General features: G+C 32.0%; 21 protein-coding genes and 1 pseudogene across 28 annotated transcripts in view; 11 read left to right on the plus strand and 11 right to left on the minus strand.

Annotated features, from left to right (window-relative positions):
• The window catches only part of LOC105802017 (transcription factor MYB1R1), a 1,916-nt gene extending 1,664 nt beyond the window's left edge, over nucleotides 1-252 (minus strand). The window contains exon 1 of the mRNA XM_012633415.2: nucleotides 1-252. This exon is cut by the window's left edge and continues 145 nt beyond it. Coding sequence (XP_012488869.1) covers nucleotides 1-156 — 156 coding nt within the window. The 5' untranslated portion in view covers nucleotides 157-252.
• A 14,030-nt stretch (nucleotides 253-14,282) lies between these two features.
• Nucleotides 14,283-18,214, plus strand: LOC105802016 (uncharacterized). The gene is made up of 4 exons (XM_012633414.2): nucleotides 14,283-14,414; nucleotides 14,621-14,797; nucleotides 15,446-16,747; nucleotides 17,853-18,214. Exons 1-4 carry the CDS (start codon nucleotides 14,400-14,402, stop codon nucleotides 17,883-17,885), a joined length of 1,527 nt encoding a protein of 508 aa, XP_012488868.1. The 5' UTR covers nucleotides 14,283-14,399; the 3' UTR covers nucleotides 17,886-18,214.
• Nucleotides 18,215-24,037: 5,823 nt separating this feature from the next.
• On the plus strand, nucleotides 24,038-28,022 carry LOC105802015 (MOB kinase activator-like 1A). 2 transcript variants are annotated; one of them, XM_012633412.2, is made up of 7 exons: nucleotides 24,038-24,129; nucleotides 25,076-25,124; nucleotides 26,087-26,195; nucleotides 26,482-26,575; nucleotides 26,709-26,842; nucleotides 27,040-27,203; nucleotides 27,734-28,022. In XM_012633412.2, exons 1-7 carry the CDS (start codon nucleotides 24,107-24,109, stop codon nucleotides 27,806-27,808), a joined length of 648 nt encoding a protein of 215 aa, XP_012488866.1. In that variant the 5' UTR covers nucleotides 24,038-24,106; the 3' UTR covers nucleotides 27,809-28,022. The 2 variants fall into 2 exon arrangements, with proteins under 2 accessions (XP_012488866.1, XP_052479363.1); XM_052623403.1 differs by lacking the exons at nucleotides 24,038-24,129; nucleotides 25,076-25,124; nucleotides 26,087-26,195 and adding an exon at nucleotides 26,224-26,330.
• Nucleotides 28,023-29,192: 1,170 nt separating this feature from the next.
• Nucleotides 29,193-31,323, plus strand: LOC105802014 (hypothetical protein). The gene is made up of 3 exons (XM_012633411.2): nucleotides 29,193-29,707; nucleotides 30,435-30,602; nucleotides 30,926-31,323. The coding sequence occupies exons 1-3, from the start codon at nucleotides 29,642-29,644 to the stop codon at nucleotides 31,130-31,132; spliced, it is 441 nt and encodes a 146-aa protein (XP_012488865.1). The 5' UTR covers nucleotides 29,193-29,641; the 3' UTR covers nucleotides 31,133-31,323.
• A 1,131-nt stretch (nucleotides 31,324-32,454) lies between these two features.
• On the plus strand, nucleotides 32,455-35,843 carry LOC105802011 (26S proteasome non-ATPase regulatory subunit 13 homolog B). 3 transcript variants are annotated; one of them, XM_012633409.2, is made up of 6 exons: nucleotides 32,455-32,786; nucleotides 33,266-33,712; nucleotides 34,226-34,306; nucleotides 34,777-34,973; nucleotides 35,074-35,173; nucleotides 35,277-35,503. In XM_012633409.2, the coding sequence occupies exons 1-6, from the start codon at nucleotides 32,637-32,639 to the stop codon at nucleotides 35,367-35,369; spliced, it is 1,068 nt and encodes a 355-aa protein (XP_012488863.1). In that variant the 5' UTR covers nucleotides 32,455-32,636; the 3' UTR covers nucleotides 35,370-35,503. The 3 variants fall into 3 exon arrangements, with proteins under 3 accessions (XP_012488863.1, XP_052479353.1, XP_012488862.1); XM_012633408.2 differs by having other exon boundaries at nucleotides 32,459-32,786; nucleotides 35,360-35,843; XM_052623393.1 differs by lacking the exon at nucleotides 34,226-34,306 and having other exon boundaries at nucleotides 32,456-32,786; nucleotides 35,360-35,843.
• Nucleotides 35,844-36,153: 310 nt separating this feature from the next.
• Nucleotides 36,154-40,558, minus strand: LOC105802010 (glycerol-3-phosphate acyltransferase, chloroplastic). 4 transcript variants are annotated; one of them, XM_052623391.1, is made up of 13 exons: nucleotides 40,448-40,558; nucleotides 40,176-40,347; nucleotides 39,318-39,415; nucleotides 38,845-38,931; nucleotides 38,615-38,712; nucleotides 38,396-38,453; nucleotides 38,073-38,174; nucleotides 37,927-37,988; nucleotides 37,723-37,833; nucleotides 37,546-37,624; nucleotides 37,347-37,466; nucleotides 37,171-37,269; nucleotides 36,154-36,560 (listed from the first exon to the last, which is right to left on the minus strand). In XM_052623391.1, the coding sequence occupies exons 2-13, from the start codon at nucleotides 40,279-40,281 to the stop codon at nucleotides 36,426-36,428; spliced, it is 1,155 nt and encodes a 384-aa protein (XP_052479351.1). In that variant the 5' UTR covers nucleotides 40,282-40,347; nucleotides 40,448-40,558; the 3' UTR covers nucleotides 36,154-36,425. The 4 variants fall into 4 exon arrangements, with proteins under 4 accessions (XP_052479351.1, XP_052479350.1, XP_052479352.1 ...); XM_052623390.1 differs by having other exon boundaries at nucleotides 40,176-40,289; nucleotides 40,419-40,474; XM_052623392.1 differs by having other exon boundaries at nucleotides 40,439-40,470.
• Nucleotides 40,559-52,055: 11,497 nt separating this feature from the next.
• Nucleotides 52,056-53,712, plus strand: LOC105802012 (thioredoxin reductase NTRB). Its single transcript, XM_012633410.2, has 2 exons — nucleotides 52,056-53,167; nucleotides 53,428-53,712. Exons 1-2 carry the CDS (start codon nucleotides 52,108-52,110, stop codon nucleotides 53,496-53,498), a joined length of 1,131 nt encoding a protein of 376 aa, XP_012488864.1. The 5' UTR covers nucleotides 52,056-52,107; the 3' UTR covers nucleotides 53,499-53,712.
• Nucleotides 53,713-55,254: 1,542 nt separating this feature from the next.
• Nucleotides 55,255-61,349, minus strand: LOC105802001 (heat shock factor protein HSF8). Of its 2 annotated transcripts, XR_008190949.1 has the most exons (3): nucleotides 60,876-61,349; nucleotides 57,017-58,254; nucleotides 55,255-55,592 (listed from the first exon to the last, which is right to left on the minus strand). XR_008190949.1 is itself a non-coding variant. In XM_012633398.2 (2 exons), exons 1-2 carry the CDS (start codon nucleotides 61,185-61,187, stop codon nucleotides 57,127-57,129), a joined length of 1,440 nt encoding a protein of 479 aa, XP_012488852.1. In that variant the 5' UTR covers nucleotides 61,188-61,348; the 3' UTR covers nucleotides 56,747-57,126. The 2 variants fall into 2 exon arrangements, 1 of the variants encoding a protein (XP_012488852.1); XM_012633398.2 differs by lacking the exon at nucleotides 55,255-55,592 and having other exon boundaries at nucleotides 56,747-58,254; nucleotides 60,876-61,348.
• Nucleotides 61,350-66,357: 5,008 nt separating this feature from the next.
• On the plus strand, nucleotides 66,358-70,232 carry LOC105802000 (alpha,alpha-trehalose-phosphate synthase [UDP-forming] 5). Its single transcript, XM_012633397.2, has 4 exons — nucleotides 66,358-66,517; nucleotides 66,994-69,066; nucleotides 69,272-69,545; nucleotides 69,654-70,232. The coding sequence occupies exons 2-4, from the start codon at nucleotides 67,079-67,081 to the stop codon at nucleotides 69,984-69,986; spliced, it is 2,595 nt and encodes an 864-aa protein (XP_012488851.1). The 5' UTR covers nucleotides 66,358-66,517; nucleotides 66,994-67,078; the 3' UTR covers nucleotides 69,987-70,232.
• LOC105802002 (inositol-tetrakisphosphate 1-kinase 1) lies at nucleotides 69,269-73,708 on the minus strand. Its single transcript, XM_052623144.1, has one exon. The coding sequence runs from the start codon at nucleotides 73,392-73,394 to the stop codon at nucleotides 72,285-72,287; it is 1,110 nt and encodes a 369-aa protein (XP_052479104.1). The 5' UTR covers nucleotides 73,395-73,708; the 3' UTR covers nucleotides 69,269-72,284.
• A 4,086-nt stretch (nucleotides 73,709-77,794) lies between these two features.
• LOC105802009 (uncharacterized membrane protein At4g09580-like) lies at nucleotides 77,795-78,768 on the plus strand (annotated as a pseudogene).
• Nucleotides 78,769-79,782: 1,014 nt separating this feature from the next.
• Nucleotides 79,783-81,080, minus strand: LOC105802006 (hypothetical protein). The gene is made up of 3 exons (XM_012633403.2): nucleotides 80,453-81,080; nucleotides 80,194-80,366; nucleotides 79,783-80,098 (listed from the first exon to the last, which is right to left on the minus strand). The coding sequence occupies exons 1-3, from the start codon at nucleotides 81,029-81,031 to the stop codon at nucleotides 79,978-79,980; spliced, it is 873 nt and encodes a 290-aa protein (XP_012488857.1). The 5' UTR covers nucleotides 81,032-81,080; the 3' UTR covers nucleotides 79,783-79,977.
• A 2,600-nt stretch (nucleotides 81,081-83,680) lies between these two features.
• Nucleotides 83,681-85,963, plus strand: LOC105802003 (zinc finger CCCH domain-containing protein 12). The gene is made up of 2 exons (XM_012633400.2): nucleotides 83,681-85,056; nucleotides 85,463-85,963. The coding sequence occupies exons 1-2, from the start codon at nucleotides 84,318-84,320 to the stop codon at nucleotides 85,732-85,734; spliced, it is 1,011 nt and encodes a 336-aa protein (XP_012488854.1). The 5' UTR covers nucleotides 83,681-84,317; the 3' UTR covers nucleotides 85,735-85,963.
• Nucleotides 85,682-87,376, plus strand: LOC105802005 (RING-H2 finger protein ATL29). The gene is made up of 2 exons (XM_012633402.2): nucleotides 85,682-85,829; nucleotides 86,439-87,376. Exon 2 carries the CDS (start codon nucleotides 86,464-86,466, stop codon nucleotides 87,181-87,183), a length of 720 nt encoding a protein of 239 aa, XP_012488856.2. The 5' UTR covers nucleotides 85,682-85,829; nucleotides 86,439-86,463; the 3' UTR covers nucleotides 87,184-87,376.
• A 125-nt stretch (nucleotides 87,377-87,501) lies between these two features.
• Nucleotides 87,502-88,930, minus strand: LOC105802004 (E3 ubiquitin-protein ligase Os04g0590900). The gene has a single exon (XM_012633401.2). It carries the CDS (start codon nucleotides 88,561-88,563, stop codon nucleotides 87,631-87,633), a length of 933 nt encoding a protein of 310 aa, XP_012488855.1. The 5' UTR covers nucleotides 88,564-88,930; the 3' UTR covers nucleotides 87,502-87,630.
• A 1,536-nt stretch (nucleotides 88,931-90,466) lies between these two features.
• Nucleotides 90,467-92,472, minus strand: LOC105802007 (33 kDa ribonucleoprotein, chloroplastic). Its single transcript, XM_012633405.2, has 4 exons — nucleotides 92,056-92,472; nucleotides 91,849-91,947; nucleotides 91,176-91,466; nucleotides 90,467-90,838 (listed from the first exon to the last, which is right to left on the minus strand). Exons 1-4 carry the CDS (start codon nucleotides 92,410-92,412, stop codon nucleotides 90,725-90,727), a joined length of 861 nt encoding a protein of 286 aa, XP_012488859.1. The 5' UTR covers nucleotides 92,413-92,472; the 3' UTR covers nucleotides 90,467-90,724.
• A 4,446-nt stretch (nucleotides 92,473-96,918) lies between these two features.
• LOC105802008 (hypothetical protein) lies at nucleotides 96,919-98,439 on the minus strand. The gene is made up of 4 exons (XM_012633406.2): nucleotides 98,265-98,439; nucleotides 97,977-98,174; nucleotides 97,591-97,806; nucleotides 96,919-97,501 (listed from the first exon to the last, which is right to left on the minus strand). Exons 1-4 carry the CDS (start codon nucleotides 98,265-98,267, stop codon nucleotides 97,280-97,282), a joined length of 639 nt encoding a protein of 212 aa, XP_012488860.1. The 5' UTR covers nucleotides 98,268-98,439; the 3' UTR covers nucleotides 96,919-97,279.
• A 10,793-nt stretch (nucleotides 98,440-109,232) lies between these two features.
• Nucleotides 109,233-109,871, plus strand: LOC105801999 (hypothetical protein). Its single transcript, XM_012633395.2, has one exon. It carries the CDS (start codon nucleotides 109,233-109,235, stop codon nucleotides 109,869-109,871), a length of 639 nt encoding a protein of 212 aa, XP_012488849.1.
• Nucleotides 109,872-120,935: 11,064 nt separating this feature from the next.
• On the plus strand, nucleotides 120,936-122,144 carry LOC105801997 (glycine-rich cell wall structural protein 1.8). Its single transcript, XM_052624526.1, has one exon. It carries the CDS (start codon nucleotides 120,981-120,983, stop codon nucleotides 121,902-121,904), a length of 924 nt encoding a protein of 307 aa, XP_052480486.1. The 5' UTR covers nucleotides 120,936-120,980; the 3' UTR covers nucleotides 121,905-122,144.
• Nucleotides 122,145-123,926: 1,782 nt separating this feature from the next.
• Nucleotides 123,927-127,710, minus strand: LOC105801996 (ubiquitin carboxyl-terminal hydrolase 20). Its single transcript, XM_012633390.2, has 8 exons — nucleotides 126,898-127,710; nucleotides 126,680-126,803; nucleotides 126,480-126,590; nucleotides 126,124-126,287; nucleotides 125,687-126,025; nucleotides 125,376-125,498; nucleotides 124,541-125,048; nucleotides 123,927-124,458 (listed from the first exon to the last, which is right to left on the minus strand). The coding sequence occupies exons 1-8, from the start codon at nucleotides 127,354-127,356 to the stop codon at nucleotides 124,187-124,189; spliced, it is 2,100 nt and encodes a 699-aa protein (XP_012488844.1). The 5' UTR covers nucleotides 127,357-127,710; the 3' UTR covers nucleotides 123,927-124,186.
• A 1,608-nt stretch (nucleotides 127,711-129,318) lies between these two features.
• Nucleotides 129,319-132,675, minus strand: LOC105801995 (probable ADP-ribosylation factor GTPase-activating protein AGD8). Its single transcript, XM_012633388.2, has 7 exons — nucleotides 132,378-132,675; nucleotides 132,128-132,246; nucleotides 131,213-131,648; nucleotides 130,831-131,097; nucleotides 130,144-130,269; nucleotides 129,746-129,844; nucleotides 129,319-129,592 (listed from the first exon to the last, which is right to left on the minus strand). The coding sequence occupies exons 1-7, from the start codon at nucleotides 132,447-132,449 to the stop codon at nucleotides 129,485-129,487; spliced, it is 1,227 nt and encodes a 408-aa protein (XP_012488842.1). The 5' UTR covers nucleotides 132,450-132,675; the 3' UTR covers nucleotides 129,319-129,484.
• Nucleotides 132,676-135,806: 3,131 nt separating this feature from the next.
• LOC105801994 (abscisic acid receptor PYR1) lies at nucleotides 135,807-139,711 on the minus strand. Its single transcript, XM_012633387.2, has 2 exons — nucleotides 138,871-139,711; nucleotides 135,807-136,043 (listed from the first exon to the last, which is right to left on the minus strand). Exon 1 carries the CDS (start codon nucleotides 139,576-139,578, stop codon nucleotides 138,916-138,918), a length of 663 nt encoding a protein of 220 aa, XP_012488841.1. The 5' UTR covers nucleotides 139,579-139,711; the 3' UTR covers nucleotides 135,807-136,043; nucleotides 138,871-138,915.
• Between the last annotated feature and the right edge of the window lie 644 nt (nucleotides 139,712-140,355).

A 140,355-nucleotide genomic window follows, 5' to 3' on the forward strand; every position in this document is an offset into this window, starting at 1 on the left:
GTTGTTCATACTCACACTTTTCCTCATGGAATCAACCACCACTCTGACTCCAAAAAGCATGATCTCTCCACCTCCTCCGCCACCGCCACCGATCGGAGAAGAGTTGACGATGGAGGAGGAAGAGGCGGAGGCGCACGTGGCAGGCGGCATCCCCATGTTTTTTCTTTCTTTCCGATTTTTCGCTGGGAAGGAATCTTTGGCCGTACAAGTTTATAGTGAGAAATGATAAAGAACCGATACTGAAGTCGCGTGGAGAAAACATATACTAAAATATATATAGACTAAGGACAAGTATGAGGTGGCATCACGTTGTGGCGACCATTTTTCGATCTGCGAAAAAACACGTGGCGTCTAATGGTTGGTTTCTGCATCCTGTCCGCCTATAAATCTCCAAAAAGATAACATAGTGGGGTTTGTTATCGACAAAATAATGCTGCATTGTTATTATGAAAAATTATCCCTTCCTTCTCTTTTTTGTACCAAAAAAACCAAATTTATCCCTTCATTTTCTTCTTTAATTTTTAGGCGACACTTCAAATAAATAAATAAAAGCGATAATTTTTATTTAGATTTTTTTATAAAGTTATGATTAATTCGTAATTTTAAATTTTAAATTATATTTTATAATTCAAATAGAATTTCATCCATTTAAATTGATATGATTTTTAATCGTTAAAAATAATAAAAAGCAAATTAAAAATTAAATTTAGGTTTTTAATTTATAGAGTGAAATTATTTTATAATCTTAATTTTTTCTCAATTTTTTATATTTTAATATAAATGAAAATATTAGATTCTCAATTAGATTTAATATTGGAATAATTACACATCTTTAGAATATATTTTAAAAATTGGACATGGCTTTTAACAATTTAACTTCAATTATGAAATTTTAAAAGAAAATAATCAGCGTAGAATTATCAAAAAACATATCTTTTTTCCTTTTTGTTGGCCAGCTATCTTTTCTTCCTTTAATAATAATTAGACTGCTCATATAAAATATACCACTATAATAACTTCATCATTAAGTTTGCTACATGATATCAATTACATTTTCCTTTCCTTTCGTTACTCTGGTTATATGCATTATTAAATAAGTTAATTTGATCATCAAAATTTTTTATTAATATAATAATTTATATTATTTTAAATAATCATTGACATAAATTTATTATTTTATTTTTAATAAAATATCTTAAAATAAAGAATACTTTAGTATTAGGCGAAAAGTAATTATTTTATTTGAATTTTTATTAAATAAATTTTAATAAGAATAAGGAAACAAATTAAAAAGTATATATTGAAAAATTGTCAGCAACCAACATTTCTTAATTTCCTTAATTGAATCTGTTTAAATAAAATGTTTAATAAATATTAGAAATTTTTGTTTTAATTCTATGCAATAAAAATTAATTATTATAAAATTATATATATTTAGATAAGTTAACATTATTTTAAAATAGTCATAAATTTAAAAAAGGACATAAAACTACTTTTTTTTATTCTATAAAAGATCTTCAAGATTTAAAATTTCACTTCTTTTAAGAGGCAATAGTACGCACCAACAATATTTTTATAGTTGCAATTAGAGAAGGACAATCTGCACATGAAAGTGGTGGGAGCATTTTCCGGGAAATAATATCTTATCCAATCCATTTATTTTTAATTAATTCAAATGAATCCAGTCAACTTAAATTTGACTTTAAAAAAATTGTCAAATTGCAATATTAGTAACATAATTTATTTTGTGATTAATCGTATTTTAATCTGTTCTTTAACTACACTAAGCAAACTCTTTTTTTTTTTTTTCATTTTAATCCCCTAACCTGTTTGCCGACCAAATCATTTTCCTAGCAAACTCGCTATCACAAACCCAATCTCCTTTTTTTAAGTTAATTATTAAGGTTGCATTTTGTCAGTGCTTTTACTTTTTTTTAAATAAACATAACCTTTATTTATTTTGAATTACCTAAAATTATCTAAAAACATTTGAACAAAATCTTCCGATTATCTACGGATTTGATTCTGTTCAAAATGCAACTTAACTGAGCATATATTCAATTCAAACTATCAGATTCAATGGTTAAGATTTATAGGTTGTTAATTATTTTACATAATTAATTTATTTTCTACTTGTAATAAGTCAAGCTACTTTTCCCTTCCTGCTTTATCTATTCCACTATCATTGGCAATGTGAGTTCACAATTATTGAGTGTTACTTTTCAGCAATTCGAATTAGCGGTTAGTATTCAGTTTAGAATATGATGAGATTGTTTGATAGATTTTTTAATTTAAATATAAAGTATTTGAAAATTAGTATTAAAAGAAATTGAAAATAATTATATATTAAGTGATAAATAATTTCTTATCTACTTATTATTTTTCATACTTTTTATTGAAAAAGAAAATCTATTATTTACTTTTTGTTATGGATTATTGAAAGTGCGTACAAAATTAAATTGCTAAAAATATTAATCTTTATTTAACTTATTTTTCAATGAATTATCAAATAAGATATTAATCTGTTTAATTGAATTGATTGGTTAAATTAACTAACCCATTTGGATTTTATATATATTATAAAATATAGTTAAAGCAAATAAAATTAAAATTAATATAGTTATAAGCTCACTCTTAAATTAAATATTGGTTAAATTTAGAATGCGACTCAACTTGATTCATAAATAAAATTGAATGCAATAAATAGATAAAATAAGTGCTTTATTAAATTTTAATGACAACAATAAATATTTTGAAATAATCAAACTCTACCTTTTTATATATATTTTCCTTTGTTAATTAATTATTTAATGGGTTTCCTTTGTTGATTAATTGGTTTAGGTAGTGTGTGATAAGCCATCCATTACCTCTCAATATGTTAATATTCCTCAACTAATCTTGAGATTAAGGGTCCGTTTATTTACATGTAAAAAGTTTTATGGAAAGTATTTTTTGCATTTTCCTGTGTTTGCTTCATAGAAAGCAGCTTGGTCAACGGAAAATAAGCCTTTTTCCTTGTAAAATGACTTACCCTTTTGAAAAGCGTAAGTCATTTTCCGGAAAAGAGCTCCTCAATAAATAATTTTACTTTTATATAAAAATTAACTTAAATCAAGTTTAATATTATTATATTGATAATAAATTTTATTTTTATTTTTTAAATATTTAAAATAATAATATAAATTATTATATTTTTTAATATTATCAAACATACGTATTTAATTATTTATATTTAGTCATATAATAAATTATTAATATAATTTATTATTTTAATAAATTTTTAATATTTAGATTTTATTTTAATAGTAAAATTTAAAATAATAATTTTAAATAATATTATTCACATATTATTGAAAATATCAATATTAATATTTTATTACAATTGTAAATATATTAATAATAAATGTTTTGTAGTATAAATGTTAAAATATGTCATAAGTCTATATACTCTTCACAAATTTGTAATTTAGTTTCTGTACTTTTATTTTCAAGAATTTAGTCCTCTACTTTCCAGATTTGAAAATCAAGTCCAACTCACGACATTGTTAATTTTTTTGTCAATTTTGTTAATATCACATTTTAAATAAAAATACTCAATTAGTAGTCATATAACTAAAAATAATCATTGCAATGAACCTAAATTTAACAAAATATTTTTAATGTATGTAAGAACAATGTAAAATATAAAATTATAGATATAAAATAAACTCAATTAAACAATGAAAATTTAAAAAATCTCAAATGTATATTTGTTTAATTGAAAACGATTTTTATGAAATATTTTTAAAGAACCTGCCAAACAAATGAAAATATTTTACACAGATTCATCCAAACACCAGAAAATATTAGCTTTTCCAGAAAAGTAAGTCATTTTCTGGAACCATTTTCAGTGAAACAAATGGAGCCTAAAAATAAAATAATAAATAAAATCAGACCATGAAACGGTGTAGTTTTACTGTGCAAATGTGTTGGGTTGTTGGAATGGATCGTGTTTCACCTGAGCTTATATATAATATTAGTGTATTTTATATTTATAAATGGTTATTATTTTAATTTAATAAATTTTCTTTTATTAAATAGCGTAAACATATATTTTAATATTTATATTATATAGTTATATATTATTATATATTTATTTTTTATGAAAATTATATAATATGAAAAATAGAATAAACAAATATATTACATAACTAAAAATGGGTCGAGCTAAACTAGAGGAAGCTTAAGTCTTGAAGTTTTGAATGTTGAAATACAATTTTAAATAAGCTATATATATATATATATATTTTGCAATGTTTTTTTTTTTTGCATCTCATACTTTTATTTTTTTTCATATTTTAGATAAATATTTAAATTTAGACAAATAACTCGACCCTAAACATGTATTGAAACAAATCTTTTGAGTCCTGTATTTATATTATTGAGAGATTGAAAGTTAATTATTAGCTAATTATTATTACCATATACCTTAAATTAGGGGTGAGCAAAACTCAATTCGATTCGAAAAAATCAAATTTCGAGTTAATAACTTTTGAAAATAAGTAAATTGATCTCTCTCCCGACGGCCTGCCCGAAATATGGGAGGGTTTGGGTAAAAATATAGGCCCGAAATATGGGCTTGGGCAAAAAAAAGATGCCCGTTTAGAAAACGGGCAGACCTCGGGCACCACTTTTTCGGCCCCGGCCCGGCCCGATATAATAAATATATTTATTTTTTAATTTTAAAATATTTTTACATACTTTTTTAATTTTTTTTAATTTTAAAATATTTTTAAAATACTTTTTTTTTAATTTTTTAATTTTAAAATACTTTTTTTAATTTTTTTTAATTTTTTTTAAATTTTAAAATATTTTTAAAATATTTTTTAAAATTTTTAAAATTTTTAAAATAAAAATGGACCGGGCCCGGGCTTATGATTTTTCTCGGGCCGGGCCTGGGCAAAATCTTAGGCCCATATTTCGGGCCGGGCTTAGGACCCGGGCCGAAATTTTTTATGGGCCCGGCCCGAACACGGCCCGGCCCGGCCCATGAGCACCTCTAGTAGTGATGCTTTCCTGTTTGCAATAGCTGAAGCCAACACCTTTATAAAGAAACAAAATTAGACCCATTGTTAAGTTCCAAATTGAACTTCATAAAAAGTTGTGTTTGTATTACAAGCAATGTTTTAGTTTTTTTACCTTAAAAATTCTAATGAGTGGACTACCGCCGGGGCGTTTGTATCTATAAAAATTCTAATGAGTGTGACCACAGATATCTTAAAACCCCAATTCCAGCCTAAGTTTTCTTGAATCTAGATCATGACAGTGGAGGCGATGAGGCCCCTTAAACATAGTGAAAGTGTCGACAGCTTATTATATGATAATAGCCGGTTGCAGCTACCATAGTTCTATTAATTATTAGTTTAAATATGGTTCTTTGGCTATTCATCCACTTACTGTGTGGGCTTATCATATGATCTAGATGGTATATGCTTGAAATTTCTTACTTCTATTATACATCCTTAAATGATGATACTCTTTAATTACCTTCTGGATTTGCATATTGGGAATCCAATGTTTCTCTGTTTTGTTGCTCCTCATTTTGTTCCGTAGGCTGCAAATGATGGTGCTTATTTTGCTCATCATTTTGTTTACTTTCTGGATTTTGTTGCTTAATGATGGTGCTCATTTTGTTCCTCATTCAATGCTTGAAATTGTATTGTTGTTTATTAATTGGAATGATTTGAAGAGATGTAATTTTGTTTTACATATTTAGTTATTAGCTATCTATTATCCAGCTGAATCAACCTTATTTAGTCTTAAGCAAACAGTAATCATTTGGAGAATATTTACATGGCGTATTGTACTATTTCTAGATAATTTGGCACCTTTTTAATTCTTGTTAGTCTCTTTTGTGGTACCCTATTTCTAGAAAAGAATCCAACAGCAGAAACATATATGCAAACCTCAAAAGAAGGCAGAAGAAAAAGAAGGGATCGAAAAATAAAGAAGTCGGTAGGAAAGACTAAACCTGAAAAGTGACAGAATATAGGTAGTTAATTTGAACATGTTTAATTAAATTCTTTTTTCTCTAATTTAAAAGTCGGGAAAGGTTTTAAGATAGAAATAAGTATTGTATTAAAAAAAGTTAAGTTGGTCAGTTATCGAATATAAATTTTCATAACCAAATTGATGAACTTAAATGACTTTTAATATATATTATTTTAAATTTTTAAAATATATTTATAATATAATAAATATATAATACATATAAATTTAAATAAAAAGTCAAATATATTTCTATACATATTTTTATACTTGAAAACAACCAATTCCTTTTTTTTAACAAAAGAAAATGAGTTTCTTTAAGAAATTACTTAATTTTGTGGTTTTTTGAATGAAAATTTCCCAGAAAATTAAATAAAGGTAATAAAAACCACAGTTACCTATTTGTCACCTTTGTCACAAAGCAGTATTCCAACTTTATTCAACTTGACCATAATGTCTCTTCTATTTCCTGCCTTTTTGTTTCTTACAAGTCATAAGTTTCATATATATATATATATATATATATATATATATAATCACTTTGTATCTTTGATGGAGAGCCACAACTAGTAATTAACTGATCACACTCATTTGTATCTTTGATGGAGAGCCACAACTAGTAATTAATTGATCACACTCATTAGTTAGTCATCATTAGTTGTTCAAGTATGTGTAAGTTTTTGATTTATTCATTGCCTGTTAGTCTCTTTTATGGTACCCTATTCTATTGAATAGCATTGTTTTTATACACATATGTGTTGTTGAAGTTACGCTTTGTTGCAATGTACTCGTTAAGATTCTAAATTTGTATTGTTCATTTTTCTTTGATAGTGTGATATTGCTTCCTACTGAAGCGGCTTGTTTGATTGCTTCCTCCACCTACAGTGTACCGTCTTTTTTTCACACAATCACTGTAAGTTCTTTGGCAATTAAATTATTTAATTGTAATTTACTGTTATTGAAATTATGATTGGAGAAATGTGACCCTTTTACTGCGATTTGACAATATGGAACACATTAATATATTGCAGTGATGGCTCGTCTGCCTTTAATTGCACAAAGTGTGAGGCGTAAAAGAATTGGTATTGCAATGAGGCTATGGTTGGAAATTTGTAGAATTGTCTCGGAGGTGGTAGTTCAGCAGAAGTCAGAAGAATATCAAAAGATGGAAGAGAAAGCTTCAAATTTATATTCAACCTTATGGGAAATTGAAGGTTTAACCGACGATCAGCGGTATGAAGCTTTGAGTAAAATTCCAGATCATCCAACTCAAATGATCGTTTTCTTTAGTTTACCTTCTGTTGCGCGATTGGAATGAGTCAGAAGATTTCTTGCTCACCATTAAAAATCAATGTTCAAACTTTTTGATGTTGTAAAATTATATAACATATGGATTATGATGTAGAATTTCATTTTCATCTAAGCTTTTCTTAATATAAGTTAATTATGTTTATGCAGAATATAATTCTCAAGTTATATTTTGATTTTAGTAAATTCGTATAAGAACATTTTATTATTAAGAATTTTATGAAATTATATATCATTATTAAATTATATATAATATTAATTATTTTAAATTGTATAAATTCATATAAGAAAATTTATTATCAAGAATTTAAATAACTAATATATTTTAATTATAATATAATTAATAATAATTATGTTAATTTATATTTTATAGTATCATATATTATGATTTGAGTAAATTCATATAAGAATATTAATTATTAAATTCATATAAGAATATTAATTATTAAGAATTTTATTAAATTATATATTTTAATTATAATATATTTAATAATAATTTTGTTAATTTATATTTTATAGTATCATATATTATGATTTGAGTAAATTAATATAAGAATATTAATTATTAAGAATTTTATTAAATTATATATTTTAATTATAATATATATTAATAATAATTATGTTAATTTATATTTTATAGTATCATATATTATGATTTCAATAAATTCATATAAGAATTTTATTTATTAAGAATTTTATTAAATTATATATTTTAATTATAATATATTTAATAATAATTATTGTACAAGCCCAAATATGCCCGGGCTGTAATAGCCTGAATTTTTAGTGGTGTCGGAATGGTGATTCGAGATCACTAAATCTGACAAACGAGTAGAAAATATTATAAATTTAGTAAGTATAAGTTAAATGTGAAGTTAGGAAAATTTTTGAAATAGTGAATAGTGTACTAGGAATAAATATTAAAATAATTAAAATAAAAAACGAGGTATCGAGACCTCAAGATTTTAAATCGAGCCATAAATATTTTTAGAAATATTTATAGAGTGTCATTGAGTTGGTATTAAAGTTTCGTTAGAAAATTTTAACGTTTGGATAGTTAATTAACTAAAAAGGACTAAATTGGGAATAGTGTAAAATTTGTTAAATTGTGATTAAATAGCTTAAGTGACTAAAGTGGAGGGATTTAAAGGCTATTAGGCCCAAATTATATGGGCTGGACGGTTGGGTAAGAAAATCAGCAGAATGTAAGGAGAAACAGGGCAAAATTGGAAACTTAACAAATTAAACATTTAAAACAAAGACAAAAGTGAAAAATCTAGAGATCTCTTCACAATTTATCAGCAAAAACGCCATAGGAGGTCTGGAATAAGCTGGTTTTTCATATTTTTGAATCATGTAAGTTTAATTCTTGATTATTTCTTCTAATTTTTGTGATTTTGATACTTTTACAATTAGGTCCAACTAATTATTTCATTAGTTTTGATTCCATGGCTGATTTTGAAAGTTACCATTGATTAGTGTTGGATTTTTATGATGAATAAACATGAAATTGAAGCTTTAATTTTGTTATATGATGATTTTATTAAGTAATTTTGATAGAAATTGATTTTAGGGACCTAATTGTGAAAAAGTTGGGAATTAAGGTTTGGTGTTGCGGTTTTGAGTATGAAAGGCTATGTAGTAGTCTAAAATAGTTGGAAAAGGTGTTAATTGAGAAAAATTAGATCAATTGAGGGGTTAATTGAGTAGGGATCAAATTGTAAAAACTGTAAAGTTTGGGGTAAAAGTGTAATTTCGAAAATTAAAGGGCATAAATTGTGAAATGAATTAGAATTGAATTAAATGCTGATGAATGAATAAATTTGCATTTTAGATCGAGAACCCGAAACAAGTCGAGGAAAAGAAAAAGTAGCCGATTAGTCCTCGAACTTTTACAAATTCGCAAATCGATCCGTAAGTTCATATGGCTGAAATTTAATGATTAAATGTTAATTTCATGAATTATACAATGTATGGTGAAATGTATTTATTGTTGAAATGAGAATAAAATAAAATGTGAAAATCGAATAAATGATCAAATTAAGTGGAACGCTTGGATTTGAGTACTTCGATCAAGTGACAAAGTGATAAGTGGTAGTTTTAGCTACACTTATCTGATCAAGAAACAAAGTGATAAGTGGTTACACTTATCGATCAAGAAACAAAGTGATAAATGGTTACACTTATCGATCAAGAAACAAAGTGATAAGTGGCTACACTTATCGATCAAGTGATAAAGTGATAAGTGGTAGCTTCACTACACTTATCGATCAAGTGGTAAAGTGATAAGTGGTAGCCTAGCTACACTTATCGATCAAGGACAAGTGATAAGAGGTCATATGGCAAAGTGAAGGTGAAGTACTCAAATTTCCATAACTGCTCCTTAATTTTGATCAAGGATGGTAAGTGACAAATGGGCCCAAAGTAATTATGGTAAAAGAATAAGTAGTAGTGAGTTTATACCAAGGAACTCACCAAAGATTGTGGTTGACAGTAAATTTAGTAATGGTGTATATTGTATAAGTGTACAAGTGTTTGGTAAGATTTATGTTTTATGCCTATGAACTTACTAAGCTTTTCTATAAGCTTACATGTGTGTGTTTATTGTTTTGTAGATTAATGTATTTATACATTCGAGGATCGGATCTACATCAAGAATCACACTACCCAGATATACTCCGTAGTTTATGTTAAGCAACTTTTTGGATTTATATGGCATGTATAGGAATTGAAGTAAAAAGTAAATTTAAATGTTATGGTTATGTTAGATATCGAAATAAATACATGTTTTTAGTTTGAAATGGTTGATTGGTTGAACTTCATTAGTATTTAAATGAAGTAGATGAAATACTGGAATTGGTTGTGATTTGAAATTTGCAGGGAAGGTTAGACAATTATAAAGGGGTTATATTGAATTTTTTAAAAATTGCAATGGAGCAGTTCTTGGACAGCAGCATTGATGTAACTTTTAAAAATCACCAAAATAGTGGAAATAGAATTAGAAGTTGAGTGAGATATGAAATTAAAGCTGAAAGAGTCTACTTTCATAGGAAAGAAGTGGAGTAAGCAAAAGAATTATATACTTTTAGATATTTGAATTTTAGTGAAACAGGGCAAGAATGTTTTGAAGTCCCTGTTCTGACTTTAGAAATTCATTAAAATTGTACAGAAGGAATTTTGAGTTATAATTTATATGTATAGACTCCTTAATGAGTCTATTTTCAGTAGAAATAAGTTTAATCACCATATGAAGCCTTTAATAAGAGATAATTAAATTTTAGTGATGAGTGGTTAGGATAGTCGATTAGTGAAACAGGGGAGACTTCAACAAATAAACTGTACTAATTGGCTAAAGAAAAAATTCTGAAAAATTTATGGTGAATAGATATATGAGTCTAGTTTTATGGAAAATTTACGGATCTAAATTTCGAGTTTCGTAGCTTGAATTATAATTATTTTAGTGACTGCTGTACAGGAGGACAGCTTTATTATGAATGATGAAATTAAATTTGAAAGTAAATTTTTATGCCCCGAACTTTTAAGTTAAGTCAAGTAACGCCTCATGCTCGACTTCGGCCATGGTCTCGGGTAAGGGGTGTTACACGGGCCCAAACCAATAAACAAACCTAATAACACCCTGACCCAATAACCAAATTATAGGCTCATTTTTTGACCCAAATCAGCCCAAAATGGAAAACCCTAGCAGCTTTGGCCCCACACAGATCACCTCACAAGACCACCCTCCATAGCGCCGACATCACAAGAACCACTCCCAAGACGTCGTGCCCGCCATTCACACAAGCACTCAACAGCCACCAAACCTGCGAAAAAGAAGCATATGGAGCAACAATAGCAGAGTAGTAGCAAAAATCGCAACTAATATTGAAGGGGAGATTTTTTTTTTTTTTGCTTATTTTTGTTATTTTCGGCTATTTAAAAGCCGTGGGGATTCAGTGTAAAAGGGGGGATTTTTGGAGTGTAAAAGACAGAGAAATATACAAGAGAGAAATCAAGAGAAAAATAGAAAATACAAAGATTTTTTTCTTAAGGTGAATCGGGTTCTTGCAGTTTTATTTATTTATTTTTTTCTTTTCTTTTGCGTTTTTGTTTTTTTAAAGAAGTAACAAAGAAAAGAAGAAGGGAAGCTTACCTCTCTGGCCGGAAGCGTCGATTGGCGCCACCTCCGTCGCGATCGGAGCTGTGGCGCATGGTGGAACGGCGGCGCGGCGGCTTGGGTATAAAACCCTAGCAGAGAACAAAAAGGGGGGAGGGTGCAGCATTTTTTTGTTTTAAAATGAGTTATGAAATTTTTAAAAGGAAAAATTAGGTTTTATTGAAACCTCAAAACGGCGCCGTTTTATCCAAGTCTTGACCCGCGCGGTGACCCGACCCAAAGGGGAGGATCCGCGCGTTTGGCTTTAAAGGTTTAATTGCGCATTTAGGCCTTCCCTTTCGCAAATGCGTTCCAATTAAGTCCTTTCTACTTATTTTAAAATTGGGCCGCATATTTTATGTTTGTTTCAATTTAGTCCCTCGTTGCGCAGCGCTTTGGAAGGAGGGGATAATTTCGCTTTTGGTCCTCCACTGTTACGCGCGCGTTCAAGTCGATCTTTTTTTAAATTTATTTTAAATCAGCCCCCCATTTTTGTTTAAAATTCAATTCAGTCCTTCTTCTCATTTTTTCTTTTTTTTTATATATCATTATCTTTTTTTACTATTATTATGCCATTATTACTATTATTATGTTACATTACATCATTATTATTGCATTGTTTTCTATTATTATTACTACTGTATTTGCTATTCATATACACGCATATTTTTATATACAATATATGTGCATATTTTAATATATACTTTTAAGGGTCTTAAATTTGCATACATTTTACGCATACATACTTCTTTTTTATTTTACTTTCCTTTTTATACTTTATATTATATATATACTTACACACTTTTTCATTTTTGTAAATATATACATATACATTTTTATTTTGTAAATATATACTGCTACATGCTTTTATATTTATTCTATTTTCATGATTTTCAAATACATACATGCAGTTTTATTAGATTTTGATTGACATATTCCATTTCGTCTTTTTATATGTATCTTTGTATATGTGTGTTAAATATATGCGTACACATATTTGCAAATTTACTTGTATATTGTATTTATATATATATTTGTAAATATTTATTCATATTGGTCTTAAATTAAAGTTTTGTTTCACACTATACATTAACTTTAACATACATTTCGGGAAATATATTTTGGTTTTGTCAAAATCATCATATTTTATAAATTTTCAAAGTATTTGGCGTTCATGATTCTCGAGAAAGACCGTGTCTTAACTTACTGGATTGCGATTATTCTTCGATGCATTTAGAATGCTAAGTATTCATTTTGCATTAAATTCGCAAATTTTAAATAAAAGCTTATTCTTGGCAGTTCAAAACTGGTCCTGATATTTCGACTTCTCGAAATAAGAATTTTCAAAAGTAAAAGGCAATATTCGGGTATTTTGAAGATTTAAAAATAGTGCCCTAACTCACTGGGTGTGGTGTTTTATCTCTTTGAAATAAGAAGGTTTTACTATTTTGATTCATTCATGAAATAAAAAAGTTTTCTTTTAAAATCTTTTCAAATTTTCGACCCCAAGACATTAAATAATCAATTTGGTACCGATTTTGGGCGTTTCGAGGGTGCTAACTCTTCCTCGTGCGTAACTGACTCCCGAACTTGTTTTCTCAAATTTCGCAGACCAAAATTGTTTTTAAGGTGAGCCGATCACACCCCAATTAAGGATCAGTGGCGACTCCAATTTTTATTTTTAAAAGTCGACAACCAAAATTTTTGTTTTCAAAAAAGCGGTTTCGACAATTATGTTTAAATATGATTAAATTATTTATTATTGATATTAATAATCTTATTAAAATTTAAATAACAATAACAATAATCATTTACCAAAACAAATTTATGCTAAGGGTATTCTAGTCATTTTAAAATTTTCCATTAAGCTATTACACCTCTATTCCATTCAACCAAACACAAGAATACTATTACGCCTCTATTCCATTACATTCAACCAAACAATTGATTTGCTATTACACCTCTAATTCATTACACCTCTATTCCATTACGCCTTTATTCCATTATGCCTCTATTCCAATACAGCGAACCAAACGTGCTCCTAATATTATTTGAATATTGTAGAACTTATGTTTTATTGTTAATTTTATTACTATTTTAGTTGCAACTATCTTATATTATATTTTTTAAATTTATTGTATATAATAAAATAATCTAAAAAAATTTAATATAGGTGACCAAGTTCAGGTTTAGCTTCTATAATTCAAGTCGAACGTGACTAAAATTTTAGGGTGGGTTTAGATGGGCGATTGGGTGCGGTGCGTTTAGTTTACTTTTTGTCTCATGTTACAATATCGCTACAGTATCTAATCTTACCGCCACAGCTTTTTTTACACTAATTACAGATAAACACACCGTCTATCCAAACTCCCATTAATCTCATTTTTCAAACTAAATCTGAACTTAAAAAACGTATCTAAAATTTTATTAACACATTACCCGAATCCGACCGATCATGAGCACTATTTTAACTTATCTACCACGGACGGATCACACAAATTCCTCGCACTTCCCAACGCAAAACCACTGCATGCATTTAGCCACGTGTGATCTCTCGTTCTTCCACGTCATATAAAAATTTTTCACAAAGTGGGCCCCTCAGTAGGCGCGCGCCAATTGTTCAATAAGAAAAAGAAGAATAGAACAGGAAAACAATTGGACAGAAGAACCGCACCGGTTCGACCGTTGTGTCAGCTGAAGTGGCGTGTTGGTAAATAAAACAGACAGAAAAGGGTAGTTTGGTAATAACGTGAAGGACTTTCAGTTCCCAACTGACAGCTGCTTCAAGGGAAAGGGAAACAAAAAAAAATAAAACTAAAAACCAAACAACCTCCCTTTTTATTCTGTTCTTCTTCTTCTTTACAATTTGGTCTGAAAGATACAGCATCTGTTCGATGCATTAGTGGCTACAATGGCCGATTCAGAGGTAAAGTATCTCTACTACTTTTCTTCATAATCTAGTTATTGTTCTTTCTTTTCTTTTTGGGAGCGAATTTTCAATATTTCATTTTTTTTCAAAAATTGCTGGGTTTTGTTTTTAAGAAAGAGTTGATTTCGATCCTTTTATTAAAAAATGATATTTTTTACGTGGGTTTTGCTTCATGTTTTCTGGGTATTTTGTTTTTTGAACAGAAATTGACGGCTTTGAAGAAGGCTTATGCCGAAATAATTTTGAACACGGCTAAAGAAGCGGCGGCGAGGATAATGGTGTCGGAAAGGAAAGCTCTCCGGTACCAGCAGGAGCTGTTCGCGGCTAAAGACGAGGCATTACATATGTTGCTTAGGTTGAAACAGATGTTGGACGCTAAGGTAACTGTTTGGTTTTTAGGATTGCCATTGTTTCTGTTATTTTTGTTCGTGTCTGATGATGTTTCAGTGCCGATGTTATAATTTTTGTTTCGTTAACTGCATAAAGTTCCATAATGTGGGTTTTCTCTGGATAATTTGTTTTTGTATCAATTTGCTAAGTTGATTGCATAGAAGTAGTTTCCATTAAATTTGTAACGCTAAAAGGGAATTTCATATAATTGGTTTGATTGCTTTTAGTAAAAAGCATTTCGAACATTATACACGAGAAAGTGAGCTTGAAAGAATTCAACTCCATTTTGGTTATGCGGTTGTTTTCTGTTAGTAACTGTATTTGCTTTCCTTTCCTTTCAATGGGTTGCTTTTATGGTGAGACTAATGTATTCATTCATGAAAATTTACTGGTATATGCGCATAAGATTGAAGCAGATAATCTAGATTGTTTATTTTGTATCTTATAATGGAGATCATTTTGTTATCTTGTGATCCACCATATCTTATAAGCTTGAACTTCTATAAATGTTCCCTTGTATTTCAAGGCCATACCCTTGTAAATGTGTGCTTTCAAGGTTATCTATGGAAAACAAATAGTTGGTCCAATTGAGCCAATGCTTAAAACTACAGTATTTGATGTCTGCTCCGTGATTGTAGGTTAATGAAGCGGAGATGATGTCTTTGAATCAACAGAAAAGAATTGAGGAGCTCGAAGCACAACTAGGGGAAGCCGAGGATATAGTTAGAGATCTTAGAGCAGAGTTGAGAGAAGTACAGGATGAGTTGGAGAAGCTGACTAAAAACTCAATGCAGTGTTCGAGCGAACAAAAATCAGGACACGATGTTGCTGCTTCTGAAGAAATGTCCAATGTAAAAACGATCAGCGATTTCGGGTCTGTTAGATCTTCTCTGCTCGATGCACAAACTGACATTGTGACAGTTTCTGACATCAAGAGTTCATGTCCGAGTGGAACAAATGTGGGTATTAAGTGTTCTTGTAAGGATAATTGCTACGTTTGTAACCCTGATTTTGCTTCCATAGTGATGAGACGAAAAGAGCCTGACCTGTATAGAAATGGGTGCACTCAGAGGATTCGTGCACTCGAGAGGTGTCTGTTGAATGAAAATCTATCTCTTTCCGGGCAAGTAGATGATGCAAAGAATGAAAACGCTAGAGAAGATGATGAAAGGAAGGATATGCACTCGAAATCTTCTCTGAGAACTGATAATGGCAGACCCGAGGAAAGAACGAATGAGTTCAAAACGATGCAAAATGATGTTCACGACATCATCCGAGCACTTCCTCTTGGTCCTTTTCGTAAGAAAAGGAAACGAGGTGCTAGATATAAGAAAAATAGAGCTACCTCGCCGATGTATATGTGTGATCGGGTCGTAGCAACACACCAAGAATCTGATCTACTGTGCGCTGAAAGTTTTTCACATGCTGCCGATGAGAATGCTCGATTCGGGGAAGATTCTAGGATCATCAATCACGATGCTCTGAAGGGTTCTCAATCTCCTTCTATCCCCAGTTCGCCTCCGAATGCAGTGAAAGCAGTTACAGAATCAGGATATGAAAAAGTTGACAATGACAAAAACAATGGTAAATTGCTGGTAGACAAAAAACAGTCAACAAGGTTAGACGGTGGATTGGTTGAGAATTTAGGGGATGCATTTTGCAAACCGGATCTTGAGATGGTTGATGTGTCTGCAGTAAACTCAGATGTTAAAGTGTCCGAAGGATCTTCTACTCAATTGGTAAATAATAAGTTTCTCATGTACACAAGAAAGCGGAAGAAGGATCCTTTGAGCAGCCCCGATAGAGATTGCTCACTTGATAATGATAATTCTAAAAGGAAGACAGAGGATAAACGAAACGGTTCTCTAGACTCAGAAAAGTCAACATTGACAACTGAATCATCTCGAGACAGTCGGCGACTGGCACAGGTGGCTCGTCAGGTTGGTTATCAATTCCCGTCGGTGCTTCTTTACACATTATATTTGTGCATGGGTCGGTGTAGGCATCATCAAGTAGGGCATGTGTGTTGCCATATTAGACAGTGATTAGGTTCGGAGAAGCTTAGATTCTCATAACCTGATATGATAGTGAAAGCATCGGCGAATTCGGGTCATAAATTTTTTTTTTTTTTGGATAAGTGAAGAATTCATTACTCAAGAAGCAGAAAAACCTGCTACATGAACAACATCAGTCAACAAGAAACTATACAAAGCCTATACAAGAAAAAAAAACTATGCATTCAGGTACTAGATAAGCCCCAAGTCAAGCAAAGCTGTTGGTTAATGGTGTCCATCCTATTTATCTGTTTACCATTCAGCTGCATTCTCACCACTTCTTGAATTCTTGAAAGCAAGACCTCCACCGGATTAGAAGGTTTGCCGAAGAGTCTGCCATTCCGCTCACACCAAATGATATGTATAAATGCAGTCCATGGAAGTTTGAGAATGCAAACTATGAGAGACTTACCTTTCAAGTAAGCCATAGCCCAAGTCCCAATAGATCTTATAATACCACAGAGATCCAAAATCAATCCCCAAGACCTTCGGGAGAACTCACATTCAAAAAAGATGTGGTCTCTTGTTTCAGTAGCAGAGGAACATAGAAGGCAACTGCTATCAATGTTAAGATCACAAGCAATTAACCTGTCTCTTGTAGGTAGCCTGTTCAAAATAGCCATCCATGCAATAAGTGAGTGTTTAGGCACATGGAGTGGAAACCAGATAAGCGTCTGCCAAGGTACCTTTTCCCCTTTCATTCAAGTATCCTCCCAGAGCTTAGTGTTAGACACATAGACACCAATAGGGAACTGCAAAATGGATTCAGCAGCAAGATCCCTCACCTTAAGGAGCCGCCTCCACGTCCAGCTGCTAGAGGAGTTCAAAGAAACATTCCAGAAAGAATCCCCTTTTAAAATTTTATCTCATTTGATTGTATGTTTTGAGCTGCATTCTTCCAGTTTTTAATAATTCGAATTCCGTTCATGATAGCTACAATCCATTGTTTTTATCATAATACCAAAGATGTCTGTTGTTTCCTCTTTTGCAGCTCATATCATTATCGGAAAAGAAGTGGCGGTAGTAAATTGGGCTGCTGTTGGGTGCATGAATACAGGGATGCTGAACTGGAGCAGCAAAAATTGCTGTCTGATGGGCTTATATTGTTGAGCTGGTGTTTTATTAGAAGAAGATAGATGGAAGAACCAAGGAAGAGTTACTATATCCATTTAAGTAAAAACAACGTTGTTGTATGTTTTCGGTGTTGTTTCGGTCTCATTATTATGGAATATATCAACATCTAACTCTTTTGAATTAGCTTTACTAATATGATTCAAGTTGCAATATTGCTATTGGTTAAAGCTAGGGATGCCAAAATCCGATCAATGTATGAATTTTGACCTATTTGCTCAATTGCTTGTTTCACTCTGCTTTGTAAAACGAAGGGTGGGCCTTGCACTCTTTAAATGGGGAAAATATTTTGTATAATTTCGATTATGAACCAGTAGAATGATTAAATTGTATTTTGATTTTTTCAAAAATTTAAAATTAGTCCCTAAAAATAATTTTATTTTTCGCGCGGGCCAACCACCCTTATTGCCTAAATATTTTTATATATTCCTATTATATTTTTAATGTGTATTAGGTATATAAAAATAAACGTCATATATCTAGAAATATTATATATGCATGTATTATATGCATATTTGTGTGTATATATTTACCCTATCATGAATAGTAACTTAATGACAACATCTGACTGTTACAAAGTAAAATGGCCGGTGATTAACTTGTAATTGTAATTTTTGAAATTAAATGAATAGTTGCGTGTGGCATTGTGTGCAATTTACCCTAAATTTTTTACTGCAGTTCTTATTTTTTAAACAATATATAAAGCTCTTATTTGCTTTTCAGGTGGAATTTATATCTCCTCGAGAAGTTCATAGAATACTTCGTCCCGGCGGTTTCTGGGTCTTGTCTTGGCCACCGATAAACCACGAGAACCGGTGACGTGGATGGAACACAACCATGGAAGAGTTGAAATCAGATTACGACAATGTGCTTTAAATTGTATGCCAAAAAGGTGACATTGCTGTGTGGCAGAAACCTTTGGATAACGATTGCTACGTTAAAAGACTTGCCGAGCCAGATGTGTATCCGGCCATGTGTGACAACAGTCTCGAACCCGATTCGGCATGGAACACTTCGCTCCGACCGTGCGTATTAGTTCTGGACCCGAAGCTTACGAAATCAGCCTTGGAATCCCTTCCGAAGTGGCCGGAGAGGTTGCGGGTTGCGCCCGCTCGCACTTCGGATGTTCGCGGCGGGAGCGCCGGTGCTTTAAAGAAAGATGACAGAAAGTGCAGAGTACGGGCCAAGCACTACAAATAGTTAGTCCCTGAACACTGTTTATGGAGTTTTGGCTGCAGCTCTTGTTGACGATCCATTGTGGGTCATGAATGTTGTCTCTTCTTACGCTCCCAACACATTGCTTGTGGTGTATGATCGGGACCTTATTGGAAATTACCATGATTGGTAATTTCAAACGTCCTCTATTATATTCGAAGATGGTGGGTGAAATTAGACTCAATAAACGATGCTTCACCCGGTAGATGTTTCTTAAATGGGTTATAAATTTTTTTATTAACAAAGAATTTCTTTTTTGAAAGTTTACAAATTAATATAATTAAAATACAAATACAAATATATATTTGAAGCATAAAATCAAATTATTACATTACAGATTAAAAATTAGAATAAAGTGTAAAATTAAATAAACATAAAGAAATTAAGCAACATTAAGATTGATTAACTAAAGTTCACACATAATAATAATAGTTGATGAAATTCGAAACCTACACGTATAATTACTATTGCATATCATATATTTTAAATCTAAATAATTAACACTCATGATTTTTCGTGTTTAGCAATTAGACTTACAAATAATTTCATTCAGAATAATTAATTAAATAAGGAAAAGGTTTTTGTTTATGGTGCTAATTGCCCCACTTGATAATATATATCCACCATTTTAAAAATTACTCATATATTTAAAATAATAGGATTTGGTTTTATAATTTTTCGTATTTTTATAAAATTAATATTTTAACAATCTAATGTTATATTTTATTTTCCATTTATATAGATTATGCATGCAAAATTTGATGTAAATTTATTTGTTTTATGTAAAAAATTCCAGAATTCGATAAATATTAATATATACACTTTTTAGATCAATATGGTAGAGATATAAGCAAGGCAGAAACCAAAAAAAATTTCGAGGCTTGAAATTAAGTTGTATGATTTTATGAGAGTTAAAATGCAATTTCGCTATTTTTATAGTTTATATCTTTACAATTTTTAAAAGACTAAATAAAAAAAACTTATCATTTTGAGGGCAAAGTGCAATTTTATCATGTACCAACTTTAAAATTTTATAAATATTAAAGGACCAAAACATAAATATACCATTTTAAGGGGTCGGGGCCATTGTCAACCCCCTAAATATCAGATCAATTTTAAAAGTTTATATGCATGATAAATACAATTTTGAAGATTGGATCGCTTGTAACACCCCTAACCCGTATCCATCTCTAGAATAGAGTTATAGAGCATTACCGGAGTTTACAAATTTATTTACAGACATTTCATTTCATCAAGCATTCATATTTAAAATCAATCAAAATCAAAACATTAATGAGCTAACGTTGGCCAATTTAACTCATACATGTCATTATAACCAGAATCAAAACATCCAAAATTACTGATATAATTAATTGATAGTGTGATAAACATTCATACATCCATCCAATGCATTATTCCCCTTTTTATCAAATATATCAATGTTTCATCAATTTTCATACAATGAATATTCAAATCATATTCACATCAATAACATACATTTCAAGCATTTAAGAATATAATTCAAGTTACACGAACTTACAGACTAAATTACGAAATACCAAAAATTCGGGGACATTATGGTAATTTTCTATTTTCCTCTAATTTCCACCCAATCATGATCTAAATTAATATTTCATTCAATTTATTAATTTAAATAATAAAACAATTCATTTCATGCAATTTGGTCACTTTTTAACATTTTTACCAATATACCCTTAAAATATTACTTTTATTCAATTTAGTCTTTGAACCTAAAACATGCAAATTGGCCATTTTAATAAAAACTCATGCTAGTTGAATAATCATTTATTTTCCTCCTCCTCCTCTCCGTTCCACATCCTTAATGTATAATAAGCTTATATGTAACATTATCTATAATCCCATCATTTATTTATAGATTAATTCAAAGTTGTTCACTTGAGTCATAGTCACTAAATTATTTATATGTTGAGCTACAGAACTCTGAATTAAGATCCGCTAAGTTCATATGAAACTAGACTCACATATCTTCTTACCATAAAATTTTCAGAATTTTTGGTTTAACCAATAAGTACATTTTATTCTTTAAAGTTTCCTCTATTTCACTGTTTGACAGTTCCGACCCCTCTTCACTAAAAATTAATTATCTCTTTGTACATAATTTGGATGATGTTTCTGTTTGTTTCTATTGAAAATAGACTCATTCAGGATTTTAAACATAAAAATTTAAGCCTCTAATTATTTTTATTCAAATTTTTTATGATTTTCCAAAGTTAGAACAAGGGAACCCGAATTCATTCTGACCTTGTCTCACAAAATTTATTATATTTCATGATTTACAATTCCATTACTTACATTGTTTCTTCTATGAAAAACTAGACTTAATAAGATTTAATTCCATATTTTTTCATCCTCTAATTCGATTTCCACAATTTATGGTGATTTTTCAAAGTTAACCTACTGTTGCTGTCCAGAACTGTTTTAGTGCAAGATGTTGATTACTAAATTTATAACTCCCTTATTCCCTTTCTCTATAATATTTCCCATCATTTTCACTTATTTCCCTTCACTAATATATCAAGAACATAATATTTTATTTAAGAAAACTCTACTATAACATCATTTCCATACTTTTTCAACAATAACAACTTAAAAATATATTGAAATCTTGATGTTGTTACCTTATGCTATTGATTTCAATCTTTAACTTGATTTTCTCTCTCCTCCAGCTTCTATTTCTTGAATCTAACTTGACATTCTAGCTCCCCATTGTCTCCTTATTATTTTTCTCTCTTGGAAGCTATGGAAATTATTTTGATTTCTAGGTGAAAATAGTGAATTTTTTGTGAAATGACCAAATTGTAAAGAAAACAAAACTTTCTTTATTCTCTTCTCTTCTAACGTTGGTTGCATGGAAAGATGATGAAATCTTTCCTCCCTTTTATATTAATCATTTAATAATAAAATAATACTAAAATTTTTAATAAAATATTAATTAAATAATATTTATCTAATTAATTAATTAAAAATATCACAAACATCATCGTTACCTTCTAGAATTCTCTCTCTATTTGACCATTTTGCCCTTTATAATCTTTTGAAATTTCATCCTTGAGTCATCACTTAATTTGGTAAAATTGCAATTTAATCCCTCAAAATTCTTCACCTTTTCAATTTGGTCCTAATTCATCCTTTTTCCTTAGTTTCTAGATTATTCCACCCTTAAATAATTACACTATTGGTCTTTCAAATTTTTCATATTTACACTTTAACCCCTCAAATTTTGAGTATTTACTCTTGGGCAACAAAATTTTCTCACTTTTCAATTTAATCCTTTCTTGAATTAATATGTCATAATATACTTCCCAATGTTGACATAACTCAATATTACCCTTTTATCACTTTATTTCCTTATTTTACTATATCAAAGATATTATCTTACTTTCTCACTGTAGTAATTTTCGGGTATTACATCACTAAATATTACAAAAGATACAAAATGGTGTAAAACTATTTTCAATTTTAATTTTACACGGTGTAAATGAATCCCTTTATAAAAATATTTTATAACATATATAAGTTTGTTTTTAAAACATACCAAACTGAAAAACTATTTAGAAAATTAACTATTTTAATGTTTTACATGGGGATTTCTCTGTTTAACATTTGGAAAATTATCTTATTTGAGTGAAGGTGTGATAAAATACAATCCATTAAGAAGAAGATATTATGTTGTTTTTATTTTATTAATAAATTGGAATAGATTTTTTAAATGAAATATTTAAATTAATATATTTATTTTATTTAAAATTATTTAAAATAATATAAAATATTATATTAATAAGATTAAAATAAAAATATATGTTATCTTTTAAAATTAATATTTACTTTTATTAAACAACATAATTATATTGAGTACTTATATTTATTAATTTATCAAATAATTTTTAATATAAATTTAACAAATAATAAAAATCTAATTCTGAATTTTTCACTACTTAAAATTGCACTTTCTCAAACACCTAAATAATCTAAAACTAATCTAGTTTTCTAAAAAAAAATCTATTTAGTATATTCTTAAAGAGAAACCTATGTGTTCCTACATTAATTATTTTCATACTAATAAACAAAATATAGGCTTAACATAACATTTGGTACTTAAACCTTACACTTTTTTCTAATTTGGTACTTAAACTTGACAAATTTTCTTGAATTGGTAATTAAACTTTTGAGGGTCCAATTTGTTACCTAAACTTGACTTTTTTTCCTAATTTGGTACCTAATATTTTTTGTTCGATTTGGTACTTGTCAAACATTTTACAAACTACTCTAATATATTGATAATGTTTTTATAAAGTAGCAAAAATAATCAATATATGATCGATATGTGCACTTTTAGTTTTATTTATTTATTTGATTATTTTCTTAATTGAAAATAATGAATTTCTTTTAATTTGGGTTTTAAAAGATATTTTTATTTAATATTAATTAGTTAAGCATAGCTCGATACTTATTTTTTAACATGAATTTCCTCTAATCTTGACAATATTTTTGTAGCATAACAAAAAAAAACACCGTTAGTGTTTTATGTAATTTGTATAACATTTAATAAATTTAGGTATTAAGTTGAACCTAAAAAGTTTAGATACCAAATTAAGAAAAATATCAATTTCAGGTATCGAATTAGGCTAAGAAAAATTTATGTACTAAATTAGGAAAAGTGTTAAGGTATATAAGACAAAAAAAATATAAAAAACAGCTGAGCTTAGCTTACGCAAGGAATAATAATAAATTCAAAAAAAAATAGTAAGAGAAACGAAAGGTGACAAAAGGATAAAAGCCTTTTCAGCTTTTCAAGTTTCCCACCTGAAGAAAGGCAAAAAAAAAAAAAAAAATCAAATCCTCTCTATATCTCTAACCATGAGTCTCTTCGGTCTGGGCAGGTGAGTGTCAATATTTCCATTTTCTTTTTTAAATTTCTCCTAAAATACTAAATCCTTTTCTATGATTTACATTTTTTTTCTTTTTTGATTTTGCAATGATGCTTTATAAATTATGTGAGATCTGTTATAATTCTATAATCTTTTTGCTGATTTAAGATCAGCAGCGATCAACTCATTATTTTTTGGCTGCCATTAATTTTATTTAAAAATTCTGAAAACATTTTACTCTTTCTTCCTGATTTGTTCTCTGGATTCTTTGATTTATTTGTTTAAACTGCAATCCTATTGTTTTTTGTTAGTGCAATTTGATAATGGTTGTGGTTAGGTGCTCTTTTGATTATTATAAATTTTCTCAAATCTTAAAGCCGGTCAATCACGTCGATCATTAGTATTGTATTTGGATTTTTGTATGTTAATTAAATTAAAGGCTATACATTACTGATTGTGAATCTCAATGCATGTTGAACTCGCCTTCATGTTCTCATTTAATGATTTGCTCTGATAAAATTAGTTGATTCGATGTTAGAACTACGATTAAAAGCTATGCGGTACGGATGGTTTTCGTGAATGAAGATGTTAGAAAGGTAGAAAAGGTGCACATATTGATTGTTATCTTAGAAAGTATGTCGCCTTGATTGAAACAAATGAGCTTTGCATCTAGGTGCTGAATTTTATCAAACCAGAGTGTATTTTCCGTCTTATAAATATTGTTTTTTTACTTCAAAAAAAAAAAATCAATTTGATACACCATGCTGTAGATACATGAAATATACTCAAATTTTTTTATATAATTCTATGGAAAAAAGCTTTTGAAATTTGAACTTACCTATATTAGATGTATGTATTTCAGACTGCCATTCTCATGTCTGAGAGTATAGCTGGTAATCATGATTTGTGAGTCTTTTCAGTTAACCATTTTCCTGATAATAGATTGCTCTAAAAACAGAAATCAGCGAACATTCCGCCCAAAAAAAAGTGCACCCTCAGGAAGTAAGGTTGGTTATTTTTGTTCCTTTTCGTAATGAAAAATAATTAATATATTTTATCTCTGCTTGTTAGAATTTGATGTGACACGTTCCCTATCATTTTGCTTGAATCTTTGGGATTGTTGATGTGACCGCTGATCACCTTCCTAATTTATTCCCTTGGTAAATGTATATATTTATCAGTAAGAATTTCTTGAGTGTGAACTTGAAACTTTAGCATACTGGTCTGGAAGTATTCTACAAAGTGTCCAGATTTAGAATCAAAATAAAAGCAAGCACAACTTAACAGCTAAGATCTAATGCATCAAAAATCATAAACAAGACCCTGGAAAGTTGGCTTCATTTGCAAAGCATACTAAGAAGAGAAGATCCCGAATCCTTGATCTAATTCCTTCTGCTGGCTCTTCTGCTTCTTGGATTTTTAGCTACTTAAATGGTTGTCATTAATACTGAAACTTGCTATTTCTATCTGTAAAGCAAGAATTCCCTTGACCATACCAACAGATGAAAAGAAGAAAAAAAGCTGACTTTACCATTCATATTCCTATTTGATAAATTTCATTGCTTTTGAAGTCACTAATTCAACTAAATAACTTTACACTGTGATGTTCTACTTAAAATTCTCTGTGGCAAAGTGGAAATAGTACAAATTTCAATGCTCTACTGACATGCATTATGGTCCTACAGCCTCACCTGTAAGACCAACTCATGGATGTTCGAGGGTCTTATGTACATGTACTATATGCTATAAATTTTTTTACTAAATGGGGATCTACCTCTAAGCATGGTTAGTAGTACTGCTGTGTTTTGAACTTGACAATGATTGTATAACCTTTTAGAGGTTTCTCTCCATTTCTTCTGAACTGGCTTCTTTATAGTCTATATAAATACTTTCTGGACTTCATTCTGCTATATTAGTGGCTTAGCAGAATTTACAGTTCTCATCCAAGTACTGTAAACATGTAATGCAGGGTGCACAGCTTAAAAAGCACATTGATGCTACCTTGGGCAGTGGAAACCTAAGGGAAGCAGTAAGGCTACCCCCAGGGGAGGATTTACATGAATGGCTCGCAGTCAATAGTATATATCTTGCTCCCTCTCTTTCTTTCCAGCTCACACCCTGCACGCACATGCAAAGAATCAGAATAATTCCTTATTTATTTAAACTTGTGTATAATTTATCCATGAATATTCGACGTTTGGTGTGGCCATGCTGTAAGTTACTTTCATGAGCTCATTTATTTTTATTGAATTTATTAGCTGATTTTTGATAGAATGTTTTAGTACATTTTCTTTCCTATTTCTAGGTTACTACCTAATTTCATTGGAACTCATTGCTTAAATTTAACTGTTGGATCATTTTCAGCTGTGGATTTCTTCAATCAAGTGAATCTGCTCTATGGCACCCTTACAGAGTTTTGTACTCCTGAGAACTGTCCTACAATGACTGCAGGCCCTAAGTATGACATATTGAACCAGATTCCTTTTGCCTTTTTCAACAAATTAATCATACAAATCCGAGTCTTAAACTTTTCATCATGCTGTAATACTCTGTTGTTGATTGATTATTTGCTGCTCAACAAAACTTTATAGGTATGAATATAGATGGGCAGATGGTGTGCAGATCAAGAAACCTATCGAGGTTTCCGCCCCGAAATATGTTGAATATTTAATGGACTGGATCGAATCACAGCTTGATGATGAATCCATATTTCCTCAAAAGCTTGGTAAAAATCTTCATCATTCATGTGTTTAGTCATCTTTAATTCTTTGTGATGAAGTCTGACATTCTGTCATCTAGAGAAAGTTGTTTATCTATATATGATGACAACAATGTTGGATAACATACTGCCCTCTTTAATTTTTTGATTGTGTCTGTGCTAAATACTTGCCTATGTTTAACTGCATATTTCAAATTTGCTAGGTGTAGCATTTCCTTCCAACTTCAATGAGGTCGTGAAGACAATATTCAAAAGACTGTTCCGAGTATATGCCCACATCTATCACTCACACTTCCAGAAAATTGTGAGCCTTAAGGAAGAAGCCCATTTGAACACATGCTTCAAGCATTTCATACTGTTTACTTGTGTAAGTCTTCTTCTGCTTAATAATTAATATATATATATATATATTTTTAATTCTCTACCCTCTTTTCCAAGGCAGGCCTCTACCACTTGTTTACGTACTAGTGCTACTAAATAACAGTCATCATGTTGAACAATCCTGTTCAAATTTGTTGCAATATGGATATAGCTAAACCTTTCTCCTTTTATATGTATATTTACTTATTTATTTTTGTAGTGGGTGATGTTTTGTTTACTATATAATTTGTGAGAACGAAATGCATGCCACATATGTTTAATGGTATTTGTAGAAGAATCTCTTATATAATCAAGAGACAAGAATATAGGTTTGTACAATGAGAAATCGGCATGTAAATATATATATTCTTTTTTTTTTTCATTTTAAGTAGCAAGACGGCAAACTATGGATGTAGTTTAATTTAAGTGTTGAAATGTTCTCTTAATCTCTGAAACATTCATTAGAAGGTACAAGAAACATGCATAGTTGATTAGAAAGTTATTGGTTTAATTCAATTCACGGTTTTGCATCTGCAGGAATTCGGGCTGATCGACAAGAAAGAGTTAGCTCCACTTCAAGAGCTCATTGAATCCATCATAGTCCCTTGCTAAATATATAAGGGTTTAATTCAATTCCCCTTAAAAATCTCCGTTTTTCTTATGATTTTACATTTTTATCACATATTTTTTATTCAAGCCCTGACAGGCCGGCAGCCCCCTTGTGTCATCCCAGCTTGATGCTTGCATCTGTTGGACTTAAGTCTTCAATATTCTTTTATTTAAATTAATCAAGGAAATCCAATATGGACATATCACATAATATGCATACATTACTCTAAAACATGCAATTCTTGAAAAATTCTCTCCTAGTTTTAAGGATTTAATTTTTAATTACTCATACTATTAAGAATCTAATATTCTACCGACTGATTACATGAATGTTGACTATTAGAGTTCCAGTTTTATTATATAATGAATACAATAATTTTGGTAGATGTTGAAAACTGTGGCACCGATCGTCATAAATAGTGATTTGGTCAAAATTATGAGTAGTTGGAAAGGAGTATCTATAAGATAGGTCGGGGTGGTGTGGGACAATTTTAGACATTAGGTTATTGGACAGCAAGGCTGCTGCCACTCCATGACCATGACACAACCATCCCTTCTTCCATCGTTTAGGGATGTGATCTTTTTCTTGACATTTCAACTATATTGCCTATTCCTCTTAACTTAATTAACAGCATTTTTCTATAGCGACTACTCCCAATCCCATACATGCTGTAGTAGTAAATATTTAGCAACAATAATGCTATCATAAATACTGGTTTAAATATAAAACAAGTGCTTCTTCTTTGTTTCTTTTGAGAAAGGAACGATTCATTAAACCAAATTAATTAGTGCGATACATAGGCAGTTTGTCTATGTCATCCATAGCTAAAGTTGACATAAAGTTGGGAAGTTCAAAATACACAACGTAATTATCATAGTTTTAAAAAAAGACTAAATTTAATGCCTTTGCATTTAAGGGTATTTGCACAATGGTTGCCTTTTCGGAAAATAATTTGATTATTTTAGGTCTCCAAAAATGTCTTTCATCAATAATTTAAATAAGAATATAGTTTTCGGAGGAATTATTAGTAATTCAACCTAAAAGAAACAACTCAAATTTGGAATTTTGCATTTGTGCTTTCATTTGATATAATTTCATTTCTTTATTTTTATAATATCATCAATTACTCTAAATAAATAATATCTTTAACTATTCCAATTAAATGCTAACCTTTCCAAAATAAAATCTCAAATTATTTAACTGCATAATAAAGGGACTGAAACAATAATTCACAATTTTTTGAGTAAATTAAGATAAAATTAATAATTTCTGATAAAAAAAATTAACGGCTAATGTAAGAATTGGGTATAACTTAGAGGCTAATCTACGCAAAAAGCCAAATTAAGAAATAATAACAAATGACAGACTCTTGAAAAGACAAAAACCCGATACACAAAGCAAAACGAAAACCGAGCCAAGCCTAACCATTATCCCTCGTTCTTATCATCTTCTCCCTCGTTTCTCTCCTCCATACTTTGAATTTGTATTCCCAGTATATAGCTATGGTTCTTAGCTGACTTTTATTTTCTCCTCTACAACGAATCTAAACCGAAGGACCCTTTTGTCTAAATTATAGTTTCCCTTATTTAATATATATGATACAGCGAACAAGAAGATAAGATGAAGAAATAAAGGACGAGTGAAGAGTGGAAGAATAGAGAATTGTTTTTGATATTTTTCTTTAGTAGCTTCTCATTGAATATATAAATATCTCCCTTTTAATCCATTGTAAAAGTCATAACGTAACAGGTTACTGACCACCAAGTTAGGCCCACCTATTCTGAAATCTCACTAATGCTATCTCGGTTACCCACAATTTGTTCGTAACGAAAAACATGGTTGGTATTTTTTCCAGATTTTCTGTTGGCAGGTCTGCCCATCGACGCTCCAAGAGTGCTTTTGTAAGTTTCTTTTTTTATTTTTTTTCCTATTTCTCTTTTTTAGAAGTTTACTTGGGTGGATTCTGTAACATTCAAATCTGAATATTTGGGTTTTTATTTCCCTTTTGGATTAGTTCATTGATGTTTCATCGTTGATTGGGTTTTCGAATTTTAAATTTTGTTTAGTTTCTTGTTTCTTATTGCTTTGATTTGGTCGAAATATCCCTTTTGTTTATGTGTTGGGATTGGTTGATTTACTTTTGAGATATCATGTCATTATGGTTCTGATCTGACTATTTCTGTTATTGTCTTTCTTATTTAAGAACCATTCCTTTTTGAAATAGGTAATTTTGTTGCTGTGGTTTTGGGTTTTCATAATAAAATTCTTTCCTTATGTTCAATTGTGTATCTAATTTGATGAAAATAATAGAAAGTAGTACTGCAACTGAAACCTAGAGATTACCAATATGAGCAAATCCAGTTTTTCAGATCAACAATCTGTTTTCTTTTATAGTCTATAAAATTATAGATGCCTGGTATAATCCGTATATGCTTTTGGGGTTTGTGATCTCTTCTGTTATTCAATTCAAATGCCCTTTAGACTAAGGTCTGATATATTTCTTGTTTTTGCAAATAATTTTGTTGAAAACCCTGCTACTAGTATTAACCCCGAATTTTTGCCCTTTTAGACTAAGGTCTGATATATTTCTTGTTGCATGTGACCAATGATTCCCCTTTCACGGTGCAGGTGGAAACCAATGTTATGCCCCAAAATGCCGATTTAGTTGATGCTGCTACTGCTACTGTCCATGGAATTGAAGTAGCAGTTGAGTTCAAGCCTGTCGAATGTCCAACCGAGCCTTTGGACAATGACCGACCAATTCAGTGCCCCCTACCTGAACCTTCAATTCTAAACGTAATCTTTCGAGGCTCGCCTTTTGTGTTCTTTACCATTGATTGCACTAGTTTAGGGTTTAGGCTTTTTATTCTCGATTAATTCGGTGCAAGGAAAATGGATCCTCTGAACTGCATCTTAAGAATTTGGTGTTACTATTATATATAGTCTTATGAGAAGCTTTTATTTTCATAGGTTATTATCTTTCTGGTATGCATGGTTTATTTAATGATTGACCTCTTTGTTCATTTTTTATGTTGGTGGTAGTGAATTGTACAAACCATTACTTATGAACTTGTCATCTATTTAAATTAAAATCTCATATACTGCTTTTCTGTAATCAGGATGGAAGGATCTGGAAGGAGCGAGTGTCGGCTAATGTAAGGAGAACTGAGTTGCCAGTTATGAAGGACGGAGGCACCCTTGAATCTGAGGCTACTGGAATGAAACCCCAAGCAACCCGCTCGAATCGCTTGATTTTACCGTCTCTAAGTGCCCCGGAACATAATTTATTGAATCTCCTTGAAGAATGCAATGCATCTGGGATCTAAAGTCTGGTATCAAATGTTGATTAGAGCTCAACTTGGAATAATTTGCATCATATAAGTTCAAGGTGTTTTTATTATATGTAGATCATGAAACTGTTACCCTCACATGTACTGGATGAAATCTTTCATTATTTGTATTTATTTCATTTGTTTCAACACCTCTGCAATGAGATTGTCATAAGTCAGTTCAAGTATTATGGCATCTATGATCGAACCAGTCATGCTTCTCGACTTCCTTTCGGGTTCCTGAGAAATTGTTTAAGTGCTTTAGGTAATAGATATGTTGTAGGGATAGCGATCCAATGTTGAAGTCTTTGAGCAGAGACTGTTAGTTGCATGACTCTTTCAGGTCCACAGGTTCTTTGGATGAATTTATCACGGCCTAAATGGAGGAGTGTTAGGGTGAGCTTTCTAGAGTTGGCTTTTCATGAGTTTTAATTAAATATAAATTATTTAAAAATATTATTCAATTACAAAAAATTATTAAAGAAAGGTATTGATATATTTGATACATTTTTTTTCGAGCTTACAGTAGAATTGCTTTTGTTCAACACAAATTAAATAAAATATTATTGAATTACACAAATTATAACGATTTTTGTAATATTTTTGTGTAACATTGAAGCTTATTGAAAGCTCATTCTAAAGAGTTTTAGACTTGCTTTTGAATAAATTGGCACCTCAATATAGTTATTAACTTTTCTCAATTTTACTATTTTAATAGTCTATATTTTTATAATTTTAAAAGATTAAATTAAATTTTTATTATTTTTGGGTCAAAATATAATTTATTATTATTAATTTAAAATTTTATAAATTTTAAAATATCTAAATAAAAATTTTTTCATTTTAAGGGGGCCGAGCCCCTGCTAGCCCCCTTAGCTCCGTCACTGTTTTCTCAAAGTTGACATGTTTTTAATAAATGGTAGTGTAGATTATACTCAAAACCACTAAACTATTAATAAAATTTATGTTTTGGTTGCTTAATTTTAAAAATCACAAAATAATTATTAAACTATTTAAAAATATTTAATTAAAATTATTAAAATAATAAATAATTGATTAAAACATAAATTTATTAATAATTTAATGATCTTGTGCATAAATTTACCCTAAATAATAATTGGTATTTCATTTTTCTTCCCACCTATAAATAGGAAAATAATAAACTTCAGTGTACTCAAAACTACATCTTTTTTCATTAACGATAATACCCATATTAATCAAAGTAAGATTCAATCCCACCTTGCTTGTCGTGATAAAAAGATAATGTCATGATTTCCTTAGAGATTTAAGGAAAAAGAAAAATGTATTTTAATTTTTTGTTAGCGAAACCCGACCCGAAATATAATTGTCAAAATTCTCGGGTTTCCTAGTCCTCTGTGTCAGTGTCTTTGCTCGAAGACAGGGAAAATCAAAGCTTTCGGTATTTATAATAGAGAGAAAACTAAGTTGACAAGAAAGGAAATTTTCTCTCATTCGACATTGTTGAGGGAAATTGAGGTGAATGGCGGCCTTGCAATACCTAGACTCTCTTCGAAATGAACATCCAGAGCTATCCGATTGGTATAGTTCTCTTGCAGATCTGTATCAGAAGAAGCTTTGGCATCAACTTACCCTCAAGCTTGATCAATTCGTTGCTCTTACCTTCTTCCAGGTCTTTATCTCTCGTTCTATTCCGTGTTGTTTGGGTCTAGGGTTTGTAGGTCTCCATACTAGGGTTTTAAGATTTTGGGAGTTTGGGTTTTTTTAATGGAGGAGCTTTCTTTCTTTTTTTCCTCTTTTTGTTTTTTGTTTTAGCTTTTGTTCAGTTTTAGGAGACAGGATTGTGTTGTAGAATTGGGGGAATTATCAGGGTTTTTAATTCTTCTCTACCATTCTTTTCTTTTTGTTCTAAATTGGAAAGAAATAAATTGGATGTTTATCGTTCTTGATGTTCAATGCCTCAAAAGATTATCAAAGAAAGTTTTTGGACAGTGTTATGAAATGGCATTTGTTATTTACTCTAGAAGAATTGGGTTTATACTTGAATTTATGGATTCTTATACATGCATTAGAAATGAACAAAATGTAGGCTATGTGATAGATCTTTGCTAGTCATCCAACCTCTTATGATACTTGTTTCTTAAATTTCAGGCTGGAGATGCACTGATCAAGTTGTATCATAATTTTATCACTGACTTTGAGACCAAGATTAATCTTCTCAAGCTCGCACATTTTGCTGTTATAGTTTCTCGGCAATACTCAGAGAAAGAAGCTGCTATTAGTTATCTCGAAGGGGTTATTGAAAAGCTTCGAGCTACTAAAGAGAAGCGCATAGAAGAACCTATTCTTTATATCGAGATGCAAGTCGCCAAATTCAAGCTTGAGCTGGGCGACCAAAAGGAGTGCAAGAAACTTCTTGAAGATGGAAAGAGTACCCTTGACAGTATGGATGGCGTAGATCCATCTGTGTATGCTAGCTATTATTGGGTTTCATCTCAATACCATAAATTTCGTCAAGAATTTGCTGAGTTCTATAAAAGTGCTCTCCTTTATCTTGGGTACACATCGGTGGATTCTCTCTCAGAATCTTTTAAGTTGGTATGTTTTTATAGGCTTATGTGTTTTTTTCCATGCAAACGTATCACCTCGTGATATTACTGGAACTCATTAATATGTTTCATTTATCAAGCTTTAATGTTACAAATTTCTTGTTATTCAGAATCCTCTCTAGAAATTATTTCTTTTCATAATAATTATTTTATTATCCAATCCATGTGCAGCAGTGCCTCTGAAGTCTAACTTCAAGTCTGAATTATCTCCAATATCCAAAACTTTATAATAACATGGATGAGTTGAGTTGCCGGGCATACACTTGATATAAAACTGGCATAAAAATGGGGATACCTCAGTTTGGAAGATAAAACTGACTGTCAGATGACTGATATACTTGGGTATTCTTTTTCCAGCTGGAAAGACTTAGCTAGTACTTCCTTTGCACCTGAGTCATAAGGAATAGATGGACAAATAGATAATCTAAAGAAATTTTACTGTTTTTATTCGTATGGAAGATAGGCTTATCACTTCATTTCATTTTATCTTTTGTATATGTAGGATTTGGCATTTGATCTATCCCTTTCTGCTCTTTTGGGAGATAATATCTACAACTTTGGGGAACTGCTTGCTCATCCTATTGTAAGAACGACTTTGTCATGTTTAATAATTTATAATGTATGTTGAGATTTTACTCCCCAAGGAAGGTTGAGATTTTGCCTCATGTCTTATTTATTTAATTTTTTAAATGCTACTTAAGGACACATGGCAAAATCTTAACTCCGCTTGTGGAATAAAAATTTACCACCGCAAGTGTACTAAATAATTATCCTTTTTTTTACTGGCAAAATATTTCTCAATGCAACAGTTATTCATGCTTGTTGTTGCTTTTTTATTAATGAGTTAAGCACATATACTTCAACTTTTTGTAGCTGACACTGCAGTTTGCCTGATACAATAGTGTTCCTTAATGCAAATCATTATGGGTATCAGTAGAGAGCTTATAAAAAATGGTGCCAGTATAGGTTTTATTTTCTGGGGTTCCTTTGCATTAATGTTTTTACTTGATTTCATTATGTTTGAGACGTTGACATCCTCGACATCTTTTACAGGTAAAGAGCCTTTTGGGGACCAGTGTAGAGTGGCTTTACTATATCCTCCTAGCCTTCAACTCAGGGGATTTAGTTCACTATCAAGAATTGTGTCGCATACACAATGCTGCATTGAGGACACAACCAGCCTTGGTTGAGAATGAGAAGAGGCTCTTGGAAAAAATTAATGTTCTTTGCTTAATGGAGATTATCTTCAGGTGTGTCAGTTTACAGTGTCCTCTAGTGGATCAGGTCAGAGTAAATTGCTGCTATCTGTATGTGTAGTTAATAACTAAACTACAATATGTTTCCATGCAGCCGCCCGGCTGAAGATCGAACCATTCCTTTAAAAGTTATAGCTGAGCGAACAAAACTGTCGATTGAGGATGTTGAGCATCTTCTCATGAAGAGCCTGTCTGTAAGTTCAAACATTCTTCAGATTTGTTTCGCCCTTTCTGTTTTCTCGCGTTTTCTTTTTCCTTAATTCTTCTTATTATTTGTTCATGACGTCGAACATGTAGAAGCCCTGTCTCAACATTTCTTTGAAATGGGCTAAAAATCCTGAAGATGACTTGTATAACCTTTTACGAGTCGCACTATACAGGTGCATCTGATAGAGGGTATAATAGATCAAGTTAAAGGAACTGCCTACATCTCCTGGGTGCAGCCGAGAGTTCTGGGAATCCCACAGATCAAATCCTTGCGGGATCGGTTGGATAGTTGGGTGGGCAAAGTACACACTGCTTGCTTATCAATCGAAGCTGAAACACCCGACCTTGTCGCACCATGATCTTTTTTCCCTTTCTGTCCAGTATACGAAAAGGAAACAAAAGGAAAAGGCAATGGCAAGCAATGAGGATATTGCTTGATCTTTAAATCGTTCTTTTGAAAGGAGAGCGGCTCAGACCTTTTGGCATTTGTTGGATCTCAATGGCAATGGCAATGGCAATATGCCTAAGGATACAGTGTTAAAAATTGAAAAGAGCGTCTTTTCTGTTTCTTAAACTTTGTATTAGGAATTTTCATTAGAAACAATAAGATGATCCACTTTCATATGGGATGATGAAAATGCATTTTCATTTGTTTTCTTTCCTCGTGTATTATACTAGAAATTGAGTGGGAGGAATTGGAGCATATAAAAAATTGAAAATTATGATTCGTAACATTATATATATATAAAAAAAAGGAAATTATGATTCTTAACATTATACAGAGGAGGCGATTAGAACTGGGGTTTTGATTACCGGATCAGTAATTGAATCGGTTAGATTACCAACTCAAATGTAATTATAAAATATTTTGTTTTTACTATTTTACTAATTATGAATGGATTATGATTCAATCAGTTTAATGGTTTTGATCAAAGTAATTCTATCAAATTCAGATAAACAATGAATAGAACCCAAACGACATATCTTCGTTTAACACTAAATCCAAGACTACTAACACAATTTTAATCCATCTCTCTTCTCACATTGAAAAGAGCCATAATGATTAAAAGAAAATGAATAATTATTGGACCTCTTCACTCCAAAATATGTCATGACATAAAACATCAAATTTGAATAGGCACGTAGGTCAAACATGATACACACGTAATGTAAGAATTGCCTATGGCTACGGCTTTGGGTGCAGTTACGTTGATAACTTGACATGGTTTTAACTATAAACTAGTTCCATGGCTGAGACAAAGCTATACCTGCAGTGGATGCCTCTAACCCTTGTTTTCCATGTATGGCAGATTTGAGGACATTGTATTGCTCTGTCACAGACTTGTATAGAGCTTGTGTATATACATCCTTAACCTGCTCATCCCAAAAGGAAAAGGAAAAGGAAAAGCCAACTCTCAGCCCGCAATCACAGATGCTGTTTTCAAGCAATAAGTGTAACACACACAAGATGCATTCGTAAAAAATATTTCCAGTACCTCTCAATTTCGATATTAAGTAAATTGGTTTTTCAAAAAAAAAAAATCAATACAATTTAGTCATTGTGTAAGAAACTAAGAACAATTAATAAGAACATTTATTTTTCCGTCAATGTATCCTAATTTTGGTTGGTATACTAACAAATTTAACTATCAATCTTTACAAATTTTGTCAATTTAGTCCTGGTTCTAAAATATTCAGTACGAACTGTTTTAGATTTCTAAAAAGAACTGTTGAAAATTTTAAAATCAGCATCAAATTGACAAAATATATAAATATTTAAGGCAAATTTTTTATTAGTAAGATAAATTAACGGAAAAAGTGAACAAAAATATTAATTATCTTTAGTTGCTCACTTTTAAATTTAACAAGGACTAATTTGTTCAGCTTCTTTTGAGAGGGCAAATTTTCTCAATATCAAATACCATATGACAACTTCTATAAATTATATGTATAACATAACGTAACACAACCCAATGCAACCAACCTCTTCAGACTTTTCACAATTAGCAGCAACTTCTGGAGCTACTGATAATCCAGCCCCATGAAAGCTTATGATTCTTCTTTCTCCAATTTCTTTTTCCACCTTTAAAAAGAAATCCATTGAATCACAAGAGAAAACATAAATATTATGAACAAAACCGGCAAAGCAAAAATACACACCTTGGATGGAGGGGGCATAATGTCATAGCACAATAGAGCCAAGGGATACATATGCCCTGGAGCGCCTGAACTTTCTATCAGCCTTCTCATATTGTCCACTGATGAAGAATCAAAGGGTGCCTGATTCATCCTTATATTAGTATGTCTATAAATGGAGCAAGCTGATAATGAAAGCAGCTTTTACCCATTTTTCACTTACTGGATTCCATTCTCCTGTAACAGGATCTGGACGGTCCCGGCCGCCACTTGGTGCAATCCATACTAATTTCGAGCCAGTCCTATAATGATACGAAGTTTTTGGTCTTAGGCTACATATTTGTTGTAAAAATCAGAGCGTAGATTCAAGGATGTTAATATTACTATGGCATTAAGGTACCTTAGCAGCAAAGCCATCTCTTTTAAACTTCGTATGTTGGCTTTTCTTTTCATATCAGCAAGCTCAGGAACATCATACATGTGCTTTTTGGAGTACACGCATATAAGGTTTCTAAAATGAATTTGGTACAACTTTTTCTTTTGTTAGTGGTCCTTTAGCATATCTTGACAGAATCAAGTGAAAACTCAGTAACTATTTGAGTACCTTCCCATGCTGAAAGGCTTGCAAAGAGGATCTGTTATGACTCTATCCCCTGCAACATAGATCTGCGGCATAAACAGAAATTATGATTGAACACAACGATAACGACTACTACGGAATGCTCGGAATGGAAATTATGGGGGAATCACCAGGTTCTCGGCAATATGTGGATTTGTTTTCTCAAGCAACAGTGCAATGACGGCTGGGTCAGCTTCAGTTTGATGGTTTGAAAAAAGTACAACATTGTGACCCTGCAAGCAATTTAACAGTTAAACCCAAAAAGGTTAGCTAAAATGGAAAATATATAGCTAGTAGTAATACACACTTTCCAAGTCCCAGCTGCATATTAAAAACTCCTATCACCACTTTTACTTGTGCCAAAAGAAATTGCAATTAAGACCCATAAAACAGCAAGATATAAGTCCAGAAGTAATTGCAGAAGAAACTATGAGGGAAAACTGAGCGTTATCACCTGCTTAAGCTTCTCCTCTATTTCATAGAAAAGAGAAAGATTACCAACGTATGAATTTCTGCAACGAACATAATAGATGAATGTTATGAAAGGTAACAAATGCATCCTTGTGTGATCAGAATATGAACAATATTATTTTACATAATGAAGGACTTACTAGCAATGAGAAACTATATATTCCTTCACAATTAGCGGACAGTATGGAAGTCGGCCACTTACCTGAAATCAATCAAAGGCCGAATATAATTTTGGCCGAACATGTAGTAGTCAAATGGCTCCCGTAAAGCTTTGTGGTAGGGTTGAAAGACAAAAGGATCCTGAAAAGCTACCGTCATATTTCATGTAGAAGTTCATAAAAACTTATGATTTGTATGCAGTATCTGAGAAAGGAAGTTCATATATGTTACAAACTGCAGAGTCATCTTGAAAGAGCATCATAGAACAATTACCTCTACATCCAAAAGCATCAGGTCAAGTGCTACAGCCATGTTCGACAACACAGTTTCAGCAGCAGCAGGATCTCCACTTTGGAAAACCTAAAAGAAAAAAACAATGGGTTCTCTTTTAAGTTTCAGATATACAGGTAAAAGTCAAGCATTGAGTCAAAATGTTAGCCCAAATATTTCAATCATTTAAGGGATATACTACTGAAAACATGTAGTTTGACTGGATACACTTCCACCAAGATTTTCAAAGTGCAATGAAGAATTTGTAAAGAAGTTAATATCACATTATGAAGTTCACGTACCTGTTCTCATAACACAGTGTATCTTAAGCCAGTATAAATAGTGCATTTGTTCTAAAAGCACAAAGCTATCATATGATGGTATATCTGCTAACATTTTCTAGACCAACATATTACATGCAGAGTAGAGCATACATTAATGTGAACTGAAGTAAGAGTTCCAGTTTAGCAGTTTACAGCATTTTTATAATTCCGATAGAATTCTTCCATTCCTGCTGCAACATTTGGAGGTAACCTTCGTGCTTCTACTTCCTTCTTAATTCCAGATAGGAGTTCTGTAGACAAATAAGCAGTATGAGAGAATAAAACCAACCCTCTAGTTCAATTTTGGAACCATAAATAAATGTAGTTAAAGTTAATTTGGCTAAAAGAGCTTCTTATAATACTTGAGTATGTCATTGAATAAATAAAAAGCTATTATCAATAACAGAGCTTGTAGTCCAACGAATTTTACTTTCAACCATCTTAGTCATAACTAAACATCCTTTCATATAATTCTTCAATCAATAATGACTCCTACGAAGCAAATTCTTGCATGAAGCTAAGAATCGCTTTCGAGTGTAGCTATTACTTTCGTTAATCTTTACATAATCTCTGCATCAAATTGTTTTACTTCCAAGCTTCTTGGAAACACATTAAAAAGATTTATATTACAGCTGCATGAACTTAATCCATTCGAGTGAGCAAAAAAAAAAAAAACAAACAAAATGGACCTTTTCTTAAAGGCTGTTTTTGATGCAAGCAATTTAGAATTTGATACATTCTTCTATACTCCAAAAAACAGGTCAGTCATCACGTAATCTTTGAACAACTCAAAATAGAACAAATTTTACGTTCACAAGTTTTTATAACTAATTCCCTTTCAAACCTCATAATATATATTTATTATGTTTCCATTCTTCGGAAATACACAAGAATAAAATAAATAAATCATGCTGTATTCTTTAAAATATTGGAAACTTCATTTGCTTAAACAAATAGAAAAGCATTATTTTAAAAACACAAAAGGGGAAGAGAGCTAAAAAGAAAGCAGACCTTCCTCAGAGCGAGCTTCAAGGAAGGTACGGGAATGCTCAATGTCCATCTTGCCGCCCTCAGCAGCGGCGACACCGGATTCCTTATCTTTAACGAGCTCAGCCATTGCCCTAGCTGTCAAGAAGAAACTCCTGGTCGTTGCTTTAGAAGTAGATCCAAACAGTTTCACTCGCTGAAACGGAATTAAAGAAGAAAAAGAAGAATTGAGTGAAATGGAAAATGGATAGGTAGAAGAGAAAGTACAGCTTAAGAATGGGAGAGACAAAGCAGACATCAGAGTAGCGGCATTTTGATTTGATCCAAAAGAGATAATACGAAATTTTATTTATATAAATATACACAAGGTGAAGGAAAGAGACATCTGTGTTGAGCTGACGTGTACCGTTACGATAGGAGGAAAGTCATGGGGACACGCGACATCCAATGACTACCTCTATTTATTTATCTATTGCTGCTTGCTGCTGTTTTTTTTTTTTTTTTTTGAATTACCCGTTTTTAAATTCCTATAAGACTTTTCTAAAAATAATAAAATAAAACATTTTGACGACTGAGGCTATTTCATTATTTTATTCCATTATGAGCTTAGCCAATCAAAAGTCCTTTTTTTCTCAAGTGGGTCGCTTACACTTGGGAAACAAAATATTAACTATAATGATTTTATATAGCTTGTACGAAATTCATTTGTCCTTTTGAAATATATATAAATTATGAGAATTTGAACCGTGCAAAACTAGATGAATGTACGCATGAGATGTGTGATATTTTATTCCGTTAAATGTTGGTATTTTCCACGAAAATGAATTTTGCATGTTCTTCGTTTTCTAGATTACGGTTTAATCAATGGAGAGAGTGGGGGTTTGCCTAATTTGAAGCCTCATAGCAATTTAGCCCAGTCTAGCAACGCAAATTCGAAATTTAGGCCCAATGGAGTAAAGTTTTCCAATGATTCTGCGGATGTTCAAAATGTCGGTTCGGTTATTAATTGAATCAAATTAACTGAATCAAAATTTATATATATATATATATATTGGTTAAAATGAATATATTATATATTATTTATTTTGATTAATATAAAAAATAATAGTTCAAAAAATATATTGCTAATATAAAAAAATATTATATATAATATATTATTTATTTTAGTTAATTATTCAATTTTGAATCGAATTAACCGATAACTAACATTTTAAAAAATCATTAATCGATTAATTAGGTTTTAACCGAACTATGAATACCCCTACGGGTAAGAATTGTTTTTTTTTCTATATCCGCAAAAATTAAATTAGAAATTAACTAACATAGCAAAGCCAAGAGTTGGCAAATGCTCGGACCTCAAATGAAAAAAAAAATTTCATTTACGCTCTTTTATAATTTGTAAAATTTTAAATTAATAATAGTAAAATTACACTTTAATTCCCTAAATATAAAAAAATTAATTTAATCCTTTAAAAATTATAAAGACATAAACTATTAAAATAATAAAATTACATTTTAATTGTAAAAATATATAATTTAATTTCAATCCCTTCCAAAAAAAAATTCTCAATTCACCTACCAACATACAAAATATCCTCACAAGCATCGGCCACCAAAAGAAAAAAAAAAGTCCGAAAGAGGCACATTACGAACACTAATAAAACACATCCAAAACTTTCAATTTTAATTTGTTATTATTTGGAGCATTATAAATCAAGCTTATAACAATCAGGGGGAGTATAAAGGGGTTGGCTACCAAAAATGGTAAATATATCTTTAATCCCTTTGAAATTTATAAAATTATAGATTAGTATAATGATAAATTTGCATTTTGAACTCTTACCTTAAAGCAATTTTGTGACTTCGTCATCAAGTTCAACTTCAAGCTTTTGCAAATTATCTCTCTCTACTAGCTTTATACCATCTCTAAATCTCCTTTTACATGTGGTATGTGTTGATAATATCTTAAAAGCATCTACCATTCTCATCTCAGATGATTGCCGAACACTCGCCATTGTTGGCATGATGCCCTTAGCAGTTGAGTGCATGGAAGACACCTGCATGCTCGAGGGAGCACTGGATAGCAGCGGTTTTGAAGCCTTTTATGCTTCAACAACTCTAGCTCATTTGTTAACTCTTTGGACAAACACACCCTTCCTTCCACCTACCAAAAGAAACAGAGAAACAAATTAAAAAGAATTCAGACTTCAAATGTAACATCCTCAAAACCCCGTTGGTCATAAATAATATGAGATAAAATTTTACCAAAATAAGGTATAAGATCAAGAAAATGAAAGTTGCAATATATCAAAAGAGAGTTAAATCAAGAAGCATGACATGATGAATTAAGGAAGGGACTAAATAGTAAATATGTGAAAAGTTTTTAACTCAAGTGTAAATATTCAAAATGTAGGGGATTGAAGTGTAAAAATGAGAAAGTTGAAGGACCAAAAGTGAAAATAATCCAATTACTAAGATGTGGAATTGGCATGCAGAGACCAAATTGAATAGGTAAAGAATTGTGAGGGACTAAATTGTAATTTTAACAAATTAAGTGATGATTCAAGGATGGAATTTTAAAAAATCATAAAGGATAAAATGGTCAATTAGCAAGAGGAACAATTCTAGAATGTAATGATGATATTGATGATATTTTGGTGATTGTTTTAATTAATTAGTTAATGTTATGAATATCTTATTAAGTGGTCATCCATCATCATCAAGATAAAGTTTTGATGTACTTTAAATTCTAATAGTTATTAGAATTAAATATCTACTTTTTTATACTTCTTATGCCTATAAATAGAGACTCTGATGAAGCATTGTAAATTATCCATTTGATTAATAAAGTACATTCTTTGTTGCTTTCATATTTTATTTGCTCTTTATTCTCTTCATCTCTCTTTATTTTATAACACGTTATCAGCACGATGATTCTCTATTTTTTCAAAATATTTCGAAATCATTCCATAAGTCAATCTTCAGGATGTTGAAAGATTCAATCTCAGAATGGATGCTTGTGATAATAGTCAAGGTGATGACAATGATGTTAAAGATCTTCAGGTATATTTTACTATATTTTATTTATTATATCATGTTTATTATAATTGGAGACTAATCATGACAACATGAATAGATAGAATCTAATTTAAAATCCACGTATGTTTACGATGGTGATTATGAAATAAAGAATATATTGGAACGTTTATAAGTTCGTCTTAGTAAATCTATTGTATTCCCAAGTGAATGTAAATATAAAGAAAATAAAAGATATACTCATGGGCCACTAAAAGTGGGAACATAGTAATAAATAAGAGAACAATAATAGTTTTCAAGATAACTTTTCAAAGGGTAAAGATAACTTATGTTATCAATGTGATATGAAATATTATTGGCCACATATGTGGCGTATGCCCAAATATTTTGTTTTTGTTAATATTCTTTGAGGAAGGATATGAGAATGTAGTAATGAATTCTATCATTATAAATAGAAAATATTTATCTTATTTGGTATGAAACAAACAAATATTATTTCAATATTTGATAGTACAAAATTAGGTGAAAGCTCCGAATAGCTAATATATTAATATCTTGTGATGGTTAATCCATTGGTTTTAAAAGATATTTATAATAGATATCATATTGAGATTGTAAATGAAGATAAATATCTATTCTGAAAGGATGAAAAAAAAAAGGAAGGATTGAGTTATTTATTACTCTTGTTATTAAATTGAATTGATTGTGACTATCTATGTGATCTTCTTTTGTCATCATCCCCGTTAAGAGGTTGGAAGCAAAATATTTGATTGTGAAAGATATACTTATGAGCAATAGAATATGATAATTCTATCCAAAGCTTATTATGGTTGGATGCACCTAAAGTTGCAAGTTTAAAAAAAAAACTGTGAGTATAACTCTACAGTATTCAGAATAAGTTCTCAATTAAAATTACGTGATAAAATATTACTAATGAGAACTTGCAAGAGAGAAAACTTACGTATGAAAAGTCATTGGTTATATACCTATTGTATATTTGGAAAATAAGATCCACTCTCAAAGTTTGCTATTAATAGATTTTTGGGGATTTGAAAATTTTGGCATATTCTTTGAAGCGAATACTACATATAATTATTTGGAAATTATATTTATTGACATCGTGACATTATAGACTTCACATTGATTTAGGCATTTCTAGTAGTAAATGTCATAATAGTACTTATATATGGATACAAAATTAAAAGAAATGATAATAAAATTATTAATTTGTTACAATTTAGTACAATTGAAACAGTGTTAAAGTAAACCAGAAGTTTACTAATACAAATGTGTTTACTACTTAGCGTGACCAGTTAGACCATCTTGGATTGTATATGATGCGAAAACTAATTAAGAACTCATATGGACGTCCAATAAAGAACCAGAAGTTTCTAATTTAAAATATTCTCATTTGTTGGCTTGTTCTCAATAAAAATTGGTTCTCAGAAACTCACTAGCTAAAGTTGAGATTTAATGTCTTGCATTTCTGAAATGAATATGGGCTCATTCATCCACCATGTGGATGGTTTTGATATTATATGATTTGGGTAGATGCATCTACAAAATAATCACATGCGTTATCAACTCACAACTTGTCGTTTGCGAGATTGTTTGTTTAAATGATTAATTTCAGATTATGCAACTAAAACAATTCATCTTGCTAATGTTGGTGAGTTTACATCCCAAGTTTTCAATGATTATTGTATGTCAATTGGGATAAAAGTTGAACATCCTGTAGCTCATGTTCACACACAAAATGATTTAGTTGAATTGTTTATTAAATGGCTCCAACAAATAACTAAATCATTACTTATAAGAACAAAACTTTCTATTTCAGCATGAGATTGTATTGATTTACATATTGTACGCATCAAGCCAATAAATTATAAATACTCCTCATTACAATTGATTTTTGGTCAAGAGCCAAATATTTCCCATTTTACAATTTTTTGGATGTGCAATATATGTTCCAATTGCTCCACCACAATGCACAAAGATGGGTCATTATAAGAGATTGAGAATCTATATTTATATGAGTCTCCTTATAATATTTTTGAGCTATTAATTCGATATTTAGTTATGACAAGAGTTTTCAATTTTCCCAACATTAGGGGGAGAGAATAAAAAGTTGGATTAATAAAGTACTTGAAATGAATTATCAATGTCTAAGATCCTCGTACAAAGCAATATGAACCAAAAGTTCAACAGATGATTCAATATACAAATCAACTGCCAGATTCATTAAATCTCACATACCAGCTGAAAATGCTCCAATACGAATTGATGTCCTAATAGGACAAACTATTAGTGCAAAAGAAAGTAATCCATGCCTGAAGCGTGGAAGACTGATCAGTTCCAAAGATAAAAATCCTCATAAAAGAAAATAAGCAAACATTCAAGATGATCATATAGTGGAGGCGAGGGTTCTTGAAGAGACCCATGACATAACTAATTATAAAACTCAAGAAGAGATTCAGGTACCTAAAAGTGAATGGAAATGATGAAAATAAAAATATCTCGATAAGTTAGGTCAATACGAGAAAAAGATGGAACTGAAAAAAAAATGTAGTTGTCAACTACAATTTTGCTTATAATATTGCTATTGAAATAATAAAAGAAAATGAGGATCTTGAGCCTAAATCTACTAAGGAATGTAAAAATAGAAAAGGTTGACCAAAATGGAAAGATGCATTTCAAGCAAACTTGAATCCACTTTCTAAACGTGAAGCTTTTGGACCTGTAGTCCAAACACCTAAAGGTGTGAAAGCCGGTAGGATATAAATGGTATTTGTATGAAAGCTCACCTTGTAGCACAAGGATTTTCGCAACATTGATTATGAAGAGACATATTCTCTTGTGGTGGATGCAATCATGTTTATATATCTTATTAGTCTGACAGTACTTGAAAAACTTTACATGCATCTAATGGATGTTATTACATCTTATTTATATGGTACACTTGATAGTGAAATTTATATGAAAACCTCTGAAGGGTTTAAAATCCCAAAAAGATAGAGAGTTTCTTGAGAAAATTGCTCGATCGATTAAAGAATATATGGAATAAAATAATCTAGACGTATGTGGTACAATCGTCTTAATGAATACTTGTTAAAGAAGATTACAAAATGATCCAATTTTTCCATGTGTCTTTATAAAATGTTTGGATCAGATTTTGTGATAATTGTTGTTTATGTTGATGATCTAAATATTATTGGAACTCTGAAGAGCTTCAAAATATAATAAATTGTTTAAAGAAAGAATTTGAGATGAAAGATCTTGGAAAAACAAAGTTTTATCTTGGATTACAAATCGAGAATTTAAAAGATGAAATTCATATTCATTAATCAACTTATATGGAAAAGATATTAAAGGAATTTTACATGGATAAAGCACACCCATTAAGTACGCCAATAGTTGTACGATCGTTAGATGTGAATAAAGATTAATTTCGTCTTTGCGAGAATGATAAAGATTTTCTTGGTCTTGAAGTACTATATCTAAGTGCCATAGGGGCATTGATATATCTTGCAAACAATACAATACCTGATATAGCTTTCGCTGTAAACTTGTTAGTAAAATTTTGTTCTTCTACAACATGTAGACATTGGAATGGAATTAAACATGTATTTAGATATTTCAGAGGGACCATTGATATAGAGTTATTTTATTCAAATTATTCAAAACCCTTATTAATTGGCTATGCTGATGCTGGATACTTATTAGATCCACATAAATGTCGATCTCAAATAGGATATTTATTTACACGTGGGGGTACTGCCATATCATGGTGTTCAATAAAGCAAACATTACTTGTCGCTTCTTCAATCATACAGAAATAATTGCAATGCATGAGGCAAGTCGAGAGTGTGTTTGGCTAATGTTATTGACCCAACATATCTAGAAGATATGTAATTTGCCTTTAAAGGAAAAGATGTCAACTATCTTATATAAAGATAATACAACATGTATAGCTCAATTGAAGGGTAGTTACATCAAATGTGATAGAACGAAACATGTTTCACCAAAATTATTATTCAACCATGATCTCGAGAAAAGAGGTGATATAAATGTTCAACAAATTCATTCTAGTGATAATTTAGCTGATCTTTTTACTAAGGCATTGCCAACTTTAACATTTGAAAGACTACTACACAAGATTGGAATGCGTTGACTCAAAGATGTAATGTAATGTTGTCATTAGGGGGAGTCTAAAAATAAGTTGTACTCTTGTCCTTTAACCAAGGTTTTGTCCTATTGTGTTTTCTTGGTAAAGGTTTTTAACGAAGTAGCTTGTAATAGAAGATTGTGTACACTTTTTCCTTCATTAGGTTTTTTATCCCACAGGGTTTTTCCTAATAAGGTTTTAACGATGCACATTATTTACCAATGGAAATCCAAGGGGGAGTGTCATGAATATCTTATTAAGTGGATGTCCATCATCATCAAGATAAAGTTTTGATGTACTTTAAATTCTAATAGTTATTAGAATTAAATATCTACTTCTTTTATACTTATTATGCCTATAAATAGAGACTTTGATGAAGCATTGTAAATCATCCCTTTGATTAATAAAGTATATTCTTTGTTACTTTCATATTTTCTTTATTCTTTATTCTCTTCATCTCTCTTTATTTTATAACAGTTAAATATATTTTATTAATATTTCACTTAGATATTTATTATTATTTTATTTAGAAAATGGTAGTATAAAAAGAAATGAAGGATGAAGGAAATTATCATCCTTCCAACGTCGTGAAAGGGTGAGAAAGGAAGTTTTCTTTTCTTTACAATTTAGTCTTTTGCTATGAAAACCTACATTTTACCCAAAATTTTTAAAATTTCCTTAGATATTAAAGAGAGAAGATGAAGTAGAGATTATATAGAATATGTTCATCAATTTAGAAGCAAGAAAATAGTAGATGAAAGTGGAGAAATGAGAAGAAAATGAAGGAAAGTGGTGAAGATGAGAAATGTATGGAAATGAAGAAGAAATGAAGAAATTCTTGACAAATTAGGTAAGTTTCATACTAAACCTACTTGTATTTCAATAGATTGAGTTAAAGATGTTTTTGAGTCGATGTATGAAACATGAATTTAATCTAAATACTAGAAATAGAAAGTATTTGATGAAGAATAGAGACTTAAAACACTAAATTGGTAAGAGAGAATGTGATTTGTATGGTGAAAAGTACTAATATTAAGAAATGAATATGTAATCTACACATAAACATAAGTGACTAAATTGTATAGTAATCAAAAGTATGGCAATTATGTGTGATTGAATGAAAGACAGTGCAAAGAACCTTGGAAAATATAATATTTTCATTAAAACAGTTTGGACATTAGCAGTGACTTAACTTTGAAAATTCACCTAAAATTATATAAATTTAGTTAGAGATTGAACTATATATGGAATTAAAGCTTATTGAGTCTAGTTTCGTATGGAAGAAACAGTGAAAGAAACGAGATTTTATAGTTTGAGATATATTAATTTTTGTGAAACAAGGGCGAAGTGGATTCGGGTTCCCCTATTCTGACTTTGGAAAATCAAATTCTAAAAAAATGATTATGAGTTTAAATTTATATTTTTTAATTATTAATGAGTCTATTTTTAATAGAAACAAACGAAAAAAATCATCCAAACCCCGTACTAAGTGATAATTAATTTTTAGTAAAGAAAGGTCGAAGCTGTCAAGCAACAGAACATGGACAAATTTGAATAATTTATTGTACCGATTGGATAAATTATAAATTCTGAAATTTTTATGGTAAAGAGATATTTGAGTCTAGTTTCAAAAACATCAAGCGGATCTTAATTTCGAATTCTGTAGCTCAAGATATAAATAATTTAGTGACTATGACTCAAATGGACAACTTTGATATGAACATATAAGTAAATAGTGGAATTATAGACAATGTTACATATAAGCATGTTATATACTAAAAGCTAAAGATTTTAATAAATATATACATAAAGGGTGTGGAATGGAGAGGAGGAAGAGGAAAAATATATGAATATATATATATATATATAGTAGATGAATTTGAAATGTTTCAAATGGTTGTAAGTGATGAAATGATAAATACATGTGAATATGTTTAAACGAATTGATAAAATAATAAGTGAATAATTGTTAATTGATGTGATATTGAATTCTTGTTAAAATTTTATGAAGAATTAAATTGATTGGCACAATTTAGAAATAAATATGAAACATACATAAAGTGGGTAAACTACTTTGAAAGTGCAAGTCCTCTAATGGTCTTATTTGTAAAACTTTAGTATTTGTGTTAATTTTATAAATTTTGTTATCTTTGATTGAATATCATGTTTTTATGAGGACTTGAGATTAGGAATAGATGTAAGTGGATGATATGTAAAATGAAGTGGCGGTTATGACATCTGAATACGGTTCAGGTAATGATATAAAATAAATAAATAAATAAATAAACATAAAGCGTGGAACTTGTAGGAAAATGGAGACGACGTCACGATGACAAGTTCATCATGTCACAACGTGGAAACCCCAACGTCACGATGATAGTTCAAAATTTTTTATGACCTATACAATTTGGCCTTTGATCAATTGTGGATGTTTTAATGAGCTCTTTAACTCATAATTAGTTCTATCGTAAATTCAATTATTACTGAAATTAGTTATGATCTGTATCAATTAAATAATATGATACATTGATCTGAATTTTTCAGTAGTTGCTTCGACAACGAATATGACATCCTGATGCATTGACTCAACAACCGAGTCAAGTATGAAAGTGTTACATCAAAGAACATGTAATAATAATAATAATAATAATAATAATAATAATACACAAAAACAGCTGCAACATTCCCAACATGTAAAGTTAAATACTTGCGGTTTTCAAATGTATGAACACCTAATTGCTATCTACATGATCTTCTTACATTTTCATGCAGCTACAACATAGAACAAACTAGAGAAAGCATTTTAAATCCATGTTTCAATCAATAATGAAAGACTAAAGCCGAAAGGATACGTTCAAAATTTGATAGATGAATAGCTAGTTTGGTAATACTTTTGAAAAGTGCTTTTAAAAAATTTGAGTGTTTGGAATTACTGTTAAAAAGTACTTTTGAGAAATAAAATGTTCATTTTAGACATGATATTATAAAGTAACAAATATGTATTTAAATAATGTTCAAATTAGTTAATATTATGATATTTTAGCAAAAATATAAAAATAATTTATTATAACTAATTGTTAATATTTTAATATATAATATTAATTTTAAATATTTCTAAGTAATTAATATTAACTATTTATTAAATTTAATTAGAATATATAAATTATATTTAAATATTTAAATATAATAATTAAATATTCGTAATTAGATATTGACACAATTGTATTATTTTTATTTTTAATTAATGCTTTTAACACATTTGTATTATTTTATTTTAAAATGTATTTGAATATATAACTCATATTAGATATTAGCATAACATAAAAGACATAAACCTATCAAATTAAAAGATTACATATATTTGGATTAAAGTTTCAAAAGAAAAAAGTAAAGTTTAGACAAAAGAGAAAAGGGAAAAAAAGTCTTCTAACGTCTATTTGGAAGAAGAAATAGTAAAATTAAAAAGTAAAATATCAACCAAAAATATTTTTGAGTTAAAAAAAGCTAAAATTTTTATTTTTATCTGTAAAAAACACTTAAAATAAATTAAAAAATTTTCTATATTAACATCTGTTCTTTATTATTTTTTACGGAAAATCACATATGAGAAATTACAGAAAGGCGGTGCAATATTTGGTATAATGAATATATCCTCCATGTCGGATTCATAAAGATTAATATTTTGGGGGTTTGTGGTTGTATCCGGGGGTTATAATATCTGCCATTGGCTATCGCAGCTTTGTTGTCAAAGTTTCATGGGTTTAGGCAACAAAGGCCCAATCTAGAAGGCTTGTCGGTCGCCCTCCATTAGCGCTTGACAGATTCTAGAAAGTCCAATTATTTGACAGTTCTAATTCCAAAATTAATATTTCAATCCCTACATATAAAATGCCATTGAAGAAACAGGGATTAAGATTTATTAGATTACGTGACATCTCAATTTTTCTAAAACATATAATTTTATTTTTTAAAATTAAAATGATAATACATTTTCTGAGTATATTTTCATTTTTTATATAAAATATATAAATAACGTCGTAATAATATTTTTATTTGTTAAACAAAAATTAAAATAACATTTAATTTTTAATTTTAGTATTTTTTGTTCGCAATATTTAAGGATGATTTTTCTTAATTTAATCTTTAAATTCAAATTTCATTAATACGTGACTAATTCACATTCTAAAATTAATACTTGAAAATTTTAAATATTTTATAAAACTAACTTGATTGGTTGCATTAGCATATACTTGAAACAAACCAATGAACAAAGCCTAGAATAAGTAGAAACTAAGGCCAAGAATATCAACTTTATGTTTTTAACCCTAAAACAAGCAAAATAATTATTAAATTTAGATTTTTCCAAAGTTGTTTAAATCAAATCGGATCGGTTGAATCAAGTTTTGATTTAAAGAAAAGCATTGAATCGATTGATATGAAAATTATTCACAACTTATCTCCAATTCTTAAATAAAATAATAATACGTTTTAACGTACTTAAATCCATATCCTCTTATAGACAACAACACCAACGTAAGTCCACAAATTACATATTAGTCGACATTTCAAATGTGAGCCCACAAGTGTTTGTACATTTTGCCGGCTACTTCACATTTTGAATTCATAAGAGCCCAATTCATACAATCTTTCTCAAACTGTCATCATCAATTCATACACGAAAAAGTCAAAAGAAACAAACCCCTTTTATTTTGAAAAAAAAAATCCGAAGACTTTAAAAGCAAAGACAAAGGGGAAATGTGCAAATCCAACCCTAGTGCCTGCCTGAAAACTTTGTTTGCAAAAGCCAGCGCCCTCTATTTCCAGCTCCGTTTCTCCAACAGTTCCGTTCCCACCGCCGCACCGTCATTTTCCACCTCAGCTTCTCCGTCCATGGCTGCAACGGACTCTCCTCTAACGACCAAGGTTTGTATCATTGGGAGTGGCCCCGCCGCTCACACGGCCGCTATCTACGCTGCTCGTGCTGAGCTCAAGCCTATTCTTTTTGAGGGATGGATGGCTAACGATATTGCGCCTGGCGGTCAGCTTACCACCACTTCCGACGTCGAGAACTTCCCTGGATTCCCGGATGGTATCATGGGTTCGGAGCTTATGGAGCGGTGCCGGAACCAGTCGCTTCGGTTTGGTACTACTATCTTTACCGAAACTGTTAACAAGGTTGATTTTTCTTCGTCTCCGTTTAAGATCTTCGCCGATTCGAAAACTGTTTTGGCTGACTCGGTTATTGTGGCCACTGGAGCCGTAGCAAAGCGGCTTAATTTCCCCGGTTCAGGGGATGGGTTAGGGGGGTTTTGGAACAGAGGAATCTCGGCGTGCGCTGTGTGTGATGGGGCAGCTCCGATCTTCAGGGAGAAGCCCTTGGCAGTGATCGGTGGAGGTGACTCCGCCATGGAAGAATCCACTTTTCTCACCAAGTACGGTTCCAAGGTTTACATCATTCACAGGAGGGATACGTTCAGGGCATCCAAGATTATGCAGAACAGGGTTATTTCGAACCCTAAGATAGAAGTCATATGGAACTCGGTGGTCGTAGAGGCCTACGGCGATAGGGTTTTGGGAGGGCTCAAGGTGAAGAACTTGGTCACCGAAGAAGTTTCCGATTTGAAAGTCAATGGTCTATTCTTTGCCATCGGGCACGAGCCTGCCACCAAGTTTTTGGGAGGTCAGCTGGAGCTCGACTCAGATGGCTACGTTGTCACTAAACCAGGTACAACTCAGACCAGCGTGCACGGCGTTTTTGCTGCCGGAGATGTCCAGGACAAGAAGTATAGACAAGCTGTTACTGCGGCCGGCACCGGTTAGTCCTTTTTTCCTCTTTTAATCATCATCAAGCTGCCTTTTGAATCTGCAAATACTTGTGTTGAGAACTATATAGAAAGAAACTTAGGCAATTAAATATGCAGTTGCTCAGTTTATCAGTTTTTCATGATAGATAATAGTTCATATAGCAAACCCGAATCCATTTCTTTTGAATCTGCAAAACATACATATTGCTATGCAGTGTTGCCATGGAGTTGTAGTTTACTTGAACTAAAATTTGTGTTTGCAACAATGCAGGGTGCATGGCAGCCTTGGAAGCCGAACATTACTTGCAAGAACTTGGATCTCAGGAGGGTAAGAGCGATTGATCATTGTTCTACCAAGGATTTAAAAGCTGTTTGCTTCGGACTGTGATTGTTTTCGGTATTCGTCTAGATCTAGATTTATCCTTTGTTCTGGATCAATATTAGAATTGCCATTGCCATCTATATTCAATATCTGGTTTAATTGGGATTGGCACAGCATTGACTTTTCTGTTACTTCACTAAAGCTTAATGAATAATGCTATTTTCATTTGATCAAGTTACTGAGTATTTTTCGATTATGTTTAAGCAATGCTTGTTGAGATTGGATCTGCAAAATTGTGGATTGAAAACCAGATTTGGAAAGTAACAGCACAAAGTTAGAGAAAAGTTCAATGGAGATCTTTGTACTAGGAGTCATCGCATTTTGCCCCCTTCACTCAAAAGATGGGCAAATTAGACTCTATACGCTAGATCAAAGAATAATTGATTCTTTTCGTTAAAAATTTCATCCATTTCTACTGTTAAAAACTGACATGGTTGGTAGAATAATTAGATTATTAAATGTGGCGTGCCACATGCATTTCATGCTGATGTACAGCGATCAGCTTTTAATAGTAAAAAAATGGATAGAATTTGTTACAAAAGGATCAATTTGCGCTCCGATCTAATGTACAGGGACTAATTTATCTATCTTTTGAGTAAAGGGGATAAAATGCAATGATTTCTAGTATAAGGGCCATCATGGTACTTTTGCCCACAAAGTTACAATTTTAAGACTGAATTAGGCAATTACATTGTATTGATTTGCAGGACGTCAAAAGCATTCCTTTCTCAAGTCTGCTGTGTGAAGCAATTGATTGAAACCAAGTTGCTCTTTACTAAGTAAATGAGCATATAATTTAGTTTTCATTTTGGTTCAAGCTTGAGCTTTGAAAATGAAACTCAATCCATTTGAAGTTGAATTTTTGAGCCGAGCATGAGCTTTGTATTGCTTAATCGAGTTAAATTTAAGCTCGGATATTTATATAATGTTTTAATGTTTGTAATTATAATCGCCAGAATGGTTGACAAATAAAGTGGTTGTATATTGCATTTTGCATATTATAGGAAGATTTAAATGATTGTTGGTGAGATAAGTCCCCATTAAAAGTGGATACATACACACTTAGGATCCAATATTTCCATTAACTGTGTAATACAAATTTATTAATTTTGGTTAGGTGTGGGCAACATTTGATTCGATTCGAAGAAATTGAATTTCAAGTTAATTGAATTGAGTTATTTGAGTCAACTTGAATAGGTAATTCGAGTTTCGAGTTTGAGTCAAGTTGAACTTTCCAATTCGAATAACATATTGATGTTTGGTCTTTGTTAATTTTAAAAATGAGTAAACTTTTCAACAAAAATTACAAAAACAAAAATCAAAACATTTTTTAAAATTTAAAAAATATATTTTTAAATTATAAAAAATTAAAATAATAATTTTTGGACTTAAATAAGTTGATTACTACTTCAAGTTTATCATTTATCTTCTCTTTTTTGCTTTGAATTTTTTCAAACATATATGGTTTTAAATTTATGTACTCTAACATAGAATTAGTTATCAAGATTTTAATTTTTTAATGTAACTCGAGTAATTTTACTCAATCCGACTCGACTTGAGTTTTATTTCACTCAACTCAGATTCAAAAAATTTCAAATCAAGTTAGGAAGATAAAATAGAACTCGTAAATTCAATTAACTTAATTTTTTTTACTTGATTTAATCGAATGCTCACCCATAATTGTGGTAACAGGACAATGGCAATGCCACTACCAACTGAGATTAAAACATCATTCGAATCACCGGTACACTCATAGACATAGATAGATATCTCATTCTTAAACCTCGAACTTCTCTCACAAAGAAGATTTTTATGATATTATTATTTTAGGGCTGGGAACATGTACAAATGCCGGTAGCACCACAAAAGCTATGGTCCAATTGGCATGATTTCATTTGCACATTCTGCCTGACTGGAACATGTAGCAAGACCTTCATCGTCAACACTAGCAACAACATCAACTTTGGTGGGCGCAGTGCAAGGACAAGGTAAACAACACGGGAGACAATCACATACCCCTACGTCCCTGCAGGAGACTAAGGGTGTCCAATTTGCTGCACTCAAATACCATGTCACAACATGAAACAGTTAATGCTAATAATAAAATTATAGTAAGAAGATTAGAGATAAAGAAAAAAAATGTACTAACGAGATGAAATAAGCAATAGGATGATCCAAGATCCAAGCTTGAACCAAGAAGCTTTCTCCATTATTGCTTTTATTAGTGTATATGGTACTGTTAAATTTGTTCCATTTTAGCTTTGAGACGCATCATTTTATAGAATAAACCTAAAGCTTTTTAGAACCATTACGATGGACATTAGAGCTTAATCATAATATAATAATGATTTTTTTTTCAAACAAGGTTACAAGTACAACTCTTTCTATTTTTTTCTATTATGAACAAACAAATAGGACCTAGAGAAATAAAAAAGAATTATTGAGGTAAAACAATGACAACGATTACCAAGGCCTAAAACAAGGGAGTAGAGAATTTCAAGAAATGCTGGCTCTAATATAAAACCCCCAAAAATTATAGACTGTATTACTAAGAATCGTAATATATAGATTATATTTAAAAAAGTGAATTTTATAATAAATTTTATCATTTTAAATTAAATCATAATAAAATAACATGTTTACTCTCTTTCTTTTCCGAATTTTGTTCTAATTTGACTTGTGCTGTTATGCAGCGAGATGCACTGCGTTATATTCGTTTTCATTTCTTTCTTCTTTCTTTTTTTGTGCCTTCTAATAAATTTATGTTTCAAAAAAACAGTTTGATATCAATTTAAGGGTTTTTTTTTTTAAATCTAGCTGTCTATCTCTCCTTGTTGTCCCATTTGTTCAGTTCCCTTGGTGTTTATGAGTTCTGTATTTTTTTTTTTTTTTTTGCCGACTGGTGTTTATGAGTTAATTCAAGGAGCTTTTAGTTAGTTGTAAATGGATTTTCAAAAGGCTTTTAAAATTTATGGATAATTTTACCTTTTAGTAATACACTTTTGTACTACGAGTCAAATTGAATTTTATCATTTTTGCTCAAAAAATAGATAAATTGATCCCTATACATTATATCAAAAAAACAAAATGATCTTACTGTTAAATATTCCATCCATTTTTACTCTTAAGAACTAATCATTATACGTCAAAATGAGATACACGTGACATACCACATGTAATTGTTTGATTATTTCGTTAGCTATGTCAGTTTTCAATAGTAAAAAAGAGAATTTTTACAGAAATGATCGATTTGTTCTTTAATCTAACATACAGGGACTAATTTGTTTATTTTTTTAGTAAAAAGAGCAAAATCTAATCTAACTCGTAATAAAAAGGCCTCCACGGTACTTTTACCCTTTTTTTTACAGCGGTTGAAAACAAAATTGTGTGTGCATCATGAAAGGCATTGGTCATTTCCCAACGGCTAAAGATGGAGGATAATGTGAATATAAGTCGACAGATAAAATTTCAGGTTTACCTCAAATGAACTGAAGGCCATGTACATTTTTGTACAAATGTGATTAGCCACTCTTGTTATCAAGAAGACTTATCCGTATGCCAAGATTTGTCCATCAGCTGCCCACTTCCCTAGCTTTTATCATCCATTGAGATTGATTCAATATCCTCTGGCACTGGACCTTGCACAATAAGGTCATCCCAGAAACTAGAACTATCCAGTAAGGCATCTATGTCGGGATCAGGAGTAATGTCATCAAGTTCTAAGGAAACCAAACAAATGGGATCAATAAATCCCCCATTCCCAGTTTCAGACTCCATGCAGTCTTCGGTGGGGATATCAACAACGCTTTCTGGGACCATTTCTGGTATTTGAGAAAGTTCAGGCATAATTGTATTTGTTTGAGGAATGGAAATGGATGGGACCTTTTCTCCTCCAACCAGTGCACTCGAATTGGTAGATTGTGTTGTTGTAATCTTTTCAGAAGATGTTGTACATGGGGAAGATTGAATCTCAGATATGGCACTTGAGGGGCGATCCACAGAGATCCCTGAAGTTGGTGGGACCTCTTGAAGAGTCACTCCTGATGCATGGCTTGAAGATTTCCCACCATCCAATCCAGTAGATGATGACAAACCATCACCAACCAGGAAATTATCATGATAGTTGTTAATGGAGTCAAGCCTGGTAGAAGTATCCCCTTTTACGATCTGCCTGAGCATTGCTTTAGCATCATTTGTCAAAGGCTGATATTTAACAATCTGTCCATCAGAGGCAGCAGAATGCTCATTATCAACAATACCATCCTGTTTTAGTCTCCTTTTCTTGTTGGCTTCGGTTATGTGCCTATTGCTCTCATTTTTCTGCTGCATAAATTGAGCCAAAAATCCAGGGCTCTGGACAGCCTTCGCCAAGAATGACATCATCTGCAGCTGCCACTGCTCCATCCCATGAAGTCGTTGTGCCATGGTTTGCATTTGGTTATCTGTAGACTGTTGCTGCTGCCTCAACCTAACAAGTTCCTGCATAAGCACATTCTTGTCCCTCTTAAGCCTCTCAACCTCTTCCTCAAGCCCAAATTCCCCAACCTCAACACAAGCACCCCCAGCTGAACTCTGTCCATGTGCTTGCTGTGCCTGCTGATGACCATGGCCCTGGGCAGGCTTTCGGCGGCTAATGTTTAGAAGCAGGTCTTTCTGGCCTCTTAAAAATCCCTCATTTGCGAATTCCCATCGGTCTGAATCAACCTTCCGGAAACCCTACCAAAACACAGGCAAGAAAAGAAAATATGCGGGGAAAACGAAAACAGATCACTCAGCAGAATTGTTACTGACAAAATACAATAAATTATGTAAATATGACAGTCCAAAGCAAATTATGCAAAAGAAGTTAATAAGTACAGACATAAAACATCCATCTGTTAAAAGCATTATAATCACTGGTAGGATGAACAGCTATTTCATACACGATAGGAACTAGTTTAAATAATCCCAAGGCAAACCTTATCAGGAAACCTCTTACACTGGTCTAACCTCAAAAGAAGGTAAAGAGTAACAAATAAGAGCTCAAACTGCGCTCAGAAATTTGATTCAATTACAGTACTAGTGTAGGGATTATATAGGCAAGCACAAGTAGGAGGTGGCAGCTTGAGTCAACTAATTCAACCACATTGAAAAACAAATGAGCAAGCCTTCCTAAACGTCACTTGAAATTTAATTTTAAGATAAGGTTCTAACATTACTATGACTACCAAATTTGAAATTTCAATTTTTACTGACAGCTGAAGAAATAAGGAAAATCACACATCTTCCAAGGCAATTCTAGTTGCGGAAGAACAATAGATCCATGTTATGCAAAACATAAACTTTGCAGAAGGCAAATAAATACAGTACTGCGAAAACTAATACAAAGGCCACTGTGGCTGGAAACTGGATTCAAAGGAACCTCAAGAAACAGTCCAAACATGTTTACACAATAACACTAAGAAGTGCCTAAACTCGGTACAAAGAAATTCACAAACAATTAGAAGAAAAGCTTTCCAAGTCCATGTATGATTTTATTCTCCCTTAAAATGCTAAAGCTTTCAAGGCAAAGCCACATCAGACGAAAGCATAATTAGTCTCAGAGCAGCTGCAGATAGTTCGCCTCAATTTCCCAGTAACAGATGAAGTATTAGACAATTAATACCATTTTATGTAAACTTTAACCTGTATCTTTTAAGTTAAAAAAGTATTTCGCAGAGACATTTACTTCTCAGTTGTTGCTGGTTTCCTATCACCGTTATCCCAAAATGGCTGAACCCTCAATCAACGCCAGTATTCCATTATTATTTTTAAAGGTACATGTATTTGATGCGGACCTATATCGTGAACATCCTAAAATATTTTTAAAGACATTAACTAATAAACAAGCTTACCTGAATACATGCGGCTATAATGTTAAGCAATATTTAATGAAGAAAGTGATGGCGTGCAACAGCTAACCTACAAAGATGCCAAAGTAACATATATCCCCACTCCAAAGGAAACCTGTGCAGTATCATGCGATAAACAAAATGCAACACCCACAGTTCTAAGATGCCAAAGTAATATACATCCCATTCCCTAGCAAATCTGTGGAGGAGCATGGATAAACTACAATAAAATCCAAACAATACCATAAGATTCATTTAACAATGAGAAGAAACAATTCTCAAACTACAGTTTAAAAGCACCAATATTCTTGTTTTCCAACAAAGATACAATCTGCTCAAAAGTAGCTCTTGCATAATAAGAAAATATAGAACATATAATCCATTTCAATAATCTGAATTCCGAATCTCATATTTATGGAATGAAAAACCAATATCAAACACCTAGGATCATGCATGAGCAGAATAGGGTATATATTTATGATGTACATATATATAAAATAGAGGAATTTGAATATTACATGCAACATACATAAATAAAAATAAAAATACAGTTTGAGAACTGCATTTATAGCAGAAAAAAAAAATACACAAACATCTAACTTATTCCGCAGTTTTTCCACTTTCTTAAGAGTGGTATGGCACAATGATTTATTAAAAGGAAATTCAACTCCGATCTTAGAATAATGAAGTATGTGTTTTTGCAAGTCAATTGTTAGCCTCAGTCTCACAAGACAAACACTGTCAAATTTTGTGATGGATTATCAGGATATGAACTGGATGATTATCTTGGTCACACATTCATATGCACCCCTCAGTTACTCACCACATCTAATATTAAGTGTCCTTCAAAAATGTGTAAACTAGCGACAACAAACAAATACAAATAACAGTAACTATCCTTTGATAACCTTTGTGACGACGTCATGATCAACATTTGACCTGCTATCTTTCCGAACTTCCCCTTTTCTACTCCATTTAGTCGCTGAGAAAATTCAGGAGGAAGCACAATTAAAACTTCAAATCACACAAACCATGACTAGGGAGAAAATGGAACAAAGCCATCAAGTCCCCAGTATCAACATAACATTTAGTTTAGATAGGGCCCTTATCAAAACCAAAGCAACTAAAGCCTAACCCAGAACACAGATTTGCTGCCACCAATACAATTATATACTCCTGAACATGTTCCTATAAATTTAGCTTCACATGGACGATTTCTCAAACTTATCCTCTATGGTTTTTGTTTTCCTGAATCTTCTCAGCAACCATAAATGGATTTTATTTAAGCTGATCACTTCCAGGACAATTAAATCTATTCAGAACAATCCTAATAATCAAGTAAATCAAAAAGAAATTAGCACATCCATTTGTTTTTTTCCTAATTAAGGCTTTGAAACACTAACTGCAGTAACCATATATGTTAAAATAATAAAGCAAAAGGTTTAAAAAAATGAAAAAAGGACGTACATAGGTATTCAGTTGCCTGACGAAGCTGGAGAAGTTGTTGTGCTTGAAATACTTGGGCAAAACATCCCGTGCGAACTCCGGGGGGTTCCAAACAATGAAACTGTTATTGGCTGAGCTCCAAGAAACGACGGCATCGGTGGCGGGATCATCCACCATATCGTAAGTCTTGCTCAAGAAAGGCGGTGGCGCGTTCGCACTCTGCACCACGACTGGCTTCGGCTTTGGTTGAGGTTGTGATGCCGTTTGAGCTCCTCCGGTGCTAGTCGATGCATCATCTTTTTGGATATTACTACTGCTATTCACTCCATCCATTTCACTTCACTGATTCTCAAAACCAAAAAAAAAAGAGAAAAACAAAAAGAAAAGAAGAAAGGTTTTAGGGTATTGAGGGTTTAAGGGTATTTTGCGCCATCGGAGAGTCGCGGATTTTTGGGGATTTGGAAATTGTAAAAGAGAATGTGTGTGCGAGAGCGAAAGAGAGTGGTGACTGGTAACAGCTGAGAAACCGACAGGTGGCCGGTTTCGGGCAAGGGACAGGGTAGGGTTTTAAGGGAGAGAATTAGAATATGATGTGGGGAAACCGGCAGTAGGCTGTTTCCATACTTCGGCTTTTAGGAGGGCGTGGGTTCTTTTTGCTTTTTCACTTTTTTGGACAACGATGATAACGAATTAATTTTTTACCTTAAATTTGATCACTTAGTACTCGTATCTGGTAATTAAATTTATTTTAGATTTTTAAATTTAAAAAATATAAAAGGTTAATTATAGTTTCACATTATCATTTAAAAATTAAAATTTTATATAAATGTTTGGATAAATTGTATGGCGAGTCACTTTAAAATGGTATTGTTCCTATTTCGATTAGTTTAATCTTTTAATTAATTTAATTACTCTAATTAAAATAACTATTCGAATTAATTACTCTCAATTAAAAATTCACTAATCCATTAACGGATTATTAACATGACATTTTTAACTTTTAACTAAAACTACTATAATTAATTTAGAACATTTTTTCTTATTTATTTGCAACATAAAAGCAACCTAATTATTTTCTTATTGCCTCACGTGATTAATGGATTTTTAGAGCATTGCTCATTCTTATCTTCTTGCTGACAATCGTCACTATACCTTCTATCTTTGGTGGAAGATCATCAAATTTCATTGGTCAATGAAGTATTTTCTAGTGCCTCGATCTTCCATTGATTGGGTTAGTACATATCACTTCTATATTTTGCTGTACTTAGATTTTCCTGAAATTTTCTGAGGCTAAAACAGTATTGCATTGGAAAATAAAAGTCAAAGGAGGATCTGGATATTGGTGTATTTCTTAGCAACTAGTGTTGCTTCTGTTCTTGCACCTCTAATCGATTTCAGATACTATACAATACCTTTCTACATTTTCATGCTTCATTCCAATATTAATGACAGTCGAAGAAGTTAGCTTCTAATGGGTAATCTCTGTAATTCTTTCAGTTACTCTGTGTTATATAAACAAATTCTCAGTGTTGATATTTTTTTCGAATTTCCTCGCAAACAATTAGTTTCAATGAATAAAAAATTTATTCTTTTAATAATTGATAGGAAAATTATTTTATAAATGGGAAGTAAAAACATGTATTTTCACGCGGTTCAAATATAAATATGTAAGGCTAAATGTGGAAAAGGGTCAGATATTTCAAAATTGTTATATAATGACTTAATTTTTAAAAATGCTTAAATAAGGATTTTCACCTACTTCAACTTAATTTAGAATAAAACATATGTTAGTTGAATTAGATATTACTTGAAAAAATAGAAAAAAAATGAATTGAAACTTGATATATAACATTTTAAAAGTCTTTATTTGAGCACTTTAAACCATTTTTGACCTTTATTTGACTATTTTAAAAGGTTTGGCCTTCGCTTGAACACTTTTATAAATTTTATGCCCTATGTAACCATTTTGATATGTTTGAACCTTATGTGATTAACCCTTAAAAGGTTAGACCTCAATTTGAGCATTTAGTCTAATTATAAATACATATGATAATTATAAGCATAATAACCTTTTTAGCCCTTCAACTTTACAAATAAAGTCATTTTAGCTCTCCATTTAAATTTTCGCCTCTTTTAGCTATTAATTTATATTTTTTGTCAATTCACCCAAAATAGATGAAAAACTTAACGTTTGTTAACTTTGTTGATGTGACATGTATATAAATTTCCATGTAGTTGATACATCAAGATGTAATTAATTTTAAAATTTTTAAATATTTAAAACATTTTTATACTTTTAAATAAATTTAAAAATATTTTTTATAACTTTTAGATTTGTACACTACAATGATTTTTATACCAAAAGATCAAAGGCTAAATTTATTATTATACATTTTCTATGTATTGGACAACACAATTTAAATGGGCTTAATTATTATTATTATTTTTAAATTTGGTAATAAGGTTTTTTAACCCTTTAGCTTATTAGTTTTAACAATTTTAATTTACCTTTAATAAAATAGTAGGGTCAAACCGAGTAAATGTGTAAAGATTATGGGTTAAATTTATTATTGTACCTTATATATAAAACCCAAAACATACATTTAACTGTGCAATTTTAACAAATGAGTTATTTTGCTCACTCATCTAATAGGCATGAGCTAATTTATCTATTTTTAAATAGAGGATTAAAACGAAATTCTAAGTGTAAAATAAAAATTTTGTGGTACTTTTATTCGATTATAAAATACCGACGTAATAAATTGTATAATATATTGTAATTTGTATCACGCAAAATATTACGAGACATGTAATTGTAATGATATAATGTTTTTCAATAATCCTAAAACTATTAGGAGGAATTTTTGCTGTTACAAAAAAAATAAAATTACGTAGGTCATAATAGAATTGTGTGTTACAAAGTAATATTATTATATGTAATAAATATTTGTGTGATAATATAAATATTCGAGAATTGTTGTAGTACAAAATATATAAAACAAGTGATACAAATTATATAATTGAATAATATATATTGTAATTTGTGTTAAATAAAATATTTTATAGTATATAATAAAATAATATTTTTGTAACTTTTGAAAATGTCCGTTTAATTTGTCGGAAAAAATTGTCCGTTTATTACAGAGAGTGGGACAATAATGTTGTAATAAAAATGAACGAACCAGGTTTTAAGTTTGGACATTGGAGTGAGTGAGAGCATGACCGTCCAACCTTAAATGATTGCGATGCTGATTTGCTTGTCTGTCTCCAAATGGCCCAATCCATTCAAACCCCACCATTCTTTACCTCTCCCAATTCAGAAATAATAATAACAATAATTCAACACCCATCATTGTAAAACATTACCCTTTTTAATTTATTTTTAGGTAAAGTACTGTTAATGTCATTAAAGTATGGATAATTTTATATTTTAGTCACTAATTTTAAAAAATTAAAAGATGATTATTAAATTGTTTAAATTTTTTTATTTAAATTATTAAAACTGTTTGAAAGTTTTTATTTGAGTCATTGTGTTGTTAAGTTTTTTTTTTCTTTTTAAAGCTTTACTAGTAAATTCAACCGATGATTCAATGATCGATGTAGTGAATTGGTAACCATCGACGAATAAAAGAATATACTTTAGATTCAAGTTGATTTAACGGTTAATGTTGGAGATTAGAAAAGAAAGTTATTTGAATTTTGATTCTCAGGTTCATGACGTTCAAAATTGTTTCATAAACAAATTTAAGGTGTAGACGGTGCGAACAAATAAAGTCATATAACAGTGATTTTAACAGTTAGTTAAGTTACAAATAATTCAGGGACCATTTAGTAACATTTTTAAGTCGAATGATCAAAACGTAAATTTATTAATAATTTAATGTCTTTAAATATAATTTACCCTTTCTTTGATCATTAATTTATCTTCTTCCCATCATTTCTGAAATAGGAAAATTCGGTAGCGTTGGGCACACGATAACATATCATAATCCTTTTTTATTTTGATATTTTATATTTCAATTTTGGTGTAATTACTTTTTAAACAAGTTTTGTGGAATTAACACGAAAGAGAATATAAAATTGTTCCAAGTATTTCTTTTAAATAAGTCTTCTAATTAAAATGATTATTTTTGACGAGATTGTTACGTATCAAAATCTATTATTAACAACATTTACCGATGAGGCCTCGATTTGGTGGTTAAGATAGAAACTTTAGATCATTAAGTATTCAATTGAGTACCATCATTTGTAATTGTTATATATAAGTATTTAATCTCACAATATGTATGATTTTTTGGCTCATCATTTACAGTATTTTATATTAATTTAATTTTACATTATAACTCGATAAATACTTGTATTATATTTTGTGAATTTAAAATGCCTGATGCCAATAGCTTACTTAAATTGCAACTCAAATAGCTATTGCTTTTAGGACATTGACTAAATTACATATATGACTAAATCTTTAATCAATGTTTGTGTTTACTCCAAAAACCTAATTATTATTTGCCCCTCTAATAGTACCAGAGTGGTCATGGCAGTTGGCTTAGAGCCTCTACCATTAAAAAAGGGTTAATATTATTTATTTAAAGTGGCTAATGTAATAATTATCTTTAAATGCTTTGATTTAGTGATGCCTTTTAGAAGGGGAAGGACAAGTGTATGAGTGAGTATATGGGTCATTTTTATAAATAAAAAAAAGTTAATTTCTTAAAAATCCTTAAACTCTACGTTTTAAAAAAATAAATTTTAAATTATTTTATAGTTAAATAAACGTCTATTGAGCTCTTGATTTTATATGAAAAAAATTATTTTGAACTTCAGGTTCTTAATTTATCGTTGATGTAATAGAAATTCTATATACTTTTAACATTGGCATAAAATTTAAAAGAGTGATTAAACTATTCTCATCATATTCACATTAGTATAAAATGAAAATTAGTTTAAAATTCAAAATGTTTTTACTTTAATATTAAAATAAAAGGCTTTTATGGGTAAAAATTATATATTAAGGGGCCTATTTAACTACAAAAATAACATAAGGACTTGTTTAAACAAGGTATAATAGTTTAAGGGCTTTTGAAATATATTAGCCAAAAAAGAAAAAGTGGGCGAGGATCATAATTGTTAAATGAATATTTGGTCCGTGTAACACACGTGCTATGGAGAGTGTTTGACTTAAGGATATTTTATACTGTCATCATTGTCAGGAGTTTTTGGTGCGGGAATCAATTATAAGCAGTTAATCTCAGTTTAAACTAAAATTAAGTAATTAACCATGGTTTAACTTAATTAAGTTAACAAGCCCCCTCTCATTATTTTTTTATTGTTGGGTTTCACTGTTACCCTCCCATCACCACTCATCAAGCCATTGACAAAGAAAGAATCAAATATGCTTTTAATTTCTACAAAGACATCTCATTTGTTGCTTTATTGTTTCACTGTTCATACATAAAAAACCAAACTAAAAAGCAAACAAAAAGGGTCCATTTTTTTTATTTATTTATATCCCTTTAGGCTACTACTTCATGCCTTAGTCACAAAGAGAAAGGAACAGCGGCAACAGCGGCAACAGCAGCAGCAGCAAGAGGAGAATCTCTTGTTCCTATTTCACTTCATTCTCTTTTTTCTTCTTTTTTTTTTCTCGTAACATTCTAAAGGTAAGCTTTTTTCTCCTTTTCTTCTTAACTGCAACAATTTTTTTTTTCTTTTTCACTCATCAAGAACCCTTTTTTTTTAAATGTTTTTGAAGTACCTGTTTTGATCAACTTTGTTATGTGTTTTTAGTTGGTTTATGTAGGCTCAAGGTTAATTAGAATGCAGAGTTAAATTTGTTACTATAATTCAAAAGGCTTGTTAATAGGTACCCTGTTTTTTTTTTTTTTGGGGGGCCGCTGGGGATGGGGAGTAGATCAAAACCAGTGTCGGTTGCTACTAGCAAAATCGTTGTTTTTTTTTTAGAAGTGACAAAACCCAGTTTACCAAATTTGGAACTTGTTTGGTCTATTCATGTTTTGAGCATCAGTTGTCACTTTAGGCATTTCAAACTCGAAGGATATACGGGGTTGAATTCATATGGCTTTTTGTTCCTGTTATTGGTTCTGATTGTATTTGTTACTGTGTTTTTTCTTTGAAGATTTTTTCAAACAGTCGGTGGTGTTCTGCAATTATCGAAGGCAAAAGAGGGTGCTTATTTGTTTATTTATTTGCTGTTTCCTGTCATGGTTTCGAGGTCTTATTCTAATCTCTTGGACCTTGCCTCCGGTGATTCCCCGAGTTTCGGTGGGGAGCGAAAGAGGTTTCCTCGAGTAGCGACCGTCCCCGGGCTATTGTCCGAGGTTGACGATGAGACCTGCAACAGTGTTGGCTCTGAGGCTCCTTCTTCTGTTTCTCAAGAACGGATGATTATAGTAGGGAACCAGCTTCCACTTCGAGCACATCGAAACGAAGACAATGGAGAATGGTGCTTTAGTTGGGACGAAGATTCGCTTCTTTTGCAACTCAAAGACGGGCTCGGAGAAGATTTAGAAGTCATCTATGTAGGTTGTTTGAAAGAACAAGTTGCTCTGAATGAACAAGACGATGTCGCCCAAACATTGCTCGAAACTTTCAAATGTGTCCCTGCATTCATACCTCTCGAGCTTTTTACCAAGTTCTACCATGGATTCTGTAAACAACATCTGTGGCCTTTATTTCATTACATGCTCCCTTTATCACCAGATCTCGGGGGTCGGTTCGATCGTTCCCTATGGCAAGCTTATGTTTCGGTGAACAAGATTTTCGCTGATAAAGTGATGGAAGTGATAAGCCCTGATGATGATTATGTTTGGGTTCATGACTATCATTTGATGGTTTTACCGACATTTTTGAGGAAGAGGTTTAATAGGGTGAAACTCGGATTCTTCCTCCATAGCCCGTTCCCGTCATCTGAAATATATAGGACACTTCCCGTGAGAGATGAAATTCTAAGAGCATTACTCAACTCCGATCTCATCGGGTTTCATACTTTTGATTATGCTAGGCACTTCCTCTCATGTTGTGGCAGAATGCTTGGTCTTTCTTATCAATCAAAGCGTGGTTACATAGGGCTTGAATATTACGGTCGCACGGTCAGCATTAAAATACTTCCGGTCGGGATTCATATAGGACAACTCCAATCCGTGCTGAACCTTCCTGAGACTGCAGCTAAGGTGGCTGAGTTGCGGGATCAATTTAGGGGTCAAACCGTTATGCTCGGAGTTGATGACATGGACATTTTTAAGGGGATCAGCTTGAAGCTTTTGGCCATGGAGCAATTGCTTATGCAACATCCCGAGAATAGAGGTGAAGTCGTATTGGTTCAAATCGCAAATCCCGCGAGAGGCCGAGGAAGAGATGTACAAGAGGTCCAGTCTGAAACTTATGCCACGGTGAAGAGGATTAATAATAGGTTTGGAAGACCAGGATATGATCTGGTTGTTTTGATCGATACCCCACTCCAGCTTTACGAGCGAATTGCTTATTACGTTATTGCTGAGTGTTGTCTGGTTACAGCAGTGAGGGATGGGATGAATCTTATACCGTATGAGTATATTATATGCCGACAAGGAAATGAAAAGCTAGACGAGACCCTAGGGCTCGATCCATCGGCACCAAAAAAGAGCATGTTGGTTGTGTCTGAATTTATTGGATGCTCACCATCTCTGAGTGGGGCAATTAGAGTAAATCCATGGAATATCGATGCCGTGGCTGAAGCTATGGATTCGTCACTAATTGTCTCCGAGGCTGAAAAGCAACTGCGGCACGAAAAGCACTATAGATACGTGAGTACGCATGATGTGGCATATTGGGCACGCAGCTTTTTGCAGGATCTCGAGAGGGCATGTGGGGATCATTTGAGGCGGAGGTGCTGGGGAATCGGTTTTGGTTTAGGGTTCCGAGTAATAGCTTTGGATCCGAATTTTAGGAAGCTTTCTGTTGAGCATATTGTTTCAGCTTACAGGAGAACCAAGAACCGCGCAATTCTTTTGGATTACGATGGCACCTTGATGCCGACCGGTTCATTAAATACTACTCCCAATATAGAGGCTGTCGGAATCTTGAACAATCTGTGCCAAGATCCCAAGAACGTTGTTTTCCTTGTTAGTAGAAAAGATAGAAAGATTCTAACCGAATGGTTTTCCTGTTGTAAAAAGCTCGGACTCGCAGCAGAGAACGGTTATTTTATCAGGTGTGCTTCTTTGATCTCGTCATCCATTCTTTGATTGGCCACTGCTAATGTAGAAAATAGATTTGGTTCATTCTTGTTGCCAACAAGCTCGGCTTATTTTAGGTTTTGCAAACTATAACAGAGCTAGTCTTAATTATTAGTCCGATTCTTTGCAAACTATAATTGTTATTAACTTATCCTTTTACTATTTGTTGTTTTTCCCCAGGCCGAACCATGATTCAGATTGGGAAACATGTGTCTCGCTGCCTGACTTTGATTGGAAGCAGATTGCTGAGCCGGTGATGAAATTATACACTGAAACAACAGATGGTTCTACCATCGAGACGAAAGAGAGTGCGCTTGTGTGGAATTACCTGTATGCCGATCCTGATTTTGGATTTTGCCAGGCTAAGGAGCTTTTAGATCACCTCGAAAGCGTTCTTGCTAACGAGCCGGTTTCAGTTAAGAGTGGCCAGCACGTTGTAGAAGTTAAACCTCAGGTTAGTACATACACAATGGCATATCAATCTCCATCATTACTCTTAAAACGTAACTGATCAGGGCAGGGTTTTACAACTTGTAATTGCTTCGTGCTGTTAATTTCGCAGGGTGTGAACAAGGGCCTCGTTGCCGAACATCTTCTCACGACAATGAGACAAAAAGGAAAGCTTCCGGATTTCGTTCTTTGTATCGGAGATGACCGGTCAGACGAGGACATGTTCGAGGTGATCATGCGTGCAAAGACCAGTCCCCGTCTCTCCCCGGTTGCCGAGGTGTTTGCTTGCACTGTCGGCCAGAAACCGAGCAAAGCCAAATACTACGTGGAAGACCGAAGCGAGATTTTGAGAATGTTGCAGGCTTTAGCCAATGCTTCTGAACAGGCTGCAAAGACCGCTCCCACCCCAGCTTCTTGCGGTGGACTAATTATCAACAGAGAGTGACCAGCTCCGGTCTTTCGATCATCCTACATGGTTTTCATATCAAACTGTACATTGCAGTTATCAATTGGTAGAGTTTTCTAGTTAAAAAAAAAAACAGAGCATGAAAATATTGAATTTCTGGCCTTTCTTATATGTAATGTCGAATAAATGGAGATAGTTTTGTCAAAAATGCCTTTTGGATCGTGCTTGTTGTAGCTTCTATTGTGAGTTTTACAAAGTTATCCCTTATGTTTTCTCTTTTTTCCATCTCCTTTGTTATTTGTTACCCTGCTTTCTGCTAGTTTATTAATATAATTTTTTTCAGGTATTTTTTTGCCTGTTCTGATAATGGCATTATTTTTAGAATATAATTTTTTAAAGAAATTAACCCTAGTGTAGGCAAAGACCTGATTTTAACAGCTAAAAATATATGTTCTTTTTCCTGTAAAGGCCTCAGCAGAATACAAACAATCCAAATTCACATCAATTACAGCAGAAAAAAAAAATTACACATCAGCTAAAACACAACTTCATTAGAACAATGCTCTATTTCAATGTCCAAGAAGCAAATATTGTGGACTCATCAAAGCAAAACCATTTAAAAAGTTTCCTTTGATAGTAAGACTCGGCAGTGGCGACAAATCCGGAAAGACAATAAACCTAGAATTTGGCACTTAGAATCCGGAAAGACAACAAACTAGAGCATTGTGTCACTGTACATACATACATAACATGCAAGCATTAGCATTATAAAGCATCACAGTGAAAAACAATAATATTATGAGGAATCCAAACAATAGAAAAGGGCTGAAGATGGAAAACATCACGGTTGTTGCAATCGGCAGCCGTACAAATATGGGATTTGAGAACACTAGTAGAGATACACAAAGCATGAGCATTTCTATATAAGGTTACACTTCAAACATCCACGTTACGAAAACAAGTGTTCATATATTCCTAGCCAATACTTTTTTGCTGGAATCAGCTTGTTGAAAGTACGATTATAAAAGCTGTCACCATGACCAATTATGGTGGAAACATAAACTGCTAAAAAAGGCATTCAGATCCAAAAAAAAAACAGGGTTTGTCATTTTCGACAGCAGTAGAAACTGTTGGCAGTCATAACAAATGCGATAAATGCCATAAAAACAGGATGCGGAAACAGGACAAATGAAAACACAGTTATGTAAAACCAGCATGATTTTGCATAAGGTTTACGTGTCAACAGATTTCACATTCCCCACATCCTTTCCGAGATATCAGGCCATGCAACAAAGATAACCCTAATCCCATGTTAGTAAACCCTAGAGTAAATCAAAACCTTTCCTCCATTCTAATAATTCTCATCAATCATTAACAGTTATCTGCAATTAATCCAATACGAATAAACCATTCACTTGGCATGCAAATCTAAAAAGTTTTCCTCATCGAGAGAATTAAAAAAGAAAAGAAATTGACATTTTTAATCCATTAAGGTACTCAATGCTTTTGTTTGCAACATAGCCTGCAAACTAGAAGCACTTACCAAAATTAATCTTTAAGGGAAAAGAAGGAAACCCTGTTCAAAACAGATAACGTTTCTAAGGAATCATACCTGATATTCAACATACCGATTATCCACAAACCATAGCAGTGAATATGAACTATCTCCTGAAGCTAAGCTTCAGAGTGTGCCAAATTATACAGCAAGTTTACAAAAGCTAATAGGGGAATGCAGTTGCATTCCTTTCCTTATAATCATTTTAGGCAAAGATTCGGATGACACCGTAACGGACTACCAAATCGTTACTTCAAAGAAGAAAAACCTAATGGAGTTGTAGCAATCAATTCTTCAAAACTAAGCTCAATCGAACATGTAAAGGAGCAAATAATTTAGACAATGCAAGTAAAAAGTAAAGGAAAATTGAAATGAAATTATCATTGGTAAAAATCAAGAAGATTAAAATGAATCTATTTGCCAAAGTTCAAATCTATAACAATTACTGAGAAAAAAAAACTTAAAAGCCTCAAAGTACAACTTAAGTTCCCTAAAACGTCAAAGAGTTTTGAAAAGTACCTATCTCCAGAAGTTGGTGGACGGAATATACATGATTAGCACTTCATACCATGTAACTGTTGTCAAGAAGCTACAACTAAACTCAAAAGTTCCCAACCTAGCTATTTCAACATTGTATCAAACTGATGTCTAAAAAATGGAAAATGTGAAATTGGCTTTGCCTCCACGAGCCACTAGGATCCCATTCCTTGTACAATTGCAGCAACCCTCTGAAAACGGACTGAGCTATGCCTTTCTCATAGTCAAGAAGCCTAAAAGCTGTGTCAAACTTGGATAGAGTTCTCCATTTCTTCCCCATCGCTACAGCAAGAATTGGGCACAATTTTCCTTATTTCTTTCTCACAACTAAGAACCAGCCTTCCATCAGTCCCTACCACCGCCTCCTGGCTATACTCCTCAACTGAATCCTTCTCCACTACCACTTGCCTTTCCTTCCTATAGACCATATCACAAAAGAAATCAGTCAAAACAGTTTCATATCCTGGCATTTTTGCATAACCCGGAAAATAGTTGATGTCGATAATGAGATAACGGTTTCCGAATCGGGTATCTCTTATCACGTCAAAATTAAACAAGTTCAAGTTCATTGCCCTTCTCAACCCCTTAGCAATATCCGTCATGAAACTCTGTGGTGGCAATTCAGTGTCCTCCAAATGCATCATCTTATAGTACTTATCATCACTTTTCTGATGAGTAGCCAAATTGGATACTTGAGAGAACGATAGAGAGCCTTGTAAACTATTCAATTTCTCCTCCGAAACGTCTGGTAATGACTTCCTTTTAACACATTTCACATATTCCCCAACCACATAAACCTTGAAAATAACCCCTCCATGGTTAATAAACTCCTGCAAAACAATCGGGGGTTTAAGCTTGTTTAACCCTTCATGGTTAAAAACGAGAGCCATTTTGTGCGATTTGGCACTCCCATCAGCTACCAAGGGCTTCGCAATAACAGGAAACTTAAGCAATTCCCAAGCTTGGTTATCAAACAAGGTTTCCCGATCGTAAATCACGATCTGTTTAGGGATCCCAAAGGTTTCGCTTTGATTTTCGATCTTGAGTTCGGACACCACCTGGAGCATCGAAATCCTATTGTGGAGCCGTTCGATTGCAGCAGGAGAATCAATGATTACAGCATTAGGGTTTTGAGAACGGAAATCCTCGAGCTGACTCCTCCAATCCTCACCGTACAACTTGTGAAGCAGGCAATCAAACGGCCCTTGATCAGCCAAAGGACGTCCCATATCGATCTTAACCAGATCGATTCCATGTGACCTCGCTTGCTTCACCAACGATTCTCGAATGAAACTGTTCTCTTTCTTCGGCAACAACGCGTAACCAATCTCGAATCTTCTCCCTCCTCCCGCCATTGCTCCTTTTTTTCCCCTTTTCTCTGTTTCTCTCAGTTGAATAAAAATCTCTCCTTCAGCTTCTTTGTCTTTAACCTTCGATCACTCGATTCAGAAAATGAAACGCTCGCTTCTTTCGCATTCCGGATTTTCTATAGATCCAAACAAAACCAAATTATGATTAATGAAAAGACTCAATTTTTTGGATTTGTTAGGGTGGGCTTTTCTCTTCTTCTTCTTCTTCTTCTTTTTTCTTTTAAAAATATAAATTAATTTCCTTTTGGTCTTTTTCTAAGAGCCTTGGAAAAAAAATTAATTTTTTTCGCGGGGCTGAGTTGGGGACAGCAAAGGAAGAGAATGGGGAACGTATATATAGGTTCGACTAGGGTTAAGTAAGGAGAGAGAATGATAACGTAACCAGGGTTAGTATACAAGTAATAAACACGTGGCATATTCTTTTAGGTGATATGCTGATTCGCGCCGCACAATTAAAACATTTATAAATGGACGGTGGTGATGATGGTCAACGTTTGATTGACGTGATTCGGTGTGGAGGAATTTTTTTTAAGTTTAGTACTGGCCAAATTAGATTCAACCGGTAGATTGAATCAATTAATGAGTTGAACTCAAAATTATTTAAAAGAGTTAAATTGGATTTTGAATGAACTAATCAAAATATTAAAATATGGAATGAATTGGTTGAATTATTTTTTACTTTTAATAATTTATTTAATTAAAATTAGATCAAGAGATTAAATTGATGGATTTGAGAATTGATAATTTAATTAGTTCGATTTTATCTAAAATGTAACTACTAACTATAAAATGCAAACAAAATAAGAATTGAAACAAAATGTAAAATTAAGTAATTACATTTATCTAAAACTCACTTATCGAAATAAAACCTACACATGATATTAAAAATAAATATATAATTACGAACTTGAATACTCAAAAGATTATCCCATTTGGAATGGAGAACTTATCTTAGGCTTTGGTTTTTATTTGGTGATAGGAGGAATTTTAGCTCATTATTATCAAGGAGTTTTAAATTTTAAGCCAAAAGCTTAGCCTTAGTTTTTACAATATTAGTTGTATTTTTTCTTTTAAGATTTTCATGATAGATTGTGATTATATTTATTTTGTTTAATAGGATAATGCGCTTTAGCGCGCTTAAACTTACGTCCTCTTATACTGACAATAATGTCAATATCAATCGAATTAAGAATAAATTATCTATTATTTTACTTGTTTTATATTTGCATGGAATGGATTTAAATTATGACTCCATACCACATTTATATGATATTTTTAAAGATGTGAGTTGTATTTTATTTTATTGCCACGTGGCTTAATTGTGGCACACTTTTTTAGAGGTGATGTGGATAACATTATCACGTGAGCTTTTGTTTTCTTCATTTTATGATTAAATGTTTTCTTTTGGAAAAATAAAGGAAAGTATATAATCCGGAACTTGTAAGTCGTAACTACCAATAGAAAATTTTGGGTTTTATTTAATACTTCAAATGGAAAAAGAAAATTTTAATTTAATTTAATTAGAGGCATATTGTACATTTTACAATAATAAAATATAATTTCCAAATATAATTTTAATATTTTATATTTTATAATTTTTAAATAATTAAATTAAAATTTTATCATTTTTAAGATCAAAATATAATTTTACTATTACTAATTTAAAATTTTATAAATTATAAAGAATTTAAATGAAAAAAAAATCATTTTAAGAGAGTTGAGGCCTTTGCCAACCCTCTTGGCTTCATTACTGAACATAATTTTATGGTGAATTCAATTTGTTTACATCTATTTCGATAGTGGTTTGATTCGAGTTAGTGAGTTGAGTTGAGAAATTTTATATAAATATTATTTCCTATTTGAATAAAAATATTCTTAAATTGTAAGCCATACATATTAAGATGAAGCAGACGATGAGTAATTTAAGCAAAGTAAAAGTATGAATATAAAGATCTAAACAAATATGTATGAAGGATGTGGGTGGTACACTTGATAGGTTAAGGGTCCTGCATAATTGGCAAGATTACACCTTTTCAAGCACTTGATATGATGTTTTTGTTCTACAAGTCCATTATCTCTTTAAGTATCAAAAATAATACCAAACTTGTTAAAGAGTCTCTCGACTCCATAAAAAATATTTCATTAAGTTCTCCCAATTGAATCCACCTCTCTTCAACAAATTTGATATTAAATTAGTCAAGATAAATAATTAAAATAAAAAAATATGTTTATAAATGCATTTAATTTGTTTTTGTAAGAAATAAAATAAAATTCAACTTTTTTCTTAAATTCTTTGTATTTGTAGTTAATAATTACCAAAATAACTTATTTTTTCTTATATAATTTATTAATCTAACAAATATGATAAAATCAAACATGTGATGTGAATAAAGAAAATATGTATTAAAATAAACAATAAAAAGCAAGGAGAGAGAGAGAGGTGGATTTAGGGGCTGATAGGGTCCAATATTATTAATAGAATTTTTTTATTTAGATATTTTATAATTTATAAAATTTTAAATTAATAACGATAAAATTATATATTATTCTGTTAAAAATAATAAAGATTTAACTTAATTCTTTAAAAATTATAAAAATATAAATTATTAAATCGTGTCAAGAGATAGTGTGATCGGTTGGATGCCATATTGTGGAGGACGAAAAGCCATGCAAAGACAAATTTCTTTTTCCTTTTTTTTTTTTCTTTTTGGGTGTTTTGTCGGGAAGATGGAAACAACCCTCCCTTCAAAGTCTTAAACTGAAACATGGATTGATTTTGACTGAAACTGTTTTTTTTTTCTTTTTCTTAAGCACATGAAAGTGAAGCCTTTTATCTAAATGCATAAAATTTTAAACACAGCTTGTAACCTCCAAACATACGTGGCTCTCTCTGATGCCTCACAATTCAGTTTTTCCTTGATATAGATTTTGAGCACAACCAACTTCCATTGGCAACATTAAAGTGGGTTAGTTTAGAGTTATCTACTGGTCAGGTCATTCGATTAAACTTGAAGCCCTACTAAAAAATGAGATAGTTTAAATAGAAATATAAGCTCGGAATATGAGTTTAGATAAAAAAAGAGAAAACGGGCTTGACCCCAATCCGATCTGAATACATATTTTTTAAAATTTATTAAAAAATATTTATTTTAATATTTTTAGTGTATTCAATATATTATATTTTTAAATTTATTTTATATAATATTAAAATAATAATAATACGAGTCAAATCGTTCTTTAATAAATTTTATTAGGGTCTGATCCAGCCATGAACAGCCCAGTTGAGCTTTGGTATTTTATTATTGGAGTTGGTGGTAGTGGAAACTCATAACGTGGAGGTGGCCACCTTTTTGAGTGGCCTTTAAAAGGTCTTTCATTGAAATGTTCTAAGCCCAATTCATTGAATTACCTTGGGCCACAATAATCTATAGTGAATGTTATTGGTTAAAATATGCTTTTGAAAACTTAAAATTTAATTTTTATATTTTTATTTCAAGCGTTTTAGATTTTAAAATTTAGATATGATTATTCAAATTATTAATTTTTATTAAATTTATTGGTGTAACATTTTGAAATAAAAAAATTACGTGGTAATCATGTAACTAAAAAATGATGTATTGAACCTAAACAAAAAAATAACAATGTTAATACTTTGAATTTAATTTTGAAATTTAAAAACAAATGAGCTAAATAACTAAAAATAAATAAATTTTAAAATTTCAGAAATTAGAGAGAATTATATAGCACATTTCAACCAATGTCTTTTTTAAAAGAAACTGACAAAATTATAAAGAATGTTAAGTAAAACGTGAAGAAGTGGAAGGAAAAATGGTATTAAACAGTGGCATTACGTCATCCACCTTTTTTTTAATAATTTAATATCACATTAACATTTTCATTAAAAAAAGAAAATCAAATCTAAATAAAAATCTTAAAATATAAAACAAAATTATTAATGTGTTATTAAACTTTCACACAATTCTTTGTCGAAAAGCAAAGACGGTGGTTCGTGAGTTTGCCGAAGATTACTAGGATGCTTCTTACATTCTTAATGTTCGATAAAGACGCCACATTGGCAATTGGTTTTTGTCGATGTAGGGTAATAATCATTTGTCTCTATGTGTAAGAAAATTTCAATATTTATCTATTTATTTTTTCAAAATATTTATCTTTTTATAGTTAGGGTTTATTTTTTTCTTTTATAATTTTTATTTTTTAAAATAAAAATATAGATAAAGATGTCAAGAATTCGACGGTAAATACGATAAAAAAAATAATTAAGAATAAAATTTCAAAATCTCATGCTACATAGATAAATGGGTTATAATCGAACCAAAAGAAATGATGAAAAGGTTGTCAGCTATAGTTGCGTTAATATGTAATAAACCGTGTATGATTTTTGGGAGCTGACGGTGGTTATAGTATTCGTTTTGGGGTATATCGGCGTTTATTTAACCATGCCCCCTTCTGATTATAGCTTCCTCAAGTTACCCAGGAGCCTTGAAGATCTTCATATTCTCAGGTTTCCTAATTTGTTAGCTCTCTTCTCAATTTCTTTTTCTTCTGTAAATTCATTTTTGAGATGTATTTTGTGGGATTCTGTTTTTGCATAATGTTACCCTGTAGAGATCACCTTGAAAGCTACACAAGCGACTATACCATACAAGTGTTGGTGGGATATAGTGTAGTATTTTCATGCAAACTTTCATGATACCGGGGACTATTTTCATGTCATTGCTCGCCGGAGCGTTGCTCGGAGTCTTCAAGGCGTAGTCCTCGTTGTGTTCACTGCCACAGCCGGTGCTTCTTCTTGCTATTTCTTGTCGAGAGTGATCGGTTGGCCCCTTGTCTTTTCCCTATGGCCTGACAAGGTAAGCTTCTTCCAATACCTATATATGTAACCCCATTTTTTGCTTTCATTGAACTGAAAAGTGGAACTTCTTGCAGGTTGCACAAAGAAGCGAACGACTACTGAACTATATGCTTTTCTTAAGGCTTACTCCGACTCTGCCGAACACGTTCAATAACGTCTCTTCGCCTATCGTCGACGTGCCTTATCATATCTTCTTCACCGCAACTTTCATCGGACTCATACCTGCTGCTTACATAACTGTCAGGCTATAGCCTAAACTTCTCTCTATTCTTTCTACGATCGACATGGCAATGAAAACCCTGCTTCGATTCCGTTCTTCTTACTTCGATAATGCGTGCTTGTTCTCTGTTTCTTCTGTAGGCAGGAATAGCTTTGGGAGAGTTGAAATCAATAGGAGATCTTTTCGACTTCAACTTGATTGCCACTCTTTTCCTTATAGGACTCGTCTCCGTCCAGCCTACGCTCATTAGCAAGACCAAATCGTAGCATTTAAACGCAACATGATGTCGCTGTTTCTCCGGTTGATGAAACTTCACACTGATCCTACCGACGGCTAAGACGAAGAAGGTCTGATCCGGGAAGTTGTTATTCATCAAAATCTTTTCCATGCATTGTATTTTGCTTTAATCAATTCTCAGGTTTGAGTCTGTATAAGGAAAGGAACATTCAGTTTCAATTTATATAATTATTGTCAACAATGGTCTAAACCCTTTGAAGAAGCTAAGTAACTTTCACAAGCAATTAGTTGCAATTTTCTAAACTTTTTTTAAAAATAACAAAAAAAAAAATTCCATTGATAAAGATCCCTTAAAACAACCAAAAAAACGTTGATATAGAAAATAGTAAACTATTAAAATAGTTACTTTATCCGTTTTAGTTTATATTTTAGTGACTTATGTTTGAAATATTATGTTTTAGTCACTTGTGTTATTGTGTTGTAACATTTTAATCACTGAACCGTTAATTGCCGTTAACAGTGTAACAGTAAGTAGACGTGGCACGTTAAATCATAATTTCAAACGAAAATTTTAGTGTAAAAGTACTTTTTTGCCCTGAGTAATTTAATTCTTTTCTTTTATATTCTTTTAACTTTCTTTTTTTTCTTTATTATTCATTCTCTTCTACTTCTCTCTCTCTTTCCTCTCTTCTTCATTTCTTTTAATGTAATTTTCTATGTTTTCTATTTGTTAAAGAAAATATAAAAGAACAAGTTAAAAACATAAAGAAGAAATTAAATTGCTCAAAACGAAAAAATATAGGGACCGATTTTATAATTTAATCTAAAATTTTATTTAATATGATGATTTAACGTACACACCAATTTCATCATATACTATTAACTGCAATTAATGACTCAATGACTAAAATGTTACAACTCGATAACGTAAGTGATTAAAATATAATATTTCAAACATAAATAATTAAAATATAACTTGAAGTAAATAAAATATCTATTTTAATAATTTACCATATAGAAAATGGCTGTTAATAAAACCACATAATAAAATTAACATTTAATGTAAATACATATTACATTTACAGCAAATAGCTGAGATATGATCAAAATCAACTAATCACGTATATTTCTTGTAGCATCATTGATAGCTTAGTAAATAAAGTTAGCATTGATGTAATAGTATTACACAAAAACATTATCTAATGTCCACTTAATTTGAAAGAACCCTTTTTTTCATTTTAAAATACTGGAACCAGAGGAGCGGAAATTCCAAAAATGTCATCCAATTCGTCTTCTTCATTATCACCATCGTCTTCCTCTGTTTCCCACATGAAGTGTGCGTAAGATCCAAGCACCATGCTGTAAAATAATATACACCAAGAAACTGAGTTTGGGTTTTGCAATTATAAGGATATAAAGTGTGAAATAGTGGTTTTTTTTTTTTTTCAGTTTACCAGTCATCGGGAGACGCAGTCATGGCTCGGTCGAAGTAAGATCTCGCTCGGCTTTTGTCTCTGTGTCTTTCCCATATTAACTTTGCGTACAATGATAAAACCTCTCCGTCGCCGGGACTCACTAAAATGGCTCTGCCGTAATACTCCTCGGCTCTCTCCGTATCCTTTTCGACCTTCGAAAAACCAAAGAAAATCGGGTTATTTGTTTAAACCTGGTAGTCGTAGTGATTAATGTTATTGTTGATGTTAAATCTTTTACCTCGTGCAAGAATTTGCCGTAGTTTCTTAAGAGAAGTGAATCGGCGGGATTCAGATTCAACATTCCTCGATAGTAATCGCTGATCTTGCTCTTATGATCGAACGAATCATCTCCGTGACTGCCACCATGTTTCCCGCCTTTTCCTAATCCGTCACCTGAAAAACCGATCTCCTCCTTTGGGATACTGGATTCCGGCCAAACCGGCGCGAAACTCGCCCCCCTATCGCTTCCGTTTCCAGTCACCAACGCTTGGAGTTCCCTATCTACTTCGTCCTCCGACGCACACTCTTCCTCCGGTATCCCGGCCGAGATACATCGAGATCCGACGGGAGACCGAGACACTGACCTTGCAATATCGGAATCGGACAAGACTCGCCTTATATGCGGGTGAGTTCCCTTGGGCTTCCGTTTATCCATTGGGGAAAGCAAAGATATTAAAGGAGAGCTAAGGGTTCTCTGATCGGCGGAGTAAAGACCGGCGAACGAACTTTGACGTGAAAGAGAAACCTTCGGTGAAGAAGTGGTGAGAGCCGGTGACGTGACCGGAATCGAACCCCCTCTCAAAATCACAGCTTTCATAGCTGAAGAGCGTTTGTTTCTCGGGAAAAAATAGGTTTTACAGGTTCAGTTACTGTTAGGCCTTTGAAATGGGAGAGCTTTACGTCGATATAAATAGTTGCATGTTAGAGAGACATGTGGTGAGGGTAGTTGACTTTGAAAATCAAGGACATTGCGACACGTGTAAGAGAACACGTCGGCGTCGGCTTTGCCGAAGAGTGATGACCGGAAGAACCCCACTTTCTTTGTGGGGTCACGAGAAATGGCTGATTCGATTGTGTAAGAAGGTGCTGCCACGTGTTTAGGATAGTTCCGGTTGCATGAAATTTGTAGTTTCTCGAAAATAAAAGGCTTAGTAATTTACATATTTTTAAAAAATTCGATTTCACCGTCAATTTTTTTTTAAAAAGTTCAATTATTTTTTAATTAAAATACTAATTAAAAGATTGAGTTTTTAAATGTGGTACTTAATATTATAATTTACGTGTACTTCTTGATAATTATTTTTAATTTCTATAAACTTTTTTAATTTCATTTTAAATATTTTTATAAATTTTAAATTATTTAGTAATGTATCATATAATATAAATAGTTTTATATCAATATAAAAATAAAAAATTATCATATCAATATCGTTAAAATTAATACTTTAATGAGTATTTTATGTAAAGAGATGCAACCATAATGTAAGAACATAAATATTTTATGCCATGTTTTAATTAATTAATTATTTTATATTTATATTATATAATTATATTTTTATAATTTTGGTTAGTAAAGAACAACATAAAAGTGAAATAATGTTAAAAAACTCAAAGCGAAGTAAAAAAAAAGTTTAGTTAAATTTATTATTTTATTTAAACTAATAAATAATTACACTTAAAAATACTCATCTTAGAAAACATTTTAATTTTAATTTTCAATTTATTTTAATTTAAAAACATTTATTTGCAAATGATATGTAATATAAAGTCCAATCTCAGCCCAAATTACAATCCCTTCCTAAATCTTGCCTCGCCGTGGGCTTAAGCCTACTTGGTTTATTTTATTTATAGGAGTACATATAGAAATTGGAATTTTTCTTAATGAAAAAGAAAAAAAAGAAAAAGCTGTTTTTGTTAAAAGAATATGAGGGGTTGAGTAGGCAGAGTTTTGAGTATTAGCCTTCACTTTCTCATTTTCACTTTCACCTTCAAAGTAAAATTTTTAAAAAAAATTCCACCGTGAATCTACAAAAATCAACATTGTCGCGAGAAATTTTCAATTAAGCCCATTCATCCTTGAATTGAAATATGTTATTTGACAAATTTATTCAGAGTGTGACATAATTATCACTAATTTACATACTAAGAACATGACATAATTTCACTAACAATATAATTTACAATTATATTGATACACTATTAATATTTATCATTTTTCACAAAGGTTAATATTTGCAATTATGAACTTAAGAAATTTATTTATTTAAAATTTCAAAATTTTCACTAATTAATTTCCAATAATGATGTTTTAATTCCTTGGTAATAGTGTTTTGTTTCAATAACTTCACCCAATAAATACTAAAGTATTATAAACAAATAAATACTTAACAATAAAATGTGTCATGCATTTATCTCATCATTTTACACATATCAACTTTCAGCTATCAACTAAGTTTTACCAAATATTTTTAAATAAACAATTAATAGAATCAGTTAATCAAACTAATTCAACAATCAACCAATTACCACACAAGGCTAATTGTCAAATTATTTGTATGTAAATATTGATTAATACGGATGTTGTAATAAATGATATAATCACAACGAGAATACCAAAAGGAGTTATTCATGCTCAAGCAAGTTTCAACAATACCATTGTTACTGTTACAGATGTATGGGGTCAGGTAATCTCTTGGTCATCCGTCGGCACTTGTGGATTCAAGGGTACAAGAAAAGGGACCCCTTTTTGCTGCTCAAATCGCAGCGGGAAATGCTATTCGAGTAGTAGTAGACCAAGGTAGGCAACGAGCAGAAGTTATGATAAAATGTCCCGGTCTCGGAAGAGATGCAACATTACGAACTATTCGTAGAAGTAGTATACTATTAAGTTTCATACGAGATGTAGCCCTTATGCCACATAATGGTTGTAGACCCCATAAAAAGAGATGTATGTAGAAATAACACTAAAGAAATTAAAAAAAAAATAATTCAACTTAAATAATGAAGACATACTTATAAAAACAAAGGGATTTGTTTTTGTAAAATACCTAAAATTAATAAAACAATCCATCTCCACTTCAATATATTTAAAAATATTGTGAAATACTTAAAATAAAGAATTTAACAATTTCTTTTAAGAAATTGAAGGTTTAATTAAATATTTTAAAAATATTGTGAGATGGATAACAATTTTCAAAAACTTTAAAAATACTTAATTAAAATTTTCAAAAAATTAAAAGGCTTAAAGTTCTCAAAATATTTCATCCAACCCAAATTGGATTTATATAAACTCAGTATGAAATCCAAAGGAAATACTTTTGTTTTGTTTTTACTGAACTACGATATAATTCAAGTGATGTACTTTAATTTTCCACGAAAATCGGCACGAGAAAAAAAATCTTTTCTTGAATTGTCTGAGAGAGAAAAACCAATCACTTTTAAGATAAGAAAAGGACAAAAAAATATACACTCAGGAAATAAAAGAAGAAGGGTATGCAACAAGTTTACGCATGGTTTCTTTGGCTGTATCAACACTGTTTATCTCTTCTCCAAACTTGCAGTGAGACAGTTCAACAAGTTTTCAATCTTTTTTTCCAGAAAAAAAAATAAGAAAAAGAAATATCTGAAAAAAATTCTTTTGTGTGCTTTGTTTTTTCATTTGTTTATGATCTTTAAAAGTACAATTTATCTCTAAATTTCATTCCACATATAAAAGATATATCTATTTATGTATTTTCCCACTTTCGTTATCCTTAACAAATAATATATTTTTCCAACATGTCTAGACTATTTTTTTAAAAATTTTAAGGTCGTAGATCTAAATCCAAATCTTTCAACTAAAATTTCCTTTTCTTCGTTTCTATCTTTGTTTGATCTGTTGTGTTGTTGTCTTAAGTATTTTTGAAATTTTTAGTTCAAATTTAGGTTCTTTAGATGTATACTAAAATACCCATTTCTCAAATCTCTAGGAATCTCACTTTTTAACTTAAAATTTTCTTCCATTTTCATGTAATTTTAGTTTCTGGGTAGGTTTCCTCTTCCATGTTTCTTACTTAATTTAGGGTTTTCTTGGAAAAAAAAAAATTCCTTTCTTTTTTCTACTCATGGATTACAGTAGAGAGAACGTAGTTCATGTAATTCCGACAAATGATAATTGGGTCCCGAATTCAAGTGACCCATCAGTTTGGGCAACAGAAGAAGATTATCGTGTTTGGAACAACCAAGAAACCTCCGCCGACACGCTTCTTTCCAATTCCGACCAGCCACCGAACAAGAAACCAAGAAATTCCCAGGATTTAAACACTAGGTCCAGAGCCATAGGCAAGATGTTCTTCAAGACCAAGCTTTGTTGCAAGTTCAAGGCCGGGACTTGTCCTTACATTTCGAATTGCAACTTCGCTCACAGCACCGAAGAGCTCCGCCGTCCACCTCCTAACTGGCAAGAAATCGTGGCCGCACACGAAGAAGAGAAAGGGATCCTGTCGGAGCCGAGGGAAGAATTTCAAATCCCATCTTTAGGGTCTACCAGTTTCTCAGGAGAAACACAGAGGTCATATAAAGGAAGGCATTGCAAGAAGTTCTATTCGGAGGAAGGGTGTCCTTACGGTGATAATTGCACCTTTTTGCACGACGAGCAGTCCAAGAATAGAGAGAGTGTAGCTATAAGTTTGGGCCCCGGAGGATATGGTGGTGGTGGCGCCGGCGGAGGAGGAAGTGGCGGTGGTGGTGGGAATGGATCAAATGCAAAGCCGTCTAATTGGAAGACAAGGATTTGTAATAAGTGGGAACTTACTGGTTATTGCCCTTTCGGAAATAAATGCCATTTTGCTCATGGAGCTGCAGGTATGGTTTTATTGATTGATTGGTTTGCCATTTTCATATAGATTATGGAAAGTATTTATGGGTTTCGATTGTTCGTTATTGGTATTAATTATTCAGTTAACAGAAACTAGCATTTAGCAAGGAACAGGATTACTTTTGTTCAATTGTTATGAGTATACAGGGATTGTTTGTTTGGTGGGTATGCTATTGTATACCTAAATGATATTTGAGATTACCGTGGTAGTATGCAATAATTTGTTAAAGCAATCCTCATTTGCAGAACTTTGATCTTTTACTTATGATTTAGCTTAAACCGATGTGTGGGGTGATGCAAACCAGATAGGTGTGTGTGTGTTTTTTCCAGCGTATATAGGGTTATTTTGCTGTGTGTCAAGGATGAATGTATACATATTTCTTCTTATTGCAGAACTACACAGATACAGAGGGGGCCTCGGTGATGCAGAAATTAAGGATACTAATGCTACCTTGTCCGACTCGAAGCAAGGTGGAGCAATGCCTTTGAGAACTCCTTCAGACTCCGTGGTGGCATCAGTTCCCCAACTTCCGGTTTCAGACGTTTACCACTCGCAAAGGACATCGATTGTACTCCAAAGGCCGGGGCAAAGAACTCTTCAGAAATGGAAAGGTCCAGATAAAATCAGTCTTATATATGGTGACTGGATCGATGATATTCAATAAACTCATTTCTTTCGAGTACCGTAACCCGGGACGGTAAACAGCCTTTCTTCGGGACAATGAATAGTCGATAGGGTCGTGCACGTAGGCCTTGGGGGGTAATCTTTTTTTCCTTTTTTTCTTTTGCTCATTTCATTTCGAAGTCTTTAATGGATCCTTTAGCTTATGTACGAGGGATTTTATTGAATGGCTGTAGACTTTGCCCTTGTTATCAAATACCCTTTTTATTTCATTATTTTTGTTTTTTTCTTTAAAAAATTGATCTAATTGGTGTGCAACAAATAGTAAAGAGATCAAGGGCTGATATTAAGTTAATCACAAAATGGTCCACATCATATTTTCACCGAGGAGGACTCGTTCAATAGCCAAAAATATGATGCATTACCAAGCATTAACTTTCCAAATTAAGCTTACCAATTTTTCATACTCCAAAAACACTTTGACAATGTCGCCTTGCTTTTCTCTTCCCTCTCAACACAACAAAGAAGAAGAATCTATCTCGTTTTTTCTTTCATCAATGCGAAAATACTCGGCCGGAACCATCTATACTCCGGCCACCGATACCCAGTTTATTCAATGTCGACATCGACGTTTTCTAGTCACGCGCAAGGACCCTCGTCGAACGCCAGCCCGCCATTGGCGATAATTATATCAGTAATTTTGCTTGTTTTGTTTGCCTTTGGTTTTCTCACCATATTCTTTTGTAGGTGCATCCTGCAAAACCTTGTTAGAATGTGGAGTCGACGGCAGAATCCTTCAGGTGCCGTCGATGCCGCCGCAGGTGCAGATATGAGTAATGGCCTCGATCCAGAACTAATACAAGCTTTCCCTACGTTTTATTATTCCACTGTCAAAGAGTTTCGCCGCGAAAAATATGGCCTAGAATGCGCTATTTGCTTAGGAGAGTTCAATGATAACGATATGCTTCGACTTTTGACAATTTGTTGTCATGTTTTCCATAAAGAATGCGTTGATCTATGGCTTGAATCGCATAAAACTTGTCCATTTTGTCGCGGGGAGCTAGACGAGCCTAGGCAGTCGTTAGACAAATCACCTATGATTGTCCGTAGCAATTCCATGCATGAAATCGGAGCAAGCCAAAGTCCATTACAAGATGCTGTTTGCATCGACATTAGAGAAGATGATGATGACAAGGACACTGTTGGTGAGCGAGAAAATGAAGCACAAACATCTTCTAATACAAATCAAGAACACAGTAGGATCCAAAAATTTTCGAGATGGAATTCAACCGGCCACTCCATACCTAGGACTAGAGAAGAGGATAGATATACTTTGAGATTGCCTGAACATATCAAAAAACAGTTTGTAAGGGGACACAAGATTGCAAAAAGTTGTATTACCTTTGGTGAATTCACAAGCCCTTCCGACTACCGGAATCAAGGCTCCGGTAAACCATCAGAGACACTCCAAGGAGACATCGATAAAGTTTAAGTTTTTAGGAACTTTTTTTTTTCTTTTATTCTCACAAAAGCTCAATTTTGATATTATGTTAGGAAATTTCTTAATAGAGTTTATATTACAAGTAGTATGTGACAACATTTTTCAGTTCTTATTGATTTTTTATTCTCATAAGAATTTTTATTAATTTGAGTTGAGAGAACCGAATATACTTTATTTTTTCAAATTTAAAGTCTCGGCCCATGATATTCATGCACAGTATATTGAATGTGGAAGAAAATTGTGAACAACTTAAACGTGTTTTTCTTTTTTATGATCTAATCAATGAAGCAGAGGCAAATGACAGATAGATAGTAAAAAAAGCATTGAGATATCTTTTGATTTTCACAGGATGACCGTGACACAAAATCTCTCTTTATCTCTAGATGATTATACTGCTATGAATGTGATTGGATTATGTAAAAAGGGTTTGCTTTAGATTTATAAGGGAATAGAAGGATCTCTTGATCTTCCTTGGTTAGCAAGAAAGAATCTACCACTCGAAAAGGATCGCTTCATTGCAACAGGGTTCATCACACAGTGCAAGACCCTCGTTTTATTGCTATTCTTACTGGCTTCTGTGGATTGTTTCGATGATCCAGCGATAACCGATGAAAACTGGCACGCTTCGTCTTGATTCATAAGCAAAATATCAGCAACTGAAAGTTGGGTTTGATGTAAATGATCCATGGAAACTGATCTTCTCATATGCTGATGACCTTCGTCTCGAATCTCGATCACGGCGTTCCTTCCTTGAGCGTTGCCTACATCATTTGCGGCAGCTTCTACGTTTTCGTTCTGCAAAAGTTCGTTGCTGGAAGGGGGTTCTGTCACCGGTGAAGCGCTAACAAAGGTTATACTAGCACGGCACAGAGGGCAATTCGAATGAGAACTAAGCCATGCATCAATGCAATGGACATGGAAAGCATGGCTGCATTTAGGCAAGAGCCTTAAACTTTCGTCTTGTTGGAACTCGTTGAGGCAAACGGAGCAATCCGTTCCTTCGACCGAGTTATCGCCCTTTCTGTATTTGCAAACCGTAATGCAGTTGATGAGAGCCTCATCCAAACCGGTAGATGAAGCCTGCCATGGCTCATGAGTAGATGGGTTGTGATTGTCGTCCAACATTTCACCACCACTGCCATGAACCTCTCTCCTCACACTTTTCCCACAATATTTATATATTATGGTATAATAACTTAGTAGAATAAAAGCACAGGCTAAAATGCCAATGATTGTAATCATAAGAGGGGAGAAATTAGAGGCTGAATCATCATGAGGGAATCCCATAGGAGGTGGAGGAGAGAAGACGATATAACACCATTGTGGACAATACAAGCTACAAAAACCTTGAGAACAGTCTTTGGTGTTCATGTATGGCACCCAGGTTTTTTTTCTAGGGAAACAAACAGACCCCTTAACAACAAAGACAAAAGCTGGAAGATAGCCCTTTAGATCGATTAGAGAAACCACAGGAAAATAGGATGGTCTAATAAGGATGAAACTAATGCTTTTCCAATTGGACACTACATGTGCAAAAGAGTGCTAACACAGAACAGAGTGCATGGCAATGAAAGTCTCCTCCTTAAATGCATTTCTTCAAGACATAAAAAAGAGTGCTAAAAGCTGCCAAAGGCCAAAGGGGCTGACATGGAAAGCAACATAAGGACAAGAAAGAAAAACATCAAGAGAGGAATACTAAGAGTGTTCTCTTTTGCTTCGATATTTTTTATCCTCCTTTTTCTTTTTTCTTTAGCTATCTTGTGTGTGACTTTTCATTCCTTGTATTGCAATAGCAATACTAACAAGTGTAGTGTTGGGTGTAGTGTAAGTTATTATATTAAGAGTCGAATTATATTTTGTCTCTCTACTAAAAAAATAACAAATTAGTTTTTATATGTTAGATTAAATAGTAAACATATTGTTTTGTTAAAACAATTATCCATTTCTATTATTAAAAACTGGTCCCTACATGTCGACATGAAGTACATGTGGTATGCTATGTGTAATTGTTTGGCTATTCTGTCAACCACACCAGTTTTTAACAACAGAAATGAATGAAAATTTTAATTAAAATGACCAATTTACTCTTTGATTTAATATATAAAGACTAATTTGCTCATTTTTTTAGTAAAAAGGACAAAATACAATCTGGCTACTAGTACACAGACTTCCATGATACTTTTATTGAATTCAAACACTAGAGATAACCTTATTCGAAAGTATATTTATGAACCTCAAGAAGATTAAATTTCATCAATTATAAAAGAAAATACCTTAATCAATAGTATATTATGAACAGAATTTAAGATACATTTATTATCCTTACGATTGAAGCAAAGGACTTTAGAGATTTTCCCTACTAAGAACAAATAAAAGAAAGGCTTAAACACAAGCCAAGCACCTATAGAATGTTTAATCAAGTGACAATTATTTTCTAGGATAATGAAATGACTTACTTTATTGCAGGGCAAAGTTGTTGTCAAAACTTTAAAATATATGCAGTGGATCAATGGATTGGGCAGTTTTTAGTCAAATGAAGAAGCTTTATTGAGTCAAGTGCTATGACCAAGAAACCCTCTTTCTCTCTAACCAAACAGCATAGTTGTGTTGCCTTTTCTCTTCTTTTCATTTCTACTTTTTTTTTCAGTGCTCTCTATCTCTCTCCCTAGAATCAGTCCAATAGTCTAAACCCCTTAGTGACCTATTAACTTTAGTGATCTTTTTTTGCACATTCCAAAGACCCATTTAGATAAAGTATGAGACTGAGATCATGATATGTTTAATCGATTCTGGTAAACATGTGATCATAACAAGAATAATGCTAACTAATAACAAGGTAATAATTACCCAATAATAATATAGATATTTTTTTTATATTATGTTTTAAGCATTGGCACATTCCACCCAGTTATATTATTTGAATTTTAAGTAAATGTAGATTACGAATATATGAGAAATTTTTTACTTAATTTTATTAATTAGATCCATTTTGATACTTAAAAGCCTCGAAATTTATATCTGTAGATATAAATTGTCAAACTGAACATTAAGCCTATAACTTTTGGCTCCTCAGCAAGGTAACTAGGTTTGATTTTAGTACTTTTTTTTATCCATTTCGATACTCGAACATGACAACTAAGTTCATTTTGATATCTGAATTTAGATTCTATCAGTGATGTGATCATATCATCAAAGTTTTATATTTTTCCAAGTTTAGAGACCAAAATAGACTTGATTGCCAAGTTCAAATACCAAAATAGACATAACTACCAAGTTCAGGACCAAAAGTTTACATTAATCCTTTTAATAATCACCACAGATATAACATAATTCCCATCCAAATGAATTGAATGCATGTAATATAGATAACAAGTTACAGGAAAACTTATCAAGACACAAACAAAAAGAAAATGTAAACATTTAAAGACCACCTGTATAAGCATGTGACAAAACTTTCTAGCTTAAAGTCTCATTTTTGTACACTAATCTCAGAATGATGGAAAGATGAGGTCCAAGTGAACTCAATGATGATCTAAGCCTCTTCATTTTGATCATCAGGCTCATCCTTTTCCTCTTTCTTTTCACCTCCAGATTCATCATCTTTCCTTTCACTGAATTTTAAACGTATTGGTCGGTCCATCAATTCCTGAAAATAAAAAAAGAAGAACGAGTTCATTCAAACCGTTTCGTTTTAACAATGGTTACAGTCAAGCTGATGACGAAGTTACAAAAATTGGAGCAAGAATCGTAAAAAGGAGACAATTGAGTGAAGGGAACATCAAACTTATGTCCAAGGCAATTTCATCATACAAAAGGGTTCTACACAAATCACCATCATAAGCCTTAAAACCAGTTTATTTAGCCTGGTAATCATCATATTAGCCATGCATTATGGGCTTTATTATAGTGCTTTCCAAACACAAGCAGAAAAGCATAGTGCAAATATATATATATACGTGTGTGTATAAATTAAATTTTATTACCTTCCCATCTAGAGTAGAAACAGCAGCTTCAGCTTCCTCCATTGTGGCAAAGGAAACAAAGCCATACCCAGCAGACTGTCCCGACGGGTTAGAAAAAACAACCCTAACTGAAACCGGATTAAAGGCAGAGAAAAATTCTCTGAGGTGAGTAGACCTAGCTTTCCAAGCAAGATTAGAGACATAAAGCTTATGGCGTGTCTCACGGGAAGGAACGATTGGCTCCGAAGAAGGCGGCGAAGGTTTCTTCAGTCTCCTTGAAAACTCTACCCTAATAATTCTCCCCGACACTTCCTGCACCATGAATCATTGCTTAAAATATGCATAATGAGATGATTAAATAATGTGTTCTTCCTTTTTGATATATCAATTTCAGCTCCATCATGAGCTCATATACAAGGAGGGTAAGTGATAACCCCTCAAACATTTCAAACCAACAATGAACAATCCAATGACACAGGCTCAAACTGAGTTCAAATGTAACTCTCTCAATTAAAAGAACGACAGAGGCTAGCTAATTCACAGGACATAATTGAATATCATTGAAAATGACAATCATTTAGTCCAATCTAACAATCAAAATGTGCAAAAAAAGATAGGAAACAAAATACCCTTTATTCAAGCAGACCAAGCAAAAGAGTAAATAAATTTAAAATGAAGAAAAAGAGAAACTTACATGAGAATCGAGTTTATCGATAGCAGCCTGAGCTTCTTCACCAGAAGCCATTGTCACAAATGCGAAGTTCCTACTTCTCCCATCTTTTTGCTTTATGATCTAAAATCATAACAAACCAAAAAAAAAAAAAAAACCCATAATGTAAATAATTTTAATTTGCTTTGGCAAAAGGAGGAAACTTTAGCTTTATAGAGAAGGGCATATAACCTCAACATCTTTAACAGTCCCACATTGGCCAAAGAGGTCTTTGATATCAGCAACCGTATAAGACCAAGGCAAATTCAACACAAAAAGCTTCCTTTTCACATTTGATTTCTGGGTTTTATCTGTTTCAGCTTCTAAGCTCACCTCTTGCAGTGTAGACCAGAGTTGAAAACTCAATTTCTTTTGGGTGCTGATTAATGGCGAGATGGAGATATTGTGGGAAAGTAAAGGAGTAGACTTGGGAATGTGGGAAGTTAAGGAAGAGAGTCTACTGGGTTTGGCATATAAGAGGAATTTAGAGGAAGAAGAAGAAGGGTAACATGAAAAGGAGAGTGCTGCTATTGCTTCAACAGTGGCCATTGTTTTTTGAGCTCTGGTTCACAGCGAAAGCAAAGATTTGAGGCTTCGTTTATGGTGGAAAATATCTCCACATACAATTGATGTGGACTGTGGATAAGACTCGGAGGAGCCAATGGAGACTTGGGCTTCCTTGTTTCATCATAAACTCAATGTAACAGCAATAGGCCCAAATCTCTAAAACTAGACTAACCCATTTTTGTTTGCAATTTTCATCTAAATTAATCTCAAAGCCCAATCTCTACTGTTAAAACTTAGAATCTTATATCGGTGCAAATTGTAAAAAAAAAAAAAAAAACAGTTGGGTAAAAATACTATGGAGTTCTTTGTACTAGGAGTTTGATTGCATTTTACCCCCTCTACTTAAAATTTGGGTAAATTAGTCCCCATATGTTAGATTAAAGAGCAAATTAGTCATTTCTATAAAACATTTCGTCCATTTGTACTATTAAAACTAGTATAGATCATAGAATAATCAAAACCAATTTTAACTGTAGAAATAGATAAATTTTTAACATAAGGACTAATTTGCTCTTTGATCTAAATTATAGGGACTAATTTGCCTATTTTTGAGTAGAGTGAGTAAAATGTAATCCAACTCCTAATAAAATAACCTAATGGTACTTTTACCGTGTTAGATACGGCGGTCATGATTTTTGAAACTAGATTGATAGTCAAATTTATTAGATTATCGATTTTCGATCCAATTGATATCGATTTCAATTAAATATATTATTAAAATTCATGAAAATTTTAAATATATATATTAATAATTCAAACACCAGCTTAATCAAATTTATCTTATTTCAATTGATTCATATCAATTTATAAATCAATCAATTCTCCCAATTACTTTAAACAAATATACTAATTGATTCGCGATTACATCAACCAATTCAATCTAATTTCAATAAATATAGCAATGAATTACACCCTTTTGTACCCTTATGAAATGATGTAAAAGGTATTAATTAAAATAAAGAAGAAATTGATTTCCAATCCTAGCCACACATTCAACGACAGCCTTTATTTAGAAACCAATTTTATCATCATAAAATAATCAGGGTTTGAAATGGACATGCGCCCAAATTTCACACTCAAAAGAAAAAAAAAAACCAAGTTGGCTTACCTAAATCAAGGTGTTTAACATCAAAAATTAATATTAACAACATGAAAACATCATGATAGTATTATAATAGCTATATTATAATTTATAACACCCATAAATTTCTTACTTAACCATAATGAAGAAGTATTTCAACATTAATTTTATTATATTTGTCCTTTTTGTTATTTCAGCATACTCGAATTCACTTCTCCTTACATCGATAACAATATTAATATCAATCAAACTAAGACTCAATCGGTATAATAAAGAAGTTGTTAACCATATACAATATTTTTAATTAATAACCTTTTGATGATGATTTTTTGTTGGTATTTGTACCTTTAATTAAAAACAGGACTATAATTTAATATCATCAGTAGCTAATCTCTTGCAGGTTCAGGTAATTGATTAGATAATTCCAGAAACCCTAAAGTGCCAACACAAAAGCTAAAAAGCCTTGAAAATCCAAATAATGAAGAACAAAGGACTGTTCAGTGTTCCTGAAAATCATATACAATTCCAAAAGGGCCGGGTTCCATTTTTATAGGGTTGTGTTCCATATCAACCCTAGCCAGGGTTAAAGATGATGAGGGGTTGCATCACAAACAACTTTGGCATTTCTGGCATGTCGATCCGTTCTTATCCACTTAATCAACTTGCATAACATTATTTTAGCAGTCTTAGCTACAATCTAATATTTACCCTAGTTCATGTCTTTGTCTTCAGCAACTTGGCTTTGGTAATGAATAATTTATACGACTTACTCACGTCAGTATAAAACTATTCTTCCCATAATTCAACCCTAATATTTCATGTTATATATATTAATACAAAATAATAAAAATATTAAATTAATTTAAAATTTTACATATATAATTAACAAATACACAATATATGTATTTTAATTTATGTTTTCTCTATCGTAATTAAATATTTAATTGAAATAAGGGTTTCTGGCTTTTACAAAGCAAATCAAGCCATTGATCATCACTGACTTCATTGCATACGATTACATGAGAAAATTAATTAGGTAATATTTTGGTGAATTCATACACGAATCAATGTGAATGAATACGATGCTAAATGGACCTACAATTTGGAAAATTAAAAAGAAAATCATATATAGTGTGCGCATGATAAAAATGAGAGATGCATTTTTGCTAGCCAATAAGCATCAAATTAGATAAAGATATTATTGAACTCTAAATGACATCATGGCTTAGACAAATTTGAACAATGGTGGGTCCATCTCCATAATCACTTATAGAAACACCCAATTTCATTATGTACTTTTTTATTGCATTAAAAGGGCGCTAATAGCATCACACATCATGCATTTCGTGTGTTAAATAATAGAAAAGCTCGTCAAGTTACTTTATAGTCACTTTTGATCTATTTTTTGAGATATGGATAAATAATATAAAATAAAAGGAAAATAAATTATTAGTAATTTTAAAAATTTATAATATGATCATTGAACTATTCGAAAGTTTTCATTTAAGTTTCAAGTAATGATTCGACGATCGGCATAGTGGATCGGTACCCATTAATAAGTGATGAACATACATTAATACATTCAAGTTAATCTGATTGTCTGTGTTGAAGATCGAAGAATGAATTTTGGTTTGTAGATTCGTGACATTCAAATATGTTTCATAAAAAAACTGCATTGTAGAAGAGAAGGAGAAAGAAATCTTTCAATTAGTGCAAGTAATATAGACAAAAAAAAGGCCATACAACAATGATTTTAATAAATCTAATTACTTAATTGAAAATTTTTGAATAATTTAATAATTATTTTGTAATTTTTAAAATTGAATGACTAATATATTAATTTATTAATAGTTTAATAATTTGAGTGTAATTTACCTACAAATAAAAGAGCTATGGAGATTTCATATCAAAACCAACATGGATCGAATCAAAACTCCAAAAAAGAAAGTTGGTCAAGTGATATTAACCCCATTCACCACTTGCTTTTAAGCTGTTCTTTTTCCTTCTCGTCAATGATGTGATTATCCTACAATGCCTCCACCCACAATCACTAATAAAATATATATTTATATTTATATATTAGAATATACCCCATTGTCTTCTTGATCAAGACAAGAAAATAGTACAGCGTCGAGGATGAATGCTACCTGGGGTTCAAATAAAATTGTTCATTAGTTGAGTTATTCATTCAGAATTTGAGAATATCTGAGAAAAAATTAGGTTTAAAAAATGGAATTGAATAAAAAATAAGCCTATTTAAAATATAAGTTGAGCTTGAACTTAAATATTCATGGTTGAGTCTGCCTAATCTATTTTTAAGTTTATAATATTTTATATTATGTTATCTTTATATATATATATATATTATGTAATTTATAACAGATTAAAAATAAATAATATTAAATATATAATACTACTCTAATGTAAATATTAAAATAATATTAAGATAATTATAATAAATAAAACTAATAAAATTATTAATACTAATAAAACAATTATTTTTTTAAATATAATATTAAGTGACTTAAAATGAGTTTAAATTAATTCTTTTACAAAAATAAACGAATTTAAATAAAAATTTAAACTCATATTCAAATTAACTTTAAATAAATATAAAATATATTAATATAATACTTAAACTCTACTCTAACCACCTCTAAGTTAACATGAAACTAATGCTTTTAAGTTACTTTGATTTATAGATGAATCTGGACTAGATATGTATTTATGCAATTTTCTTTTCTTTTTTTGAGAAATTATGCGATTTTCATTTCATTGTTAATTTTATTTCACATTTTTTATTATAAAGAAATACTAAACCAAACCGCCTTTCAGACACACATCCCTTAAGAAAGACGCATTGACACACAACTAGGGACAAGAGGCAGCTGACCCACTTTGCTGATTCCGAGAATCAGGACATCCAACACCTCCAACTACATCCCATTGCGACTTGGACACGTGCGCCTTTTTTTTTTCTTTTCCTTAAATAAATTTAATAACACCATCTCCTCATGTAGTTTGTGAGCTAAAAGTCGTAGAAGTATTAGGATAACCGTAATGTAAGTTGCCTGAAAAGATTAGAAGAGAGTCTGCTCCCTCTTGCCCTGATGTCTATAGGCTTACAAAAGTGCAATTTTAATCATTATCGACAATCACATGTCATTCGTGTTTTGATTTTAAACTCTTTCAAACTTTGATCAATTCATTAATAATATATAAATCGTTATACTAAGTAACAAATTTATATAACATGTGAGTGACACATATTTTATCCATATTGAGAATTTGATACAAAATTATGTAATTTTAAGTTGGTTTACAAAATTTTGAGTTCAATCAATGGCGTTTGACTTAGAAAATGGGATATGGGATATGGATAAACAAAATTAAAAATCTTCAATAAATAAGCAGACAAAATACGGCTTCTTTAGATTAGAACTCAAAATTCATATCTAGGCAAAAAAGATATAAACATCCCCTTGGGAAAGGAGTACAATACATGGTATTTTCCCTGTCTTTCACATTGCTCTTAGTCTTCTTGCCCTACAACCAGAAAGACCCTATTTACAATTTAGCATTTTCCAAAAACTTATGTCTATAGTCACTCACTTAGAAAAGCTGGCTCATTATCATTATGAGTATTTCCACTTCTATATAATATACATAATAGTAGAGAGAGGTATGTATGGCGTAACACTAATACTAACACTAGCAGGGTAAATATAAAAGGATATAAACCACTATCTTTTACGGCATTTCTTTGGCTTAATATTCTATGATTAATCCTCCCATTGGTGCTCTGTGGGGAATCCCTTTTCTTCGTTTGGCAGTTCGAGTTGGAGGTGGTGTTGATGGTCTAAAGCTCTGCACTTTGTTGTTAATCTTCTCATGGCAACTGCTACTGTATGAATCCTCAGAGTCTAATGCTGCCATGTTCATACCTAGCTGCCTTTTCTTCTTGTGGAAATTCTTTGATGTTCCAACAATCTGCATACACAACCAACACTTATTTCCCTTATCCTACCATTTTCTCACCTACCAAACAGAGGAGGGAAAATATATATATATATATATACCTTGCAGCCAAGAGAGCAGAAACGGAAGGAATCGACAAGGCTGCGATCACAGACCTCACAAGTGTTGGTAACACCTTTTCCAGGCCTGGGTTGTGGCCTTTCATTAAGAAAAACGATCTTAGCACTGTTGATTATATAAGTTTGGACTCCAGATATGTCTAGGTATTTTTGTATCTCAGATACTCTTATCACATCGTGGTATGAAGACCTCCTTATCTGTTAACAAAACAGAGAAAGTGCCGAGAAATTTTAGCCAATGCCTGTTTGGATGCTGAGAAAATTAATAAAGATGCTTGTAAAAAGTACAAACTCAAATGAAAAAAAGGGTAAATAGTATTTGGCACAACTTGAACCATGAAAGCAATTTAAAGGGAAATTTACTGAACCTGGATATAACGATGATCCTTGTGATACGCTAAGCAGAAAGAACAGAGAGCGCCATTAACGCAATCTAAGCAGAACATATTGCATTCACTCTTGTGAAAATCAACATGATGTTTACACTGAACAAAGAACTGTTCTTTCAGTAAAGGTTTCAACCATGGCGGCCACCTATTATCTTCTTCATCAGGCCCACCAGCTCCCTAAACAAACAATACCATTCCAATTAATCACACATAACAATGAGGGGAAAAAATGAGTAAAAGCTTAATAGAGAATGTTAAAAAAAATACCATTATTCTTCTGTTCTTGGGCTTGATTTCACGAACAGTGGTTTCTTTATTTTCAATCGCCAGCTTGAACTAAATTACAAAGGAAACTCAAGAAAAAAAGAGTGGATGCTCTGTTTTTTGTTTTTTGGTTTTGAGTGAGAGACTTCGGGAGAGAACTAAAATGTAAAAACTGAGAAGGGGAGATATGTCGTTCTTATCTAAATAAAAAGAAGTCCACACCGAACCTAAGTCCGAAGCTAAAACCTGGATGTGTTGGGTGCATGGAACCTGCCTCCTTTAATTTTTAAAGGGAATTTCATTTTCAAACTTGCCCTCATCATATTATTTTACTTTTATTTTTCTGTAATCATTTGTGGGTTAGTATATATTTTTTCATTTTGGTACTTAAATTTGACAATTAAATTCATTTTATTTCTTCTATTTAGAAAAATGTAAAAAATTGATGATATAACATTGACAATCTAAAATTGTTTCATATCACCACTTGAAAAAAAAAAGATTAAATGACGTAGCATGATCTCGTAATCACATAATCAAATTTTTATATTTTCCGCATTCAAGAATTTAAATAAATAAATTTAAAAAATTACAAATTTTAACGTGAACCTTGAGGTAAAATTGCACTTTTTTTTATATTTTTACGAAAGATTATTTTAATGCCTTGATTTGATTCAAAGTAGTGCTTTTGATATCGTACTTAGTTTTTGTTTTCTTCTGATGGATTTAACCATCTATATATATAATGCCCATGTTCTTTGTTTCTACCATTTGGCTCATTTTTACTAATTTAGTTTGTCTTACTTGGTATTTTCTTTTATTGTAAATAAAATATTTTTTAAAAATTAAGTAATTCACTGAGGTGATAAGATAAAAAAATTGTTTTAAAAAATTAATATAACAGTAAAATGCACATAATTTCTAGAAAGCGTAATCGGTTATTTATTTTATTTGTGTTTCGTAAATTACAGGTCATCTTTCAATTGATGGGCTATCACCGGAGTTTTGTAGTTCAAGGGCGACGTTAGGGGCAGATAGAGGCATAACCTATTATAATGGGAGATTTCTTCTTTAAGTCCTTTAAACCTGATATGGAAAATTACAAAAATATGTGAATAATAAATGAAAGTAAATTTATGGTATGAAATCTGTGAGCTTGACTTAACGTAGCAATGTCCTTTAACGAGGCGTATCTTGACAAAGCTCGGCTTAGTGAAGAATGTTCAACACTTTCAATAATTATATAATCAATATTTGCACAATTTTTATTTTTTTTTACAAAATAAAAGGGGAAGAGTTGTATAAAATAATGGCAAGTGAAGACAAGTTGGATAGAGACTATATATTATGGGATAAAAGGCTAGGCTATGTTGAATGTAGATGAGACAGGTTGATATTCAATTAAGTTGACCATAAATAATGAGTTAGGTTTTTATTTAAAATTTATACATTTAATAAAGCTGGGGCTCATCCTAAAATATCACCAAAAAGTAAATTCTATTTTCTTTAGAAAATTTTATTTAATTCTTTTTTTAATAATTTTATTATAGGTTTTAATCATATTCGCTCTGTTTGATACAATAAAAGGATAATGCATGCGCTTTAACATACTCGAATCCGCGTCTTTTTATATACCAATTTAGCTAATACTCAATTAACAACCCCACTTACTTTTCTAGGGAGAAAATCTGCATTTTTCTTTAGTTTATTTTATTATATATAAATAGACACACATATAATATAAAATTTAGATTTGTAGCCCAAAAAACAAAATATCGAATAACTCTTCTCCCAAATAATTTATCTACATAACTTGCTTGAAAAATGATGTTAAGCATGCGAGTGCAAAATCACCAAAAGCTTCGAAGAAGATCTTTTGGATTAAATTGGGATGCTCATCAATGATCTTTCATTAGATTTACGTGTAATCCTAAAATTGGGAAAGAAGATGAGAATTTTATTTTATTTTCCAAAGAAAGTTTCCAAAATTCGTCAATTTTTCTAAATTTGTGAGATCGTTTAATGTGGTTGTCTATGTGTATAAAGGTAAGAATTTTGTTTTGATGATTGAATTGTGAGGCAAAAGAAAAAAAATGGTGTGTTAAAGATAACTTAAGTTGAATTATTAATTTTCAAAAGGGGTCAAAATGTAAAATTTCATTTGATTTAGGAGAAAAAATTAAATTGAGTAGTTAATTTTAAGAATTAATTAAAAGGACACTTATATTATCTAATTAAAGAGGCCATGATCCCTACTTATCCCTTATTCCGCTCTTGATTGTCCATAACAGTGCTTCAACACTACAAATGGTATTTGGAAATACATACCAAAATGATAATAATAACCATAATATATCTTACTTTTCATATTAAAAGATATATCTAATTAAATAAGCATTGTATAAAAAAAAGGATAGATTTGATTAAGAAAAACTTAATTTGTACCAATATATTTTGTTCGTTTGACATTTTAAATAATAAAAATTATTTACTTTATTTACTTCTTTTCTAAACATAGCAAGATTGAGGTCAATAGAACTTGTGAACACGATGTAAACTATGAGCTTTGATGCTTAAATCAATAAAAGTTATTAAGGCAAAGTTGGGAGCTTAAGGGAAAATAAGAGAATGAATCCTATAAGATAACTATACCTCTCTTTTTATATGCTCAGGGTTTGTGTAACAAGATGAAAAAGGATAAGAAAAAAAATCAAATTAGCTTGGTGTTTTTTTTTTTAATGTTTCCTCGTTCTTTTCCTTTTTAGTTAATGCATCTAAGTTGGGTGAATTGATTTCCATATAAATTATTGATACACAAAAGGATAAAAAAGAAGAATCGATTTAATTTGGTGTTTGCATAATGGAGCTAAGAGCCGAATAGAGGAGTTCTAATGGTTAAAGAGGAGTATGAAGATTCTCTAAGGTAGAGTTTGGGTATGAAAAGGGTGTTTTAGCCATACAACAAGGAAGGTTCATATGTTTTGACACGAGTCTTGCTACTAAGAAAAATAATCAACTAAGTCATAGTAGGCCTGTAATGTATCTCTTTGAATATAATTTGGATGTTCGTTGTTTTGATGAAGGACGCCAATGTAACTTAATTTTTATCAGCATGTTATAAATGTAAGAGATTGATATCTATCAAGAAATCAACATAGGCCTGATAAATATAACCGCCTTGTATTATGCGATTTATCTCTTCTAAATAAGATTAGCTGTATCTTGTGATTAAATTAAATTATACGGTATCCCATATTATTAAGTGTAAGATTGAACTATAAAAGTCAAAAAGTACCAAGGTTTGAAATTGAACCCACGGACACGGCACACCATTCACGACTACAAAGAAATAAAGGAATAATGCTTGACGCAATGGTTTTTTTTTTAACCTTTTAGACCGTGTTTTGGGTTGTTTGACTCGTTTAACAAATATAAATGAATATATGAATAATTGTAAATTTAATCCTTAATATTTATCTCTTATGTCATTGTAGTCCTAATTGTTTTCACTTAGCCCTAAACCTCTAATATTTAGTCAAATCGATTTTTTAGATGAAAAAAATTACTAGACCATTAAAATTTTAATATTACTATCATGAAAACTCATGCGATAATCTATATGTACTTCATAAAATTTTTAAAAGAATATTTAAAAAATAGAAAATTTTAAAAGTTCATAATTTTTGTTTAAAAATTATCTACTTCAGTGAGTTACCACACCCATACCATTAAAACTTTAATAGTTTAACAAATCTTTTTTGTTAAAAACAACATTGTTAAAATTTAAAGATTAAATATCAAAGTGATTAAGAATTAAAAACAAAATGTTAAAATAAGTGAAATATTAATGGCTAAATTTATTATGCCGTAAATAAAAAATAAAAAAAATAGAGTAACATAATAGGCCTTTTGGCGACAGTCCCCTAAGGCTGTATGGAAGAAAGGGACCCACTTCGGTTATTGCAAAGCAAAGGTTATGTAATAATGTGAGACCCCAGCATCCTCTTTTTATATTATTATTTTTTTTCATCGAACCTACATGTCTTCATATTTCTACATTTAAAATTGCGACCCCCAAATAATAACAACGAAGCATTATTACACGCAAATTGCTCTAGCCACCGAAACTATGCCACGTCATAACGTGTGGAATTTGACTTTGACTGGGAAGAGTTGACCTTGTCTTTTTTGCTTGAATGAAAATTGCCCAAAATAAGGGAACCATTGAAATTGTATCGAAATTTTCTTTGTTATTTACTTTGCCTTTATTTGTTTAGATTAATCTTTGAGCATTGGTGAAGAAAAAAAAAACCTTTAAAAACTACTCTCAATTTTCATATCGAACCAATTTAATCTCTAATAATTTCAAAAGTAAGTATTTAAAGATAATTAATTATAATGTTAATATTTTTATTAAATTTTAAAATTTATGCTATTTTTATATCTTTTTAAAATCAAAATCAAATTGATAAAATATGTAAATGTTGATAGTTTAATTTATTATTATATCAATCAAAATGACGTAAACCGATGGAAAATATTAATTTTCTTTAGTTGTTCGGTTTCAAGATTAATAGGATTAAATTACTTCAATTTTTTTAAATGGATCAATTAATTCGATATTAAAATTAGAAAGGATTGGGAGGTGTTTTTTCTTCCAAACTTTAATTACTTTTTATTCTCTTATAAATTGAGGAGTGTAAGCTTCACCATTAGAATAGTTTTATAATGGAAGGAACATTACATGAAATCATGAAGATGAAGATTAATTCTAGAAAAAGAAGAAGAAGAGAATCTATAAATGTGGAAGACTTGAAGTGCAATTATCATTAATATGTTCAACTATTAGTGGTTTAGAGAAAACTTTTTTTTATAGTTGAAAATTGTGGATATCTTTTCTAGAACTTTGGTTCATGTTTATTTTGTATCTAACAACTGACAACTTTACATGATTTCATGTGATTTTAGGGTTTTTAATAATGATTTTTAATATAAATTTTAGATCAATGTGTTTCAAAGATGTTTAAATTTACGTTTTTGTACAATACTGATATCGATTGAGTTAACATTAAAAATTAAAATTGATTCCTTTAAATTGAAATATTAATTACTGTCATATGATTTGTTGATAAGGTTTTTTTTTTTGTCAAAATAAGCTGATATTATTAAAACAGGTTCAAAAGAGTAATTGAAAGGCACCAAAGCAGCAAATGAACCGGCAAAAGCAAACAAATAACAGCGGTGCTGCATGGTCTTCTCTGTTAGCACAACCTATACCAATCAAAAGTTCTCATTCCCTTCTTTTTTACATTTTTTTTCTCATGAAACAACTTTAAAAGCCACGAATCTGCAAACCAAAATCCAAACAACTTTCTTCTTCGATCTCCAACACCGACCATTTAATCGACTTGGATATACTGTACTAGTCGTCGAATCGTTACTTGGAGCTCGCTAGTTAGACTTAAAAAGAAAAACTTAACAGCCCATTGATTTAAATAAAAACTTTTCAATAGTTCAGTCACTTCAATGAAAACTTTTGAATAGTTTAATGACCATTTTTTAACTTTTTAAAGTTAAATAACCAAAACATAAATTTACTAATAGTTTAGTGACCCTGGGTGTAATTTACCAATTTGCTTTTTATATATGAAATTGGAGTAGAAATTATGTTTTGAGGAGTCTTGTTTGTTTATAAAGACCTTAGAAAAGGGAAGTCAAGTAGCGAGCAGTTGGGTCGCCTTGGCGTATTTGCTTCTGTATGGGTGGCCAAATTTCCTAGCAATTTCCCGTTTCCCACTATAAAATAAATATTATTTTATTATTATATTAACTTACAATTTTATAACTTTTGGATTTTGGAGGGATTAAATTAACATTTCACTCTTTTTATTAGGTCAATGCTCTTACTTGCATTATTGACAGAGTCCCTAATAATTATTCACTTTTGATTAGTTTTAAATTCATCCACCATTATATTTGATTTTGGCATAAAAATAATTCTAGTCCCTCACGTTCATTCATTTTTATCATTTTGGCTCTTAATCTTTTTTGGAGGTAATTTTAACTCTCGGCATTTAAAAATTAATCAAAATACTTATATTCAAACTGTTAAAATTTTAATGACATTGACGTGATAGCTCGTGTTATTTTATGTATACTTCACTGCTACTATGAATAAATTTTGCCTAATTTCTCTTTTATCTTATTCCCATTAATTTCATAGAAGTTGCTAATTAGCCTTGAATGGATTTAGGGTTAATTCCACCAAGGCATCTTGCAAGTGAATCGTATTCCATGAATATGATATCTATCTAGTGTGATGTATGGAATATATGACAAAGGTATGAAAACGGGTTTGTTTATTTATGTACTAGCATACAGAAAATAAGCTAGGAATTATTATTGGAAACAATGTGCCTTCGAAGATATATTCTCATAAAATGACTGCAAGAAATCAAGAACAAAAATAAAAAAGGGTTTAGATATCAGAAAGGAGCCTTTGTGACAAATGAGCTCACTTATTTTCTTATGTAAAGGCCCATGAAGAGACTTAGCCCATAATATTTATTATGGTGCCTTCATTAGAAAGCATGTCAGGAGATCACCTTCTGCATGAAAGTGCATGGGACTAAGCTGTCCCCTGCATGTCTCCTTGGCCCCGTCTTTTTATAGGTCCTATTTCTTGACTTATGTCAAATATTATTGTACTTGCACAATTATTTGTTTTTGGACTTAAACCCAGGGGGAAGGACCTTTAAATTTTAAAAAAATTATTAATTATTATAATGGTAAATTTTTACTTTTTAAGTTTTTAAAATTTTATGATTTATTTTTGACTCTTAAAATAATTTTTCGTCCCTACTTAAACTCCTATTTTCTGGGTCAGTATATTAAGTGAGTAGTAATATGCAAGGTCCAACATTGTCATTCATACTCAAATCGTGGAAGGTATTGGGTCAAATGTTTGAAGGACCCCTTAGGATTCAAATGTGACTAATGGGGATAAGAGAAAAGATTGTATGAAACAGTGATATTATCTTTTTTCCAATAGTTTAATGCCATATCAGTAATTTCATCTTGAATTTTAATATTTTTATTTGAATTTAATTTTTTTAAAAGAAAAATACTAATATAATATTAAATATTAAAAAAATACAAATAACATGACGTCACTATTTCACACAATCCTCTCTCATGAGACGATAAGACAAGTTGGGTTGCTGCTAGCGGTGGGTGAACTTGAACTATCGTCAAAGGTGGTTCCAACCATATGCTTTTTACAGGTAGCCGCAAGCTGCACGTTGAAGGTATACCAAATTGTTACTTTTGATATTGTTGAGAGCTTATTTAATAAGTTTGAATTGATTTTTTATTTACGGTAAAATGGATATAAAATATATTTATTTTTACTAAAAATTTCTCTCTCCCTTCAAATCAATTATTTTTCCATATTTTTATTTAATTGTTGATTTATTGAAACTATTTATTAAGTTGGTGGATCATCAAATGTACTCAAATATGGTGCACAATTTTTATATAAAAAATAATTATGTTGTAGATTCTAATAATAGGGTCGCTTTGTCTGTGATGTATGAGTTGACAATAGTTTTGTTTGGCAATTGACTGGTGGTTGATAGCTAATTGCTTATTATAGTGGTTAGTTTAATCAATTAATTCTATTAACTATTTATTTAAGACTGCTTGGTAAAACTTAACGATAGCTGAAAATTGATATGTGTAAAATGGCAAATAATAGCATAACATGTTTTATTGTTAATTATTTATTTTGTTTATAATACTTTAGTCTTTATTGTGTGAGATTATTGAAATGAAACACTATTACTAAGGAATTAAAATATTCATTATGGAAATTAAGTAATGAATATTTTGAAAATTTAAATAAACAAATTTCTTATGTTCCGTATTTGCAAATATTAACCTTGTGAAAATTGATAAGTATTAATAGTGTATCAATGTAATTGTAAACTATACTCTTAGTGATAATTATGTCATGTTCTTAGTATGTAAATTAGTGATAATTATGTCACACTTTTAATAAATTTGTCAATTAACATATTTCAATTAATATAAAGTTGCATAAGAAATCATTTTACACAAGTAAGTTGAAAATAAATTAAAAATACATAAATATTCAAGAAATAGATACATGTGGCAAATTAAGTAATTTTTGAACAAGTATGTCAGATATGTCATTTTCAATCAGCTGTGAAAAAATTGCCCATCCCAACGTTTTTTTGTTTTGGAGGTTTTAGCTCAACAAGCTATTACAAACCTCCATTCACCAAACACTACAATTAGAGAGCTTGATTACCCAATCCTCCATTTGTGCCCAAATCAAATAAAAAAGTCTAAAACCCAGTTTACCAAACACTCCAATGATCTATAAATTAATTAAATTAATTTTTTTGTAAATTTTATAAATTTTAGGTTTATAGATATCTTGAATATTTAAATATAAAAGAGGGATTCACTTACTCTTTTATTACACAACTAAAAAGGTGTTTTTAAAACAAAAGAGTAATTATTTTATAATATTTTGTTTTTAAAAATCAAATTGAATTTGATTTGGATTAATTCGGTTAGTGATTTTTCGAATTAAAATTTTTATATGCTTTTTAAAGTTATTTTCAAATTTTATATGTAGCATATTTATTTTATATAAAAATAATTATAAATTAAATAAAAACAAAATCCAATGTGAAAAGTAGAGAAATACTTAAATTGGGAAACGAAAGTTGTATTGGATTGTTTAGCTCTTTTCTTTTTTTCTCTTTAATATAAAAAAGTAGCATTGAATTATGAATGATGAAATCATAAGTTATCAAGAGCTAAGAGATCATGCAAATTATATCTCGATGTAAACAAAGAAGAAAACACAGTCAGTGATTTGTATTTTTGCTTTATGTATTTAATGCGTAAATGTTAAAAACATTCACCTTTCCATGATTGGGTGTTTAAAAGCATAAACTGTTGGGAAACTATCATTTAAAGATACTAGTACTTGAGTGAAAGATGACCCAACAAGAAGCTTCTATAAGTGCTATTTTCCTATGCTTCAATCTCTTTTTAAGTCATTACGATTGATTATTTTTATTTAAAAAATAGTAAATTAGTTCATATACGTTGGATGAAAGAGTAAACTAGTCATTTTATTAAAATTTGTTTCCATTTCTATTGTTAAATAAAACTTGGTCTCTACACGTTAGCACGAGATACACATGGTATGTCAATGTATAATTGTATGGTTATTTTGTTAACTATACTAGTTTTTAGTAATAGAAATAGATGAAATTTTTAACAGGATAGACTGGAATATGAATATAAGAATTTGTAACTCGATTTCATGGTACCAACTTAAAAATAAAGATAAAACCAATATGAAAGAACGACTAAATTCAGGAGTTAAAAGTTGTTTTATCCCTTTTATGAAATACAAATGTTGACGGTTTTTTAAGCATGGTGCTAAATTTAGCTTTCAGCATTTATATTTTTAATTATTAATTTTTAAAAGAGTTGATTTATTTTTCTTAACATAAATGCTAACTAAAATATTGTTGTTTAACGATATTAACGTGACAACTCGATACTACAAGAACTATCATGTTTAAAATTTAACGTTTTAATTAATATTTTGTTAAATTTAATTTTTTTAAAAAGGTATATTGTCTCGAGCTACTGTTGCCTTATAGGCAATCCTGATATTTCGATACCAAAGAGCCCATGAACACTTTTAATTAGATGTATGAAACTTTTTTAAAATTAAAAAAGACCATAAGAAAAGTAGGTGAAACATTGAAATGATGAAGAAGGGGTCTGTAAGGAAATTCATTGCTGTTTAGTCAACAGATTAGATGAAAAGGATAATCAAACTCAACCCCCCCAAGAACTTTAGATTAGATGGCCAGCCACGTTCAGTCCCACTCCATTCCACAGATGTGAAACGCGTCTCAACACTCATTATCACTTTTTTTAGTTACTTGTAACCCTAATCCAAACAAAGTACACATGTTTTCTAGTTTCTTCTGCGTGTCGCCCAGCCCCACCTACGACAAACTCCACTTACACTTACCACCCGCGAAATTAGAAACTTTTTTAAGGATAGAAGTTGAATTATAATTTTTATAGTTAATATATTTATAATTTTTAAAAAGATTAAATATAATTTTATTATTTTAGGGATTAAAATATAATTTTATATTTATTAATTTAAAATTATAAAAATTTTAAAAGTTTTAAATGAAAACTTTTATTTTAAGAAGGCCGGAATCCTACTAATCCCTAGTTATTCCTTGAAATCTAATAACATTTAAGGTCGGGTTCATTTTACGTAAACTATGTATGAATATCGACTAGATTTAATTTGATAATGTAATACGGGGTCAAAATAAAATTAAAAAATTAGAGGATCCAAATTAAGAACTTAACTTTAAAAAGATCAAAATTACAAAATTTTTATTTAAAACAAATTAAAATTATTGAAATTATACTAATTACAAAGTTTTTTTAACAATCTCATTATAAATTTTGATTATATATGTTCTTTTTAATTAATCTCTAGAACCATAACCTCTCTTTAACCCATAAATAAGAAGATAATGTGCTTTAACGCACTCGAGCCTACATCCTTTTACATCGACAATAATATTCATACTAATTAAATTAAGACTCGATGGACCATAATTTACAAAGTTTAACCCTGCTTAACAGTGATTCAGATATCATATGAATGACAATATCAACAGAAATAATTAGACTTCAAATTCTAGTACCAAAATGCACCGTTCAGTTCCCCTCCCAAGTACCACGGTTAAAATTTTAACCGCCATGAAAGTAACCATAGTTAATTCATCGGCCTCAAATACACCTCCACCTTTTTAAAAAGCTCACCCTCACAGAAAACCACAAAGAAAACTGCGGGTGATACCTTCAGTTCTTTAACTGAAAAAAAAAATGGCGTTTTACGTGGACGAAGAAGAGGTCTGGAAATGTCCAAAGCATCCATCGAAACGTCGCCGTAGTGGAGTCTGTCCGTTTTGCCTCCGAGACAAGCTCGCTTCTCTCTGTCCCGACTGCGCCCACTACCGTCCTTGCGCGTGTAGTGCCACCTCTTCCTCTTCTTCTTTCTATCGTTTCTTGACTCCTGCTGCCGAGGATACCTCCGGTATCGGAAGTTTCGGACGCGGTTCTAATCTTACCGGAAGAGAACCTACGTTCCGACGATCGAGGTCCCTAGCGGTTCGTTTCCTCTTATCGAAACCTGAGCGTTTAAGCGAAAAGAACGAGTCGGCGAGTGGTAAGTGCAAGACGCCGTCATTTTGGTCGATGTTTAAAGCCAGCAATAAGAGCAAGCGATACGAGAGTGAAGATCGTCGAAGAGAAGAAGATAAAGCGAGAATAGCAGAGGAAGAACGGATGAGGATGATGAGGAAGTCGAGGTCTGTTTTGGTGACGTCACATTCCGGTATCGGAATATCGAAATTATCGCCGTCTACGAAAGCAAAGAGCTGGTATTTCCGGAGTCCGATGAAGGTCTTCAGGCAAACAAGGGGATTGGTTTTCCAAGAACGCTCTCCTTTGTATCGAGGGTGATTGTTTCTATTAGTTATTTTTATTCTTAAATCATTTGTATAATAATAACTAAATATATTTTTTTAAGATTAACTACAGAATGAACAAAAATATGATTTTTTTAGATATTAAACATTTTGGAATTTGAGGTTCTTGTTATTGATTGAATAGGATGTTTGATATGAGTAAGAATTTTTATTTTCTTTGTGTTTTAATCTATGAATTTGGGCAAATTTTCTGGAATTAAACTCCAAATTTATTTGAGCTATCTTATCTAACCAAACAAGATATGAATTTGAGTTATATGTATATAATTAATTTGTTGTAATTTAAGAATAAAGTAATTTCTCTTTTATTTATGTATGTAAAAAAGTATATAACAATTTTTTTAAAATTATTATATATAATTTTATTTATTTAGCTTAATTGTTATAGACTTTTATTTATATTTCCAGTTATCAACTCTGAATAAAACAATATCTTTTAAATTTGATATTTTCAGACTTTGATAAACAGAAAAGCAATGATGAGTTGGATTTTCCAATCGTGTAATATGATTTTTTTTCTAAAAAGTTATCTATATGTTTATGTTTAATTGTAGGTCCAAAGTACTGAATTCTATAGTCAAACTTATAATGTTTCATCGAACTTTTTAAAAGCAATAATATTATTGCAAAATTCCTACAACTACCTTTTATCAACTTGTTACAATCATTAAGTTCTATTGTTGGTTTTTCAACTTATTAAAGTACAATAATTGTGTTTGGATAGAAAATTCGAATCATTTATTAAACATAATTATGTATTTTCTGCTAGTAATATCACAAGAGAGATAATATCGAGAATGAAAATCTTCACCTCTGAGGTGCATTGAGTTAAACATACGGGGCGAGATCCAGGGTTAGCTTTGGTTGCAATACTGACAAGAGATGATGTTGATAGATGGGTTGAGGGAGTTGGGAGAAACATTCGGGGATGTAATGTTGAGCGGCTGAACTTTGGGCGATTTATAATGGCCTCACTTTGGATTGGGATGCTAAATGGGATAATGTTATTGTTGAAACGTGTTGTGCTCAAGCTAATGAGACAATTTTGGATAAGATTCGTGGACAATTTTGGATAGATTTCAAGAGATTGGCGGGTGGTCGTACAAAAAGTTTCCAGAGAAGCCAATATTACAGCACATACTTTAGCTAGAATAATGAGAAATCTCTCTTATGGTCCCAAAATCTTCAAGGAGATTCCGATAAAAGTTATTGAACAAATTCGAATAAATGGTCAGCTCATTTGTAACAACACATACTATCTTTATGATTGATATCTATATTTAAAGAAAAATAAACATTGCGATTTTAGAAATATTTTTAATCATTAACTAAATGTTAAACAATCGTTCATTTGAACATCTGTGAATAAAGAGGGGATAAAAAGTTGAGAAACCGGTGAGTGTGTTTGGAAACCATGATCTCAATTCCAAAGACAGCAATATTATATACAAATACATAGAACCTTATCACATGCCATGATCTGAATCTCAATGGATCGAATAATATCTGAACCCCAAATTGTGAAGAATAGATCCCTTTTTGACCACTTTTTAGTTGTGCAGGTGGATCAAAGACTTGAATGAGTGTATCCCTTTGTTGTTCATTATTTTGACAGTAAAAGATTCTGAAGCCAACCGTTTAAAATCCTCTACCTACCTATTTTTAAAACTCCATCTTATTTATGTTCTTTATAGTAATATATTTTGTGGTCTGTGATCCCTAGTGTTCGCCTGTCACAACCGCTTCCACTAATTTCAGGGTTGAGTTGACTCAGGTCTTGTTTTGATATAAAAAATTTTCGATGTCTAGAAAACTTGAACTTAGACAGTACACAATCTTGATCTCTTTCTCATTCGATCCCATGAGTATTATAAATACAACTTAATGGGTGTGCATTGTGTAAAATATGTTGTTCTTTTATTTATAATTTAATGTCAATTTGAAATCATGAGATGTATTGTGGGCGGTATTCACCTCATTCTTTAATTATATTATTAGGGTTTTCATATTTATTTATGAGATGCTGTACATTTCATAATCAGTTGTTTATCTCTTCAAAAAAGAAAACATAAAATGAGCACCCACCATGAAGAATTAATAAATGTACTTACCAACACCAACAGTTTTCTTTTTTTTTTTTTGGGCCGGGGTGTTTTAATTATTTGACAGGCACAGCATAGAATCCTTCTTACAAGACAAGAGCTAAGCCATTTGTTGATTTACAGTATTTTTCCACGGTGGCCAGAAATAAATTATCCCTTGTCTTTTCTCTTTTCTCTTGGTTCTTGTATGTTTGACACGTAGGGACTAAGTCCTTCATTCATGGATATTATTATTTACTGAGTCAGTCGGCTGTTTGGGGAGCTAGACTCGAGCCATCTTTTCCTGCATGGGACTTGAACAGCGTACTTTCCATTCATTTCTCCTTATTGGGTATATATGCTGTACTGAAAATCAGAATGATTTACACATTTTTATATCACTTACATAAAACCTTAAAGTACAAGTGTTTCTCGTTATTTATACTCCTTGCATGTACTATATGGTACTGTTGGATTCCAGGCAAATTGAGAGAAAGAGAAAGAACCCTAGCTATATAATATCATCATCTTCTTCTTCTGTTTTGTGAGGAACAGAACATGGAGCAAGTCATGTGGGGGAGATGTCCCACGTTGAACATGGATGTGTCGTTTTGGTATTTGGTGCATTACAATTTGCCTTTGATTGCTTCCTTTTTCATTGGATGTTTCAATTCAGACATCTAAATCGCTTTCTCCCATTTTTGTTCTCTTTTTTTAACAAACTTTAGCGATGGATATACGCACACGAACGCCATTTTAAAACAACCAAGAGTTAGGAGAGGCGGAGGATAGCTATTAGGTGAAGCCAAAGCAATTATTTAATATCTTATGAAAAATGTGGCAAATGCTAAGCTCTCATTTCAAGTGATAAAAACCAAAAAAAATTTGTCCATGGAGAAGATTTAAACATATTAAATGTAAATTAAAGATTATTTATTTTATAGTTCGAGTATAATTTTATTTGAACCGGTGATAGTATTTAAATAAAACCCTTTTAATAATGTCGACTCTCAAATTCAAACTTAAACCAGATACTTCAGAAAGAAAAAGTTCCACTTTTACTTTTTCTAACTACTTTATAATTTTAGTATTGTGTTTTCATTGTTGAACTTAAGATTTTGGTTATGATTTGAGGAGGAAATGGCAACTTGACCAACCATTCCCTCAAAATGCATGTATTTAATATGAATATGTCACTTGCCTATATGGGTATAAGGCCATCCTAGAGTTTGGTTTTTGTAGATTTATTTGTCATTTGATGTTCCTTTTTGAGCCAAAAATAAATTATAAATGTTAGAATTAAGTGACTCGAATTTTTTTTAAATAAAATACAGTGGTAAAATAAAATAAAAGTAAAATCCCTATAGAACTACACTTCTTTTATTTTATTTTAGAATAAGGTTTTTTAAACCTTATTAAATTCCATCTATTTGATATTGATTAGAATAAGGTGTTTCAATATTACTATATTCCTATTAGAATATGGTTTTACAAGCCTATAAATAGACATAGTCTATTCCTCTTGTAATTATTTGAATTCAACATAGTAAATTTTCTTCTCCTTTGCCCATGGTTTTTTCCCAAAAGGGTTTCCACGTAAAAATCTGTGTGCTCTTTATTTTTATTTCTCTTTTCTTTGTGATATATTGTCATTACCGACATTCTAGTTTTACAAATTGGTATCCGAGCTCTCGGGTTGTTCATCTTATTCAGGTAATGGCGTCTTTGAAGTATGAAATTTTGTTGTTGGATCGCAACACCAGATTCGCGTTGTGGCAGATAAAGATGCAGACAGTTCTTGCACAGATGGACTTCAAGGAAGCCCTACTAGGGGTAGATAAGATGTTTTCGACATTTACGGAGGAAGAGAAGAAGCGTAAGGATCGAAAGGCGTTAACACAGTTATATCTGCATTTGTCTAACGAAATTTTGCAAGATGTGATGAAGGAGAAGACCGCCGCTAGATTATGGAAGAGGTTGGAACAAATATGTATATCGAAAACTCTAACCAGCAAGCTGCATATGAAGCAGCGTCTTTATGCTCATCGTTTGGAGGACGATGCTTCTGTGTACGAAAACTTACTAGTGTTTAAAGAAATTCTCTCAAACTTGGAAGCCATGGAGGTTCAGTATGATAAGGAAGATCTAAGGTTGATTCTACTTTGTTCGTTGCCCCCGTCTTATTCAACCTTTAGAGACACGATTTTATATAGCCGTGAGTCTCTAACAGTTGATGAGGTTTATGATTCTTTGACCTCGTATGATAAGATGAAGCATCTTGTGGTTAAAACTGACTATCAAGGAGAGGGTCTCATTATTCGTGGGAGACAAGATCGGAATACTGATGATGATCATGGAAGGATACAGAAACGAAATCCTCGCAGTAAATCTAAGGGTAGATCGAAGTCTTCAAACAGAGGTAAAACTTGTAACTTCTGCAATAAGAAAATGCATATTAAAACTGAGTGTTATAAGCTACAAAATAAGATCAAAAGGGAGGTTACGAATCAAAAGAGAAAACAACCAGAAAATTTCGGAGAAGCTAATGTTGTAAAAGACTACAGCGATGGTGAACTTCTAGTCGCTTCTGTCAACAATTCTAAAGTGAGCGAGGAGTGGATCCTTAATTCGGGCCTCACCTTCCACATGAGTCCCAATCGGGATTGGTTTACAACTTACGAAATAGTGTCTGAAGGTGTTGTTTTGATGGGAAACAATGTTTCGTGTAAAATTGCAGCTGTTGGAACAATTAAAGTTAAAATATTTGATGGAGTTGTTAGAACATTTAGTGACGTACGACATGTTCCAAAATTGAAGAGAAATTTAATTTCATTGAGTACTCTTTATTCAAAAGGGTACAAATACACAGCTGAAAGTGGGGTTTTGAAGATTTTCAAAGGTTCCCTCATTGTGATGAAAGGACAGAGAGAGACTGCCAAGTTATATGTTCTGTAGGGTTCTACTATTACTGGTGATGCAGCTGTCGCTTCCTTTTCCATGTCAGATGATGATATTACTAAACTTTGGCATACGCGCCTAGGGCATCTGAGTGAGAATAACATGGCAAAATTTAGCAAAAGAGGTTTGTAACACTGTATTTTTGAGAAGCAAAAGAGAGTTCAATTCACCAGAGGAATCCATAACATGAAGGGAACGTTGGACTATATTCATTCTGATCTGTGGGGGCCATCCAGAGTGCCTTTGAGAGTGGAGCTAATTACATGCTAACTTTTATTGATGATTTTTCCAGAAAAGTTTGGGCGTTCTTCCTGAAGCAGAAAAGTGATATGTTTTCCGTATTTAAGTCTTAGAAAACTATGATTGAAAAACAGACGGGAAAACAAATAAAGTACCTCTGCACAGACAATGGCTTAGCGTTTTGTTCTGATGAGTTTAATAAACTGTGCAAGTCAGAAGGGATCGTGAGACACTTGATAGTTCATCATACTCCACAGCAAAACGGCGTTGCAGAACGAATGAACAAAACTATCATGAAAAAGGTTCAATGTATGTTGTCAAATGCCAACTTACCAAAGTCATTTTGGGCCGAAGCAGCCTCAACTGTATGTTTTTTGGTCAACCAATCTCCATCCGTTGCCATTGAGAAAAAGACTCCACAAGAGGTATGGTCTAGTAATCATGCTGACTATTCTGATTTAAAGATTTTTGGGTGTCCTGTTTATGTTCATGTTGATAATGGAAAATTAGAACCGAGATCCATTAAATGTGTTTTTCTTAGTTATAAAGCTGGTGTAAAATGGTATAAGTTATGGTGTCCTAAAAATAGAAAAGTTGTGATTGGTAGAGATATTATTTTTGATGAAACTGCTATGCTACCTAACTTATCTCTTAAAGGCTCTTCTAATAAAGAAAATCAAAAGCAGGTGGAACATCAATCCAGAATCTATAATAAAGTCGACTCTTCAAGCCAATACAAAAATTCAGAATAGAGTTACTTCTTCACCACAACACTCTATCACCAAACACAGAACTAGAAGAGAAATTAAACCTCCAAAGAAGTATGCCGAGGCTGATCTAGTTGCTTATGCTTTAAATATGGCTGAAGATATAGATGCAAACCAAGAGCCATCTAATTATTCTGAGGCGATTAGTTGTGAAAACTCAGAAAATTAGATGTTTGTTATGCAAGAGGAGATGAAATCACTCCACAAAAACAAAATATGGGATCTTGTGAAAATTTCTAAAGGTAAAAAAGTTATTCATTGTAAATGGGTGTTTAAAAAGAAAGAAGGGACTCCAGGAGTTGAAGAACCCAGATATAAATCAAAGTTTGTTGCAAAGGGTTACAGTCAAATTCCAGGAGTGGACTTCACAGATGTGCTCTCCCCAGTTGTGAAGCATACTTCGATTCGAGCTTTGTTTGGTATTGTGGCTATACATGATTTGGAGCTTGAGCAGTTAGATGTAAAAACTGCATTTTTGCATGGAGAACTTGAGGAGGATATTTACATGCAACAACCAGAGGGTTTTACAGTTTCAGAAAAAGAGGATTATGTTTGCTTGCTGAAAAAGTCCCTTTACGGTTTGAAACAGTCACCAAGATAGTGGTACAAGAGGTTTGATTCCTTTATGACTTCTTATGATTTTAAAAGAAGTAGCTTTGACAATTGTGTTTACTTTAAGAAAAACAGTGATGGTTCTTTTGTGCATCTACTCTTTTATGTTGATGACATGTTGATAGCAGCAAAAGATAAAGAAGAGATAAGAAAGGTCAAAGCCCAACTAAGTGAGGAATTTGAGATGAAAGATTTGGGACCAGCAAAAAAGATATTTGGTATGGAGATTCTCAGAGATAGAAAAGCAAGTAAATTGTACCTAAATCAGAAGGGGTACATTGAGAAAGTTCTTTACAGGTTTAATATGCAGAGTGCTAAGCTTGTTAGTTTCCTTTAGCAGCCCATTTTAAACTTTCATCGCCTTTGTCTCCACAATCAGATGATGAGATTGAGTACATGTCACATGTTCTATACTCTAGTGCAGTGGGATCTTTCATGTATACTATGGTTTGTTCACGTCCAGATTTATCATATGCAGTCAATGTAGTAGTAGATACATGGTGAGTCCCGATAAAGAATATTGGAAAGCAGTTCAGTGGATTTTAAGATACTTACGATGTACTACTGATGTTTGCTTACAGTTTGGAAGAACTAGAGATGGAGTCATTGGGTATGTTGATGCTGATTTTGCTGGAGACCTTGATAGAAGAAGATCTCTTACAAGTTATGTCTTTACAATCGGAGGTTGTGTAATCAGTTGGAAAGCCACTTTGTAAACTACAGGCACTTTGTTTACCACTGAAGCTAAGTACATGGCGATTACTGAGGCTTGTAAAGAAGCTATTTGGTTGAAGGGACTCTTTAGTGAACTCAATGAAGACCTTCAAATCAATACAATAATTTTTGACAGTTAGAATGTCATCTTCCTTATAAAAGATCAAATGTTTCATAAGAGAACAAAACACATTGATGTTCGGTATCATTTTGTTCGTGATATTATTCGTGTTCATTGTTGAAGTTAAACCCTTAAGGGGTTTTATGGAAGAGGTGGAGAACTTGTTCGTTGAGAGTTCGCAATGAAGAACTTGATCATTGAGAATTCGTGTCAAGGTGGAGATTCTTAGAATTAAGTGACCCGAATCCTTATTTAAATAATAAACAGTGGTAAAATAAAATAAAAGTAAAATCCCTATAGAACTACACTCTTTTCTTTTCTTTTAGAATAAGGTTTTTTAAACTTTATTAAACTCCATCTATTTGATATTGATTAGAATAAGGTATTTCAATCTTACTACACTCCTATTAGAATATGACTTTACAAGCCTATAAATAGATATAGTTTACTCATCTTATAATTATTTGAATTCGATATAGTAAATTTTCTTCTCCTCTACCCGTGGTTTTTTCCCGAAAGGGTTTCCACGTAAAAATTTGTGCTTCTTTATTTTTATTTCTCTTTTCTTTGCGATATATTATCGTTACCGACATTCTATTTTTACAATAAATGTGCGGGATTAAAATAAAATTTTTATATTAATTTATATTTTTATAATTTCTAAAAATTATTTAAAGTATTTTTACCAATTTTGGAAGTCAAGGTTACTTATAACCTTCCTCAAGCTCCGTCACTACTTGTCCTCAAGTAAAAGAATAAAGTGATGATTGAATTGATTAAATTAGTGATTTATCGATTCAAACAATTTTTATTAAATTCAACCGATTTTTTATTCTTAAAACCTATGAAACCATAACCATTAGAAACTGAGGTTGAATGAATAAAGTGGTAGCAGCAGATGATATAATGCAGCTGTTCAGCTATCAAATCAAACAGCAAACATAACAAGCATTCCCCTCATGCCCTATTGCTTCATTCGCAAAACTAACAATAATAAGGCGAATCTTTTGGCAGTGAACCAACGAAACGATGAGGGTTTCACCGTGGAGTCCCACCACAAATGCATTGCTGCTTAAAGCTGATTTCGAGTATACGTGTTTCATGTAGGATATATATAGGATGAAAACACACAATTGCATGATTACTCAGACACGATAAAAAGTGAAGTAAATTATTACTTAGGAATGTTTTCTATCTTCCACATTAATGGGGACCCCCACCCCCAGTTGTCCAAACTTTCAAAGGTATTTTAGTTTATCACGTACCTTTGATGGTAGCAAGTGTTCCTCGGGAACGAAGCCTTACATGATTTTTGGATAAAGAACCGAATAAAATTCATATATAACATACTTACATAATAAGATTTAAAATGAGATATCCGAAAACACAAAAATTGGGCGCACTTTGCTTATGGTTATGGACCCAATGGGGTTTCTTTTTCTAAAGCTTTAATTGGATTTATGTCTGATTTCTTCTTCTTTTTTGTTAATTTGAAACCTTGGGCTTTGGTAGTTAATTCTCAAAACTATGTTTCTCTTTATGTTCCTGCTAATGCCAAAAAAAAAACTTTGAGAAATGAAAGAGATATATATGTTCTTTTTACTCGTTTGTGCTGTTATAATATCATATATGGCAAGACAAGTACTTCAAAGAAGTATTTAAATTAAAAATTCGACCATATGTTTCACATTGGTTACGAGGGTGAAGTAAAAAAATTTATGTTAAATAGTTGAAGCTAAAAAAAAGTTACCCTTATCGAGTCATTTTACAAAGGGTTTTATCTACAATATTGGGTTTGAACTGGACCGGGAAAAGTCCAAAGATAGGACCAATTTGATCAAACCAAAGAAGAACATACAAAAGCAAGCAAGAAAGAAAGAAACATAGCAAAACATCCTTAAGCTAAGTACAAAGGGATGGATGAACAACTGTCTGCAAAAAGAAACCAAGTTGTATCCTGTATGTGTTACAGACGTCAGAGATGATGTAGTTTTAGAGAATGCATTGGTGGACCCTCACTTATTGAGGGAATGCCAAAGGGAAGGGATGGTGGGTGTGCTCTTTGCATTGCATGTGGTTCTTCCACTACTCTCTCTCTCTCTCGTTCATGCATGCGCTATTGCAATGTTAAAAAGTAAGAAGAGCCTCTATCTTTGAAATCAAGCAAATGGTTTCAGACCTGAAAATTAATGAGTTAACAATGGGTTCACTTAACATTGATTCTTCGTTTGGTAATGGAAAATCAGTGGATGCTAATCTTTGAAATCTATGTTTTGAAGTGGGATCAAATGTTAATACTGTACAAAATCTATTCCCTTATTAAGATTTGCTTAGAATATGGTGGACGATATAACATCATTGTCCACCATGCTAATTTAAGGCACTTTCTTTCTACACCTACTAATTAAACTATGGTACGATGAAATTAGCCTTTAACGTTGATATTTTTTGCCAATTTAACCCTCATTATTTAAAAAAAAAAAAGACAAATTTGATCATTAACTTTTTAAAAAGAGTTGAATTCTTGTTGTTTTAACAAAAATATTGACTGAAGTGATAGTCTGCATGGCAATCTACATGTCCTTTACGCTTTTTTTTAGACATTTTATCTTTGAATATTTTTAATTTTAAAATTATTTGTTAATGTAACATATAAGATAAATAGTGTTATGTCAGGATGAAGTACATCTGAACTACCATGTGATTTGACTCTTTTTCTTTTTGAAAGATCAAAAGTCAAATTTGACTAAAATAAAAATAAAAGCCAAATTAAAAAATATATAAATATTAAGCACTAAATTAATCATTATACCTTAAACCATACATCTCTCTTTCTTTTGAAAGGTCGTAATTATACTTATTTTTCTAACAGTTTTTTTCCCCCAATATTTAACTTCAACTATTGAGATAATTTGGTGGATTTTCAAAAGTGGTGGGTGCCCCTCTAAATAGGATAGGCCAATTTAGAGAAGGTGGTCGATTATCACATGATATGCAATTATTAATCAACTTTATTAAGATTACAACAGTAAATGCAAACATTTCCTCAAGCTGAAGTCATTGGAATCGGCCTATCATGGTTATGCCACCAACATGAAATAGTTTCATAGCCTATTCAATGATAAATCACATCTGCATTATTTGTAGATATTTATGTTACTTATATTTCCAAAACGGGGACTAATATAAAAGTAATTTCTAACAGGCTCATAATTATATATATGTATATGCATTATCCAATGGTCTGACTCAAAGATCCATCATTCTAAAGGATAAATAGATTATGTTTGGAGGCTTCATTTACTTAAATAAAGTGTGGAAATGCATGTTGTTAGGTTTAAGTTTAAGCAAATGTGGGCGCCAGCAAAAGCACACTAGGGATTCTAGTGTGAGTTTAAACTTGTGTCTTACTTACGACTGAACCATGTAGTGGTGGCATCCCACAACTTTCCGTTTGCATGTGCTAGTTCTTATCCCTCTTTTTGGATGCAGCATATGCGTATTTGGTTTTCAAGGCTTCAATCCAATCCCTATATATACCCACCTTCACTTGGTTTGTAAACCAAGGTTGTGAGATTTGAAGTGTTCAAATGGCTATGCATAAGGTGTTTGGTGCGGTTTTATTTGTGTTATTAGGTGTAGGCATCTGTTCTGCAACTAGAGCTCTACTCACTCTAAACGATGTAGGTTCTCACCTACCAGGTATTGGTCATGGTGGTGCCACCATTGGTGTATATGGTGGTGTTGGGCTCGGTGGAGGAGGTGGAGGCGGTTCAGGAGGTGGTGGTGGTTCTGCGGTTGTAGGAGGAGGTGTAAGTGCTGGACATGGAGGTGGTGGTGGTAGCGGAGAAGGTGGTGGTGTTGGAAATGGAGGTGCTGGTGGGCATGGAGGTGGTGGTGGTAGTGGTGGAGGCGGAGGTAGTGCAGGTGGAGCTTCTGGATATGGAAGTGGAGTTGGTGAAGGAGGTGGAGCTGGTAGTGGAGCTGGAAATGGAGGAGGTGGTGGAGGTGGAGGTAAGGGTGGTGGCGGAGGCGGAGGTAGTGCTGGTGGAGCTGGAGGATATGGAAGTGGAAGTGGAAGTGGAGAAGGTGGTGGAGCTGGTAGCGGAGCTGGTAATGGTGGTGGTGGACATGGAGGTGGTGGAGGTGGTGGTAGTGGTGGTGGTGGTGGAGGCGGAGCTGGAGGATATGGAAGTGGAAGTGGAAGTGGAAGTGGAAGTGGAAGTGGTGAAGGTGGTGGAGCTGGTAAGGGTGGTGGACATGGAGGTGGTGGAGGTGGTGGTAGCGGTGGTGGTGGTGGAGGTGGAGCTGGAGGATATGGAAGTGGAAGTGGAGGAGGAAGTGGCTCTGGGTATGGTTCTGGCAGTGGTGGTAGCGGTGGCGGCGGCGGTGGTGGTAGCGGTGGCGGCGGTGGTAGTGGTGGAGGAGCACATGGAGGTGGATATGGTAGTGGGGAAGGAGTCGGGGGAGGTTCTGGTGGTGGCGGCTCCAGTGCAGGAGGTGCACATGAATGAAGATATGGAAGTGGTGGTGGCCATAGTAGCTATGCCCCATGAAAGCACCTTACTATCACTAATACTCTACACTAAGATTATGAATTTTCTTACCGCAAGTAATAACAAAAATAAGGTTAATTTAGGTAAGAAAATCAAAATGCTCAAAAGCATTGCTAGAGACTATGGAAGTGAAATGAATGGCTTTAGAAATTGTATGAAATGAAATTCATATAAATATAGACATATTTAAAGTTAAAACATGTGAATACCACTAACAAGCAACATCATAAAATCAATACCACAAGTTTCGTAACCCATTAATATAATATCATCAATAAAATGGAAATCTCCAAAGAAAAACCAATAATATTTTATTTAATCTTAATTATAAAATATAAAAGTTAATTTCACAAAATTTCTAAATTATATAACTCTTATTTTAAATCAATCTTTAAATTTTAAAACATTTTAATTATTACCTCAAACTGTGCACCATCCACTGCTCTAATTTCAGATGTCTACAGAAATTAACTTGAAAAGCAAGTTACATTATCCAAGTTTGCTTAAATCTTTTACCATCTAAAGTTGGCTTGATTAGACAGTAAAGAATTTAAGTAAAAAATATTAAATATTAAATATTTTATTTGTTATCAATATCTCAAAAGATTAAAATTAGTTTAAATATCATAAGTAAAGTCACATGTGATCCTATTTGAATCGTTGCTTTTCTATTCATATAAGCATTTCGTATAGAGGTTATTATGTCAGTAATAGTGTCCTTACCCATGGTAAACTAAAATTTTTGTTGCTCCCGAATTTTGATATATCCAATGTGATCTTTTTTTTTTTCTACTTAGTAAAGGTATATACGTGAGACACTATCTACTAATTAATCTATGCCATTTAAATACTCTAAATACTCTAACTATACTTGGGTCTCATCTTATAATACCTCGGGAGCTAATGAAACTATTTTAGTGGAATTTAACTGTCTCAATTCTCGGGCGATCGCACCAAAAATTCGAGTTCCTTTTGGATGTCCTTCTTGATCAATGACAACGGCAGCATTGTGATCATATCGTATTATCATCCCGTTGTCGCGTTTGAGTCCTTTACGAGTGTACAATTACAGCTCTGATCATTTCTGATCTTTCTAGAGGTGTATTTGGTACTGCTTCCTTGATCACAGCAACAATAGTGTCACCAATATGAGCATATCGGCAATTACTATCCCTTATGACTCGAATACACATCAATTCTTGGGCCCCGTTATTATTTGCTGCATTCAAATGGGTCTTGTCTTGGGAATAAAAAAATAATTGCGAGTTTCCTTTTTTTTTTTGACAAACAATATTTCTTTTTTTTCTTCATCCTTTGTTACATTGAAAAAAGAGATTCGCGATTTATTTCCATACCCAAACAAATACAAATTTGGAAGGTGTAAATTCCGCACTTGTGGCTTCTATGGAATCTCCTATAATTTGGATATACTATTTTGGGGTCAATCTATTAGGAATAAGTTTACACAGTTATAGTTCATTTACATTAAATTAACACCTAATTAAATTAAATAAAGAGACTAGGCCTAACAAATACTAACACAAGACTCCACTACTTAATTCAAAAGCCAAAATGTTTAATTAAAATTCAATTTAATGCCTTTACCTTTTTACTTTAACTTAAACTTAAGAGAAGAAAAAATATTCTTTTTTTTCATTGTTCAACGACCAATTTTAAAACCATAAGATTCTTTTTTATTTTTTATTCATGAAAACTAACTATAAAAATAATTATATAAAATAGTTTCAACTTTCTCACCTGATAATGAGAGAACAAAATTGAATAAATACTAGTACCTATTATTGGTAAAAAGATAGAGATCAAAACAAATAACTCTCGTGGTCCAAAACTTGAAGCATTAAATAGCTTATTATATGAGATATTCTACTAATTTAAATTTTTTGTTATGAATATATAGTGAAAAATACCAATGTCAAAATTAAGGTAAATATAAGCCCATTTAATTAATTAAAAAGCCAATAAAATGAAAGAGATTTAAACTAAAATTACTAAAATATTTTAGTTTCTTAACTAACAAAACCTAACATATAAAAAGAAAAACCCATATCTAATATTTACTTCCCCAAACAATATCCTAGATTTACAATTTCCCTCAAGTTAAAAAGTAAACCAGGAATGAGTATATCAACCCTGTTCAGCACAATAGATACGAGCTCAGCCGTTAATCATGGCCAAAACCAACCGATTAGATTTTAAGCAAAAAAAGGCACACAAACTGATCAACGCGAGACAGGAACCGGGTGCATAAGGTTCTGGTTATGTTTGGTCCTAGGGCTCACCCGTTTGCAAGGAGACGATCCCATTCTTTTCTTCATTTTACCCGGTTGTGGAGACAGTAGAGCCATAAGTTTAGCGCCTCGTGCACTAGGCATCTTTTTGGCATATCGCATTGCTTCAATTCTTCCTTGATCCATCTCAGGTATCTTGTTTACTGCTCTTCTACAAACACCACCTCGTTTCTCCTCTTTCAAATGAGTTTGTGGACCGCATCCTGAAATGTATGCCGTATAATTGTGTCATGTTATCCTAGAAATGAGCACGTTATGGAACTTAATATTAAGGCATTCTTTTACCTGAAATATTCCTATGACAATTGTCTAGGGATGGAGATCTGGATGGCATTATAGGGGAACCACAGTCATTTGTAGCTTCCTCAGAACAATTAATTGACCTCAATGGTGGTATAGAAGCATCTGTCATAGGCTCATCATCTGTAGGGTCAATGGACTTTGATACATGAAATTCTGATTCATTTGCAGGCACTCCAGAAATTCCATCAGCAACAACACGGGGTTCATCAACCTTAACTTCAAACTGTGTATCGCAAGAGAATTGAGTTGAAGCTCTATCAGCAACATCTTTAGTTTCATTGGCGCTGCAATTGGCTCCCTTTTCCACCTCAAGATTGGAGGCAAAGTCTATGTCATCTAGAACAGACTTTGGTGAAGAATCAGAAATTCCAGGGTCTGCACAAGGCTTTTGCACTTCTATTGCAGTTGAAAACCAAGGTATACCCTGTTTAGCATAGAGCAAAATATAGGCTTCCTGGGACAGCACAGCTTCTTCTTCAACACAGGTAACCTACAAAAGACAGAACATGACCATTATGCACTATTATTCTAAGTACCATCAAAATGTTACCGAGTATATTACAAGTTGACACCTAAATTTCAAACTTAGGATGGAAATTTGCAATATCAGTGAAATTATCAGATCCAAATGCTTGAAGAACAAGCAAAATATTTAAAGCAGTGGGGAAACAGAACCCTCTGTAAGGTATCCTTCATAAGCAAGAAACTTTCAACAAGAAACACATTGTATCCAGTTCAGAAACTGGATATGTTAGTAACTATCCTTAGTAAAAACCAGAATGCACATTAAAATGTGGACAAATTCATCAACGCTTACCCTTGAATCATTCATCTTATGCCACATATTAGGAGAGGATCGAATGTAGCAAACATAGTGTCCAGAAGTAGGTCTGAATCCAGAATGTTTCACAACTGCAAATAGTTGATACCTCAGTTCCTCCTATTGCAAAAAGGATAACAAATGAAACAAGTTCAATAATCATGCATTAAACATAAATTTTGTCTTGTCTGATATGCTCAAAAAACCAATATAAGACCATATAAACCCACTACTAAGTATAACATCAAAAATCATTATTGCATTAGTCAAGTGATTTTGTAGATGGTAGCAACGAAGGTGATACTCACATTATTTCTCTCATTGCCAACAGCATAAGGCTGCAAATCCAGCTCCAATGGGAAGTCAACATGCTTGTCAATCTTCTCAATATAGGTCCCTTCAGTCTTAAATCTTTTCAAATGGAATGTTGCAACTGAAGGAGCTTGATCCAGCATGAGCTGTTTCTCTACCGACACCTGTTCTTTACAATTCTCACACCTAAAATTCAATTCCAAATCTTCTATCTTTTCCACTTTGGTGAAAGATTCCAAGGCAGTCGACAAAGAGTCTGCATCTTCAATTTCCAAACTCAAATCATTCAGGGGCTCATAAGTGCTTGAAACATGACCACAATTGCAACAACATAGCTGAAACAATAAAAAGTCAAATATGTTCAATAAGAGAGTAAAAACAAATGTTTATATGTAAACGAATAATAAACAAGATCAAATTGTATCATTCATACTCTGCTAACAAGACGACCACCAAAAACCTTCTTAACTAGGCAATCATCAATAGAGGACAAATCATTCTTGAGCTTTGAGCAACAGCTTTCAAGTCTGTCTAACAAGCATTGAAGGAACTCATGAGCATCTTCTTGCTGATATCTTTGGAAAAATGATGAAAAATCTGGTTTCATGTGAGTCAAGAATCACAATTGCAAAAATATTACATTTTTTTTTCTTAATTATACACCTTTCCAAGCAGATCAATAGCAAATATGGCAATCTCATCAAATTAAACTAAAGAAAAATATAACCAAATTTTACTAAAAATTCAATTACAAATTAATCAAGCTAATAATAACCAAATCAAGGATACAGTTCAAATTGTCAAAAATTTTGGTAGGCGATACGACCCCTCCAGATGAATGTAGTGAAAGCTCAATGTGATCTCGAAGAGCACAAAGCAAACAAAAACTCTCCATATCACCTAATAATCCCAGCAAAAAACAAAAATAGTGAGAAACCCCGAAAAGGAAATCAATAAAAAAAATAGAAGCTGAAAGCAAAGATTTTTACGATCACAAGGCTTCTCATGATGATTCAATGATCGAAGACCCAAAACAAAAGGAACAGTGTGGGTAAAACATTGCAACACGGCATTGATAAAACATGTATTACCCAAATTTTCCAGCCCTGCACCCTACATAACCATTACCGAAAAAATGAACCATTTAGAATTATCATTCCAATTAAAAGTACAAATAAACTCCAAAATGTCAAAAGTAAAAACATACCACACCGGTCGGTTTATCTTCGTTTCTAGAAGTCTCTTTAGGAGACCAGTGCTTTGACCATGAAAGGGTCCATGACGAATACCCAGATCCAGGGGATTTGAATTCGTTGTCTCTGCGAGAATAGTTGTAAGGAGAATTATAGCCACCATGAGGCCATCTCTCGTCTTCTTCTTCCTCTTGCGGACAGTTTTCAGGTTCCTTAGACGGCTCGGATTCAGTAGAAGAAGCCGGTGGCGGCGAAGGACCGGCGGCGGTTTCTTCTTCGATGGGATTTTCCCTGGCTTCAGTACCAATAGAATCAACGGCCATTGGAGAAACAGATGAAGACCCAGACAAAGAATCGGGAACCAATGGCAAAACTCGACGGAATCCATCAACATGCTCCTGAGAAACGATAGATTCTGAAGGAGGTGGATCGGCTGTCATTAGGGTTTGAGGAAAAGATGTTTGGACTTCCATATTTTGGAAGATTGGGAAAAAAAAAAGGAGTTTGATGGGTTTTGAGAGAAGCAAAACAAGGGATTGGAGGGCAATGATACTATATTCTGGAACACAGGAAGACTCAAAATCTTATTTGTTCTGAGAGGAAAAAAAATGAAAATACAAGAGGGAAAACTGGGAGGAGGGAAAGTGGGAAAAAGGGATTTTTTATAAAACCATTTTCTGAAGGTGGTTTTGAAATGGGAGGGAAAACTAAGCCGCCATTAATTTGGATTCTTTTCAGAGGTTTTTTTCACACATTGAGTTGACTGCTAATGCTATGAGAGAACTTTGTTTTCTTTTACCTAAGGAGAAAAGTAAAAGTAATTAGAACTGTTCGGCTTAGGCTACAAGATCCAGTCCAACCTTCCCCTTTTGTACGGTTTCTTTTTTCCTTTTAAAATTGGGTAAACTGTATTTAAGATCATTGAACTATTAATAAGTTTACGATTCGATCATATAACTTTAAAATGTTATAAAATTGTCAATAAATTATTCAAAAAATTTATTCAAGTCACTAACTTGTTAAAATTATTGTTGTATGATATTCTCAGTTCTCACCTCCCACACTAATCAAAAGGTAAACTTTCTCTCCTCTTCTATAATTTACTTTTTTAATGAAGCAACTTTGAATATTGTGAATTTGTAAATTAAAATTCAAACTTTTTTTATGATGTTTGACATTGACCATTTTCCACTATACCAATTATCAAATCGTCGCTCAAATATTGTCAACTAGACTTTAAAATGGACTTAATAGTCTATTGGCTTAAATGGAAACATTTGAATAGTTTAATGACTATTTTGTAATTTTTGAAGTTGAGTGATCAAAATGTAAATTCACTAAAATTTTAGTGACCTTGGGGCAGTTTACCCTTTAACTTTTATCTAAATTGTTAATCAATTTCTCCTTTCTTTTCTTTAATTTTTTGGGTGAAAATTGTTGTTTTTTCTCTAATATTACTCATATTTTTCCTATTTAATTAAATAATATATGGACTAATATGGAGTCAAAACAAAAGTTATAGATTTAATATTAAGATTAATGAAAAACTATTTCTTTTAAGGAGAGAAACAATTTTTATGTTTATACGAATTTGATTCACAATTAATTCATAATAATTAAATTTAAAGACCCAATACGTTTTCAATAATATTTCCATTCTCAAAAAAAAGAAAATATTTTGAGTTTTCCTTTTTGTCTAGTAATGTCCAGCGATAGGATCAAGCAAGAAAAATCGAAACCGATCTGGATCGAAGTATTTAAAGGACTTATTAAATTTAAGTTTAAAATCTACTATTAACAAAACCAACCTGAATTTGATATATAATTAATGTTTTATGATATATATTTAAAATAATAAAATTATTGTCTTGTAGAAATATTTATGATTTTTTAATCAAATAATATTCAAAAGTCATAAAATATCTTATTTGTCAAAATAAGTTTAAAAATCTAATATAAATGAAGAGTAAAAAGTTAAACAAATCGAACCGAATTATAGTGAACGTTTTAAAAAATACAAAAAAAAAATCCCCGAACTCTAACCAATATCACCCTATCTAAAGCTTGGAGACCAGAAGGAAAAAGAAAAAGTTATGCTTCAAATTCCTTTTGTTGGGTTTCAAAAAGAAACCCCAAAATCCAATCCCAAATACAATTCAGTTTTTCTTTTATGTTTTATGTTCCATATGATATATATAATGTATTGCAAGCAAAGTAGCTTCTACACATCTATCTTTCGTAACAATGATTTCAAGCAAAGCAATGATAAACAAAAAAACTTTTTTCAAAACAAAGCAAACACTTTCTTTTCCAGCATTTTTCAACTTTAATAGTAAAGTGGCCTAATAAACTGGACTGAGTGAATAAAATGCACTAAAAAGAAAAAAAATAAAAACCCACAAAACACCACTTGTAGTACAAAATTAAGAAAACCATAAAGAAAGCTTGGAGGTTTTTAAAATATTTATTTGTCCTGTGAAAGAATTGTTATTATAAAATGGGTCTACTACATTTCACTACCAAAAGATATTGGCCGGTGATCTAACATAACAAACTCAGATATATATCATATATATAGATTTTCAAGGCCAGAACACTCCATTACAGGATTCTGTCCTGGAAATCGCTCATAAAAGTGGACGCAAAGGAGCTCAGCTTCTTTCCGGTCTCTCCTGCTATGTTCTTAAGGCTCGAGATATCCTGCTGTGCCTGAAAGTCAAATTTCATATGAAGAAGAAATAGATCAACTTAACAAGATAATGAAACCCAGAACAAAAATAGGGATAAGATGAGCTTCCTTGATATCGCATGCACGAATCAAAGTTCAAGCGATGCATAAAAGAAGCGATTCATGAAGCAAACCTGGAAAGAGAGTCGGTTGATGAGGTCACTAGCAGTAAGGTCAAGAGCATTATCTGCACCTTGACCAAATAGATCAGAGCTGGAGATGGCTGTTGAGCTCTACAAAAACAATTTGGCTATTAATCTCGGAAAAGCCACATTTCATACATAAACTTTACTGTTCTCACATCCCTTGAACTTAGAAAAGACAAACTATTTCCAATAATGCCTATATATTTTCTGTTAAGGATGAAATATTGAGTGCGGATTCCAAAAGTTTGGTGTTTTCTATGGCTACCTCATCATAAGAAAATGATGCCTAATCGCAAATACAAAACAGTTTACAATTATGTTCTTCTAGGAATCTAATTCTGCTGAACTCTTTCAAGCCTTAAAAAAGAAATAGCAATTGCACATACTGAGAATTTCTGCAAAGTAACTTGAGCTTCATTGTCAGCTGCTCTGGTTTGGTCACCAAAAAATTGGGCTGATGAAATAGATTTAGCATTTGAGAATTTTTTCCTAGCTTCATCGGTTTCCTGGATCTGAAATTAAAATGAAACGATAGAGAAAAAGAAAAGTTAAAAAGTCCAAAAAAAAAAACAAAGATGCAAGCTGAAATAAGAACTAAGATAGAACACTTCAAAGGGGGTAATTATAAATGTTGAAGATAATCATACAACAGTTCTCTCCCATCAAATTCTCGTAAATCAAATTACATGGAAATGTACAATATGGCAATATGGTCTTCTCAAAGAGTCAATCGATTTCGGATGTACAAGCAATACATCCGAGTAGATTCAAGGTGCTCGTAATGTCATGTTAGAAGAAAGTAAAGTTGCTATGTCTTGAATTTTGATTTTCAAGGAATAATGCAACTTCACTTAAGCTCAAAGGATAACCGAAATAAAATATTGTGTTCAATCTTGATGCCAGATATCCACTTTAAGAAGTTGAAATCCTCTCCAGCAGTAGAGGTTTTGGAATGAACCTTGAGTGACATAAAGAATCATAAAGAGCAGGATGTTCTAAAAGCAAAAGGAGAGAATTCCATCAACCATTTATAAATAAAATATTAAGGTGGTCATCTACAGATGTCATATTACCTGCACTTTTGAGGAATTTGAGCTTGATTTCTTCTGAAAACCACTGTCCATTCCAAATTCTGCAAAGAAGCTGGACGACTTTGGTGGAGCAACATGATTAAGCACTTGTGGGCCACCATGATTCAACTCAGTAGATTGAACATTTTCTACGTACTCAAAACGAGAACGAGATGGAAAAGATGAGCCAGTGGGTGCAATGTCATTAGTTGAGGAAGCAACTGGGACAACTGGTTCTTCAGGCTTCTGTTCGTAGAGATTTTCACTTGGCTACAATTAAAAAAGACCATGTTATTGCATGTAAAGGCATATAAAGCAGTCCCCCCTCCCCCCTTATGAGTATTCTGCTGTTATTGCCTGGCTCACAAAATTAAACAATAAATACCTTATTAGTAAGCTTTCTGGCACCAAGCCCCCCGGTCTTCCCGGTAACCTTTCGGGCACCAAGAGGCTTCTTGACAGCGCTGGTAACAACGGTATGGGAAGCTTTTGGGGCAGCAGAAACTTCGGGTTTTTCTTGACTGCCTAAAGAACATTCTTTAAGAACTTCATCAATCTTGCTGCCAGAAAATCCATTAGGTGCTGCTGACGATTGAGGAGCAACGGGGGATGAAGGCAAACCAGCATCTTCAGCCATACTTTTAGCCACCTCTTTCGATAGCATTTGCCTATATAAATCAGCAGCTCTTGAAGTATATTTGGCCTCAATTTTGCCTCCATCAGTCCAACCATGTTGCTTAAAGAAAACTTGTGCACGGTTGTTTCCACCATAGACCATCATTTTCAATTGTTCAGGAGACCAAGAGTCTAAATTTGTAGACCTGCATAAAATATACAAAATCTTCCATAAAAAGAAAAGGCAAATTCAACGACTCGAGAACATAAGCAGCAGCAGCTGCATCAAGATATGACGGTATAGACATTACAAAATCCACACTAATGTCCATGTCAATGTAAACACCAAAATCTAAAAGACTAGCTATTTTTCTCACTTTAATTCCTACAGTTGCATTTCAGCAGATCCAAAACGAAAGAACATAATCTGCTCAATAGAACCTTTCCATATATAAGTTTATAAAATTTGAGAACAGATTTGACATATCAGTTTTATCCATAAATCTCCTCAGGAAAATAAAAATTGAAAGCACAAAAGAGCCGTTTCTTCCCCTATATATTGAAGATCAAACAAAAATTTCAACCATTTTCAAGCATAATTTGAATAATTTGGATGCAAAATAAATAAATAGAACGCATCAATCAATGTTAAACACGAAAAAGTAAAAAGGATTCGAATTAAAACCTAACAAAGCTGATGTGTACACCGAGACTCCGGTGAACGGCTGAGCAATCGATGCAGAGAAAGATCCCATACGTGACCGACGCCCATGTTGGATTTTTCGCATTACAATCGAAACACATCTACAATATTTTTTTTACAATGCAAATTAGCCGAATTCAAGATGCAGCAACAGAAATTCCAGATCTGAACCAGATCTAAAAACATAATTACAAAAAAAAATCAAAATTCGAAACACAAAATAGAAACAAACCTTGTTTTCTGATTTTGCTTTCAGCTTTCTGAAAACCGCGTTCTTGTCGCTCAGGCTATCGGACGACGCCATTGATTCCCTTTTCTTTCTTTTTTTAGAATTTTAGAACGAAAATTTTATAATATTTTTCGTTTTTGAAGATGATTTTTTTTCCGAAGAGGTGTGGGATCGAACACCTCCTCCGGCTTTGAGATTATGAGAGAAGAAATCTAGTAGTATTGAAAAGATGACACCAACTCTGAATTTACAAAATATAAATAAATAAATTTACCATGAACTCACCAATTTATGAGCTGTTGTATTGTAGTCTAATACAATTAATATCTGTATTATTTATGAAAATAAATCTTTATTAATGTCATAAATTAATTCAAATGAAAAGAACCACTCTCTCTCTTCATATCAACAAATTTAATACAATTGAAATTAGGACTTATACGAATCAAAAGTTCCTAACCAATCAAATTAAACCTATTTTATTGTTGGGAACAAAATGAAGCTTTGTTAAATACCAAACAAAAAAAAAGCTGAAATCAACCAAATACTACACTTCAAATTTAATTTCTTTTGGGTAAAAATACTTTTTTTATCTATTTAATCCTGTTAATTTTGAAATTTAGCAACTAAGGAAAAGTAATCATAATATTAATATTTTTATCAATTTTATTAGTATAATAACAAAATTACCCTTAAATTTTACATGTTTTGTCGGTTTAATCTTGATTCAACAAATTTAGCCCATAACATTCACATGTTCTATCAATTTGGTAATGATTTAAAAATTGAGCCTACAATACAACATTTACACAATATATAAATACTGATAATTAAATTTATTATTATACGAATAATTATGTAGAATTTATGGAAAATACTTAATTGTCCAATTTACCTATATCTAAATTGAAAAATGATTTAGGGTCTGTTTGATTGCCAGTAAAATATTTTCCGTAAAATGATTTAGGGAAAATGTTTTGCTTTTCGTAAAATGATTTCTTGGAAAATATTTTACGGTGTTTGATTGAATCTGTGTAAAATATTTTCTATTGTTTGGCGATTTCTGAAATATTTTTGAAAAATTGTTTTTACATATATTGATATGTATTAATAATTTTTATATTTTAAATTATTTTACATATATTGCAATGATTTATTTATAATAATACTCAATTATTAAGCTACAATATTAATCGTTATAAATTGAAAAAATTAATATCAAATAAATTATTTGTAATTGTGTTAAAAAATAAGTATTGAATAATTAAAAAACAAGTTCTTGGAAAATCGATAAACAGAAGCAATTTTCTACCGAAAATGAAGGAAGGAATGAAGGAGGCGATAGAGAGGAGAGCACGGAAAATGTCTTACGAAAATTGAAAGGGTAAGACATTTTCCCTAAAATGTAACCCATTTTCTCTTGTTTTGGAGTTCATTTTCCAAATGAAAAATGTTTTCCGCCAATCAAACGCTGGAAAAGTTGGAAATGATTTTCCGGAAAATCAATTCCTTCAATCAAACAAACCCTTAATTTTATGATTAATTGGACTTAATTCCTCACATTTTACCATTTTATTAATTGTTTTTTAGCCCAACTGAAAGGGGAAGGATGATCCCACGATTGTGGCCGAAGGTTTTTGGGTTCCGGACTCCGTATTGAGATTATTCAACGCCCAATTTTAAATACTTTGCTACATTTTTTTAGTTAAAATTGGCACAAAATTATTGTATTATTCGTATATTTAGAATTTAGTCTCTCAACTTTTTTAATTTAAACATTTAAGCTCAATTATTAGCCATGTTAAAAAATTTTATTAAGTTCACTAGTTTGATTTTCTTAAATCATTTGATAGCTATTTAACAAAAAATACTTTGTAATGGACAAAATTAATATAAAATTATTTTAATTGGGTTAACAGTTTAAATTCTATTTTAAATTCGAAATGCGGAGAAACTAAATTTTACGTAAAGTTAAAGCATATTCAATGTATCCGACGTATTGTTTTTTAGTGGTATTATTGTTATGTTTCAACGTAATGTATTATTGATATTTTTGAAATATTGTGAAATATATATGAAAAATATTTATAATTATCAAAAGAATTAAAGTAAATAAAATTTAAATATAAACTATTCATCAATAAATTTAAAAATACAACCCCATCGATTAACAAATTATTTTTTTAAATTCATCTCGTATATTAAATCAACAAGATCACCCCGTGAATTATTATGATAATTCATTTTACCGAATAAAAATAATGAGATACTAATTTTTACATATATATATATATATATATATATTATAACTAAATTTAATGAGATTCTTTTGCTCTTATACTTCTTTTTTTACACTATTTATTTCATAACACAAATTCTTTTTTTCCAATACTCATCATTTTTTCTCAAATTTATTTTATTCTTTTACTCAGCTTGAATTTTTACAATATAGTCAATACTTTCATGTTAGCCTCCTAAATTGGTAACTACTCTTTTTTCTTTTCATCCTTTATTAATTAATCTCTAGAAAATTAAGATTGTAACTTTTCTTATGATAGATTAGGATTTTTATGCATGATTTAGGTTTTTTTATTGAATGTTATTGAGATTGTTGATTTTTTTATGAAACCCTCACATCGTGATTGAGTAAATATAATTTTTAGACGTTGATTAATACAAATCCTTAAAAAATTAGGACTGATTAATACAAACCCTTGAAGAAGTTAGGATTTATTAGAAATTTAACATTTTATTTAGACATTGTTGTTGCTAGTGTGATTAGTGTGAAGGTTGTGTTTGAAAATTTGATATATTGCATTCTCATGACACCAACAAAAAAACACTTAAATGATGATTAGTTTGTGTGAAAAAAAATTACTAGAGGCATGTTGGCTTGATGAAAACATTTATGTGTTTAAAGCTTAAATATATTTGTTCTGAATGCTTAACAAGAATGAAAAATATATATTTTGTAAATATGCATTAATTATATGACATTTATAAATGTTTTAATTTAAAAAAAACTGACCCCACAATCTAAAATTCTTAGCTTGATCCTTGGATAGAACGAGACAATACGCACCAATACAGTCGGTGCAAATCGAAATCTTCTCCCTAACAAAAAGTATAATTTTGAAATTTTGATTTATTATCGGAACAAATTATATTAATACGATTGGTATCGGTACAAAATTAACTAGTAAGAATAAATTACTTGCAAGCAAAAATAAATTACTTTTCTTCTGTATTACAGTCAACACGTTCTCTCTCATCAAATCCGACCATGAGTAAGGGCAGCCTCAGGAGAAGCTAAAAGCCTTGCTACTCTCAACGAAAAAAAAGTTTAATACCTTCAAAAATAATAAAATTACAATTTAATACAATAATAAGCAGAACCTTTTGGGAAAAATGTTCCATTATTAATCCAGAGCCTTGGTCTGAATTCTGAAATCCATTACAAGAAAATACTTTGAGAAATCTGTTTTTAAATTCAGAACTAAAATCAATACGATATTGAGAAAAATGATTTGAGGGGTGTACTGTGCAAAAAGGAAATCATATGGGCCTATAAGATTAAATGTGCACACGCCCTCCAAATCTGATTGGACTTTTAACTTTCAAGGCCCCCTTTAGTTGAAATTGTGGAGCCACCCCCATCACTTTGATTTTCTGCACGAAGGCAACCAATTAGTAAGCTAAGAAAACGCCTCAAAACTAGGGCAAAGATTCTTTGACAGATGACAATTCACCAAACATGTATTATTTTCACCCCTCTCTCTCTCTCTCTCTCTCTATAAAGCTGCTCTTTGTATGTAGCTTCTAATCTATTACTACAACAAGCACAAAATCTCTTGCATTGGAATTTGGATAATGTTATTGCCAACTTGGCCACTTGCTTCCTATACTAACTTGGCCCTTCGCCTAATCAAAAGGAGCCAAGTCGTTTTCCATATACCCTTTGTTTCTCGATTTAGGGTATAGTGAGTGCTCCTTCACATTTTTCTTTTTATTAAAAAAGGTCAACAATTAAATTGTGATTGTTAACTAAAGTTAGATGACCATCAACAAACACATATATATATTCCATTTGGATATCGCTATTCAACTTCAAGGGTATGCTATCACTTCTCTTTGTCTCTATAATTTAAAGAATAAAAACAATCGTTATACTTATCACACATACATGTATAATATATGCTTTGTTAATGCATACAAGAGGTTGTGATGTCTTAAGACAATTCATCTAATTAGATAAAGGACTGTACGGTGGACATAGATAAGTGGAGGAGTAATGATGGAGGCTAAGTTAGGTGGGTTACTTGCCTTCTCTCATCAAGGTTCTAATTTATATACGAGGGCCTTCTCTTGTTTCGAGATACCACATGTTGCTCTATGATTAAGGGATTGGTAGTCAAATGGTTTGTCCCAATAGGTCTAAGTAAGGTGGCTTTATGTGTACATGTACTTCTTGAATTAGATAAGGTGATCGGTGAATGAAGCTCGTTGGATGTGATGGTAATTGATGTGGATAGATTACAAGGATTGTTCAGGGTAAGGTGTCTACCCACAAGTCAAAAGGTTGACTTCGACGGATAAAAGTATTGTGGAGGCCTTTGTACTAGAAGTCTAATTGCATTTTGCTCCCTCTACTAAAAAATGGGCAAATTAGTCCCTGAACATTAGATTAAAGAACAAATTGTTCCTTTTGTTAAAAATTCCGTCCACTTGTACTGTTAAAAACTGAGCCTTGTACATCAAAATGAGGTATACATGGCACATTACATGTAACTATTTGGTCATTCTGTTAGTCTAGTTTTTAACAACAAAAATAGATGAAATTTTACAAAAAGGACCAATTTGCTTTTTGATTTAACATATAATGACTAATTTAACCATTTTTTAGTAAAAGAAGCAAAATGCAATTTGTCTCTTAGTATAATACAGAGACGTTCAAGATACTTTTATCGACTTCCACAATACCACCTTTACATTACCTCTATCTTGATGGAGCAAATATTCACAATTACTGCTATGAAAAATGCATCTAAAAATGGTCTAGGGTTTTTCTCTCAAGCATCAAATTAGCTCCCAAAAACATAAATTCTATTCCTCCTTGCATATACAACCAAAACCCATACTTGAATTTACCATATAGTTTCCAGGTGTAAGTGATAATGGTTACATACATTCATTTCAAGGGATCTATCAGAAAAAAAAAAGAAAAAAAAAAGAAAGAAACAAAGGGCATTAAAGCAGCAAATCATTGATAATCTCTGCAAGCAATGCTCAAAGTATTTTTGAAATTAAAGAAACTAGCGTTAACGAACCTTTACTTCATAAAAAAATAGCTTTAAAGGAAATGCAGGAACATAAAAGAATGGCTAAACCCTAAGAAAATAGCATAGGAAACCTGATGAGGCATAAATTACTTGGTTCTCGTACAAGATTAGGTGAAATTTAGGTGCCGCCATTGGGGGAAAAAAATAAAGAAAACAGCCAGACCTACATGTCAACCCTAACATGTTTACATTGTTATTATTATTGATATTCTGACATTGCACCTCTAACATGTTTTTCTTACAGATAAATCCCATGAATATCAAATCTCAGAAGCTAAAAAGTCTATAACTACATGGAAGTTAAGTATATCTGATGCAATAGGAACCCTACCTATTACGACACTTAGACAACAACAACATAATGACATTGATGGTAGCTCTCTGTTGGCAACGAACTGTGCATGATTTTGAATCAAACGGTCCAATCTCATTTGTAGAAAATAAATATTGTAGGGTCAATGCAGGCACCAAGAAACCCTTACAAAATTTGAAAGGGGAAAGTCTAGACCTTTTAAAAACTTTTACAGCTTAAAATAGAATATGGGACTGGACAAACTTACCAGGAACTGACTCTCTTTATCTGTAAATTTTAGCTTTCCAAGAAATTCCACCATACATGAACCTAACCCTACTATTATAGAACATCAATTTTTAGCCATCTCCCCACCAGTTTTAGGGTTAAACACCAACATGTATGGCATTTTACACCATGAAAGAGCCTTGTCGACATGCGTTATAATATTATCATACGTTTTCTGCAAACTATATATATATATCTATAAACATGGGATCAAATATTATGAATTTAGTTTTCGAAAGATATGATGATCAACAAGATTCTTGAGGTATGTAAGCTAATGGTGATAGAAAAACAAATGTTCTCAAATCCAACTATTACTTGCTTCCTTAATCCCTCTTTATTACAAACATTTAATGCTTACTAAAATTTAATCCTAACAAAATAATATTGGTTCAAATGATCAACACATTTATGCACAACTGCATTGAGATTAAAAGTGAAAAGGGAAATAAACATTAACATAAAAAATTATAATCACAGAACAGGGAATTTAAAAAAAAAAAATCTAATGTTAAAATTTTAAATTGTTATATATATTTTTTATTTTTAAATATTCTTGAAGAGTGTTAATCCTAACCTAATTTGAGTATTTGTCTCTTTTGTCTTGTTTTTTTTTTCTCCTTCACATCACCTGTGGTTTATTACCGTCAACAGCGGTAGCATCACGCGCTAAACCTTCGGTGATGGACGCCAGCTGTTGCAAGTTCAACTTGACGACGGTATCGGCGAACAGCCGTGTGTCTTCCTCCGAGTTCCCTTCTGGGATATCAACGACGTAAGATTCCAAAACGACGGTCCAGATCTTCCCGTCACGCTCGAAACCATGCACCGTCGTCACCGACCTGTAATTACGCAACCGGTGCTCACCTCCAAGAACGGTAAACCCGGTGACCTCTCGCTCATCGTCCAGAATATCGAGTCTCTCGGTGCTGGTAGCAGCCGGCAACCCGGATATCACGCTGACGTCTCGCGTGGAGCCCACGACCATTTGGAAACCTTCCTTCACGGAACAGCTCTTGATGAAGTGTTTGTAAGTGTGGGGTTTGTCGAAACGCCGTACAACGGACCAGACGGCGGTGTGAGGGGCGTTGATACGTTGGGCTAATAAGGAAGAACACTGACCTGGACCCACTGAGTAGGTGTGGAACTCGGTTATGGAAGGGATCAACTCAGAGAACTCGTCGTCGGTTAACCCGGTAGGGACGGTTTCGTGGTGTGAACTGGGTTCGGAGCAAGGTGGTGGGTCAGGCATTGAAGAGGAAGGTTCGGGTTTCGGGTCTGCCATTGAACTGAGGAAGGGGAAACGGTAAAGGGGAGTGGAAGACAAGGAGAGGGACTTTACATTACAATACGACTTTAGCAGAAGCTTATAATGGACAGGTATTACGGGGAATGGTGGAGGGTAAAATAGAAAATCAGAAAAGGATATTTTTAAGACAATTTTATGTGGGCAAACGAGGAAGATAACTTAAATATTAGTAAATTTAGGTTTTGGTCATTCAACTTTAAAAAGTTATAAAATGATCATTGAACTATTCAAAAGTTTATATTTAACTCGACAGGTTAATTTTTTTAAAAGTTCGGCTAGCAAGCTCCAATTTATGATTCGATGATTGGTACGATAGATCAATATCCATAAATGAGAAGAAGAATATATCTTAGATTCAAGTCGATCTAACGACCAATATTAATGTCGAGGATTGAATAAGAAAGTTGTTTAGATTTTGATTCACAAATTGGTGATGTTCAAAGTTGTTTAATGAAGAGAAGTTGAAGAACAACTTTCGATTGATTGAGACAGTGCGAACAGAGAATACTGTATATAAACAATTTTAATATAGTCCAATAAGGTAATAACTTGAAAACCTTTTAAAGTTAAACTTATTAATAATTTAGAGACCTTGAAAGAAATATACCCATTTTATTTAAAAAAAAAAAAGACCGGATGAGGTGGATTCATTGGGAAGCATGTGAAGTGTCACGGCCGGCGCGTGAATTAAAATCTCAGCACGTGACAAAGGCAACAGCTTGGCTTTATATTCAGAGTGTTTGATTTATGATT

The sequence above is a fragment of the Gossypium raimondii genome, chromosome 11, assembly GCF_025698545.1.
Source record: "Gossypium raimondii isolate GPD5lz chromosome 11, ASM2569854v1, whole genome shotgun sequence".
Lineage (NCBI taxonomy): Eukaryota > Viridiplantae > Streptophyta > Magnoliopsida > Malvales > Malvaceae > Gossypium > Gossypium raimondii.

Bases quoted from the DNA above. Each gene is read 5' to 3' on its own strand.
- LOC105802016 (XM_012633414.2), top strand. The intron at 14,798-15,445 runs GTAACTGTTTGG...CCGTGATTGTAG, and splicing joins AACAGATGTTGGACGCTAAG to GTTAATGAAGCGGAGATGAT. The intron at 16,748-17,852 runs GTTGGTTATCAA...CCTCTTTTGCAG, and splicing joins TGGCACAGGTGGCTCGTCAG to CTCATATCATTATCGGAAAA.
- LOC105802015 (XM_012633412.2), top strand. From the start codon at position 24,107: ATGAGTCTCTTCGGTCTGGGCAG. The intron at 24,130-25,075 runs GTGAGTGTCAAT...CTCTAAAAACAG, and splicing joins AGTCTCTTCGGTCTGGGCAG to AAATCAGCGAACATTCCGCC. The intron at 26,843-27,039 runs GTAAAAATCTTC...CAAATTTGCTAG, and splicing joins CATATTTCCTCAAAAGCTTG to GTGTAGCATTTCCTTCCAAC.
- LOC105802014 (XM_012633411.2), top strand. From the start codon at position 29,642: ATGGTTGGTATTTTTTCCAGATTTTCTGTTGGCAGGTCTGCCCATCGA. The intron at 29,708-30,434 runs GTAAGTTTCTTT...TTCACGGTGCAG, and splicing joins GACGCTCCAAGAGTGCTTTT to GTGGAAACCAATGTTATGCC. The intron at 30,603-30,925 runs GTAATCTTTCGA...TTCTGTAATCAG, and splicing joins CTGAACCTTCAATTCTAAAC to GATGGAAGGATCTGGAAGGA.
- LOC105802011 (XM_012633408.2), top strand. From the start codon at position 32,637: ATGGCGGCCTTGCAATACCTAGACTCTCTTCGAAATGAACATCCAGAG. The intron at 33,713-34,225 runs GTATGTTTTTAT...TTGTATATGTAG, and splicing joins TCTCAGAATCTTTTAAGTTG to GATTTGGCATTTGATCTATC. The intron at 35,174-35,359 runs GTAAGTTCAAAC...CGCACTATACAG, and splicing joins TTCTCATGAAGAGCCTGTCT to GTGCATCTGATAGAGGGTAT.
- LOC105802010 (XM_012633407.2), bottom strand. From the start codon at position 40,449: ATGTCTGCTTTGTCTCTCCCATTCTTAAGCTGTACTTTCTCTTCTACC. The intron at 38,175-38,395 runs GTGATAACGCTC...AATTGCTTGCAG, and splicing joins TAGAGGAGAAGCTTAAGCAG to GGTCACAATGTTGTACTTTT. The intron at 37,834-37,926 runs GTACTCAAATAG...AATTCATTTTAG, and splicing joins AAGCCTTTCAGCATGGGAAG to AAACCTTATATGCGTGTACT.
- LOC105802012 (XM_012633410.2), top strand. From the start codon at position 52,108: ATGTGCAAATCCAACCCTAGTGCCTGCCTGAAAACTTTGTTTGCAAAA. The intron at 53,168-53,427 runs GTTAGTCCTTTT...GCAACAATGCAG, and splicing joins TGTTACTGCGGCCGGCACCG to GGTGCATGGCAGCCTTGGAA.
- LOC105802001 (XM_012633398.2), bottom strand. From the start codon at position 61,187: ATGGATGGAGTGAATAGCAGTAGTAATATCCAAAAAGATGATGCATCG. The intron at 58,255-60,875 runs GTACGTCCTTTT...GTGTTTTGGTAG, and splicing joins TCAGGCAACTGAATACCTAT to GGTTTCCGGAAGGTTGATTC.
- LOC105802000 (XM_012633397.2), top strand. From the start codon at position 67,079: ATGGTTTCGAGGTCTTATTCTAATCTCTTGGACCTTGCCTCCGGTGAT. The intron at 69,067-69,271 runs GTGTGCTTCTTT...GTTTTTCCCCAG, and splicing joins GAGAACGGTTATTTTATCAG to GCCGAACCATGATTCAGATT. The intron at 69,546-69,653 runs GTTAGTACATAC...TTAATTTCGCAG, and splicing joins TTGTAGAAGTTAAACCTCAG to GGTGTGAACAAGGGCCTCGT.
- LOC105802002 (XM_052623144.1), bottom strand. From the start codon at position 73,394: ATGGCGGGAGGAGGGAGAAGATTCGAGATTGGTTACGCGTTGTTGCCG.
- LOC105802006 (XM_012633403.2), bottom strand. From the start codon at position 81,031: ATGAAAGCTGTGATTTTGAGAGGGGGTTCGATTCCGGTCACGTCACCG. The intron at 80,367-80,452 runs GTAAAAGATTTA...GGTTTTTCGAAG, and splicing joins ACGGCAAATTCTTGCACGAG to GTCGAAAAGGATACGGAGAG. The intron at 80,099-80,193 runs GTAAACTGAAAA...ATTATTTTACAG, and splicing joins ACTGCGTCTCCCGATGACTG to CATGGTGCTTGGATCTTACG.
- LOC105802003 (XM_012633400.2), top strand. From the start codon at position 84,318: ATGGATTACAGTAGAGAGAACGTAGTTCATGTAATTCCGACAAATGAT. The intron at 85,057-85,462 runs GTATGGTTTTAT...TTCTTATTGCAG, and splicing joins TTTTGCTCATGGAGCTGCAG to AACTACACAGATACAGAGGG.
- LOC105802005 (XM_012633402.2), top strand. From the start codon at position 86,464: ATGTGGAGTCGACGGCAGAATCCTTCAGGTGCCGTCGATGCCGCCGCA.
- LOC105802004 (XM_012633401.2), bottom strand. From the start codon at position 88,563: ATGAACACCAAAGACTGTTCTCAAGGTTTTTGTAGCTTGTATTGTCCA.
- LOC105802007 (XM_012633405.2), bottom strand. From the start codon at position 92,412: ATGGCCACTGTTGAAGCAATAGCAGCACTCTCCTTTTCATGTTACCCT. The intron at 91,948-92,055 runs GTTATATGCCCT...TTATGATTTTAG, and splicing joins GGACTGTTAAAGATGTTGAG to ATCATAAAGCAAAAAGATGG. The intron at 91,467-91,848 runs GTAAGTTTCTCT...TTCATGGTGCAG, and splicing joins TCGATAAACTCGATTCTCAT to GAAGTGTCGGGGAGAATTAT.
- LOC105802008 (XM_012633406.2), bottom strand. The intron at 97,807-97,976 runs GTTCAGTAAATT...TTTTGTTAACAG, and splicing joins AGGATCATCGTTATATCCAG to ATAAGGAGGTCTTCATACCA. The intron at 97,502-97,590 runs GTATATATATAT...TTGTGTATGCAG, and splicing joins TCTGCTCTCTTGGCTGCAAG to ATTGTTGGAACATCAAAGAA.
- LOC105801999 (XM_012633395.2), top strand. From the start codon at position 109,233: ATGGCGTTTTACGTGGACGAAGAAGAGGTCTGGAAATGTCCAAAGCAT.
- LOC105801997 (XM_052624526.1), top strand. From the start codon at position 120,981: ATGGCTATGCATAAGGTGTTTGGTGCGGTTTTATTTGTGTTATTAGGT.
- LOC105801996 (XM_012633390.2), bottom strand. From the start codon at position 127,356: ATGGAAGTCCAAACATCTTTTCCTCAAACCCTAATGACAGCCGATCCA. The intron at 126,804-126,897 runs GTATGTTTTTAC...ATGGTTATGTAG, and splicing joins AAGATAAACCGACCGGTGTG to GGTGCAGGGCTGGAAAATTT. The intron at 126,591-126,679 runs GTAAAAATCTTT...TGGGATTATTAG, and splicing joins TCATGAGAAGCCTTGTGATC to GTGATATGGAGAGTTTTTGT.
- LOC105801995 (XM_012633388.2), bottom strand. From the start codon at position 132,449: ATGGCGTCGTCCGATAGCCTGAGCGACAAGAACGCGGTTTTCAGAAAG. The intron at 132,247-132,377 runs GTTTGTTTCTAT...AAAATATTGTAG, and splicing joins AAGCAAAATCAGAAAACAAG to ATGTGTTTCGATTGTAATGC. The intron at 129,845-130,143 runs GTATGTGCAATT...TTGTTTTTGTAG, and splicing joins TTACTTTGCAGAAATTCTCA to AGCTCAACAGCCATCTCCAG.
- LOC105801994 (XM_012633387.2), bottom strand. From the start codon at position 139,578: ATGGCAGACCCGAAACCCGAACCTTCCTCTTCAATGCCTGACCCACCA.